This window comes from Lithobates pipiens, unplaced genomic scaffold, assembly GCF_037356315.1.
Source record: "Lithobates pipiens isolate NorthernLeopardFrog02 unplaced genomic scaffold, aLitPip1_a1.2 Scaffold_8, whole genome shotgun sequence".
In the NCBI taxonomy this organism is placed as follows: Eukaryota; Metazoa; Chordata; class Amphibia; order Anura; family Ranidae; genus Lithobates; species Lithobates pipiens.
The window spans coordinates 686,651,034-686,795,212 of record NW_027507903.1 but is presented as its reverse complement, the minus strand read 5'-3'; the positions used below and the strand labels follow the sequence as shown (position 1 = coordinate 686,795,212).

The following is a 144,179-nucleotide window of genomic DNA, read 5'->3' as shown; positions in this document are numbered from 1 at the left end:
TGCCATTGAGAGAGAGAAATAGTAGCGGGTATGATTTTGGCCCACTTCCGCATATAAAGGTGTGAGTCTAAAGTGGGGGGTATTGAGTCATGAAGAATCCTGTAAATAGCGGAGATGAGGCCCTTCTGATGTGAACCCTGGGTGCATAATATTTCAAAGGCATTAGGTTTTTCCAGGCTCATGGCAGGAGATACAGAGCAAAAGTAGTGCTTAAATTGAAGGTAAGTGAAAAAGGACCGCTGTGGAATGTCAAATTTGTCTTGTAAGTCTGGAAAAGATAAAAGTTTGCGGGACACTGGGTGAACTAAGTGGCGAAGTTGGAAAATGCCTGCTTGAGTCCACGGGGTCATAGCCATTGTGGACAGACTGTCAGGTATGTCTGGGTTGTGAGTAACATTTAAAAGGGGTGGACAGGGAGAGGAAAGAGAGAACTTCTTGTGGCATTTGTTCCAAATATCCAAAGTGAATAGCATAGGAGCAAGGCAAATACGTCTAAGTTGTGATATAGAGGAGGATAGGTCAGACCAGAGCATAGAACAGGGATGGACCGGGACAGTGATACTCATTTCTATCTCCGCCCAACGACTCGTCGCAAAATAGGAGGACCAGGAGACCGTCGTAGATAAGTGGGTCGCGTAGTAATATCGTATAATATCTGGTGCTCCCAGACCCCCGTGTGAGCGCGGTGCAAAGACAACCGTATGGGCAATTCTATGTGCTTTGTCACCCCATATGAATTTAGTAAAGGCCCTCTGGATACTGCGGAGTTGGGGCATGGGAAGGGCCACAGGTAGAGTTTCGAAAAGATACAGAAATTTAGGGAGTATTGCCATTTTAAGGACGTTTATCCTACCTAAAAGGGATAGGGGACATTCCATCCACTTACGGAGTAGACCGTGTGTTTCTGAAATCAAAGAGAGAAAGTTAGCCTGGTATAGTGTGCGATAGGATGCTGTTAAATGAATGCCTAAATATTTGAGCGAGTCAGAACGCCACTGGTAGGGAAAGGTGTTGCGTAAGGCAGCGAGAAGTGGGGGAGGGATATGAATGGGAAGCGCTTCAGTTTTAGCTGTATTAACTTTATATCCCGATATATTACCGAACGTTTCTAGGAGGGCATGGAGGCAGGGGAGTGAGGTGTGAGGTGTAGTTAAAGTAAGCAATATGTCGTCAGCAAACAAGGACAGCTTGTATTCTTTCCGTCGTAAAGAGACTCCCCTGATGTCTGAGTCCTCCCGAATGCGTGCTGCTAGAGGTTCAAGGCATAATATAAATAACAAGGGGGAAAGGGGGCAGCCCTGTCTAGTACCATTGCTATGTGTAAACGTTGGGGATTTGAAGGATGCCAATTGAACTTGTGAATAGAGGGTTTGAAGAGCCGATACAAAGGAGCCTGAAAAACCGTAACGTGCAAGTGTGGCAAACATGTAAGGCCATCCAAGCCTATCAAAAGCCTTTTGGGCGTCTAGGCTGAGAATAAGAGCAGAGCGAGCGGTTTTATCAAGCATGTCAATTAGATCAATGGTGCGTCTGGTGTTATCGCCCGCTCGTCTACCTAAAACAAAACCCACTTGGTCATTGTGAACAAGGGCAGGGATTATGGAAGAAAGTCTATTGGCTAAAATTTTTGTAAAGATTTTATAATCTGAGTTCAGTAGGGCAATGGGCCTGTAATTATCTGGTAGGGATGGGGGTTTGCCCGGTTTCGGAAGGACTGTGATATAGGCGTGTAGGAATTGCGAGTGTGGAGTGACCCCTTTTTGTAAGGAGGAGTAAAGCTTTAATAAGTGAGGGCCGAGGATGGGAAGGAAAGTTTTATAATATTGATACGGAAGACCGTCAGGCCCAGGGGACTTATGCAAGGGCAGTTCTTTTACTACTGCTGCTAACTCTTCTATCGAGATATCTGCATTAAGGGCGGCTAGCTGTGACGGTGATATTTTAGGCAACTTTAAAGGGGAGCAAAAAGAATCAAAAGCCTCTTGAGTGAAGGAATATTTAGGGTCAGAAGCTAAACAGTTGTACAATTTGTCGTAGAACGAGCCAAAAACTTTGGACATCGTCAAAGGACAATGGGTCGGGGAGCCGTCAGCCTGAAGGAGGAGGTCAGGATAAGATTGAAAGGGACGCGGTTTAAGCTTGTTTACTAGCATCCTGTGGGGTTTGTTAGCGAACTCATAAAATTTCTGCTTTGCCCAAATTAGGGCCTTAGAACATTTTTGCATATCTAGCGATTTCAAACGCTCACGGAGGGTTGTGACCGTGCGCAAACGAGTCACCGTAGGGGAAGCCAGGAGCAGATCTTCAGCCTTACGGAGCTGTGAGAGGGTGTCTTGCCTCAGGGCTGCCGAGTCCCGCTTTAAGCAGGCGCCGGCAGAGATACATGCACCTCTAAAAAATGCCTTGTGGGCTTCCCATAGGGTAGACACCCCTGCCACTGAGCCGTCATTCAGTTGAAAAAATTCCGATAAATTTTGGGATAGTTGAGCCTCGACAATGGGATTGCGGAGGAGAAAGTCATTGAGTCTCCAATGGCAGGTTCTCGGCATGGAGTAGGCAAGAACCAGGTCAAGCTGAACCGAGGCATGATCTGACCATGTTATGGGGTTCAGTTCTGATGCCACCGCCGATGTCAGTAGGGGCGCTGATATAAAAAGGTGGTCAAGTCTGGAGTACATCTTATGTGGGGGGAGAAAAATGAAAATTGTCTGCTAGTGGGGTGCTTGATTCTCCATATGTCCAACAGGTTATGGGTTCTGATTAGTTTACGAAATGTGGTGGACTGACGTTCCACTCTAGATGAGGGAATGGAAGGAAAAAGCGTCTGTCTGTCTCTCCTAGGAGACATGACCATGTTGAAGTCCCCCCCCATGATCATGAAGGGTTGAGCGTATTTACCTAAGCTGTCCAGTAAGTCAGAAAGAAATTGGATTTGGCCCGAGTTAGGAGCATATACATTAATCACAGTGAGAGAGCGTGAGAGATACTCGCAGTCCAGGAGGATATTTCTACCATGGGGGTCTATAAATGCAGATTTCACCCTGATCGGGCAAGATTTCCTAATCAGGATTGCAACCCCTGCTTTGCCAGAGGGATCAGAAGCCAGAAAGGAATTTGGAAAGTGTTTAGCAGCAAATTTAAGAGAACCCCCGGGGCGGAAATGGGTCTCCTGGACCAGGACTATGTCTGCAGCCGAAGATTTGAACTCTTTCAGAGCCAACCAGCGTTTATGAATAGAGTTCAAGCCTTTAACATTATAAGTAAGAACCCTTAAAGCCATCTTCATGAATTAGCATTAATGCAATGTAAGCAGAACAAACATGTATTAACCAAAAATACCCGTAAAAGTTAACTAGGCAGTATAAACCATGGTGTATCCTGTGGGATAAAAGCAGACGTGTGCATAAAACATTGACTATAAGGAAAAAAGCTACATAATACCTTGAGCAGTGTAGGTCAAAAACATCCAATAGGCCAAAAAAAAAGCCCATAACAAAAAAAAAGAAAGGAAAAAACGGAGAAAAAGAGCCTGGGGGGCAAAAACCACCCAGGAGTCCACGGCCAAGGCCGCGGAACAAACGGAGGCACACAAGGGGTTCCATCTCATCGGGAGTGGCTCCCCTCGCCACCTTCCGACAGCGCCCAAAAATAGCCAAAAAATAAAAAAATAAATAAACAGAACAATTTAACTTAGCTTGACTCTAGTCCAAAGGAGCAATGAAAGACCCATAATTACGGGCATGGCCAACCCCATAACAGGGGAAACATGGTGACTTAGGGGCCGAAGACAATCCCAACCAGGGTTGGGAAATGGGTCCATCTCAAGGAGGATGTCTGGCAAATGGTGAGCGTTGAGGGGTAGAGAAGTTCTTCTGCGACCTCTGCCGAGCGGGGGTCCAGAGTCGTCCTGGAATGGACGTGGGTTTGGGTGTCACGGGAAGAGGAGTGGGGTCTTCATCTGGGATCGGTGGTAGACCAAGGCTGCGGAGAAATGCTTCACTTTCCTGTAAGTCTCTCATGGAGTATTGAATTCCGTCTTTTGAGGCAGACAGGCGAAAGGGAAAACCCCATCGGTATGGGATTTGAAGATTCTGTAGGTGCGTAGTCACCGGTCGGAAGCCTCTGCGTTTGGCAAGTGTGATCGGAGATAAGTCGCTGAAAATCTGTATCTTCGCCCCCTTAAACTCCAGGCGGGATTTGTTGCGGGTAGCCACTGTTAAAGCCTCCTTACTGTCATAGTAATGAAAACGTACTATGATGTCTCTGGGGTTAGCGCCCGCTGGGGGTTTGGGGGCCAGGGATCTGTGCGCCCTATCCAGTCTCCAGTCAATATCCGGAATCCGAGGGGCCACCACATTGAACAAGCTGAGAAGATATGGTCTAATCTCTCCCTCGCCAACGGTCTCCGGCACGCCCCTGATACGTAAATTTTGGCGGCGTTCCCTATTCTCTAAGTCCTCTTGCTGGGATTGAAGCTGAGCGATTGATTGTTTCAGACCGGCGTTGTCTTCTTCCAATACGTGGACATATTGGATCATATCATCAAACTTCGTTTCCAAGACATCGGTGCGTTCACCATTTTGAGCTATCTCTCCCCGTAGTTCGTGTGCAAGCTTCCCCATTTCTTTAGAGACGTTGCTGGTCAGGTCTTGCAGCAGGGCCTTGAGTTTGTCATCAAGGACTTCGACCGTGACAGGGGCAGCCATTGATTCTGGTGAGGCGGCTGAGGTAAGCGTTCCGTGTCACCCCTTGAGAAGGCGTTTGCGTGGACAGGGTGGCCGTCGAGGTCGGGGGAGGGGATGTAGGTTTGCTCAGAAAACGATCAAGTGTATGCGAGGGTCGCAGGTCTGGAGATTGAGACTGAGTGGGATGTTTTGGCCCGTATTTCACCATGAGGCGTTTGGACTAGAAGTCAGACAGTCGTGCTGTCCCCCTTTGTAAAGTTGCTAGTTATGCGTCGTAGGGGGAGTAGGAAGGCGGCTTAGGGCGTCATTTAATAGTTACATGGTGCTCATCTCATGGGACCATATGTGTGGCCCCCACAGCAGAGAATGAAGCACATGAGGTATAGGGACCACACAGGTAGAAAGGGCAACGTGGGGCTCCTGGATGAGAAAGAGGATTCCAGGGGGGTAAATTGTGCTGGTGAGGTGGAGGGATCCGGGGAAAGAGCTGAGGAGCAGTGCCCACTGAAAATGTCAATGTCCCGGGAGTCCCAATATGGCCGCCAGAGAAGGCCAGAGCCTCTGTGTTTAGCTGAGAGTAGTGGTAGGGGGGGAGGCAGAAGACTATTGCCCTGTCAGCGGGCACAGTGTGCAGAGTCAAGCCAGCAAGGGTAACCACACTAATGAACTCCCAGGGCTTCTCCTCACCTTAGGCCCTGGGTGTAGCAAGATGGCCGCCGGAGCTCCTCAGGAGGCTGTAGAGCTGCTGCTCCTCCTCGATACCTCCGGGAATGCTGCTGTGGATACTCTCGCCGTCCGGGTTCACCCTCCGGTGTGTGCGACGGTCTAGCGGTGGGCAGATGTGTCTGCCTGTGTGGTGGAGCCCGTAGCCCGCAAGGCCCGACGGAGGAGGTAGGCCGCAAGATGGCGGCGGCGGGACTCTCACCGTGGCGCCGGCCGCGCACTAGGCCGCGAACGGCGAGAGCGCCGAAAGGTGGAAATTCCGCCCGCAAAACGATCCGGGCGGCTTCCCCACTCAGGATGAGCCGTTTTGGAGCCTCGGCAGTCGATCCTGGGTGCGGATGGAGATGGATGAGAACGGGAATGCACGGAGCTCTCTTCCAGTGCGTCCGTCCACCTCGGCTCCCCCCTTCCCATATTAGAGCTGGGCGATTTTCTAAAAAAAAAAATTTGTCATTTAAAAAAAAAAAAAACTCGATTCACAATTCGAATCGAGTTCTTTTCTATGGATACCGCGCCAGTCCTGAGGAGCTGTGGGCAGGAGTTTTTAGGTGAGGCCGTGGCTTCGTCCTAGTCTGTGGGTCCGGCCTCGCGGACTAGGCCGAAGCCGCGGCCTCACCTAAAAACTCCTGCCCGCAGCTCCTCAGGACTGGCGCGGTGTCAGCACCGATCCTGGTGAAAAAATAAATATCTAAAAAAAACTATTTGCTGAAAATTTGAATCGATTGGACCTCTCAACTCAATTCAAGATTCAAATAGATTTTTTTCCTCCAGCCCTACCCCATATGTGTACAATCAGAACTGTTTTTTTTTTTCTTGCTTGCTCAAAGTACCAGCAAAAAAATGCTATTCCTCTGAAAAGCGATCTGTGCTCAGATCGCTTTCCAGGGGCATTTGACAGCTGGTAAAGGGGCAATATGTTGCCTCCTGACCACCTGTTTTAATCCCTTAATGTGATTGTAAAGGTTTGCTTTTTTTAAAAATAACAAACATGTTATACTTACCCTCACTGTGCAGCTCGTTTTGCACAGAGTGGCCCTGAACCTTGTATTCTGGGGTCCCTTGGTGGCTCTCGTGACTCCTCCTCATATCAGACAACCCCCTAGGAGTAGCATTCTCCCGTAGGATGGATTAAGGTGAAAAAACACGAGGTTTTACAACCCCTTAAATGCATCATCACTATGCTGGAACTGCATGCAATGCACACAGTTGCAGGGGGGTTGCAGTGCAGCCTCATTCACATAGGGGGATGTACTTAAAGGGGCCCTGACTGGAAAAAGATTGAGAAACACCGACATAGAGGAACCCGTCTCTCCATTTTCCTCCTGCAGCCGCTGAATGCCTGTGGGAGGGAGAGGTGGAGAAGCGGGGGGGAAATGGAGAAATTGGTTCCTTTACATGCAGCCACCCACTTGCAACCGGGCCCTGTTGTTCCACCACCAAACTCGGAGTAAAGGGCCCTGTCAGGGGGGCCCTTCAGGGTTTCTTGCATCGGGGCCCTGAAGGTTCTAGTTACGCCACTGGTCAGAAGTTCACAAAATCAACACCCAGCAGTCATGTCATGTGACTCACTGTGACAGAGCCAGCCATCACCAAGATAGAGCACCCCCTGCCTGTCACTTATCATAATGCTGACAGAGCCATGATAGAGCGCCCCCTGCCTGTGAGTTATCATTATGCTGATGATCTTACCCAATTTCTGATCGCCTGATAGCAGATTTACTGCTAAAGGGGGGTCACGCTGCACAGGATCACTAATGCCCCGTACACACGAGAGGGATTAAGTCTGACAGACCTCCAAAGGAGTTCCGCCGGAGTTCCGACGGAGTTCTGGCGGACTTTTCGACCGAACGGACTTGACCACACACCATCACACCAAACTCCGACGGAGTCGAACGTGATGACGTACGACTGGATTCGACGTAGGAAGTTCCTAGACAGTAGCCAATAGCTGCCCTAGCGTCGGTTTTAGTCCGTCGGAGTAGCACACACACGAGCGGATTTTTCAAAGGGGACCGGGTCCGGCGGAGTTCCGTCGGGAAAATTTAAAGCATGCTTCATTTCTAAAGTCCGTCAGACTTTAGCTTCGCTAAAGTCCGTTGCAGCCCACACACGATCGGATAGTCCGCCGGACTCAGTCCGTCGGAGTTTGGATGTTGAAAAGTCCGCTCGTGTGTACGGGGCATTATATACGTGATCCTGCATTTCTGGGGGTCAGAGCCAATCAGCGGATCCGGCGGACTCGCCTAGTGGTCTGCCTATGTAAACAAGGCAGTTCACCATTCTGTCAGTGTGGAAGACATTGATCCTGTGTTCCTGCAAAGCAAGTACAGGGATCTATGTCTTCCTTTAGTAAGCACCTCCCCCACAGTGAGAAAACACTTGTTAGGCACACATTTAACCCATTGATTGCCCTAAATGTTATCCCCTTCCCAGACAGCGTCTTTAGTACAGTGACAGTACATATTTTTAGCACTGATCTCTGTATTAGAGTCACTGGTTCCCACAAAGTCTCAAAAGTGTCACTAATACCGCGTATACACGAGCGGAATGTCCGACAGAAAAAGTCAGACGTAATCTTTTCATTGGATATTCCGATCGTGTGTGGGCCTCATCTGACTTTTTTTTTTTTTCGAAAATCCTGACGGACCCGAAAATGGAGCTTGTTTTAAATATTTCCAACGGAACCAATTCCTATCGGGAAAACCGCTCGTCTGTATGTTGTTGTGATGGACCATAAACGACGCATGCTCTGAAGCTATTGGCTACTGAACTTCCTTTTTCTAATCCCGTCGTACGTGTTGTACATCACCGCATTCTAGACGGTCGGACTTTGGTGTGATCGTGTGTAGGCAAGACAGTTTCAGCGGAACTCCTTCGGAAAAACCTTCAGAGTTGATTCCGACGAGAAAACCGGTCATATATACGCGGCATTCGTGTCTGATGTGTCCACCGCAATATCGCAGTCCTGCTAAGAGTCGCTGATTGCTGCCATTACTAGTAAAAAAATATGTCCCCGGATTTCATTTTAAAAATCTGGTCACCTTACCCTACAGCTTAACCCATTCACTGCCAGTCACATTTATACATCAATCAATGCACTGATCACTATATAAATGTGACTGGTCCCAAAATAGCACCAAAAGTGTCCGATGTGTCCGCCATAATGTCGCAGTCAAGATAGATAAGAGATCTCTTAACATCTAGGAAACACCCGGAAGGGGTTCTAGTGCCATGGTGTGTCATTGCACTTTGAGGAACACCATCAATAGGATTTAAGCCTATCCTGAGGCATAGTTTGTATCCGTCTCTCTTGCAGGGGGTCCAACTGGGTCGGTGATCTGTCATAGATGAAGACTCGGTGGACCCTTTTTGATGTGTCTCTCTCCAAGAGGGACAAATATTGAATTTGATCTAGGGTTGCTTCATTAGCAATTTTTGATCAGGCTGGATGTTATTGTTGCAGCACGGCTTTCTTTTTCTATTCATTTTTATATACAGTGAATTGTCATTGTGTATAAGTTTATATATGTTATCGTTATGTATATACGTGTGTTGCACGCGCACTGCAAGCAGTGTGATCGCACATATATAAATATATGTATTTTTATATAGGTTTGTAATTTTAGTTTAAATAGGACCAGTGACTTAATTAGTGATATATACATGTGGATTAATGCAGGTGTATTTCCCTGCATGCTGGCATGATCCATGTAAATGGGTCAGATGTTATTAAGTTCTAAGGCATTTCTGAATGCATTAATTATATTCGTCTCATTTGTGGCATTCAGTTCTCCTTAATGGAGATATAGATATCAATAAAACCCATTTCTAATTTGTTTGCAGGTCACCCCCCGTCTCCAATGCATGTAGCATCTGATATAGTATAACAATAGAAATTGGGGGAGATAGGATGCTATATATGCCGATGCAGATTGATATGTTAATTGCGACTCCCTTTGTGGAAACTCTCCGCTACTATTCACTACAAATATCTGTATAGAGTATTAATCTGCTTTTACTTTTGTGCAATTGAGTTTTAGATTGTTGGAATGATATTTACATATAATTTTTTTAAAAGCTTGTTAGATTGCATCATGGATTGACTCTGTATTAATGAGCAGTGTGAACTGAAGCATTGATGGAATTGGGGACACAGGTGATGCGCATGTGTGGTGATTATACACCGCCCATTGAGAGCAGTTTGGGGAAAATATAAGTCAGTTTGTCTTGCCTAGTGACCAGCCCCATGATTAAGTCAATTTTATGACGAAACATGTCGGATTTTGGCTACTAGGCGAATGAGAGAGATACATATAGGATGCTGAACATCTTACATTGATCCTTGTAAAGCGGCGGTACAGTTAAGGAGCGGTGAGAGACTATCCATTATTCCCGCATATCCTGGGTCCGCCGTGACCACCTATGCTTCAGTATGGGTTATTCAAGAGTGCTATGAATTTTTATATTTGGCGTGTTTATTCATCCTTTGATGTGAGTGCAATGTGAGAGTTTTTTATGTGTGATTAAAAAGTTTTATACTGTATCACGCTATGGAAGCAAATCTTTTCTTTGTTGCATGAGAGTATCTATGGGAACAGCCGTGACACCTATGGAAACATCCGTGGCGTCTATGAGAACAGCCATGGCACTAGCCCTGCATTCTGGAGTGGAAACTTGAATATCCCATTTAAACCCTGTAAAGAGGAAAAGCACATCCAGCCAAACAGGAAAGTGTGAGACATATACAGCGGGTGAGTGTAATCACATAAGGGGAGAGGAGTCACATCTAGAGCGGTGTGGTGGAGGAGTGGAGATGTAATCTGCTGGTTATTCAAGAGACACTGGTTAAGCGTTTTTTTCACTATTCCATTATTTGGATTATGATCTGAAGATTCAACGTATGGACTATGATTTGACTGGGATACATTATATTATGTTCTCTGGAGCTTTCACAGTGGTGTTGGTAACAATGTTTTTAGGAAGTGGACATTGTTTGATAGAACTTGAAACCATTCATTTGATTCTCGTTATTTGTTTATTTATTTTTAGTGTTGAATAATATTTAGCCACAGGGTATTTTTTTCAACAGATCGTATATATTTATCACTATTCATCTGGTGACATGCACTATATAATAATTTGTGTTAATTAATTTCAATACAAACTATTAATTAATTTTCTCTATTTCTGTATGCTCGGGGCAGGGTTTGCACAGTGTAGTAACATTTAGTAATTCATGTTCACTGGACTGGGTCTATATTTTTTAATACTTTTGAATTCACTGGTGTGGATTTATATTTAGCGCTGCTTATTCTATTGTTTAGATAAGGAATACTGTACACATTTAGTTTTTTTAAAGTGACGGCTTAGTTTAAAGTTTTTTGTTTAGCGCAGTGGTGATACACAATAGATGGGGGGAAAGAGTAATGCCGCATACACACGACCAGACTTATGTCCGACAGACTTCCAAAGGAGTTCTGCCGGAGTTCCGACAGAGTTCTGACGGACTTTTCGAATGAGCGGACTTGGCCACACACAATCACACCAAACTCCGACGGATTCGAACGTGATGACGTACGACTGGACTCGAATAAAGAAGTTCATAGCCAGTAGCCAATAGCTGCCCTAGCGTCGGTTTTAGTCCGTCGGAATAGCACACACACGAGCAAATTTTTCGGTAGGAACTGGGTCCGGCAGAGTTCTGGCGGAAAAATTTGAAGCATGTTCCATTTCTAAAATCTGTCAGACTTTTGCGAATCAAAATTCCGTTGCAGCCCACACACGATCGAATAGTCTGACGGAATCATTCCGTCAGACTTTGGAAAAGTCCGCTCGTGTGTACTGGGCTTTAGTGTATCCTTGTTTTATATATATATTAAGGATAATAATAAAACAAGATAAAAAATTGAAAAAAATAAATAAATATTTTTTATTATTATTATTTCCTCTGTCACAGCAGCTGGCGGGTCAGGGGGTCTTTGGGGGGGTCAAGGATTAAACAGATTGGAGAAGAATTGGGGGCCCATCTAGGGCATGGCGCTCCCACATGGTTGGTTGTTGGTTGTTGGTGGTTCTCTCAGGAGCTAGGTCTCCTGGAGGAAAGTCAATATGTGGAAATCGCAACGTCTTCGAGTCAGATGGGGCACAGCTGAGGACATGGTCAGTTATAACAAGCAGAAAATGGGATTTAAGGACACCCAAAGACCCCCCTCCTGGTTAAAATTGTTTTTGGTTTATTAATTGTTTAATAAAGGGCTGTTGTGGCCGTTTCAATCCATGTCACGCAGTGTTGTGTTTTTATTATTAGTTCATAGCACCGAAAGTTGACGAATCCTATAGTCAGGTATTTTCTCTTTTAGGAATGCATTGAGTAAAGTCAATTCATCAAACAAAGCATCTCCATCTAGGGTTACATTTGGGCATTGTGTGTTCAGAAGTTGAACGGTCTTCTGAATATCAGACCTCGCAGGAACTCTTTTCAGAAGCAAGCATTGAAGGTCTTCAAGGTCATCTATATGCTTTCCCCATGCATGGAAATATTGGACCGAGGCATCAAAAAAAGAGCGAGCAACTTGAAAGTAGGAAGCTTGTGTTATAACCTCAGCTCTTTCTAGCTCCTTGATTAGTTTTTTTAGAATCACTGGCACAAAGTCTTCCTCATGTCTAGCAGACAGCTTAGTTTTAAGGGTGTTGAGAATCTCGGCTGATTCCACGGCACAGCGATCTTGTCCCTCCAGGGATTTTATTGTGTCATGGAAAAGTGACATATTACTGTGGATGTAAGTAAGCCACAGTTCAGTTGTAGGGTCTTCAAATACTTTCCTAAGGACAACTGGACACTTTTCTTCAGACAAAATAAATAACTTGAGTGGCTCATAGAGCATAAGAATTCTTTCTAAAGCAGGGAACATTGAGAGCCACCTGACATTGCTGTGCCCAAAGATGTTTTCATATTCTTGCCCCACAAACTCACAAAAACTCTTCAGTCTTTCAACACAAACAGTAAATATATGAAAATATACAAAAAATCTTGTTAAGAATATATTCAACATCCACTGGGATTGTATGTAGGGCAGTTGGGGCACAATTGTGCACAATATGAGCTGGACATCCAAGACCTCTAACTTCTCGCTGGAGGGCTCTTCTGACTTTAGTGTGCACGTCTTCTCTCCCTTGCCTTCCTAGTCCACCAAAGTTTGTATTTGGATTGTCGGCAGAGAAGGCCACAACTTTATTTTCCAGGTGGAATTTTTGTATCATTTTTATCACCTCATCTGAAATAAGTTCAGCTGTTTCACCTTTCAGTTCAACAAAATCAAGAAGTTTTGTCTCCACAGAGGAGCGTTCCTCTTGTACCTTGAAGTAGTGAACCGTAATAGGCAGCAACTTGACACGTCCATGGATTGAAGCATCTACCGAAAGTGCTACAAAATGAACATGCTCAAGGTCATGTTTGAGCTCATCTGTTGACCAAGGAGCAAATACATTTGTCACAATGACATCACACTTTGTCCGTGCACAACAACATTTAGGATTGAAGAACTTTCTATTTAATCCTGAAGTGCAGTCCATTGATCGGAAACTATGATTATGGGCAATGGTGTGATATGAAAAAACTCCCTCTTGTAAAGCAAAGTCATATTCACTCCGTGAGGGTTCAACCTTTCTGGAAAATGATGTCAAAGAGGTGGAACCTGCACCGGCAGTTAGAGCAGCTTTGTGTTTGCTTGTGGCTTTGTGCTCTTTAATTGATGTCCTTCCTCCACTTCAAATAGTAAACACAGAAATGCATATTGTGCATAAAACAGAAGATCCCTTTCCAGCACTTTTGAGGAAAGGATACTCTTTTTGGAGTGCATCATTGAAATAGCACTTTCTTTTGCTGTGCATTGCCATGACACTACTGCAATCACTACACTGCCAAACTGTACAAATTCTGTAGAGAGACAAGCATGTCTTACTTAAAGGAAAACTACCACTAATGCCGCGTACACAGACTTTCGACTGAGTTCTGACGGAGTTCTGATGGACTTTCCAAATGAATGGACTTGGCCACACACAATCACACCAAAGTCCGATGGATTCGAACGTGATGACTTACGACTGGACTAGAATAAGGAAGTTCATAGCCAGTAGCCAATAGCTGCCCTCGCGTCGGTTTTTGTCCGTCGGACTAGCACACACACGAGCGGATTTCTCAGTAGGAACTGGGTCCGGCGGCGTTCTGTCGGAAAAATTTGAAACATGTTCCATTTCTAAAGTCTGTCAGACTTTTGCAAATCAAAAGTCCGCTGCAGCCCACACACGATGGAATGGTCTGCCGGAATCATTCCGTCGGACTTTTGATGTTGAAAAGTCCGGTCGTGTGTATGCGGCATTACAGATAAGCTGTAACTAGATTACTTATGCATTACATAAAAAAAAACTTATAAAACACACACAACCATTTTTTTTGTTTTTTTTTTCTCATGCATTACATAGATACATAGTAGGTGAGGTTGAAAAAAAGATACAAGTCCATCAAGTCCAACCCATGTGTGTGATTATATGTCAGTATTACATTGTATATCATGTATGTTGTGGTCGTTCAGGTGCTTATCTAATAGAAACTATCGATGCCCCCCACTGAGACCACCGCCTGTGGAAGGGAATTCCACATCCTTGCCGCTCTTACACTAAAGAACCCTCTATGTAGTTTAAGGTTAAACCTCTTTTCTTCTAATTTTAATGAGTGGCCACGAGTCTTGTTAAACTTCATTTTGCAGAAAAGTTTTATCCCTATTGTGGGGTCACCAGTACAGTATTTATATATTGTGGGGTCACCAGTACGGTATTTGTATAAAAAAAAAAAAAAAAATATATATATATATATATATATATATATAATAATTACGGGGTCCTGTTAGTGACGAAATGCGTAGGCAGGAGGAGCTACACCGCTACACATGGCTGTCCCGGAAGTATCGGGCGTTCTTTTGAGACCGGCCGGCTCGATTGACTTAATGCTGTTTACTTATTGGTGCTATGTAAGTGCGCAATTTGTTTTTATTTTGTTATATTAAATGTTATAGTTTTACACTATTGCGAGCTCTATTCTTTGTATGTTCACTGATGTTTGGGATTGTGGCTGAGTTTGAACTGTGAGAGGCTGCTTTTACCATCCCATCCGTCCAAAGATCCTAGGCTGGGGAAAATTAGCCATCTGCGCTTTGCGGTTCTCTATAATAAAGAACAATTTGTTTCTGGTAAGCAGGAGCGTGAATTGTGGTGGAGGTGTTCAGTCTACACAACCTTGGATTTCTTTCACCGTTTCATCACGGTGGGAGTTAATATTATTATTATTATTATTATTATTATTCCTTATTTTGGGACTTTCTCTATGGACTTTCTAATATGATTATGGATCATTTAACATTAAAGCGATCGTGTTTTTTTACTATGTACTATTTATCAGTTATGTTGTTTTCACTGGCATTTGATCTTTTAACACTAGTTATCTGATTGGATATTTAGTCTTATTAGATGTCCAAATTGTTTCTCTATATATTTTTCTTATCACACTGGAGAGAGTATTATTTGTCTATATACCGTATTTTTCCGTCTATAAGACGCCCCCATGTATAAGACGCCCCCCACTTTTGCAACCCAGAATTAAGAAATCCATATTTTAAACAGGTAAAACAGAACACAGTTTTATTTAGTAATTAACTTTTACATACCAGTATATTATGCATCATATCACTTTATTCAACCTCTGTTGCATCAATGTTCTCTTCTTCATCACTAGTTCCAGACAGAATTCTTCTTTTGCATCATTGCTGTCTTCTGAGTCAGTCAACTGTCTCTCTGCAGCTCTATTCCCATGCTCTTTTGCATAGCTAACTACACTGAGTTTAAATTTTGCAGAATAAGACAGTCTCTTACTTTTATTATTCTGTGACATCTTGGGCTCAAAACGCTCTGCTCTCTGCATCTGCACAGTCTCCACGTCGAACGGGATCGTATCTGCGCACTCTCCACCTCCTCCTCTACCTCCAGCTGACGTCACTAACATATGGCTCGTGATTGGAGGAAGCCGTTCACAAGCTATGACCATCTAGGCACCCGCACGGCTCTCTCCCAGGCTGACTGACCGTGTATAAGACGCTGCTCGAATTTCAGGCTAACAATTTAAGGATAAAGTAGCGTCTTATACACGGAAAAATACGGTACACATGTATTTTGCATTTTTTGAACATACTTTCTTATAGGATCGGTGGTATTATCCATTCATCTAATTATTCAATTTTTCACAGATTAATTATTTACATATTTTTTTAGCGCAACCCACTTTTCTTTCTTTTTTTTCTTGTGAATGTAGTATAACATTTGGGTTTTGCAGCTTGTCTTTGTTTAGTGATTAGGCAATCGTGGTTTTTTTCCTTTTTTTATATTTGTATAATGAAATCATATCCCCTCTCAGGTGTCTCCAGAGAGAATAAGTTCAGAGCTCACAACCTTTTCGTTATAACTAATATCCTCCAGACCCTTTATTAGCTTTGTTACCCTTCTTTGTAGTCGCTCCATTTCCAGTACATCCTTCCTGAGGACTGGTGCCCAGAACTGGACAGTATACTCCAGGTGCGGCTGGACCAGAGTCTTGTAGAGGGGAGAATTATTGTTTTATCTCTGGAGTTGATCCCCTTTTTAATGCCAATATTCTGTTTGCTTTGTTAGCAGCAGCTTTGCATTGCTGAGCGCATCATCTACTAGGACCCCCAGGTCCTTCTCCATCCTAGATCCCCCCAGAGGTTCCCCTCCCCCAGTCTATAGATTGCATTCAGATTTTTGCCACCCAAATGCATTATTTTACATTTTTCTACATTGAACCTCATTTGCCATGTAGTTGCCCCTCCCCCTATTAATTTGTTCAGATCTTTTTGCAAGGGTTCCATATGCTGCAGAGAAGTTATTGCCCTGCTTAGCTTATGAACAAATTAAATAGGATTGGTCCCAGCACAGAACCCTGGGGGACCCCACTACCCACCCCTGACCATTCCGAGTACTCCCCATTTATCACCACCCTCTGAACTCGCTCTTGTAGCCAGTTTTCAATCCATGTACTCACCCTATGGTCCATGCCAATGCACCTTATTTTGTACAGTAAACGTTTATGGGGAACTGTCAAATGCTTTTGCAAAATCCAGATACACCACGTCTACGGGCCTTCCTTTATCTAGATACACCACGTCTACGGGCCTTCCTTTATCCAGATACACCACATCTACGGGCCTTCCTTTATCCAGATACACCACATCTACGGGCCTTCCTTTATCTATATACACCACGTCTACGGGCCTTCCTTTATCTAGATACACCACGTCTACGGGCCTTCCTTTATCTATATACACCACGTCTACGGGCCTTCCCTTATCTATATACACCACGTCTACGGGCCTTCCCTTATCTATATACACCACGTCTATGGGCCTTCCTTTATCTATATACACCACGTCTACGGGCTTTCCTTTATCTATATACACAACGTCTACAGACCTTCCTTTATCTAGCTGGCAACTCACCTCCTCATAGAAGGTTAGTAGATTGGTTTGGCAAGAACGATTCTTCATGAATCCATGCTGATTACTGCTAATGATGCCGTTCTCATTACTAAAATCTTGTATATAGTGCCTTATCATCCCCTCCAAGATTTTACATACTATTGATGTTAGGCGAACTGGTCTGTAATTCCCAGGGATGTATTTTGGGCCCTTTTTAAATATTGGTGCTACATTGGCTTTTCTCCAATCAGCTAGTACCATTCCAGTCAGTAGGCTGTCAGTAAAAATTAGGAACTATGGTCTAGCAATTACTTGACCGAGTTCCCCAAGTACCCTCGGGTGCAAGCTATCTGGTCCCGGTGATTTATTAGCTCATTCATTTTGATAGTGTAACTTTCATCACTTCCCAGACACATGTAAGTCTATGAGTTGTATTTCTGACTCATAGACTGCATTCTATGCCCAAAGCCCCACAGTGGGGACACTGTGGGGGACAGTTTACAAGACAAAATGTCACAAAATGGATGCACACAGGGACACATGCAGAGTAAAATATTTTATTAACTGCTTGCTGCCTGCCCACTGTCAAATGATGGCGGGGCAGTGCAGCTCTTGTTCTGGGCCGCTGTTATACGACACAGGGCTATTTAAAGAGCCAAGTCAGTGGCTCTTAACCATGTGATCGGCTGTGTCCAATCTCAGCCGGTCACATGCAAACACGGAGATGCCGGTAATCGATGCTCCTCTCCTCACAGTGACAGAGTATGAGGAGAGGAGAGCCGATCAGCAGCATCTCCTCACAGGGGACAGCTAAGGAAGTAATCAGGGCACTGATCATCAATGCCCTGATTACAATATATAAATATAGTATAAAAAATTGAGTGCCCACCAATGCCAGCATACAGTGCCCACCAATGCCAGTGATCAGAGCCCACACGTGCTGGCAATTAGTGCCCCCTATCAGTGCTGTCCATCAATGCTGTCCACTAATGCCCATCAGTGTCGCCCATCAGTACCACCCATCAATGCCCATCTGTACTGCTTCTCCATGCTATCCGTGCCCACCACTGCTGCCTAACAGTGCCCATCAGTGCTGCCTATCGGTGCTCATCAATTCCACATATCAGTGCCACCTATCAGTGTCCATAAGTATGGGATATTAGTGCCTCCTCATCAGTGCCCATAAGTGCCGCCTCATCAGTGCCCATAAGGATAAGTGCCACCTCATCAGTGTCCACCAGTTCAGCTTATCAGTGCCCATCAGTGCCGCCTCATCAGTGCACATCAGCGAAGGTGAAAAATTACAAAAAAGCCTTAGCGCTGATATTAATAAATATGTAGGATTACCATACATGTATAGGAAACACCCAAATGACTAGGCTGCAACCATGCCAGTGTTCTATCACCAAGAAAATATATACATTTGCGTATAATGGTGCGCTCTGGTCAACTTCCTTTTACACAATCTACAATGGAAAAAACAGGGATACTGGTCCATAGACTACTATAGAGGATATACGCTGAACACCATCCATGCAAAATTGCAATAATAGTATGTGAACAATAAAAAATTTATATAAGTTATATAAAGTGCTAACAAATATATGTGCACTAACCAAAAGATACGAAAAATACTCAGCACTAATCACAAAAGCATGTGCAAGTAAACCATAATGGAAGTCACTGGCAACAAACCTCCTTCACATCCAATACAAAGTGCTATTTGTGCTAATTGCTATTCCATCTAGTTCATGAACAGCAAAGCTCCCAATCCCGAAACGACTTCAGGGGAAGAGTATTGTGCAGAATTCTAATAGTGTCATATAAAATTTAGTAGTTCAAAGTGCATAAAGGATTTAGTGTAATCAATTTAACAAAGTGCAAACCCACAACTGTGCACTTTTTCGCAAAGATATGCAAATAAGCAATAAATAGAAAAAAATAAAAGTGCTATTGTGCTTCTTGGCATTCAGCTTGTTTCCCGAACACCCCAAAGATTCAAACAGGTGTCAGGGACATGTAGCAAGCATGTAGCAACAATATATAAAACACTCCGATGAGAGTTAGTATGTAGTAATCACAGAAAATATCCTAGAGAAAAAAAATTATAAGTATATATCAGCTATTGTTGTTTTAAATAACTCCTACTCCGCATACTGCAAACACAGGATAGTAATAAATATCACTACATATGCTGAATACTGATATCACTTATAGAGTGCAGTCTCTAATACATAAAGGAAACACAGTCCCTTCACTATCATGAGATAGTATAGTTGACAAACGTTTCCCGCTGTAGAGCGAAGAGGAAAAAACTTTCCAGGACGTCAACACACACTATCGTATGCCTTCAGATTCGATCCGATCTTGGCAGATCGTATGCCTTCAGATTCGATCCGATCTTGGCAGATCGTATGGGTTCAGATTCGATCCGATCTTGGCAAATCGTATGCCTTCAGATTCGATCCGATCTTGGCAGATCGTATGCCTTCAGATTCGATCCGATCTTGGCAGATCGTATGCCTTCAGATTCGATCCGATCTTGGCACTAAGTAAAACACAAACTTTCATTGCGCAGTGATTATAAGCTATGCAGACTTTATCCACACCAATTGCACTCACATAACCCAAGCCGATAGATAGCGCTTGAAAACAATCAGCTAGATACGATTGGAGGCGTTTCCCAGACAAGTCACCTTTCTGACTTCTCAGAGGGCTCCGAACATAACGTCACTGGCTCCACCCAACGCGTTGCATCATATGTCACATGACTTTAATAGCGCACCATTCTACACAAATTTTATATATTTTCTTGGTGATATAACGCTGGCATGGTTGCAGCCTAGTCATTTGGGTGTTTCCTATACATGTATGGTAATCCTACATATTTATTAATATCGGCGCTAAGGCTTTTTTGTTATTTATTCCCTGTGGCTTTCCCCATGATGTCAGAGGGGGAGCTGGAGCAAGATGCAGGACGAGAAGAGTGGAGGAAGAAGAAGATGAAGAAGATGGATTAGAAGAAGTTGGAGGAACAAGAAGAACATGGAAGGAAGACCAGATGTAAGAAGAAGAATTTAATGAAGGACTTGTCAAAAACCATCTACTGTCTTGTTTAACCTTTTTGTCACTTTTTTTGACCATAAGAAAGTGGATGTGTTTAGGCGCATGAGAAAGGTGAGAAATGCACAATTACCTGGATTGAGTAGAACATGTGTGGGAAGAAGGAGAGCCCCAGCTGCGTGTGATCCAGTGTGTGGAGAGCCTTGAATGCCAGACACTGCCCAGGGAAGCACCCATATGTGCGTCGCCAAGAAATGCCCACCAACGCCATGGCCCATGGCAAAAAGGGGGGAGGGGTGCTATCAGCCGGACAACTGTGTCTCCAGCCAAACGGCACCATGAAGGCTCCCATATTGCCCACTTTCTTATGATCATCAGTGGGTAACCATTTATTTACCCCTCTTTTTATGCACAGCTTTTAGTCACTTCTATCTTCCACCCCAGTCTGGTTAGCCTTCACTGCCCCACTTGCCCTCCCCTCACCAGCATGGACCCCTTTCCCACCTCTCCTTTCTATCCACACCCCCCATGAACTTCCTTGGCTCACTCCATTTTTTCACTCCCTTCACAGGAGTGCCTCGCTATTTACATGCCAGCCCTAATTTAAGCCTGTATGGGTTGTCTATCCCGAGCTGTCCACCTCAGCTCCCAGTTGGGGGTGTCCCTGGATTGCTTGTGGCACCCGGCCACCCTACCACCAATTTATGTATCTGATTAAGTAAACATGTACTTTGTGAAGACTTTATCTACCCTTCCCCTGTTCATGTTATCCATTATTTTAATTTGCTTATCAGTATATTATTATTTCATTATAAAATCATTGCATGCTTTTCTCCTGATGAGTGGTTCAAAAACCACAAAACGCGTAGAGCTACCAATTGCCGTGCTTCTACCAATATTTAAGTGAATTTCAAGCTACTACTACATTACCCTTTTCACAGGCCTAGGGAGGCAACAGGTCCTGCAGATCTTACCACGTTAATAATCTAACCCAAGTCTGGTCGTGGTTAGAGATGAGCTCTGTTCGACTCGAACACTGGCTGTTCACCCGTTTGGCAAATCCAGAATCCAGAACTTTGAGGGCCGTTCGCACCATGTTCGTGTGTGTCGCTCAAGGCCCACAATGCACTGCACCATTGCAGTGCATTGCTGGCTGTTGATTGGCCAAGCATGCACTGTGATCCTGCATGTTTGGCCAGTCACAGCGCCGGCAGCGAGGAGAGCCATAATTGGCCACAGGCAGGATGTCTGTGGCCAATTATAGCACGGGGAGTTTAGTACATGCCCCACACTATATAAGGCTGCCAGTGCGGTGGCCTTTTGTAGTGTGTTGTGGTGTTCAGTGAGAGAGCAGGATAGGCAGGGACGGTGCCTTTTTTTTCTTGTGAACCTAGCGCAGTCAGAGTTGGTGTATTGTGCCTCCTGCACAGTATACACCTGAAGCTATCCCCAATTGCTTGTGGTGGTCTGTTCATTTACCACAGGCAGCTTCAGCAGTTACAGTGGGTGTATTGTGCCACCTGCACAGTGTATACCTGAAGCTACCCCCAATTGCTTGTGTTGTTCTGTTCATTTACCACAGGCAGCTGCAGCAGTTACAGTGGGTGTATTGGGCCTCCTGCACTGCATACACCTGAATACCCCCAATTGCTAGTGGTGTTCTGTTCCTATATCACAGGCAGCTGCAGCAGTTAGTCAGTGTATTGTGCCACCTGCACAGTATACACTTGAAGCTACCCCAATTGCTCGTGTTCTTCAGATCCTATACCACAGGCAGGCAGCTAAAGTAATTACAGTCGGTGTACTGTGTTATCTGCTCAGTGTGCACCTAAAGCAATCGCTGGTTGTCTCATCTCCCTGCAGGCTATTAGTATGTCTGGAAGGCCAACAAGGAGAGGCAGACAGTCACAAGCCAATAAAAGAGGGCAGGCAGGCTCTGTGTCTAGAGGCCACAGTGCTGGTTGTGGATGCGGTGCATTGTCATCAGCACGTGACCATGGGACATGCTTGTCCTTATTTTCAGCAGCTGGAAGTGTTGAGCCACATCATGCCGAAGACTTGGTAGAGTGGATTACCAAGCCCTCTTCATCCTCCTCAGCCTCTCTCACTCAGGGTACTGGCAAAGCCGCTGCTAACTCATCCTCTTCCCTCGTCTCAATGTCATCAGTCACTCTTTTGTTTGAGCACAGTGTTGGGTACATGCTCCAGGAGGATGCCCAGCCTTTTGAAGGCTCTGATGATGATACCCAGCTAGAGGAAGGCAGTAGTGTGAGTGCAGAGAGAGGGGATGCCCAAGAAGGACAGCAATCTGGCAGTCATGTTCCACCAGCTGCAGCATACTGCCAGGTTTGCTCCGGTGATGAAGAGGGAGGGGATGATGAGGTCACTGACTCTATGTAGCTGCCTGATAGAAGAGAGGAGGAGGCACATCTCCAATGAGGCAGGATGCTGTCCGGGGCCAGCTTAAGGGCATCACACTGACTAAATTACACCACAGAGCTCCCTGCCTCTGCGTGTTATTCCAAAAGTTCTTTGGTGTGGGCCTTTTTTGAGGCGAGTGCATCAGATCGCACTGCTGCTATTTGTAACATATGTCTCAAGTGTATCTCACGTGGACAATTGGGCACCACATGCTTGACCAGACATATGTTTACCTGTCATGCAGCTCGTTGGCAAGCTTACCTCAAAGACCCACACCAAAGAACAAAGCAGACCTCTCCTTGCTCCTCATAAGCTGGGATCTCCAACCCCACTAGACCTTCAGTCCTCTCTGAAACCTGCACTTAGAGGAATAGATGTGTAAAATTAGGTTTGTCACAGTCAAGTACTTGTGGGCATTCTGCTAGCAGTACACTGACGTCCGATTGTACCAGGCAAATTTCCCTGCCCCAGCTGCTGGACCATCAAAAGAAGTTCACTCCCAGCCATCCACATGCCCAGCAGTTGAATGCTAGCTTGACTAAATTGCTAGCACTTCAGCTGCTGCCTTTTCAGTTGGTAGACTTGGCCCCCTTCCGTGAGTTTGTACAATGTGCGGTTCCTCAGTGACAGGTCCCCAAACGCCCCTTTTTCTCATGGAAGGCGATTCTGGCTCTCTACCGGCATGTGAAAGGTAATGTCCATACCTCGCTGGACAGGGCGGTCAGCGGTAAGGTGCATATTACCGCTGACTCATGGTCCAGCAGGCATGCACATGGATGTTGCTTATCTTTCACGGTGCATTTGATCACTCTTCTGGCAGTTGGGAAGGATGCAGGACAAGGTGCAGTAGTGTTGGAGGTTTTTCCGCCACCATGCCTCCAAAATGCTACTACTGGTTGTGACACACCTCTCTCCTCTACCCCTCCTCTTCTTCTTCCTCCATGGCCTCTTCCTGTGCTTTGTCCTCGGAACCAGCGGTGCTCCGTAGGCGTTCAAGGGGCTACGCAAGTACGCAGGCAAAACGATGCCATGCCGTGCTTGAGCTGGTGTGTTTGGGGGACAGGAGCCACACTGGGGCAGATATTTTGTCAGCTCTGCAGGGGCAGGCTGAGAGGTAGTTGATGCCATGACAGCTTAAGCCAGGAATGGTGGTTTGCGACATTGACACCAACCTCCTCTCTACCCTCCGACAGGGACAACTGACCAATGTGCCCTGTGTGGCTCATGTCCTTAATCTGGTGGTGTATCGGGCAGGTACCTGGGCTTACAGAATGTCCTGAGGCAGGCCAGGAAATTCTGTGTGCATTTCCACTGATCATATAAGCGCCTAGAGGCGATTCAGTTCGCATTGTGCGCTATACAAGTATTTCATTCATTCATTCATATAATGCCAGTGCTCGGCTGGCTGAGCTCCAAAAGGAGTTGAACCTGCCCAAGAACCGCCTTATATGTGACATGCCCACCAGGTGGAACTCAACGTTGGCCATGCTGCAGGGGCTGCACATGCAGCAGAGGGCTATCAATGAGTACCTGTGCGACTACGGCACCAGGACAGGGTCAGGGGAGATCGTTTTTTTTTTCACAACACCAGTGGTTCGTGATTAGGGATGCATGCACTGTCCTGTCACCATTTGAGGAGGCCACGAGGATGGTGAGCAGTGACAGTGCATGCATCAGTGACACTGTACCCCTTGTCCACCTGTTGGAGCATACGCTGCGTGGAGTAATGGACAGGGCACTTGAGGCAGAACAGAGGCAGGAAGAGGAGGACTTCCTTGCCTCTCAAGGCCCCCTTTATCCAGACAATGTTCCTGCTGTCCCACCCATCACACAGGAAGAGGAGGAGGAATAGGAGGAGGATTGTGTCAGCATGGAGTTGGAGCCTGGCACTCAGCATCAGCAGTCTTTTAGGGATGATTTACAGTCCCAAGAAACCCCTGGACTTCTACGTGGAGGAGGTAGCTGCGGATCATGTTGTCCTTAGTGACCCAGAGGACTCCGGACCGAATGCTTCAGCTAACCTATGCTGCATGGCCTCCCTGATCCTGCAAAGCCTGCAGAAGGATCTTTGTATTCTTCGGATCAAGGAGAGGGATCATTACTGGCTGCCAGCTCTCCTTGATCCACGGTACAAGGGTAAGGTTGCGGACCTTATCTTGCCATCGCAGAGGATGAGACATCTCCGGGAGGCCTTGCAGAAAGGTCTGTGCAACGTGTTCCCGGACACTGGGAAGTTAAAAACTCCTGGTCCTGAAAAACATGTTGCTGAGGCTTCAGTCAGTCACAGAAAGAGTGGTGGAGAAGGTGGCCGTCTGACCGATGCATTCAGACAATTTTTTAGTCCGCAGCCCCAAGGTATGATCAGTTCCAGCAACCATCGCCAGCATCTGATTTACATGGTGCAGGAATACCTAGGGGCAAGGTCAGACTTGGACACCTTTCCCACCGAAAATCCTCTGGCTTACTGGCTCTTGAGAATGGATCACTGGCCAGAGCTTGGACAGTATGCAATTGATCTATTGGCCGGTCCTGCATCCAGCATTCTTTCAGAACACACATTCAGTGCTGCTGGAGGCTTTGTAACCAATCACAAGGTGCACCTGTCCAATGACTCGGTTTATCGACTGACCTTCATAAAGATGAATCGGTCTTGGATCACTACCAGCTACCAAGCACCTGAAGCTGATGTAACCAAATAATTATTTTGAAATGTCACATCCCTTCAAGACTGCCTATGCTGATGCTGAGTGACTATCCTGTTATGTTGACTGACTATCCTCTTTGTCCTCAATTATCCTGCTGATAGCTTGGAAGAACATTTTTGGTTCTGGGGTCGCCACCAGTGGCTAAGGCCCAATTTTTGCAGCCCCTGTTTAACAAGGGCATGTAATTACAATTTTTGATGCAATGCTTTGCAGCAGGGCTCATTCCTGCTCTTCAACTAGAGTTTCTGTGAGGTGTTGCAGTTTTGTGGCACCAGTGCCTAAGGCCCAATTTTTCAGCCCCTGTTTAACAGGTGCATGTAATTACAATTTATGATATATTTCACAGCAGGGCCCGTTCCTGCGCCCACCAAGAGTAACTGTGAGGATTTGCAGTATTATGGCACGAGCACCACAACCACCATAGGCCCAATTTTTCTACCACTGTTCCACAATGGCATGTAATTACAATTCTTGATATAATAGTTCACAGCAGGTTGCTCCAGCGCCCACTAATATTCACTTTGAGGGCTTACAGTGTTAACTTGTGGCAACACCAACACCTTAGGGCCACATTTCTGCAAGCATATAGGGCAGGCCCCTACTTACAAACATCTCCTACTTGCAAACAGAAGGAGACAACAGGAAGTGAGATTAAAAAAGACGGACCGCCCAAAAAATTATAAAGGGGCGATAACCCTTCCCTATGTTTTCCAAAAAGCTTAAAATAGATTTTTTGACTGGAGCTACACTTTAAAAATATACCAGTTGAAAATTACAAACAGATTCTACTTAACACAACAAACCTACACAGTCCCTGTCTTGTTTGCACCACCTGTATACTGCTGTTCTGAGTTTCTAGGGCCTCGGGGCCCCGCGCCTTTCCTTTTTTTTATTTGGGTACGTGGTTCCCCTTAATAATAATAAATAATAAATAAAGTAATAATAATAAAGACCCAAAGGGGCTGGTAATGGGTGGGGGGCTACCCATGCCATTTTTCTCAATGATTTTCATCCGTAGTGCCGGAACCAGATATTACATTAAAAACACAAGCAGTTTTAAATTACTTTTTTCCGTTAAATTTCATTTTGTGCAGGGACTGTTCTAAACACGGGAAACATGTGCCACTTCACAGGCATACAATAGACACCCGCCCAGGCACAATATTTAAAGGAATATTTTTTTTTTTTTCACTTTAAGCGTCATTAAAATCAGTGCTCCTGAAAAAACGTCAGTTTAAAAAAAATTGCATTCATGTCCCCTGGGGCAGGACCCGGGTCCCCAAACCCTTTTAGGACAATAACTTGCATATTATCCTTTAAAATTAGCACTTTTGATTTTGAATGTTTGCGTCCCATAGACTTTAATGGGGTTCTAAAGTTTGTACGAGTTTTCGGTCCGTTCGAAGCATCTGGTGTGAACCGAACTGGAGGTGTTCAGCTCATCCCTAGTTCTGACATTGTGTACAGGTGGAAATCTCAGGAGGACCGGCAATGAGGAATAGAAAAGGGTCTTCAGCAACCACAAGATTGGAGGAGCACAACTGTCTACAGTGTCTTTGCATTATGGCAGATTAGCACTGGGAACACCTGAGCTCATCTGGGGGGGCAGCACATACTTTTGCCTCCAACTGAGGAGATCACACCCCACCCCACCCATTCCCTCCATGTGTAAGCCCTTGTACACTCGGTCGGAGAATCCGTCGGAATGTGTCCTATCGGACCGTGTTGTCAGATAATCTGACTGTGTGTGGTCTGCATCGGAATGATTCCGTCGGAATATCCATCGGACCCAATTTTCCAACTTGTTGGAAATATTTTCTGACCAACTGGTTCGATCGGACATACTCCAATCATGTGTAGAGAATTTTGATCGGACCGAGTGCCACGCATGCTCAGATTAAATTCCTACATCAAAGCTATTGGCTACTAGCCTCAACGTAGTCCAATCGTAACGAAATTACATCATCACGTTCTGAATGATCGGATTTTTCGACAATTTAGTCCGCCCGTGTGTATGCAACAGTTTCGGACAAAATTCGACGGATTTGGTTGTCGAAATCTCCGACCGTGTGTACAGGGGCTTAAAGATTCCACCTCACCTAATATCGCTCCCTCAACCTGAGGAGATTACCACCTCATCTAAAGCTGTTCCCTCAACCTGATTAGACCCCCTCATCTAATGCCATCCCCCCTGCCTGAGGAGACCTCACATCACTTGAGGAGACCTCACCTCACCCAATACTGTCCCCTCCATCCAAGAAGACCCCACCTCAACCAATGCCATTCCGTTCACCTGAGGAGACCCCACCTCATCTGAAATACCACCCCCTCCACTTGAGGAGACTTCACCTCACCCGATACTGTCCTTCCTGCATGAGGAGACCTCACCTCACGCAATATCATCCCCTCCACCTGAGGAGACCCCACCTCACCAAATACTATCCCCACCACCTGAGGAGACTCCACCTCACCTAATATCATACACAAGGTGGAGGGGACCACAAGAAAAACAGAAATGGAAGGCACGCACACATAGCTCTGAGGAAGGGAGTGCACCCTCGAAACATGTTAGCTGTACCCCGTGTTCTGTGCATGTCCATGACCATTGAATTTTGTGAGTACCCACTTTTATATAAAACTTTTTTTTATTAAATTATCTTTGGTAATGCACTAGGTGTGCGCACCTTCCATTTCTGTTTTTCTTGTAGTTGCTTTCGGATTACGCATCTGAGGAAGGTGTATACACCCAGTTCTGGATACCATATATACCTTTCACACCACCTCATATTTCCATAGAAGGGGAAGGTGCTTCACCAGAGACCTCAGGAGATTCCTGCTTCTCCTGCCTGTACCTACCTTCTTACTACCCATAGCAAGGTGTGATTGGACTGTAATTTCTTCACCCACCACTAGTTGTCCTCAATGCTCCATCTGCAACCCCTGCATTCTGTGCATCTAACTTAAGGGTAATATATAGGAAACACTAATGTATTTCATGGTACAAATTTCATGTCATATTTACAAACAGTATATGGAAGGAACATATTATGTGGTAAATATAGAGAGAGGGCAGGGAGAGTGCAAGGAAAGGACATAATGCAGAGAGGGGGAGGGAGAGGTGAGGGAGGAAGGGAGAGGAAAGAGAGGGGGAAGGGATAGATGAGAGGGGGAAAGGGAGAGGTGAGGGGGATGGGAGAGGGGGAAAGGGAGAGGTGAGGGGGATGGGAGAGGGGAGAAGGGAGAGGTGAGAGGAAGGGGAAGGGAGAGGAGGGGGGGAGGGAGAGTTGAGAGGGTATCAGCTGTGGAGAACAAGATAAGAATTTTGAAAAAAAAAAAATCACAGAATCACAGAATATGATTAATAATATATACAAAACTTTATTGATGAGTAAAACCCTCAATGGGGTAAATCTATAGAGAATAACACCTTCCAATAACCAGGTAATAATATTGGCGGCCCAATAATCAATCGGGATAATCGCGTCCCTTTGGGTAATGATCCATGACATGAAATCCTCCGGGAATAATACATGATCCTCATATACAATATATCAGACATGAAATGTAATCAGAACAATCGGTGGATAAATCCATTTAGATGATATAATAAAAATTGCAGCAAGTTCTCAGTGAAAGGCGAAACGGCTGAATGGACTCTGTTCTTATACAAGATAATGTCAGCAACATGGAGAAAGCAATTGCAGAGAGACACTGGGAGCCAGGAATGCCGTATATGTTAGATAGAGTTGCATCACTTTATTACACCCAAGGAGAGGAGAGAGAGGAGTGTGGAGCAGAGTGTAGAGAGGAGGATGGAGAGGAGTATGGAGGATGGAGAGGAGGATGCAGAGTAGTATGGAGGATGAAGAGGAGTATAGAGAATGGAGAGGAGGATGGAGAGGAGTATGGAGGATGGAGAGGAGTAGGACAGCAGTAAGAGGAAGATGCGGTCTCTTTCTCTGTATTAGTGATTTCTCCAGTCAGCTTTTATTAATGAGAAACTTTAGAAAATGTCTTTTTCCCGCCATGAATGAGTCTTAATAACGAGTCGGATCCTCATCACCATCATAGTAAGTATTGATAATATTGGAAAGTGCGGAATCCTACAGAGGGGAGAAGAGGGAATTCACAATGGGAGGCGACCATTATATCCATGAAGAGTAGAAGACTTTCCTTTAGAGGGTTGCAGAGAAGTCCGAGGTGTCGGTGAGGAGATCCTCTATACATGGAAGAGTTCCAGCAGACCCAACACCAGGACACAATCACCAGAAAAATCTGTGGCCATCTACAAGAGATAATTGTACAATTACACCGAGATATTATATTGTATACATTCCATGAAATGTGTCATCAATACATATATATGTGAATGTGATGTGAATATCATTCCATGTTACACAGGGACTCGTCATATCAGTAATTTGGCTACTTTCCATCCACAGAAGAATTGGGATCATGTGACCTGAGGAAGATCTGCAGATCCCAATATCAGCAGCAGAGCCGATTGAGGAGACGATTGTATTCAGAATATTGAAGGTCGGCCCCATTCCCATCCCTGGAACAGCCAGGACAGGTTTTATTATTTTCTGTTAGGAAGTGATCCAGATTTATAGAGAGGAGAAGCCGGAATCCAGGAACTGGACTGATCAGCACTAGAGATGGGCCAACAGTTCTATCCGAGCAAAAGTTCCCCCCGAACATCACCTGCTCACCCATTCACCAAACACCCAAATTTGCGGTTAGCTTGGCGGGATATTCACCCGCTAAGCACCCCCACAATGCACTGTGAGCTTCGCAGTGCATTCTAGAGGACCTAATTGGATGAAGCCAGCAGTCAGGTGCAAGGTTTCACCAATTACCTGGACAAGACTGCTAAACAGTAAGTGATGCCAGTCTGCCCGTCTGATTATGATTTACACCTGCATTTACACACAGCATGATGAGAGCGCTCAGGTAGTTCAGCATCACTCTTCAGTCTGTAAGAGACCACTGACCAGACCAAAGCACGCTCTCACCATGCCATGTGTAAGACATTGTGTGAGAGAGGGGCAGTTCTTGGGCCCAAAAGGTGTCTTGAATTTAAAGCAGTGGTGGTGCGTCCATAAAGGAATTTGCCTTGCTAACACTGACCCACCTCTCAGCCAATCAGGTGCACTGGGTCTGGGTGATTGGCTAAAACAACAGGTGCTGTGATTGGATGCCTAACAGGTGTCTAATTACAGGAGAGGAGGAGTGGAAGGGAGAACAGAAGAGATTGAGGAAGAAATGGAGGACACTGCTCACCGCCTGCCGCCATCACCTGCTGCCCACCCAAGACAAGGTAAGGGCCGGGCAGACGGTTGGCGGGGGCACAGTGGCAGCATTTCATGCGCACAGTGGCAGCATTTGGGGTACTGTGGCAGTGTTTGATGGGCACATTGAGGCTGCAATTGATGGGGGTCTTTCCAGAATGTTTTAGTTTGTTTGCGCCCCCAAAAATGTTGAGCCACCACTGATTTAACCCCTTCCCGCCGAGTGTACGCAGATATGCGGCCTTGGCTTTTGGGGGTTATACCAGGATGATGCACGCAGCCTCAGGCATCATTCCAGTACAGTTTTTTTTAGAGTGGGCGATCAGTTTTCCAGGGATAACAACTGATGCAGCTAAATGACGCTCAATTGTTATCCCCCCTCCCGCCGCCTCCCGACACTCTGACTGGTCCTCCCGTCCCCCCGGGAGACCCGATCCTCGATCCGCCACTTACGGCGGCTAGAGAGAGATGGGCACAAAGCCGTAAATGGCTTACTTCCAGTCTGCTGAATGTAAACATGGAAGTGACGTCACTTCCTGTTTACTTGGCTGCCAATGGAGCCAGATTTGAAAAAATATACAGTATTCAGAATCACAGTTTTTGGTGATCTGAATACTTTGAAGTGCCAAGGAGGTATTGGAGGTCTTTTAGACCCCCGATCCCTCCGTAAAGAGTACCTGTCACCACCTATTATTGTCACAAGGGATGTTTACATAAACACAATTGAATAATATAAAAATAAACAAAATACCCCTCTCCTTACTCAACTAGACCCCCCCTTTTTTAGATTCTCTTTATCTTTTACTACTGTTTATATACAGGTTTGGTTCACATTCTCAAGAATCATTTGAATTTTCAAACCACATAGGCCATTGGAAGCATTTTACCCATTCTCCAATATCGGAACAGGCTGTATACAGAACACTCCTATCCCATTCAATGTATTTACATTGATATCCTTCCACCGCCCCTACCTTGCCCCATTTTAGAATTACTACTCAAATACCACTTTAGTGTCGAATGTGCAATTGGAAGGCAGCTTTGACTGCATTTACTTCACACAATGTTCTGGAATATGTTTTTAGTTATTTTTAATTTGTATTTCTCTGCAGTATCATTCCCCAACAAATTGTTCTATTCCTTAAGTATTCGTGAAAATTAACTCTAGTCCCTTTTCCACATTATGACATCAAACTTTTCTGAAGTGACACTAAATCCCTCCACTGAGATCTCGAGATCTAATACTCTTTCCCCTTTTTTTTTTTAGTAGACTATTTAGTTGAATAGACCAAGCCTACAGATATTTACCTTAAAGAATGACATCATAGTATTGGTTAGAATTTCTTGCTATATGCCATTCGAGATTGTCGACTCTTATATGTACCGAATAATATTGTCACTTTTTTCACTCATACATATGTTATTGTTTTCGTTTATGATATTGTACACGTACAAATTCTTAATAAAAACTTCTTTAAAAAAAAAAACTTCAAAAAAAATAAATAAACAAAATAAATAAGACTTTTTTTTAGAGCGCCCGCATATGTAAACGGTGTTCAAATCACACATGTGAGATATCGCCGTGATTGTCCGAACGAGAGCAATAATTCTAGCACTAGACCTCCTCTGTAACTCTAACCTGGTAACCGTAAAAAAAATAATGAAAGCTTCGCCTATGGAGATTTTTAGGTACTGTAGTTTTTCGCCATTCCACGAGTGTGTGCAATTATAAATTGCGACATGTTTGGTATCTATTTACTCGGCGTAACATTATCTTTCACATTATACAAAAAAATTGGGCTAACTTTACTGTTTAATTTTTTTTAAATTCATGAAAATGTCCCTTTTCCCAAAAAGTTGCAATTAAAACACCGCTGCACAAATACCGTGTGACATAAAATATTGCAAAAATTACAATTTTATTCTCTAGATTCTCTGCTAATAAATATATATATATATATATATATATATATATATATATATATATATATTTTTTTTTTTTTTTTTTTTTTTTTGGGGGGTTCTAAGTAATTTTCTAGCAAAAAATATGGATTTTAACTTGTAAACACCAAATGTCAGAAATAGGCTTAGTCATGAAAGGGTTAAAGTGTATATATGATTTTCTTTTGTGTTTGTAATTGTGGTATATTTAGTACTGGCTGGCGAGAAGTGCAGTGTTAACAAAAAAAAACAAAAAAATTATATATATGTATATTAAATGCAGGACACCTTTTGGATTATATGATATATAATTGGGGGGAATATATTTTTAATGTGCCCTAAAATGAACTGTTATCTCTTTCCTGGGTTCACACTAGATGTGGTGCAAATTCACAGCAAATTTGCTGCGGTTTCAGCACTGCATCCAAATCGCAACCCGTCCATGTGATGCAATCAATTTGCAAAATGCAGCACAGTTTGCCAAATCGGATCGCATGGGTATGATCACCTATGTAATCTGATTCTGGTGTGGACAATAAAGGGTCCTGCACCAGTTTGGTGTGAATACAGTGTGATTTTAGCCATACAAATCCATGGCTCAAATCGCACCCCAGAGACACCACATGTAATTCACACAGGAATGTGCTGCGATTGCTGTGCGTATTACATGTGGTGTCTCATGCTGAGGCATTAAAGCCAGCTGCAGCATTCCCCTTGGAAGAGGTGAGCTCAGGTGTGTTTGGATCCTAGTCTGAACTATCCTGAGCTTTCCCACAGCCGCACATTATATATATATATATATATATATATATATATATATATATATATATATATATATACTCCTCTTGTATATGTGCAACTGCAGACCATGAAATGACTCGGCTGCATCTGATTGGCAGTGCACTGTGACAGGAGGGGGCCCGAGGGGGCTTAAATAACAAATATGTCATGCTTCCCTGATCTGTATAAAAAGAAAATGGGCTGCTCAGCCTAAAATGCCGAGGTCTATTTTTTGTCCCAGTCCGGGCCTGAGTGCGAGTATAGTGTAGTGTCAGTGTAGAATGTGAGTATAGTGTAGTGTCAGTGTACAGTGTGAGTATAGTGTAATGTCAGTGTACAGTGTGAGTATAGTGTAGTGTCTGTGTATAGTGTGAGTATAGTGTAGTGTCTGTGATTAGTGTGAGTATAGTGTAGTGTCAGTGTACAGTGTGAGTATAGTGTAGTGTCAGTGTACAGTGTGAGTATAGTGTAGTGTCAGTGTAGAATGTGAGTATAGTGTAGTGTCAGTGTACAGTGCGAGTATAGTGTAGTGTCAGTGTAGAATGTGAGTATAGTGTAGTGTCAGTGTAGAATGTGAGTATAGTGTAGTGTCAGTGTAGAATGTGAGTATAGTGTAGTGTCAGTGTAGAATGTGAGTATAGTGTAGTGTCAGTGTACAGTGTGAGTATAGTGTAGTGCCAGTGTATAGTGTAGTGTCAGTGTACAGTGTAAGTATAGTGTAGTGTCAGTGTACAGTGTGAGGTGAGTATAGTGTAGTGTCTGTGTAGAGTGTGAGTATAGTGTAGTGTCAGTGTAGAATGTGAGTATAGTATAGTGTCAGTGTACAGTGTGAGTATAGTGTAGTGTCAGTGTACAGTGTGAGTATAGTGTCAGTGTACAGTGTGAGTATAGTGTAGTGTCAGTGTAGAGTGTGAGTGTATTGCTAGTATAGTGTGTGAGTGTAGAGTGTTAGTATACTGTTAGTATAGTATGTGAGTATAGTGTAGTGGGTGTGTGTAGAATATTAGTATACTGTTAGTAGAGTGTAGTGTGTATGTGTGTGTGTAGAATATTAGTATACTGTTAGTAGAGTGTAGTGTGTATGTGTGTGTGTAGAATATTAGTATACTGTTAGTATAGTGTGTGAGTATAGTGTAGTGTGTGTGTAGAATATTAGTATACTGTTAGTAGAGTGTAGTGTGTGTGTGTAGAGTGTTAGTATAGTGTTGTGTTTGTAGAATATCAGTATACTGTTAGTATAGTGTGTGAGTGTAGTGTATGTGTGTAGAGTGTTAGTATAGTGTAGTGTCAGTGTAGAGTGTTAGTGTATTATTAGTATAGTGTGTGAGTATTTTGTGTCAGTATAGTGTAGTGTGAGTGTAGAGTGTAAGTTTACTGTTAGTATAGTGTAGTGTGTGTGTGTGTGTGTGTGTGTGTGTGTGTGTGTGTGTAGAATATTAGTATACTGTTAGTAGAGTGTAGTGTGTGTGTGTGTAGAGTGTTAGTAGAGTGTGTGAGTGTAGTGTGTGTGTAGAATATTAGTATACTGTTAGTATAGTGTGTGAGTATAGTGTAGTGTGTGTGTAGAATATTCGTATACAGTTAGTAGAGTGTAGTGTGTGTGTGTAGAGTGTTAGTATAGTGTAGTGTCAGTGTAGAGTGTTAGTGTATTATTAGTATAGTGTGTGAGTATTTTGTGTCAGTATAGTGTAGTGTGAGTGTAGAGTGTTAGTATAGTGTGTGAGTACAATGTAGTGTGTGTGTGTAGAGTGCTAGTATACTGTTAGTATAGTGTGTGGGTATAGTGTAGTGCCAGTGTAGAGTGTGAGTATAGTGTAGTGTGTGTGTAGAATATTAGTATAGTGTGTGAGTATAGTGTAGTGTAGTGTGTGTGTGTGTGTGTGTGTGGAATATTAGTATACTGTTACTGTAGTGTGTGTGTGTAGAATATTAGTATACTGTTAGTATAGTGTGTGAGTATAGCGTAGTGCCAGTGTAGTGTGTAAGTATAGTGTAGTGTGTGTGTGGAATATTAGTATACTGTTAGTATAGTATAGTGTAGTGTGTGTGTGTAGAATATGAGTATACTGTTAGTGTAGTGTGTGTGTGTGTGTGTGTGTGTGTGTGTGTGTAGAATATTAGTATACTGTTAGTATAGTGTGTGAGAATAGTGTAGTGTGTGTGTAGAATATTAGTATACTGTGTGAGTATAGTGTAGTGTGTGTGTGTGTGTGTGTGTGTGTAGAGTGTTAGTATACTGTGTGAGTATAGTGTAGTGTGTGTGTAGTGTTAGTATACTGTCAGTGTAGTGTGTGTGTAGAGTGTTAGTATACTATTAGTATAGTGTGTGAGTATAGTGTAGAGTGTTAGTATACTATTACAGTGGTGTGAAAAAGTGTTTGCCCCCTTCCTCATTTCCTGTTCCTTTGCATGTTTGTCACACTTAAGTGTTTCGGAACATCAAACCAATTTAAACAATAGTCAAGGACAACACAAGTAAACACAAAATGCAATTTGTAAATGAAGGTGTTTATTATTAAAGGTGAAAAAAAATCCAAACCATCATGGCCCTGTGTGAAAAAGTGATTGCCCCCTAAACCTAATAACTGGTTGGGCCACCCTTAGCAGCAACAACTGCAACCAAGCGTTTGCGATAACGTGCAATGAGGCTTTTACAGCGTCCTGGAGGAATTTTGGCCCACTCATCTTTGCAGAATTGTCCTAATTCAGTTACATTAGAGGGTTTTCGAGCATGAACGGCCTTTTTAAGGTCATACCACAACATCTCAATAGGATTCAGGTCAGGACTTTGGCTAGGCCACTCCAAAGTCTTCATTTTGTTTTTCTTCAGCCATTCGGTGGTGGACTTGCTGGTGTGTTTAGGATCATTGTCCTGCTGCAGAACCCAAGTTCGTTTCAGCTTGAGTACACAAACAGATGGTCGGACATTCTCCTTCAGGATCTCTTGGTAGACAGCAGAATTCATAGTTCCTTTTATCACGGCAAGTCTTCCAGGTCCTGAAGCAGCAAAACAGCCCCAGACCATCACACTACCACCACCATATTTTACTGTTGGTATAATGTTCTTTTTATGAAATGCAGTGTTCCTTCTACGCCAGATATACTTGGACACACACCTTCCAAAGAGTTCCACTTTTGTCTCATCAGTCCACAGAATGTTGTCCCAAAAGTCTTGGGGATCATCAAGATGTGTTGTGGAGAAATTGAGACGAGCTTTGATGTTCTTTTTGCTCAGCAGTGGTTTTCTCTTTGGAACTCTGCCATGCAGGCCATTTTTGCCCAGTCTTTTCCTGATGGTGGAGGCATGAACGCTGACCTTAACTGAGGCAAGTGAGGCCTGCAGTTCCTTGGACGTTGTTGTGGGGTCTTTTGTGACCTCTTGGATGAGACGTCGCTGCGCTCTTGGGGTAATTTTGGGCGGCCGGCCACTCCTGGGAAGGTTCACCACTGTTCCATGTCTTCGCCATTTGTGGATAATGGCTCTCACTGTGGTTCGCTGGATTCCCAAAGCTTTGGAAATGGCTTTATAACCCTTTCCAGACTGATAGATCTCAATTACTTTCTTTCTCAATTGTTCCTGAATTTCTTTGGGTCTCGGCATGATGTGTAGCTTTTAAGGATCTTCTGGTGGACCTTACTTTGTCAAGCAGCTCCTATTTAAGTGATGCCTTGATTGTGAACAGGTGTGGCAATAATCAGGCCTGGGTGTGGCTAGAGAAATTGAACTCAGGTGTGGACAACCACAGTTATAGTATGTTTTAACAAGGGGGGCAATCACTTTTTCACACAGGGCCATGATGGTTTGGATTTTTTTTCACCTTTAATAATAAACACCTTAATTTACAAATTGCATTTTGTGTTTACTTGTGTTGTCCTTGACTATTGTTTAAATTGGTTTGATGTTCCGAAACACTTAAGTGTGACAAACATGCAAAGGAACAGGAAATGAGGAAGGGGGCAAACACTTTTTCACACCACTGTAGTATAGTGTGTGAGTATAGTGTAGTGTGTGTGTGTAGAGTGTTAGTATACTATTAGTATAGTGTGTGAGCATAGTGTAGTGTGTGTGTGTGTGTAGAATATTAGTATACTGTTAGTATACTGTGTGAGTATAGTGTAGTGTGTGTGTAGAGTGTTAGTATACTGTCAGTATAGTGTAGTGTGTGTGTAGAGTGTTAGTATACTATTAGTATAGTGTGTGAGTATAGTGTAGTGTGTGTGTAGAGTGTTAGTATAGTGTAGTGTGTGTGTAGAGTGTTAGTATAGTGTGTGAGTATAGTGTAGTGTGTGTGTAGAATATTAGTATACTGTTAGTATAGTGTGTGAGTATAGTGTAGTGTGTGTGTGTGTGTAGAATATTAGTATACTGTTAGTATACTGTGTGAGTATAGTGTAGTGTGTGTGTAGAATATTAGTATACCGTTAGTATAGTGTGTGAGTATAGTGTAGTGTGTGTGTAGAATATTAGTATACTGTGTGAGTATAGTGTAGTGTGTGTGTGTGTGTGTGTAGAATATTAGTATACTGTGTGAGTATAGTGTAGTGTGTGTGTAGAGTGTTAGTATACTGTGTGAGTATAGTGTAGTGTGTGTGTAGCGTGTTAGTATACTATTAGTATAGTGTGTGGGTATAGTGTAGTTTGTGTGTAGTGTGTTAGTATAGTGTGTGAGCATAGTGTAGTGTGTGTGTAGAATATTAGTATACTGTTAGTATAGTGTGTGAGTATAGTGTAGTGTGTGTGTAGAATATTAGTATACTGTTAGTATACTGTGTGAGTATAGTGTAGTGTGTGTGTAGAATATTAGTATACTGTTAGTATACTGTGTGAGTATAGTGTAGTGCGTGTGTAGAGTGTTAGTATACTGTCAGTATAGTGTAGTGTGTGTGTAGAGTGTTAGTATACTATAAGTATAGTGTGTGAGTATAGTGTAGTGTGTGTAGAGTGTTAGTATACTATTAGTATAGTGTGTGAGTATAGTGTATTGTGTGTGTAGAGTGTTAGTATAGTGTTTGAGCATAGTGTAGTGTGTGTGCGTGTGTGAGTAGAATATTAGTATACTGTTAGTATACTGTGTGAGTATAGTGTAGTGTGTGTGTAGAATATTAGTATACTGTGTGAGTATAGTGTAGTGTGTGTGTGTGTGTAGAGTGTTAGTATACTGTGTGAGTATAGTGTAGAGTGTTAGTATACTGTCAGTATAGTGTAGTGTGTGTAGAGTGTTAGTATACTATTAGTATAGTGTTTGAGTATAGTGTAGTGTGTGTGTGTAGAGTGTTAGTATACTATTAGTATAGTGTAGTGTGTGTAGAGTGTTGGTATACTATTAGTATAGTGTGTGAGTATAGTGTAGTGTGTGTGTGTAGAGTGTTAGTATAGTGTGTGAATATAGTGTAGTGTGTGTGTAGAATATTAGTATACTGTTAGTATAGTGTGTGAGTATAGTGTAGTGTGTGTGTAGAATATTAGTATACTGTTAGTATACTGTGTGAGTATAGTGTAGTGTGTGTGTAGAATATTAGTATACTGTTAGTATACTGTGTGAGTATAGTGTAGTGTGTGTGTAGAATATTAGTATACTGTTAGTATACTGTGTGAGTATAGTGTAGTGTGTGTGTAGAATATTAGTATACTGTGTGAGTATAGTGTAGTGTGTGTGTAGAGTGTTAGTATACTATTAGTATAGTGTAGTGTGTGTAGAGTGTTAGTATACTATTAGTATAGTGTGTGAGTATAGTGTAGTGTGTGTAGAGTGTTAGTATACTATTAGTATAGTTTAGTGTGTGTGTAGCGTGTTAGTATAGTGTGTGAGCATAGTGTAGTGTGTGTGTAGAATATTAGTATACTGTGTGAGTATAGTGTAGTGTGTGTGTAGAATATTATTATACTGTGTGAGTGTAGTGTGTGTGTGTGTGTGTGGAGTGTTAGTATACTGTGTGAGTATAGTGTAGAGTGTTAGTATACTGTCAGTATAGTGTAGTGTGTGTAGAGTGTTAGTATACTATTAGTATAGTGTGTGAGCATAGTGTAGTGTGTGTGTAGAATATTAGTATACTGTTAGTATAGTGTGTGTGTGTGTGTGTGTGTAGAGTGTTAGTATACTATTAGTATAGTGTGTGAGTATAGTGTAGTGTGTGTGTAGAATATTAGTATACTGTTAGTATACTGTGTGAGTATAGTGTAGTGTGTGTGTGTGTGTGTGTAGAGTGTTAGTATACTGTCAGTGTAGTGTGTGTGTGTAGAGTGTTAGTATACTATTAGTATAGTGTGTGAGTATAGTGTAGTGTGTGTAGAGTGTTAGTATACTATTAGTATAGTGTGTGAGTATAGTGTAGTGTGTGTGTGTAGAGTGTTAGTATACTATTAGTATAGTGTAGTGTGTAGGTGTAGTGACGTGCTGTATATCCTTTTTCTTGGTTGCTGTGTGTTTTTTTTTTTTTTTTATCCCCTTTTTTTAAATTGTCAGTTGCAGTTTTTTCTGAATGTGACATCGGTTTTCCCCTTTTTTATTTAGAATTTTTTTTTTCTTACATTTCTGTGAGCGTCAATCCTCAATTTAGCCGCTTGTCACCTGCCCTCCATCAGATGGTGGCGGGGCGGTGCAGCTCTTGTTCTGGGATGATGTCATATGGCGGCGTCCCACAACGGCCGCTCTCTGGCGCGCAGCAATTACCACGGCAACGTGTCACTGACAGAGAGTGAGGAGAGGAGAGCCGATCAGCGGGACATCGAGGAATGTAATCAGGGCACTGATTATAATAAAGAAAAAAAGTGTCACATATAAGTGCCAACCATTGCCCACCAATGTCAGCTATCAGTGCCCACCAGGCGGCAGCAATCAGTGCCCATAACTGCCCACAAGTGCCACCAATCAGTGCCCATTAGCCATGCTAGTCAGTGCTGGCAATCAGTGCCACCTATCAGTGCTGCCCATGAATGCCCATCACTGCTGTCGATCAATGCCCATCAATGTCCCCCATCAGTGCTGCCCATCCATGCCACCCGTCTGTGCCCACCAGTGCTGCCTATTAGTGCCCATCAGTGCCACATATCAGTGCCCATCAGTGCTGCTTATCAGTGCTCATCTCAGCTGTGAAAGTGTGGGGGTCACTGTCACTCATAGAGAGAAGGCGGGGCAGAGGCACCAATCAGATGACAATGGAGGCGGAGCTGTAGCAGTGATGTGATGGGCGGTGCAGCCAGTGTGTCACCGCAGGCTTGTAGTACAATAGATGGGAGCGCGCATGCGCGGGTGCCCCTATCAGATCAGTGGTGTGAAGGGGGCACCGGTCACACAACAACACAGGAAGTGGGCAATACTGAGCAGAAATGATGCCATTTAGAAGAGGAAAAGAAGAGAAAGATTACTATTAGGCCGCGTACACACGGGCGGACTGTTCGCCCAACCTTGTCTGCTGAACAGTGTTTGGGCGGACAGTCCGCTCGTGTGTGGGCTTTCAGCGGACAGTTTCAGCGGACAGTTGGACGGACAAAGTCTTTCGGAAATTCCGAAAAACTGTCCGCTGAAACTGTGTTTGAGCGAACAGTCCGCCCGTGTGTGGGCCTGTCCGCTGTACTTTCGAAATGAGCGGACTGTTCCCGCTCGGAAAGTCCGCCCATTTCGAGCGCGTGTACAGGTAGGCGGGGCCCGCGAAGGAGACGTCGCGGGCTCCGCCGCCTGGAATGGGCTTAAAGGGGAACCCCAACGCCGAAAAAAATCGGCGTGGGGGTTCCCCCCAAGTCCACACCAGACCCTTGTCCGAGCACGCTACCCGGCCGGCCAGGAAAGGGGGGCGAGCGCGCCCCCCCTCCCGAGCCGTACCAGGCCGCGTGCCCTCAACATGGGGGGTGCCTTGGGGAAGGGGGGGCCGCGCGGCCCCCCCACCCCAAAGCACCTTGTCCCCATGTTGATGAGGACAAGGGCCTCTTCCCGACAACCCTGGCCGCTGGTTGTCGGGGTCTGCGGGCGGGGGGCTTATCGGAATCCGGGAGCCCCCTTTAAGAAGGGGGCCCCGGATACCGGCCCCCCACCCTATGTAAATGAGTATGGGGTACAATGTACCCCTACCCATTCACCTGTGAAATAAAGTACAAAAAAAAACACAACACATGGAAAAAGTATTTTATTGCACAGCTCCGGGGTCTTCCGTCTTCGGGGGTCTTCTCGCCGGACTCCTCCGCTATGTGTGTGTAGCTCTTTTGCTAGCGGAGGAGTCCGGCTTTCTTCCTCCCCGCCGCCGGCCTCTTCTCCCGACTTCGGGGGTCTTGTCCCCCTCTTCGGTTCTTCTGCCGGGCCACCGCGCCTGGTCCGGTGGCCCGGTCTTCTGTCGCCGTCTTCCGTTCTTCTGTCGCCGCCTTCGGTTCTTCTGCCGGGCCACCGCGCCTTCTTGTAGCTCTTTTACAGGCGGTGGCCCGGTCTTCTGTCGCCGTCTTCCGTTCTTCTGTCGCCGCCTTCGGTTCTTCTGCCGGGCCACCGCGCCTTCTTGTAGCTCTTTTACAGGCGGTGGCCCGGTCTTCTGTCGCCGCTGTCGTCGTCGCCGCCGCCGCCGCCTTCCGTTCTTGTTCTTCTTCTTGTTCTTTTTCTTCTCCTGGAGATGTTGACTCGACGAGCTCTCCGGCCGGAATGCCAGGGACACGCTCCGCTGCCACTTATATAGTGACAATGGGGCGGTGTCACATGGTATATGTCACATGGGTTGGTCACATGGGTTGATGTCACATGGGGACTATGACATCGTAAGGGGGCGGGGTCACCATGTGACCAACCCATGTGACATATACCATGTGACACCGCCCCATTGTCACTATATAAGTGACCGCACAGCGCGGCTCTGGCATTCCGGCCGGAGAGATCGTCGAGTCAACATCTCCAGGAGAAGAACAAGAAGAAGAACAAGAAGAAGAACAAGAACGGAAGGCGGTGGCGGCGACGACGACAGCGGCGACAGAAGACCGGGCCACCGCCTGTAAAAGAGCTACAAGAAGGTGCGGTGGCCCGGCAGAAGAACCGAAGGCGGCGACAGAAGAACGGAAGACGGCGACAGAAGACCGGACCAGGCGCGGTGGCCCGGCAGAAGAACCGAAGAGGGGGACAAGACCCCCGAAGTCGGGAGAAGAGGCCGGCGGCGGGGAGGAAGAAAGCCGGACTCCTCCGCTAGCAAAAGAGCTACACACACATAGCGGAGGAGTCCGGCGAGAAGACCCCCGAAGACGGAAGACCCCGGAGCTGTGCAATAAAATACTTTTTCCATGTGTTGTGTTTTTTTTTGTACTTTATTTCACAGGTGAATGGGTAGGGGTACATTGTACCCCATACTCATTCACATAGGGTGGGGGGCCGGTATCCGGGGGCCCCCTTATTAAAGGGGGCTCCCGGATTCCGATAAGCCCCCCGCCCGCAGACCCCGACAACCAACGGCCAGGGTTGTCGGGAAGAGGCCCTTGTCCTCATCAACATGGGGACAAGGTGCTTTGGGGTGGGGGGGCCGCGCGGCCCCCCCTTCCCCAAGGCACCCCCCATGTTGAGGGCACGCGGCCTGGTACGGCTCAGGAGGGGGGGCGCGCTCGCTCGCCCCCCTTTCCTGGCCGGCCGGGTAGCGTGCTCGGACAAGGGTCTGGTGTGGACTTGGGGGGAACCCCCACGCCGATTTTTTTCGGCGTTGGGGTTCCCCTTTAAGCCCATTCCAGGCGGCGGAGCCCGCGACGTTTCCTTCGCGGGCCCCGCCTACCTGTACACGCGCTCGAAATGGGCGGACTTGCCTCCGCCTTACGTGGGCGAGTCCGTTCATTTCAAAAGTTGAGCGGACTGTTTGGCAAACAGTTCGTTGAAACAGTCCGCTCGTGTGTGGGCAAGTCCGCTCATGCAAATTTTGAGCGGACTGTTTGCCCAAACTGTTTGACGAACAAGGTTGGGCAAACAGTCCGCGCGTGTGTACGCGGCCTTACTGGAATTCTATATTTAAGGATCAGAAAGAGAAAATAAAAGCTGAGAGTTGATGTGACTTTACTCTGATATCATCCATTCCGGACATTCTCTTCATATCCGGATCCGTGTATTACCTGAGAGGGGGAGGGGCTCCCACACACCATCTTCTTATCTTCTTCTCTTTATAGATACACTCCAGCCTCTTCCTCCTACACCCCTTCATAGAAGAATAAAATGAGAGTGTTAGAGGAGGAAATGTTGCTGTGATGATGGAAGGGGGAGGGGCTCATACTGAGCTCTGTAAGAAATGATGGAAAAGAGAGGGGCCCTCACCATGGCAGGGGCCACACACTCATCTCCATCCAACCATTGGGATAGCAGACTGTATGCCGGGTGTGCTGGGCTGTCATGTGTACAGGCTGAGAACACACATCTGATTGGCTCAGTTATACTGACACATTGGATGGACCTCGGGGGATGGGGGGTATTTTTCTGTAAAGGTAAAACCTTGTGGAAGATTGTAGGACCTGACTAAGATTATTATTGGTGGATCTGATTCTCCCATCCCCCATCTGTAATGATAAAACTTGGGATGAGGAATAAATTCTCCATCATCTGGGAAATCTGTGACTGGCACAGGAAATCTCAATCATCTCTCTCATTATCTGTATAACTACAGAGACCTCCAATGGGCTCTACAGAAATTGTATAGAATGTTTGTCACCCGTCCTTCCATCTTCATTACAGAGCAGCCCGGGTGTCAGAAGACCTTCCAACAACGTCCCACCTCCATCATTCATCTCCATCATCTCACCTCCATCATCTCACCCCATCATCTCATCTCCATCATCTCACCTCCATCATCTCACCTCCATCATCTCACCCCCATCATCTCACCTCCATCATCTCACCTCCATCATCTCACCCCCATCATCTCACCTCCATCATCTCACCCCCATCATCTCACCTCCATCATCTCACCTCCATCATCTCATCTCCATCATCTCATCTCCATCATCTCACCCCCATCATCTCATCTCCATCATCTCATATCCATCATTTCACCCCCATCATCTCACCTCCATCATCTCACCTCCATCATCTCACCTCCATCATCTCACCTCCATCCTCTCACCTCCATCATCTCATCTCCATCCTCTCACCTCCATCATCTCATCTCCATCATCTCACCCCCATCATCTCACCTCCATCATCTCACCCCCATCATCTCATCTCCAACATCTCACCCCCATCATCTCACCTCCATCATCTCACCCCCATCATCTCACCCCCATCATCTCACCCCCATCATCTCATCCCCATCATCTCACCCCCATCATCTCACCCCCATCATCTCATCCCCATCATCTCATCCCCATCATCTCACCCCCATCATCTCATCCCCATCATCTCACCTTCATCATCTCACCCCCATCATCTCACCCCCATCATCTCATCTCCATCCAATGTTGTCTACATTTTACTATTCACATTCTAAGACTTAGTATGTGTGTTACCTCCAATATAACAGATCTTACCCTCTATACACAGAGAAGCCGGCATTCCGGAGGACCTCACAACGTCGTCTCACTTCTGACTCCGACATCTTCTCATCATCCTCCAATGTTATATACAGATCGGTCAGAGTTCGGTTTGTGGAGATAACGGAGCAAAGATCATCACAGCTCCATAATGTCCCTTTACATTTATAGACACTGGAGGGAGAAGCAGGAAAGAGGTGAAATGTTCTTCCAGGGAGGGGCAGAAGTAGACACATCCAATGAATAATCAGTGGGCGGGGTCTTAGAGAATGAAATGTTGGGACATTTGGATGGAATATTGGTGGGACCTCCCTGTGAAATGGAGGTAAGTTGTCACCCACCTGAAAAGTCTTAGTGTGGGGTTACACTGTTGCGGGTACATTGTAGTGACGTGGTAACGCACACATTGGAGCTGTGAATGGCTCCATATAGATTCCCTTTCACACTAAACTGCGGCACATCGATGGGAACCGACCACATAGGAAATAATGGGATTTCTACTTCACATGCGTCTCTGTGCAGCAAAATCCATGAGGATCGCTAAACACACTGACAAGTGATGATAATATGTCAGCAGATCAATCAATCATTGGACAGTCGGCCCTCGGATGGAGCCAGGTGATGTAATTTCCTGCCTGGACCTGAAACAGGAAGTGGCGCTGGTGAGTGATATTATTTACTGCCCAATTGGTTGCTGGATATGCTGACATATTATTGGTTGTCAGTGCATTTATTGTAAATAAAGAGACAATTGTTTTGAAGGACGTGCTTCACTAATGGTGGCATTTTTATTTTATTTGGAGTTCTATATCCAGCCAATCAGGAGGGACCAGATCCCTATAAGGGACCCCACACTTGTGACAGCTGATCTTGTGGGAAGTCCCCCGGGCCCATTGAGCCCCCCAGAGGGGGGACAAGCACATGACACCTATATTGTATATGGGGCCAATACCTGAGGGGGCATTTCATCAGCACGGAGGTGGAGGACTCTGAACACACTTCATGTTGTAGTGACACACTGGAGGGGGCGCCATCATTGAGGAAGATTGATCACAGATATATAGACTTTCCTCTTATATATCCAACTAGATACATTCATTTTACAGCACTGGAGTTGTGGCATCAATTACTTGTAACTAGTTATTGTTTTATTACATTCATCATTTCCATTAGCAATGTATTAGTTTGTAATATGTATTCACAGCACTGGGGTTGTGGTATCACCAGCCAATCACAGCACTGGTACTTTGGTATCTCTTAGGCCCCTTTTACAGGGGACGGATCAGTAATGATCCGCTTGCTCAGTAGGGATCGCTCCATTGTCCCCGCTGAGCCGGCGGTGGACAGGGCGGTCACTCTGTGCAGGGACTGCCCTGTCAGCTCTCCGCTCTCCTCTATGGGGATTGGATGAGGACGGACCGTCTGTCTGTGTTCATCAGATCCGCTCTGCAGACGGATAGAAAAATAGGATTTTCCTCCGTCTGCAGAATCGGACAATTGCGGAGGCGGACAATAGCGGGTGTCTGCGGATGAACATCCCCCATAGGGATGCATGTATGTCCGTATTTCATCCACAAACGGATGGATGAAATACGGACATACGGCCCACATGTGTGAAGGGCCCTTAGGGTGAAGGACATTACAAGGTGTCATGCTCTGATTCTGGTGATATTTGGACACAGATCTCTATACATTCCATGTTGTTGGTAACATACAAATGTTTTCGCCCCTCAGATCTTCTCTATAGGTGAATGATGTGTACGGTGCCGATCTGCTTTGCTGGGAGGGTATCAATAGATGTCCTCCCTTTACAAGCTGGCCACACCCCCTGCAGGGAGCGCGCGGCATGCGCTGTGATCACCCAAATCAATGAGACTTGGGTGATCACAGATTGGAGTAAGGGGTCGATCCCGGCCCTTTACCACGTGATCACCTGTCAGCCAATCACAGCTGATCATGTGATGTAAATAGAGTACCGGTAATATGTGTAAAATGGACCCTCGCGCCACTATGTGCTAAACATAAAATAGATCAATGTGTGACAAAATAGAATATATAACGAAATATAATGAAACAACCTGTGGAATAAAAAAGTGCAAGTGCTGCTAAATCAAACAAAAATGCAGCGGGACAAAATAGTAAACACAAACTATCACTAAAATAAATAAAAAAGAGCCCTGCGCAAATAATACCACAAAAAAATGAATAATATATATAAATGTGAAAAAACAAGAGTCAATGAAAATATTTCAAAATAGACACACCAATAGTGTAAGTGTGTAGTGAAAACACTGGAGAAAGAACAGGACCAAATGTTCCAAAAAATCAGGCTCCCAGAACTCTCACCTCAGAGATGGAATAATAAGGCAAAAGAAAATGATTCCAATGAACTTCTCCTTCACTTCTCTGTGCACAATCACCAAATGGTATAAACTTCTACCACTAGAGGGCCGATTCAACCTCTTATGAGTAATACTGCAGCATATGTATCCTTGTGGTATGAAACTTAAAGAAAACACAGAGGGGAGGGGGGAAGGGAGAGAGAAAGGGGACTCCAATAGTGTAGTGGTTTCCAAAACTGAATAATTTTTTTTTAAGAGAAAGCACATTTAAAAAGAAAGTATCAAACAGAAAGAGATCTGGCGTGTACAGCGAGTCTTACGCTTGGCCGTAGGAAGACCGGAACAAGCGTAAGACTGGCTGTACACGCCAGATCTCTTTCTGTTTGATACTTTCTTTTTAAATGTGAGAGTCCATTGCTTTCTCTTAAATAAATTTATTCAGTTTTGGAAACCACTACACTATTGGAGTCCCCTTTCTCTCTCCCTTCCCCCCTCCCCTCTGTGTTTTCTTTAAGTTTCATACCACAAGGATACATATGCTGCAGTATTACTCATAAGAGATTGAATCGGCCCTCTAGTGGTAGAAGTTTATACCATTTGGTGATTGTGCACAGAGAAGTGAAGGAGAAGTCCATTGGAATTATTTCTTTTGCCTTATTATTCCATCTCTGAGGTGAGAGTTCTGGGAGCCTGATTTTTTTGGAACATTTGGTCCTGTTCTTTCTCCAGTGTTTTCACTACACACTTACACTATTGGTGTGTCTATTTTGAAATATTTTCATTGACTCTTGTTTTTTCACATTTATATATATTATTCATTTTTTGTGGTATTATTTGCGCAGGACTCTTTTTTATTTATTTTAGAGGACCGGTAATCATTTCTTTTTTCTTCTCACGCAGCATGAGGGGAAAAAAGCCGATCACCGACTTCTGTTGAAGGGATATCATTCTGAGCAGAGAGAGGGAAAGGCACCTCATATGTGCCCACAGTGCCCACCAATCAGCGCCCACCAGTGATGCCTAGCAGTGCTGATCAGTGGCCATCACTGCCACCCATCAGTGCCCACCAGTGCCGCAATATCAGTGCTAATCAGTGTAGCCTCATCAGGCAATTTGATGGGGCAGATTTGATGGTAGCACTTTTTATGGGGAAAATAGGAAGGGGCAATTTTGATGGTGGCAGTATTATGGGGCAGTTTTTATGAGGTCATTTTGATGGGGCAATTTGATGGAGCAGTTTATATGGAGCAATTTTGATGGTGGCAGTATAATGGGGCAATTTTGGTGGGGGCAATAGGATGGTGCAATTTTGATTGTGGCAATATAATGGGACATTTTGTTGGGGCAGTATAATGGGGCAATTTTGATGGGACAATAGAATGGGGCAATTTTGATGGTGGCAGTATGATTGGGAAGTTTTTGTGGGGCAATTTTGATTGGGGCAATTTCATGAGGAAATGTGATGGGGCAATTTTGATGGGGGAAATTTGATGGGGCAATTTTGATTGTGGCAGTATGATGGGGCAACAGGATGAGGCAGATTTGATTGCGGCAATTTTGATGGTGGTAGTATAATGGGGCAATTTTGATGGTGGCAGTATGATGGGGCAATTTTGATGGGGTAACAGGATGGGGAAATTTTGATGGGGCAATAGTGTGGGCAATTTTTATGGAGGCAATTTGATGGGGCAGTTTTGATGGGGGCAGTATACTGGGGCAATTGTGATGGGGCAGTATAATGGGGAAATTTTGGTGGTGGCAGTATGATGGGGCAGTTTTAATGGGAGCAATAGGATGGGGCAATTTTGATGATAGCAGTACGATGGGGCAGTTTTTATGGGGGCAATATGGTGGGGCAATTTTGATGGTGGCAATAGGATGTGGCAGTTTTGATGGGGCAATATGATGGGACAATTTTGATAGGGGCAATTTTGATGGGGGCAATTTGATGGTGGCAGTACAATGGAGCAATTTTGATAGGGCAATTTCATGGGAAAATTTGATGTGGCACATTTGATGGGGCAATTTTGATTGTGGCAGTACGATGGGGCAATTTTAAGGGGGCAATTTGATGGGGCAATAGGATGAGGCAGTTTTGATTGTGGCAACTTTGATAGTGGCAGTATAACGGGCCAATTTTGATGGTGGCAGTATGATGGGGCAATATGATGGGGGAATTTTGATGGTGGCAGTATGATGGGGCAGTTTTTATGGGGGCAATAGAATGGGGGCAATACGATGGGACAATTTTGATAGAGGGCAATTTGATGGTGGCAGTATAATGGGGCAATTTTATGGGGAAATGTGATGGGGCAATTTTGATTGTGGCAGTATGATGGGGCAATTTTGATGGCGGCAGTATGATGGGGCAGTTTTGATGGTGGCAATAGGATGGGGCAGTTTTGATGGTGGCAATAGGATGGGGCAGTTTTGATGGGACAATATGAAGGGACAATTTTCATAGGGGCAATTTGATGGAGCAATAGGATGAGGCAGTGTTGACGGGGCAATTTTGGTGGTGGCAGTATAATGGGGCAACTTTTATGGGGCAATATGATGTGGCAATTTTGATGAGGGAAATATGATGGGAAAATTTTGATGGGGAGATAGGGTGGGGCAATTTTTATTGGGCAGTTTTGAAGGGGGCAATTTGATGGTGGCAGTACAATGGAGCAATTTTGATAGGGCAATTTCATGGGCAAATTTGATGTGGCACATTTGATGGGGCAATTTTGATTGTGGCAGTACGATGGGGCAATTTTAAGGGGGCAATTTGATGGGGCAATAGGATGAGGCAGTTTTGATTGTGGCAACTTTGATAGTGGCAGTATAACGGGCCAATTTTGATGGTGGCAGTATGATGGGGCAATATGATGGGGGAATTTTGATGGTGGCAGTATGATGGGGCAGTTTTTATGGGGGCAATAGAATGGGGGCAATACGATGGGACAATTTTGATAGAGGGCAATTTGATGGTGGCAGTATAATGGGGCAATTTTATGGGGAAATGTGATGGGGCAATTTTGATTGTGGCAGTATGATGGGGCAATTTTGATGGCGGCAGTATGATGGGGCAGTTTTGATGGTGGCAATAGGATGGGGCAGTTTTGATGGTGGCAATAGGATGGGGAAGTTTTGATGGGACAATATGAAGGGACAATTTTCATAGGGGCAATTTGATGGAGCAATAGGATGAGGCAGTGTTGACGGGGCAATTTTGGTGGTGGCAGTATAATGGGGCAACTTTTATGGGGCAATATGATGTGGCAATTTTGATAAGGGAAATATGATGGGAAAATTTTGATGGGGAGATGGGGCAATAGGATGAGGCAGTTTTGATTGCGGCAATTTTGATGGAGGCAGTATGTTGGGGCAATTTTGATGGGGTAATATGATGGGGAATTTTGATGGTTCAGAATGATGGGACAATTTTGATGGGGGCAATTTGATGGAGCAATAGGATGAGGCAGTTTTGATGGGGCAATTTTGGTGGTGGCAGTATAATGGGGCAATTTTGATGGGGGCAATGTGTGGGGCAATTTTGATGGATGTAACAGGAAGGGGAAATTTTGGTGGGGCAATTTTTAAAGGGCAATTTGATGGTGCAGTATACTGGAGCAATTGTGATGGGGCAATTTTGGTGGTGGCAATATGATGGGGCAATTTTGATGGTGGAAATGGGATGGGGCAGTTTTGATGGGGCAATATGATGGAACAATTTTGATAGGGGCAATTTTTGATGGGGCAATTTGATGGTGGCAGTATAATGGTGCCATTTCATGGGACAATTTTGATTGTGGCAGTATGATGGGGCAATAGGATGAGGCAGTTTTGATGGTGGCACTATAATGGGGCAATTTTGATGGCAGTATGTTGGGGCAATATGATGGGGGAATTTTTATGGTGGCAGTATGGTGGGGCAGTTTTGATGGTGGCAATAGAATGGGGCAATTTTGATGGGGCAATATGATGGGACAATTTTCTTAGGGGCAATTTGATGGTGGGAGTATAATGGGGCATTTTTGATGGGGCAATTTCATGGGGAAATTTGATAGGGCAGTTTTGATGGGGATAATATGATGGGGCAATTTTGATGGGGCAGTATTATGGGGCAATTTTGATTGGGTATTTGGATTGGGGAGTTTTGATGGATGGCGGCAGTATGATGGGGAATTTTTGATGGGGCAATTTTGGTGGTGGCAGTATAATGGGGCAGTTTTGATGGGGGCAATTTGATTGGGGCAATAGGATGAGGAAGTTTCAATGGGGCAATTTTGATGGTGGCAGTATGATGGGGCAATATGATGGGGCAGTTTTGATTCCGGTCATATTATGGGGCAATATTATGTGGCAATTTTGATGGTGGAAGTTTTGATGGGGTAATTTTAATGGAACAATTGGATTGTTCAATTTTATTGGGGCAATAGGATGAGGAAGTTTTGATGGGGCAATTTTGATAGGGGCAATTCTATGGTGGCAGTATGAAGGGGCAATATGTTGGGGCAATTTTGATGGTGGCAGTATGATGGGGCAGATTTGATGGGTCAATTTTGATGGTGGCAGTACAATGGGGGAATTTTGATGGTGGCAGCATTATGGGGCAATTTTGATGGTGGTAGTATTATGAGGCAATTTTGATGGGGACAATAGAATCAGACAATTTTGATGGTGACAGTATAATGGGGCATTTTTGATGGTGGCAGTATTATGGGGCAATTTTAAAGGGGCAATAGAATGGGGCAGTTTTCATGGGGCAATATGATGGGACAATTATGTTGGGGGAAATATGATGGGGCAATTTTGATAAGGGCAATAGGATGGGGAAATTTTGTTGGTGGCAGTGTAATGGGGCAATTTTGATAGGGCAATAGGACAGGCAGTTTAGATGAGGAAATTTTGATGGTGGCAGTATAAAGGTGCATTTTTGATGTGGGCAATATGATGGGGCAATTTTGATGGGGGCATTAGGATGGGGCATTTTTGGTGGGAGCAATATGATGGGCATTTTTTTATGGGGGTAATATGATGGGGAAGTTTTTATGGGGCAATTTTGGTGGTGGCAGTATGATGGGGCAGCACCTGGAAAAAGTAATTACTTTTTAAACAATGCTAAATGTAAATGATATCCCTCTTTCTGTGTAGATGATATATACACACACACATCTGCACATAAACAAGGGATATCATTTACAATTATCATCTTTTATAAAGTAATTTCCTTTTGCAGGAGATTTTTGTATTTCTAGATTTATAATCTTTGTAAATGTAGATAAACTTCCTGCTTCCTGGAGGGGGAGGGGAGGTTTCCATAGCTAAGGGGCAGGAACTTCCTCTGACACGGCTGTTGCTATGGAGAACCGACCTACAACCTATTACACGGCTCGTGCTGCTCGGAGCATGTGCGAGATCTGGAGGTGCATGCTGGGTAACCATGGAATACAGGAAGAGATACAGTCTGGCTTCAGATGCCCACACATGAGATGGCGGCGGCCTGCTGGGACTACCAGAAGTAAGAAATCAATGCTGCAAAAATAGAAAGCGGCCCTTGGATTACAGCGTAACCTTTACTAGAATACATGAATCATGAGGATTATAGGGGGAGATTTATCTACAAAGTCACATTTCTCCGGAGCACCACTTTATATATACAAGTGCCATAAAAGCCCCCCTTAGGGGTATTTATTTTGCTTCTAACAAGTTTTTGGATGTGGCACTACTGAGAGGAAATCCTCACCGACTCCATTTCTACAATTACCGGGATAAAGTTGTTAGTTTTCTGTATAAAGTGTATTAATAGCAATTCATTATTCTGCAGCACATTGTTCCAGCACTGAGGTTGTGGTAGTAGCAGACATATATTCTATGTAGTATTTGCTTTGTATTATCATTTTTGTTGTGTAATTATTATTTGGAAGTATCAGGATCAGGTGGTTAGGTGGTTTGTTACATAGTTACACAGCCGTATAGTAACACTGGGGTTGTGGTAACACTTACCTCTGTCTGCAGGTAGGTTGTGTGTCTGTGTAATATAGAGCAGAGCTTCACTAGTTTGTTATTTAGTGTATAAAATATGTAGAAAGATAAAGAATGAGAGAAAATACAACAAAGACAAAAGGACAGACACAGTCTGGCTGTAAGAATAAAAAAGAAATAAACTTTTTCTGAGGATTATCCTGTGACAGGAACATGTCAGGAACATCCGCTATTCACCGGTTAGACCGGCACCATGGGAATCCCCCCGTCCATATCTCAGGATCCTCAATTTATGGATGTGTGTGGAGTTTAGCCATCAGCCAATCAACCCTGGGGGGTGTTCCCTGCCCAGCCCACAAGCCGGTCCTGTGTTCTGAAGGAACCAGAGCTAAATGGACCATAAATGGTTCTGATGGATGAGGATTGGATTTCCAACACCGGCATGTCAGTCTGATCCCAACAAGACCAATCAGAGCTTGTCTGGTGTGATCAGACCCCACAGAACCATTCTGGGGGTTCTCCTGGATTCTATCCTCACTACACATACAATGTTATATGTACATGTACCCCAACATGTCTAACAATCAAGGGCAATTATTTCCATCTCTCTGCAACTAATATTTTATTTTGTATGAGAGATAAAATAGATTCCTCTGATATAAATCAATGTCTGGCAGACAGTTCGGGGTCTTCTCCGTGTATCGGCCTCGTCCCCTGCTGGGCTTGTAGATGAAATGACTAGGACTTCTCTTTGAGGCTCAGTGAGGTGACAATTTTATATCTACAAGGATTGGGGGATTTTATTGGCATCTAGGGGTCACTTCTGGTCTAGAGACTCGCTCTGTCCTTCCAGATTCTAATTGAGTCCTCTGCGTCTTCTGGTCTGTTTCAGGTCCGAATTCAGCCCAAAATTCTGACAGAAATCGGACCTGAAATGGTGAATGGAGACGCACCGGACCCCCTGCTGTGACCTGCTGTGACCTCCAGTGTGACCCCCAGCCAAAGTCTGATCTCTGATAGTCAGTGGAGGGGGGAGGGGATGAAAGCCAATAACAGCGAGGTGACCTGAAGGACTATGATGGGAAGTCCCAGTGTAACCGGCCAATCAGAAGTCTGTCTTTGTATAACTTTCATCTAGGTGACATGTCTGGATCCCTCACATAGAAGATTTATACCAGAATCCTGCAGAATATTATATCATTTATAGGATAATTCTCACCTCAGCCTCTGCAGAGTACAGCCAGGATCTCTGAGCCCCTCACATAGAAGTTTTATTTCAGAGTCTTCCAGATTATTATATGATAAATACAGTCTGGTGAGGGATCGATTATTGATAAGAATGGATCGGAGATCATCACAGCCGGAGGAAGTCACACCACATCCAACCAACCTGCAGAAACAAATCCAGACACATGATATTATATTATAAGATGAATATGAGGAATTATTCCCATTTAGTGAAAAGTAACATAACATTACTAGAGCGGAATATCAGGATATACAGAATGTTATACAGAGGAAAGATCTTGTTATTAGAGAAGCTGATAAAGGTGAAGCTGTTGTAGTACTTATGTCTACACAGTATAAAGAGGGGGCGCTGTGACAGCTCAGTCACCCCCTTATGTACCCGGTTATTAAGCAGGACCTCACACAGTGTCTCAAAGGGGCTTCTGAAATTGATAGATAAAGGAAAGGATCTGGGGGGTTTATGAAATAAAACAGCAGAATTTCTGATGGTGGATCCCCTAGTAACCCCAATATTCCATCACCTTCCTAATGTCCACCAATCAGAAGTTCCCATTGAAAGTCACCGGATTGTGTCAGGAATAGGATCCCTTATAGAGAATGTAGGGGGGAGGGGTGGATATACATTTCCAGCCTTTAGTGCTGAGACTTCTGGGATATATTAGAGATACAAGTACTATATTGGTGGATATTCCACATTTACAATGGGATTCTACATTCACATGGGGGACACTTCACATTAAAGCACTTTATTCTCCCATCCCCCATTCTTTAGTGTCTCCACCAATCAGATATCATCTCCATAGATATAGATCATATACTAGGATGTTACAGGAATTATTACAGAGGATGTAGAGGATGAAAGCTTTTTACCTTAACTACTTCACCCCCGGAAGGTTTTACCCCCTTAATGACCAGAGCACTTTTTACAATTTGGCACTGCGCTGCTTTATCTGGTAATTGCGCGGTCATGCAATGCTGTACACAAATATTTGTGTCCTTTTTTTCCTACAAATAGAGCTTTATTTTGGTGGTGTTTTATCAGCTCTGGGAATTAAATTTTTTGCAATATAAATGAAAAAAGACAAAATATTGAAAAAATATACATTCCAACTTTTTGTTATAAGAGAAATTCAATAAACTAAATTTTAGTCAATGTTGGAAAGTAAAGTAGATCGCCTCCAGTCATATATCTGCCAAAATATGCCGATAGTATCACACTGACACTGAATGAGATAACAACTGATGCAGTGTCAGTGTGATACTATCGGCATATATAGAGACATAGTTGGTCAGGTTGAAAAAAGACACATGTCCATCCAGTTCAACTACAAAATAATAATAATAATAATATCATACAATCCCATATACCCAATTCTATACCCACAGTTGATCCAGATAAAGGCAAAAAACCCCAGCAGGGCATGATCCAATTTGCTAAAGCAGGGGAAAAAATTCCTTCCCGATCCCCCGGGAGGCAATCGGATTTTCCCCGGATCAACTTTATCTATAAATGTTAGTACCCCGTTATATTATGTACACTTAAGAAATAATCCAGGCCCTTCTTAAAGCAATCCACTGAGCTTGCCAAAACCACCTCTGCAGGGAGTCTATTCCACATTTTCACAGCTCTTACTGTGAAGAACCCTTTCCGTATTTGGAGATGAAATCTCTTTTCCTCTAGACGTAAAGAGTCCTCCTTGTCCTCTTTGTTGACTGTAAAGTGAATAACTCGACACCAAGTTCACTATATGGACCCCTTATATATTTGAACATGTTGATCATATCCCCCTTAATCTCCTCTTCTCAAGAGTGAATAAATTCAGTTCCTCTAATCTTTCCTCATAGCTGAGTTGCTCCATGCCTCTTATCAGTTTGGTTGTCCTTTTCTGCACTTTCTCCAGTTCCCTGATATCCTTTTTGAGAACTGGTGCCCAAAACTGATCAGCATATTCCAGATGAGGTCTTACTAATGAATTCAACAGGGGCAAAATTATATCTCTCTCTCTGGAGTCCATACCTCTCTTAATACAGGAAAGGACTTTGCTTGCTTTGGAAACCGCAGCTTGGCATTGCATGCTATTATTGAGCTTATGATTTACCAAAACCCCCAGATCCTTCTCCGCTATGGATTCCCCCAGTTGTACTCCCTCTAGCATGTATGATGCATATTCTTAGCCCCCAAGTGCATAACTTTACATTTCTCAACATTAAACCTCATCTGCCACATAGTCACCCAATTAGACAGAGCATTGAGGTCGGCTTGTAAATTGGAGACATCCTGTAAGGACGTTATTCCACTGCACCCACCGGTGTCATCTGCAAAGACGGAAATGTTAAGCCGTGTGCACACGGGCGGATTGTATGGCCTACTTAGTCCGCCATACAATCCGACAGACAGTCCGTCCTACTTTCGAATGAACGGACTTGACCACACACGGATGCACAAACAGTCCGTCGAAAGCTTGCGTGATGATGTGTACAGCACGTACGACGGGACTAGAAATAGGAAGTCCAATACACAGCAATGCAACCTTTCGCCGTGTAAATCCTTTCTGAGCATGCGCCATTCTTAGTCCGTCGAACTAGCCTACTCACGAGCGGATTGTCCGCTGAAACCAAAGTATGACGGACAGTATTTAGAAAAATCCGAAATACTTAGTACGCCAGACTGCACGCTGAAAAAGTCCACTGAAGCCCACACACGAGCGGACTGTCCGCTGAAATGTGTTTTGACGGACTAAGTAGGCCATACAGTCCGCCCGTGTGTACGCGGCTTTACTTTTGATCCCAGACCCAATATCATTTATGAAGATATTAAAAAGTAAGGGTCCCAGCACTGAACCTTGGGGTACACCACTGATAACCTTAGACCATTCAGAGTAAGAATCAATAGCCACTACTCTCTGAATTCTGTCTTTTAGCCAGTTTTCTATCCATTTACAAGCTGATATTTCCAAACCTGTAGACTTTACCTTACACATGAGCCGTGTGTGTGGAACTGTATCAAACGCTTTTGCAAAATCCAAGTATACCATGTCCACCGCCCCCCTTCTGTCCGAGTATACCATGTCCACCGCCACCCCTCTGTCCAACTATACCCCATCCGCCGCCACCCCTCTGTCCAAGGTTTTACTTACCTCTTTGTAAAAAAGATCAGGTTTGTCTGACAACGTCTGTCTTTCATGAATCCATGCTGTCTGTTGCTTAAAATATTTTTTTCCTGCAAGAACTCGTCTGTGATCTTTTATTAATCTCTCCAGTATCTTCACAACTATAGAAGTTAAGCTAACAGGTCTATAGTTACTTGGTAAAGACTTTGTTCCCTTTTTAAATATAGGCACCACAATGGCCCTGCACCAATCCAGTGGTACTATTCCTGTCATTAATGAGTCCCTAAAAATTAGATACAATGGCTTTGAAGTTACAGAGCTCAATTCTTTTAGGATCCGTAGGTGGATGGCATCAGGTGCAGGTGCTTTATCCACCTTTATTCTGTCCAAATATTTCTGTACCATATCACTTTTGAGCCATTGTGGATTTGGGGTTGTGTCACTACCACCCCACTATAGACATAAGCTCCTCCATGCTCCTTTGTATACACAGAGCTGAAGAAAGTATTTAATAAGTTAGCCTTCTCTTTGTCCCCAGTCACCCACTCCAGATTATTTTGTAAAGGGGCTACATGCTCAGACCTGACCTTTTTTACTATTAATATATCTGAAGAATTTTTGGGGGTTTGTTCTACTATCTTTGGCAGATATATGACTGGAGGCGATCTACTTTACTTTCCAACATACGGGATACCAGCTGAAAGGCAGCCAGGTGATTTACAGACGGATACTGCAGTGGATGCCGACACCGTGATTCTCGGGTGACTGTGGTGCTGATATACATATTAACACTCGCTGACCAGCATCTGACTTGAGTTTCCTTTTGAAATAGCAGCTGATAATCTTATCTGTTTATTCACATCAGAGACTAGTAATGTCATTCTCTCTTGCTACTTTGTCTGCCTAAATAAACAAAGGAGATAACTTGTTGCCAGTTGTTGAAACATTATAAGTCGGCCTGCCACTTTGGAATGTGCATTGGAATTGTGGTGAAGTGATTAAATAGAAGGGTGTTACAATTAAATGCCATGGATTGGATGGGATTTCCTACTGCACATTGGCTTTTTCTATCGTTACACTATTGCACATTGTTTAACCTTTCCAGCACCAAGGGATGGAGACATGTGACTATCATAGCAATATTATTAGCACTAACTACAGATAGGATTTGTCTGAATTGAACACGTCATTTTTCAGCTATCTACCTCATTCCCTCTCTCCCTTCCCCCACTCAATATTGATTCAGTTCATTGATTAACCGTTTAGTTATTGAAAGAAATAGGGAATTGTTACCCTGTAATATTCAGTAGGTAATCTAATACGTGGGTTGCAATGGACTAAAGCGATTTGTCCAGACCTGAGTAGTGTTTTGTGTTTTATGTCCTGTTTGTCTTATTGTCTGTGGGTACAGAATTAATTATATTAGATTGAGAACCATTACTTTTATGAACTGCACACTTTTTTTTTCTATTTTCGATACTTTAATAAAATTGGTTGTTATTCAAACTGGAATCAATTCATTTAGATCTATTTATTGTTGCCATTAGAAACCCCTTGTTAGCCTGCTCTTAGCGGGCTAAAGTTCTCTTTTTTCTATATCTCCTGTACCATGCCCACCGCTTCTGACATGTCCTGTACCATGCCCGCAGCCTCTACATCTCCTGTACCATGCCCACAGCCTATGACATCTTATTTACCATGCCCACAGTCTCTGCCATATTGACATCTTCTGTACCATGCCCACAGTCTCTGCCATATTGACATCTTCTGTACCATGCCCACAGCCTCTGCCATATTGACATCTTCTGTACCATGCCCAAAGCCCCTACATCTCCTGTACCATGCCTGCAGCCTATGACATCTTCTGTACCATGCCCACAGCCTCTGACATTTCCTGTACCATGCCCGCAGCCTCTGCCATCTTGACATCTCCTGTACCATCCCCACAGCCTTGACATCTTCTGTACCATGCCCACAGCCTCTGACATTTCCTGTACCATGCCTGCAGCCTCTGCCATCTTGACATCTCCTGTACCATCCCCACAGCCTTGACATCTCCTGTACCATGCCCACAGCCTTTGACATCTCCTGTACTATGACCACAGCCTCTGACATCTCCAGTACCATGCCTGCAGGGTCTGCCATCTTGACATCTTTTGCACCATGCCAACAGCCCCTACATCTCCTGTACCATGCCCACAGCCTATGACATCTCCTGTACCATGCCCACAGCCTCTGACATATGCTGTACCATGCCCACAGCCTCTAAAATCTCCTGTACCATGCCCACAGCCTCTGACATCTCCAGTACTATGCCCAAAGCCTCTGCTATCTTGACATCTTCTGTACCATGCCGCTGCCTCTGACATCTCCTGTATCATGCCCACAGCCTCTGCCATACTGACATCTTCTGCACCATGCCCACAGCCTCCGACATCTCCTGTACCATGCCCGCAGCCTCTTACATCTTCTGTACCATGCCCACAGCCTCTGACATTTCTCGTACCATGCCCGCAGCCTCTGACATCTTCTGTACCATGCCCATAGCCTCTGCCATCTTGACATCTTCTATACCATGCCCACAGCCTTGACATCTCCTGTACAATGCCCAAAGTCTCTGACATCTCCTGTACCATGACCACAGCCTCTGCCATCTTGACATCTTCTGTACCATGCCCACAGCCTTGACATGTCAGCCGGCAGCTTTGGAATATGCATTGGAAGTGTGGTGAAGTGATTAAATAGAAGGCTGTTACAATTAAATGCCACGGATTGGATGGGATTTCCTACTGTGCATTGGCTTTTTCTATCGTTACACTTTTGTACATTGTTTAACCTTTCCAGCACCAAGGGATGGAGACATGTGACATCATAGCAATATTATTAGCACTAACTACAGATAGGATTTGTCTTAATTGAACACATCATTTTTCAGCTATCTACCTCATCCCCTCTCTCCCTTCCCCCACTCAATATTGATTTAGTTCATTGATTAACCGTTTAGTTATTGGAAGAAATAGGGAATTTTGACCCTGTAATATTCAGCAGGTAATCTAATACGTGGGTTGCAATGGACTAAAGCAATTTGTCCGGACCCGAGTAGTGTTTTGTGTTGTTTTATGTATGCCCTGTTTGTCTTATTGTCTGTGCGTACACAATTAATTATATTAGATTGAGAACCATTATTTTTATGAACTGCACAGGTTTTTTCAATTTTTGATACTTTAATAAAATTGGTTGTTATTTAAATCAAATTGGAATCAATTAATTTAGATCTATTTATTGTTGCTATTAGTAACCCCTTGTTATCCTGGTCTTAGCGGCTAATGTTCTCTTTTTTCTATATCTCCTGTACCATGCCCACAGCCTCTGACATCTCCTGTACCATGCCCACAGCCCCTGACATCTCCTGTACCATGCCCGCAGCCTCTTACATCTCCTGCACCATTCCCGCAGCCTCTGACATCTCCAGTAATATGCCCGCAGCCTCTGCCAACTTGACATCTTCTGCACCATGCCCACAGCCTCCAACATTTCCTGTACCATGCCCACAGCCTCTGACATCTTCTGTACCATGCCCACAGCCTCTGCCTTCTTGACATCTCCTGTACCATGACCACAGCCTCTGCCATCTTGACATAGTCTGTACCATGCCCACAGCCTCTGACATCTGCTTTACCATACCCACAGCCTCTTACATCTCCTGTACCATGCCCACAGCCTCTGACATTTTCTGTACCATGCCCGCAGCCTCTGACATCTTCTGTACCATGCCCACAGCCTCTGACATCTGTTCCATGTACTTAACCATGCCCACAGCCTCTCACATCTCCTGTACCATGACCACAGCCTCTAACTTCTTGACATCTTTTATTACATGCCCGCTGTTCCATTCCCGCATCCTCTGACATCTCTTGTACAATATGCCTGCAGCCTCTGACATCTCCTGTACCATGCCCACAGCCTCTGACATGTTCTGTACCATGCCTGCAGCCTCTGACATCTCCTGTACCATGCACACAGCTTCTGCCATCTTGACATGTTCTGTACCATGCCTGCATCCTCTGACATCTCCTGTACCATTCCCACAGCCTCTGAAGTCTCCTGTACCATGCCCATAGCCACTGACATCTCCTGTACCATGCCCAAAGCCTCGACATCTCCTGTACCATTCCCACAGCTTCTGCCATCTTGGCATCCTCTGTACAATGCGCACAGCCTCTGACATTTCCTGTAAAATGCCCATAGCCTCTGACATCTCCTTTACCATGCCCACTGCCTCTGCCATCTTGACACCTTCTGTACCATGCCCACAGCCTCTGACTTCTCTTGTACCATGCCCGCAGCCTCTTCCATCTCCTCTATAATTGTTAATTATGTTCCTTTGTGCCGTGAGTATACTCCTCCTATGGTGTACTATAATGGAAAAATCCCAGTGACAATATTTAATTTAACAGGGCACTGTGTCCTCTGAATTAATTTGTGCCGTGAGTGCACCCTGGCACATTAATTTGTGCCGTGAGTGCACCCCACTTACTGGGTATTACAGTAAGTGAATCAGTGACTATATTTAAGAGTGTTGCATTCCCTGAATCAAAATGTGCGTCCCTCCCATCCTTAGAAAGGGTACTTGCAAATAGTAGAAAACATTTTTTTTTTTTTAAAGTATGTGAAAAATGTAGTAGATAGTGATACATATCTAAGATCAATATCTAATGACCTATTTGCAACCATAAACAACCATTATACATACATGCATACCTCTAATATACTGTATAATCAATAGATGATAAACAGTTGACTGTACAAGGATGCATACATATGGTAATGTGCCTAAATAAAGCAAGTGAGGTGAAAAAAAATTCTATATAAATAGACCCAAAAAGTTTTTTTCAAAAAGTGACTTGTGCAGACTTTCTGTAGTTGTTCCAAAGGTGGAAAGAACTCCTGGTGCTTTTCTGTGAAAATAAATGATATTGCGCTCACCAGATACCTTGCCCCTGCAGGGGTAGATTTGCCCCTGTGCCGCTCTCTGGTGTGTCCCTGGGAGTTTAATTTCTCATCCACTGGTATAAATGCCTCATTCATATGTTCAACAAAAGAGAAGAATATCCATGGTGTAGTATGTCTTCATGAACAATTTATTTAGAAAATAAAACTACTCACATGTAGCAAAGATTAAAAACCGCAATATAAGAAAACCACGCCATCCGCTGTAGTTTGTTATGGAGAGGTTACGTCCTATGGCCACTCTCTACACGTTTCGTCATCAGGACGTCATCTGGAGGGGCCATATTGGTGCACCTCTCTGCTTATATAGGGTGCAGTGATCCACTCATGCGTTGGATCGATCTACGCCATCTTTGTAGGGGGAGCCTATCAGTTCTATGTACTCATCCAATCTCCTGTACCATGCCCACAGCCTGTGACATCCTGTTGTATATCATGTCTGGAGTCTGGATAGGAATCAACAGTGGAACACCGCCGGGATGGGGGTCATGGGAGAAGTCAGACTTGTGTGTGGACTTTGGAGAGGATAGTATAGGAAACCAGAACTTAGTGTATTCTTTCTGCGGAAGGTCATCTTTGGTCATCAGAGTCCCCCCAGAGTCCCAGGTGTCCCCCTTAATGATTGCTCCACTTTTAGCACTTATAACTGGAATTATATATATATATATATATATATATATATATATATATATATATATATACAGAAAATTTAGTACCTGTATGAGTATGGCACCAGGACAGGGTCAGGGCAGCTTGGCTTCTTTTCACCATCCAGTGGCTACTGATCAAGGATGCATGCACAGTCATGTCAACATTTGAGGAGGCCACAAGGATGATGAGCAGAAACCATGCATGCATCAGTGACATTGTCCCTCTAGTCTAGAACATGCTTTGTGGAATCATGGACAGGGCACTTGAGGCAGAACAGCGGGAGGAAGAGGAAGACTTCCTTTCCTCTCAAGGCCCCCTTTTTCCAGATAGCATTCCTGTGAGCCCACCAAACACACAGGAAAAAGAGGAGGAGGATTGTGTCAGTATGGATGTTGAGGATAACATGCAGCAGTCTTCAACAGATGGTTTTTAGTCCCCAGAAACCCAAGGAGTTGTACATGGCTGGGAGGAGGTAGTTACTGATAATGTGATAATTAGTGACCCAGAGGACTCAGAATCAAATGCCTCTGCAAACGTATGTTGCATGGCCTCCCTGATTCTGCAAAGCTTGCAAAAGGACCCAAGCATTTGTGGTATTAAGGAGAGGGATCATTACTGGCTGGCAACCCTTCTTGATCCATGTTACAAGGGTAAGGTTGCAGAACTCATCCTGCCTTCGCAGAGGAAGCAGAGGATGAAACATCTTCAAGAGGCCTTAAATAAAAGTTTGTATAACACATTTCCAGACCCTGGGAGGTTTCCATCCTGGTGATGGACAATCTGTTTCTGAGGCTTTGTTCGGTCAGAGGAAGAGCGGTGGAGAAGGTGGCCAGCTAAGCGATGCCTTTAAACAATTTTTCAGTCCTCATTGCCAAGTTCTGATAGGTTCCAGCAACTATCATCAGCATCTGCATTATATGGGGCAGGAATATCTAGGGGCAAGAGCAGACTTGGAGACCTTTCCGAGCATCCACTAGGTTAATGGGTCTTGAGGTTGGACCACTGGCCAGAACTTGCTCAATATGCAATCAAGCTACACAGACTCCATTGATAGGCTCACATTTATAAAAAAAATACTCAGTCCTGGATCAGCAGCTATCAAGCACCTGATGCTGATGTAACTGATTGAATTTGCTATTGTCAGGGCTCTGCTCGCGCTTTGCGGGCGAATCTGCGTGCACCATTATGCAACCCAAGAATCAGCGCGTGTGTGTGCGCCAGTATGCACCTCAAGTGCACTCGCATGCACAACGGGTGCGTGTGGACGCTAGTGCGGTTTGCGCCAGTGGCCCTATTTAAAGTTACAGCTGCATTTGTTCAGTGCTGTTTGTCTGCAGCTTGTACCTGAGACTCCGGTTACCTGTTCATCTGATTGCTATCACTGACCCGGCTTATGTCGGACTCTGCTGATCTCTTCTGCCCCGATCCCCGCCTGCCTGACCCTGTTTATGCACTGCCTATTTGATGCTGAACCTTTGCTAGCCTATGACCTTGCCTTTGCCTGCCGTTACTGCCCGATTGCCTATCTGCTCTGACCCGGCTTGTCTGACCAACCCTCTGCTTGTTCCAAGTGTGCTGAGTCTATCCAGGATCTGCTGCCACTGTTCCTGTGCCTTCTTCTACCTGGCTTGCTGTTCATCCTCCTGCTCTGCCAACTTCTGCCAGCTCTGCCAGCCTCTGCCAGTTTCTGCAGTTCCAGCCATCCAGAGGACCATCTCCACTGCCTGCATCAGCTGCTGCATCCAGCTCAGACACTCCTACCTCGCTGCACTCACGGGACCACTGTCTTCACTCCAGTGGGCCCTGAACCAGAGTCGTAAGAGAAGTCTTCTTCCACCAAGTCAGGCTCACCACCCAGGTACCTAACAGTACAAACAGCCATGACTGAGCCTGCCGAAGAAGCTTCTGCTATGAAGGAGATCTGTTCACTAGAGGTGGGCGAACTTCCGACGGGACGTTTCGCGAATGTGAACTGTGAACGCGGATGAAAGTTTGCGAACAGCAAAGACACCAGCACTGTGATATAGAGCACTGACACCAGCACCATGATATAGAGCACTGACACCAGAACCGATATATAGAGCACTGACACCAGCACTGTGATATAGAGCACTGACAAAAGCACTGTGATATAGAGCACTGACACCAGCACCGTGATATAGAGCACTGACACCAGCACCGTGATAGAGAGCACTGACACCAGCACCGTGATAGAGAGCACTGACACCAGCACGAGATAGAGAGCACTGACACCAGCACGAGATAGAGAACACTGACAGCAGCACTGATACAAGCAACTCACTGCTGGGCCCCAAAAATATGACACCGCTCAACCTCTTCAAATAGGAGGGTACGCGCATATAGTATGGTGTGCTTTTTTTGTACAAGGAAGTGAGCCAAATGTAGAAAAAAGGTCTGTGTGCTCAATTAAATAAATCATTTTTAGAGACATACATGGTCTACTGCTCACGTGTGTTGAATTCCTCCGAGATCCATGCCTAGAGTGCACTGACACTAGCACCGTGATACAGAGCACTGACACCAGCACCGTGATAGAGAGCACTGACACCACACCAGCACCATGATAGAGAGCACTGACACCAGCACCGAGATAGAGAGCATTGACACCAGCACCAGCACCGTGATAGAGAGCACTGACACCAGCACCGAGATAGAGAGCATTGACACCAGCACCAGCACCAAGATAGAGAACACCGACACCACACCAGCACCGAGATAGAGAGCACTGACACCACACCAGCACTGTGATAGAGAGCACTGACAGCAGCACTGTGATAGGGAGCACTGACACCAGCACCGTGATATAGAGCACTGACACCAGCAATGTGATATAGAGCACTGACACCAGCACCATGATATAGAGCACTGACACCAGCACGAGATAGAGAGCACTGACAGCAGCACTGATACAAGCAACTCACTGCTGGGCCCCAAAAATATGACACCGCTCAACCTCTTCAAACAGGAGGGTAGGGGCATATAGTATGGTGTGCTTTTTTGTACAAGGAAGTGAGCCAAATGTAGAAAAAAGGTCTGTGTGCTCAATTAAATAAATCGTTTATAGAGATATACATGGTCTACTGGTCACGTGTGTTGAATTCCTCCGAGATCCATACCTCATTCATTTTTAGAAATGTGAGGTAGTCAACACTGTCGTGAGCTAGACGAGTGCGCTTATCAGTCATGATCCTGCCTGCTGCTCTGAACGTCCTTTCGGACTGGACACTGGACGAGGGGCAAGCCAACAGTTCCATTGCAAATTAGGCTTGCTCTGGCCAGAGGTCAAGCCCGCCCACCCAGTAGTCCAGGGGTTCATCACTCCTCAGAGCGTCCACATCGGCCGTTAACCCGATGTAGTCAGAAACCTGTCGGTCTAGGCATTCCCTGATGCTGGATCCGGATGACACCTGTCGATGGGTCGGCTGAAAGAATGACCTCATATCAGAAGTCACCAGCACATCTTTAAACCACCCTCTTCTTGCAGGCTCTGTTGGATTGGTACCCGCAACTCTTTCTCTGGGAGTGGGAATTGCTCCACTGCCAGCACACACAAAAGCAAAATGCAGCATTTCTCGAAGGAAGGTCTGGAAGTGCTCCATTCTGACAGCCCTCTTTTGTGTTTGTACCGGGGTCTAAGTACGTTGCCACCCAGTACTGGTCCTTGACCCTTATGATTTTTATACGGGGGGTCCCTGTTAAAACACTGGAGCATGAAGGCCCCCATTTGCACTAAACTGGATGCGGTGTGGTGGCCAGGCTCCTGCTCATTATCCAGAATAATGTCATTCTCCTCTCCCCATCCACGCACAACAACAGGGATCCCAGAAAGGTTTAAAGCATGCCCTTCTTGCTCCTCCTCCTCAGAGGAGGCTCTGACTCCTCTTCAGACTCCTGTTGTTGACTTGTCTCAGATAGAGTAGCCCCCATTCATTCAATTCATCCAGCATTGCGACTTCCTCATCTTCCCGCTCCTGCTCCTCCATGGCTTGATCAATGGCACGATGCAACGCAAACTCCATAAAGAAGGCATAAGGTACCATGTCACTGATGGGGCCATGGCTGCGACTGACCAGTTTTGGTGATCTCATCAAATGGCTGCAGCATGAGCAGCCACTGGCGCGGTGAAAAAAAACCCAGCTCCCCAGAACCTGTTCTGCCGCAGAGTTCATACAGGTAGACGTTAACTGCACGTTTCTGCTGGAGCAGCCTATCAAGCATATAGAAGGTTGAGTTCCATCGCGTCGGGCAATCGCAAATAAGACGTCTGACTGGCAGATTGTGTCGCCGCTGAATGACAGCAAGGCGAGCCATGGCCATGTAAGATCTTCTGAAATGGGCTGAGATTTTCCTTGCCTGCCGCAAGATGTCCTGGACCCAAGGGTATTTGACAATGAATCGCTGCATAACCAAGTTTAAGACGTGTGCCATGCATGGCACGTGCAGAAATTTTCCCTGTTTTAATGCGCTAAGACGGCTGGCACCTTTGTCACACACCACTTTACCAACTGTCAAATTGAGCAGTGTTAGTCACTGATCTGCCTGTGAATGCAAAGCTGAAAAGAGTGTCGGGCCAGTGTGGCTCTTGGCTTCCAGGCACAACAGACGCAGCATGGCATGGCAACGTCTCACCTGGCATGTCAAATAGGTTCTGGGGAGCTTGGGCGGCGCAGCGGAAGAGACACTAGCAGCAGAAAAGGAGGAGTCAGCCATAGATGAGAGGGAGGAGGATGGAGAAGGAGGAGGAGGAGAAGAAGAGCCAGGCCTGCATGCAATCCGTGGCGGTAAAACCAAATCTACACAGGTGTCACGGGTTACATGCTTGACGGCCATCAGAAGGTTCACCCAGTGGGCAGTAATAGTGATATACCTTCCCTGCCCGTTTTTGCTAGGCCACGTGTCTGTGGTCAGATGTATCTTGGCACAGACACTGTGTGCCAGAGATACATTCACTTGCCGCTGAACATGGCTATAGTGTTGGGCTTACCGCGACTTATGTGTTGACTGCAATGATTGCAGATGGCAACACTATTGTCAGCAGCGGACACGTTAAAAAAGTCCACATTGCGGAGCCATGTGCCGGCATCCTGGGAGCGCCAGATGTGACCGTACATGGTTGATGACTCGCTCCTGATACATTAGCAGTCTGCTTTGTCCCTCCTGTGCAATCTAAGTTCTTCCTGTTTCGCCTCCCTATCTGCTGGTCCATATCTTCTTCTGAACTCCCCTCTTCTTCCTCTCTTGTGGGCACCCACATCACATGGCATCACTAGACAAGTCATCATCAACGTCACCTTCCCCACCACTATAATTAGAGATCTCGGAGTAGGCAGCAACAGCTCCACCTTGGGATGATCTGGGTACTGTCGTCAGACTGCTGAGTGGTAGTTGTTGCTACCTCCTCTTCCTGATACAATGCCAAGAGTGGCTGCACATCAGAAATGTCTTGATATGGATCAGAAAATAATTCCTGTGACTCAAGCAGAAGGTATATGGTGGTGGTGGTGTTGGTGGTAGTGTCTTTGGGGGTGCACATAGCAGAGAGTGAAGAGGGTGCAGATCGAGAGGATGAGGAGGGTACATAAGAGTAAGGCTGAGTGAGCCACTCAACCAAGTCTGGTGCATCCTTTGACATAATCGCACGCACCTTCTGCAATTTGCCACTTTGGCTCAAGTCTGTTGCTCCTGCCCTACCCCTACCACCCCTGCGGAAGGGCCTGCCTCTTCCTCTGCCTGTCATTTTTTAAATGACCCTGTGACAAAAGTCTCTAGAGAAGTGCAGTATGTATGTGGAAGAAGGTATATAACACCCGCTTCAATCTTTCCTTTTTGGGGGCCACTGGTCTATCACACCAGTTATAATACTTTTTTTAATTGCGTTTGTCACTCTTTGTAGTATCGCTGCAGAACCCATCAGCAGTCACAATGCTGCACAGTGGAAATGCACTATACTATGCTTTCTATATGTGCAAGTATTTTATACGTGTATTACACACCTATATACTGCATATCAAAGAGAACACCTATACCAGTCCTTAAAAAGACCTTAGTGGACCTAGTAGCTAGTGATTTGCAGACTGTACCTCAGTCCCTACACTGACAAAGGACTGCTGCAGAATAGGGCAGTAATCTGCAGCACAGCCCTGCACCAGCACCCTATATATTGTATACCTATGCCAGTCCTTACAAGGACCTTTGTGGACCTATTAGCTAGTGATTTGCAGACTGTACCTCAGTCCCTACACTGATAAAGGACTGCTGCAGAATAGGGCAGTAGTCTGCAGCAGTGCACCACAACCCTATATATTGTACACTTATACCAGTCCTTACAAGGACCTTTGTGGACCTAGTAGCTAGTGGTTTGCAGACTGTACCTCAGTCCCTACACTGATAAAGGACTGCTGAAGAATAGGGCAGCAGTCAAGTATAATATTCTTTCTATATTTGGAAGAAAGTATATTATACGTGTACAACCCTATATACTGTACACCTATACCAGTCCTTAAAAGGACCTTTGTGGACCTAATAGTAATAGTTAGTGATTAAACTGACTGTCCCTGCTGCACAAAGCGTCCTTTGCCTCCCTGCACTGACAAAAGACAGGCTGCTGCAATCACCAGCACAGCAGTGCACTGAACCCTATATACTGTACACCTATACCAGTCCTTAAAAGGACCTTTGTGGACCTAATAGTAATAGCTAGTGCACTCAACCCTATATAGTGTACTACACCTATACCATACCAGTCCTTAAAACGACTTTTGTGGACCTAATAGCTAGCGATTTGTGTCACTACAGTCTCTCCCTGCTCCACACAGCAACCTCTCCCTATAATGACATAAGACAGAATGTAAAATGGCTGCCAGATTAGGTCTATTTATAAGGTAGGGGGAATGTCCAATTGTCCATGTGCTGAAATGTCTCAATTGGCTGTCCTGTACCCCATGATGGATGTGTCATCATGGGTCAAAGTTCTTTCACACTGTAAACACATATGTCCGCTGGGCGAACAGATACACCAGATTGGAAGAGCGGGCTCAGCATCTTTCTGGTTCCAGTCCCATGGTCGCTGCACCTCCTTCGCTTCCTGCTCAAACCACTTCCCAGCCTGCAGTGATGATGCTCCCACCTGAACCAAGGGTGCCTATCCCAAAAGGATTCTCGGGGGCTGTTCTAAGTTCCGGGCTTTTCGAAATGCCTGCCAGCTGTATTTTGCTCTCCAACCCAGGACTTTTTCTTAGGAATGTACCAAGGTGGAATTTATGATTTCTCTGCTGCAAGGGGAGGCTCAGACCTGGGCCCATCATCTCCTGGAAGCAGACAGTCCCTTCCTTCCTTTTTGAGGCCATGGCACAGCTGTATGAAGACCCCCAGAAAACTGCTACAGCTGAATGTGCCCTATGTGCACTCCAGCAGGGCCGCAGAGAAGCCGAGGACTACATTACATTCACCCAGTGGAATGAGTCAGCTCTGAGACACCAGTTCCGCATGGGCCTCTCAGAAGGACTTAAAGATGAACTTGCTCATGTTGGTACCCCAGATTCCCTGGAAAGTCTGATCACACTCGCCATCCAAATTGACCACTGGCTCCGGGAACGCTGATCTGAACATTCCTCACAACTCCATCACCCGGCTTGGATGACTGCAAGGGTCCCTACTCCTGCCACCCGCTACCCACCTGCTCCGCAGGGGGGTTCTTCCTGCTCCTGTCACCGATGAGCCAATGCAGCTTGGACTTATGCGACCCACCTCGTCTCCGGAAGAACGTGCTCGTTGCCGGCAGTTGAACTTGTGCCTCTACTGTGGTGGGTCCGGACATTATGTGAATAACTGCCCTGCTAAGATACGTAAGTGCCTCTCCTCTGTGTCTGCCAGCCCTGTATCCTTGCCAGTCAACACCACCCACATCGCTCTCCAGTGGAGGCCCATCCATAGGGGGCACCCCCCCTTCTGTGTAGTTACAAAAAAAAGCGCCGGACACAGTGCACTATGGGAAGCGCCATGTGAATGCAATCATGAGATTGCAGACGTGGCGCTTCATTTGCAGGAGTTTAGCCCACCTTGGGGCACTTTCTGAAGCGCTGAGTAGTTTCCGCCTGACGCTGTAGTATGTATTACTACGGCCAGGCTGTTTGATTGATATCTGACTCAGATGTCACTTCCTGTCTGCTCTCTCCCATTGTACCGGAGAGAACACAGGAAGTATGAGGAGTGGAACACACCGCAGGAGAGGAGAGGAAAACGCAGTCATCAAGGTAAGTGCCGAGGCTGTGCTCCCATGGAGAAGGGGGGGAGTATCTGTAACATTTTTTAAAGCTGCTGGATTTTTTGTGGTTTTATTTCTCTGTGAGCGATTGAGCTTGCCCCTGCCTGTCTGGAAAGAACACATAGAGAGAGAGCTCTGCTGTTCTGATCTGCAGCTTTCCTGGGCAGCTGTAACTTTGCTCTCCCTCCTGCACTAACTTTGGACATAACAGAAAATAGAAGAGCCCTGCCAGGGAGTACACTTGGTATCACATGGCTCCAGCCTGTCCCTGACAAAACTCTAGCCCTGCAGCTGCAAAGCAGATGCCTCTGATCCTTCCCATGCACCCCCCCCCTTCCCCCTGGTGCTTGGTAATGGAGGTGAAGTCCTCTCCAGCCAGCTACTGTCTCTGATGTTCTTCCATCCACTGCATGGTGCCTCTCTGATCCTTCCCATGCGCCCCCCCCCTCCTCTCCCTGTGCTTGATGATAATGGAGGTGAAGTTCTCTCCATCCAGCTACTGTCTCTGATGTTCTTCCAACCACTGCATGGTGCCTCTCTGATCCTCCCTCTTGCTCTCCCCTTCCTCTACTTGGGCTTGATAAGAGAGGTAACTATAATGGCTCCTTTTCAGCCTCACAGACTGCACACCTCCTTTCTCTGCATGCCTGGTTGCTGTGAATCTGCCTGAGATCCCTCAAACACCACAGTAGAAGAGGGGCACATTTAGGGTCATTTCACACTGCTGCAATGTCAGACATCACATGTGATTCACACCGTACTGCTGTGCAAATCTCATGTGAAGTCTGTGTGATGCAAATGGCTGAAATTGCATTCGGACCAAACTCACACAGGACCCATTTTTTTGGTCCACACCAGAATCGGATCACATGAGTGTTTACACCCATGTGATCTGATTCCTGTCCAAATTCACAGTTCGCACTGTGATATGCAAACTTTACTGGAGGTGTCATAGTGTGAACCAAGCCTAAGAGTACCTGTCTTGCTCAGCAGCAGCCTGGTCTGTCATCACAAATTCTGGCCCTGCTACCAGCAATTTCTGTGGGGAAGCATGCAGCGAGTACTTCTGGCTCCCTTGGCAGCCTGGCCAACCACAACTCACAAATGGTTGTCAGTAAAACACTTTGGGGAAAAAAATGTCTGAAACCCCGACAGGCCCGCTGGGCCCTGTTCTTTTCTCGATTCTGCTTTCACATCGTGTATCGCCTTGACTCAAAGAATGTGAAACCAGATGCGCTCTTGCGCATTTATGACTGCTCCAAAGACTATGCTGCCCCAGATACTATTTTACCTGTGAGCACCTTTCTACTCGTTAGCCTGACCTGCTGTCCCAGATCAGAGAGGCATCTTTAAATTCACCCTCTCCTCCAATAATTACTTTGACAACCAGGCAGGGCCTTTTTCGAAGGACAGTCAAATCTTTGTTCCTGAAAGTATCCGAGTAAGAGTCCTTGCCCTTCTTCATGACCACCCATTAGCAGGGCATTTTGGGGCTCGCAAGACTCTAGAGTTTGTGCAGCACACTTTCTGGTGGCCTGGTTTAAAAGAATTCTGCAAGAAGTATGTCAATTCTTGTCCTGTATGCATCCGGAGGCAACTAGGAACTGAGCCTGGGGACTTCTGAAACCTCTTCCTGCACCTGATTGGCCTTGGCGAATGATCACCATGGACTTCATAGTTGAGCTTTCCCCCTCCGAGGGTTGCACAGCCATTTTTGTAGTCATGGATCGACTTTCCAAGATGGCTCATTTCCTACCATTAAAAGGGACTCCATCGGCATCAGAGACAGCCTGTATCTTCATCAAGGAAATCATTAAACTACACGGGGTACCTTCTAAAATAGTGTCAGACAGGGGGTCCAATTTACATCCCGCTTCTGGAGGGCTCTGTGTGAGAGTTTGAAGATCGAGCTGGCCTTGTCATCTGCTTATTACCCCCAGACCAAGGGGCAGACTGAACGAACAAACCAGACTCTTGAACAGTATCTCAGATGTTTCATGTCCTTTGTACAGGACGATTGGGTATCCCTACTGCCCCTAGCAGAATTTGCTTACAACAATGCCAGTCATTCAACCACAGGACAGTCTCCATTTTTTGCCAATTATGGGTTTCATTTATCATTTCTCCCTGATTTCCTTCCAGAATCTTCAGTGCCAGCAGTCCAGGACACAGTGACCTTCCTCAGCCATAACATCCAGGTTCTACAAGAAGCAATAATCAAGGCCCAGGCAGACAGGAAGAAAGCCTTCGATCGGAAGAGAAGGGGAGAATTGGATCTTCAAATTGGGGATCAAGTATGGCTTTCTACTTCTAATCTCAAGTTAGCCTGTCCTTCGAAAAAACTTGCACCCATGTTTTTGGGCCCTTTCCCAGGGAAGAGAAGGATTAACGAAGTATCTTATGAATTGTCCTTACCTGAGTCAATGAAGGTGCACCCAGTTTTTCATGTGTCCCTGCTAAAACCTTCGATACCTGACCCCTTTCCGAATAGAGGAACTAGACCAACTGAGCCCGTCTTAGTTGATGGTAGTGAGGAATATGAGGTGGAGGCCATTCTTGACTGTAGAAGACGGCAAGGGCAAAGACAGTTCCTGATAAATTGGAAGGGCTACTGCCCGGAGAACAACTCTTGGGAGCCTGATAGTAATTTACATGCTGGAAGATTAATTTGTGCCTTTTTCTCTTCTCATCCCGAAAAGAAAGACATGTTGGGCACCCGAAGGTTGCCCCTTGTGGGATGGCAATGTCAGGGCTCTGCTCACACTTTGTGGGCGAATCTGCATGCGCGCTTGCGCACGTGCGCCATCAGGCAATCCAAGCATCGGCGCCAGTATGCACCTCAGGCACGTGTGCTCAATATGCGCATGTGTGTACGCTAGCGCGGTTCGGCGCCAGTGGCCCTATTTAAAGTTACAGCTGCATTTGTTCAGTGCTGTTTGTCTGCAGCTTGTACCCGAGACTCCTTTTACCTGTTCATCTGATTGCTATCACTGACCCGGCTTATGTCTGACTCTGCTGATCTCTCCTGCCCCGATCGCAGCCTGCCTGACTCTGTTTATGGACTGCCTATTTGATGCCTTTGCTATCCTATGACCTTGCCTTTGCCTGTCATTACTGCCTGATTGCCTATCTGCTCTGACCCGGCTTGTCTGACCAACCCTCTTCTTGTTCCAAGTGTGCTTAGTCTATCCAGGATCCGCTGCCACTGTTCCTTTGCCTTCTTCTACCCGGCTTGCTGTTCGTCCTCCTGCTCTGCCAACTTCTGCCAGCCTCTGCCAGTTTCTGCAGTTTCAGCCATCCGGAGGACCATCTCCATTGCCTGCATCAGCTGCTGCATCCAGCTCAGACACTCCTACCTCGCTGTGCTCACAGGACAACTGTCTTCACTCCAGTGGGCTCTGAACCAGAGTCATAAGAGAAGTCTTCTTCCACCAAGTCAGGCTCACCACCCAGGTACCTAACAGCTACGGATTTGGGATCCCTTGAAGAATGCCTATGCTGACTATCCTATTCATACTCAATCATGATGATGCCAGCTTCTAACAATATTTTTGGCTTAGGGCACCACCAATGCCCAAGGCCCAATTTCTTTGCCCTTGTTTAACAGGGGCATGTAATTACAATTTTTTTTTTAATTATATTTAACAGCAGGGACCATTCCTGTGCCCAACAAGAGTAACTGTGAGGGGTTACTGTGTTCTGGCACCACCAACACCTAAGGCCCAATTTTTCAGCAGAGTATATAGTGCAGTCTCTATAATATATATACTGCAGTTCAGAGTATATAGTGCAGTCTGTATAGTATATATACTGCAGTTCAGAGTATATAGTGCAGTCAGTGTGGTATATATAATAGAGTGCAGGGTATAAAGTGCAGTGTACAATATATTATATAGTGTATTGAAGTGGTTAAGGGTAGCCCTGTGACAGAATTAACAAACAAAAAATGGAATGGGTGGACTATCACGCTATTTAAAAACAAAAAAAAATTCTGTGGAGTTACGCTTACTATCAATACCAGACCTGGAAGGGCCTGGTATGGACTGTGGGGGGTACCCACGCTGTTATATACATTACAGCCGTGAGCAATTTTAGATGAATTTTTTCCTTTAGAAATGTTATTTTGCTGTGGTACTGTTATAAACATGGGAAAATGCGCTACTTTACAGGCAGACTAAGGGGACACCCCGGGCACAATATTTAAAGGAATATTTCATTTTTATTGTTTCACTTTAAACATTATAAAACCACTTCAGCCCCGGAAGAATTTACCCCCATCCTGACCAGAGCACTTTTTGCAATACAGCACTGCGTCAATTTAACTGACAATTGCACGGTCCTGAGATGTTGCACCCAAACAAAATTGACGTCCTTTTTCCCCCACAAATAGAGCTTTCTTTTGGTGGTATTTGATCACCTCTGCAGTTTTTATTTTTTTATAAACAAAAAAAGAGCGACAATTTTGAAAAAAAGCTATATTTTTTATTTTTTTCTATAATAAATATCTCCAAAAAATTTATATATAAATGTTTTTCCTAAGTTTAGGCCGATACGTATTCTTCTACATATTTTTGGTAAAAATAATTGCAATAAGCGTATATTGATTGGTTTTCGCAAAAGTTATACAAAAGTTATAGCGTCTACAAAATAGGGGATAGATGGGGCGTGGCTAGCCAGTGGAATGGATGGCTGCTTTCTAAAACAGCTCCTTTCCACTGAGGGTCAACGGAGGTCGATACAGCGACGTGCAGCCTTGTTTCAGCGCACAGACTGCACTACAAGGTCCAACGAACCTAAGAAATGACATCCCGCAAAAGAAAGGGGTAAAACAACTGGGAAAGATGACCTAATTCTTTGCCATGCAGCGCCGTTACACGAACCGAGATGGCGGCGACAGGCACTGGGGAGACACACGTGGCTCCTATACACAGCGCAGTGCGCCCACAGGATCCCAACTCGGCCGCAATCACAACAAGCAGGGACCGGAGAACTTTCCCTCACCCCCATTGGCATCATCCAGTCCAGCTAAAAGTAAACAGAAGCTGAATGAAATGCCAGATCCGAACGGCTTGGAGGTAAGCTTAGACTCCTCTTTAGATGACACAAGATAACTGTAGGAATCTATATCTGACTTCCCCACAGCAAACAAACCAGTAATGGACACCACACTAAAAGACATGTTAATGTCCTTAACATCCACTCTGCATGCTGACATAATGGCACTAACCAGCCAATTTAAATCAGAAATATCAGCAGCCAACAAGCGGGTCTCTCACGCGGAAACAAAAATGGGTGAATTTGCCTCCACTTTCAATGACTTGGTGGATTCCCACAATGATAGGGACGACGAGATATTGCAGATGCAACCGAAATTGGCAAATTTAGAGGATAGGTCCAGCAGGCATAACATTAAAATAAGGTGAATACCTGCAACAATAAAACCTCCTGACATAAAAGAATACTTTACTATGGTGATGAAATCAGTTCTTCCTGATGCACCTATAGAAGACCTAATTGTGGACCGCATCCACCGGCTTCCCAGGCCTAAACACATTGCATCACACCTGCCCAGGGACACCATAGTCAGGATTCATTTTTTTTCATACGAAAGACAGATTCATGGCCGCTGTTAGGCACCGCAACAATATACCCCCTGACTTGCAAGACCTCTCCTTATTCACAGACCTGTCGGCATACACTATGCAACAGCATAGACAACTGGCAACCATCACAAAACCTCTGAACAACAACAAGATAGTGTACAGATGTATATACCCAGCGAAGCTGCTAATAACTAAGGATGGACACAACTAGGGATGAGCTTCGTGATCGAGTCGAACATACATTCGACTCAAACATCGGCTGTTCACCCGTTCGGCGAATTCCGAACGTTATGGGCCGTTCGCGCCAAATTCGTGTGGCGCTCATGGCCCACAATGCACTGCGCCATCGCAGTGCATTTCTGGCTCATGATTGGCCAAGCATGCACTGTGACCCCGCATGCTTGGCCAATCACAGCGCCGACAGCGAGGAGAGCCATGATTGGCCACAGGCAGGATGTCTGTGGCCAATCATAGCTCAGGCTGTGTAGTACACGCCCCACACTATATAAGGCCGCCAGCGCGGCGGCCTTGTGTAGTGTGTTGGCGTATGTAGGAGTTAGTGGGTGTTCTGTGTACCTTCAACACAGTATACACCGATCGTTATTGTCCGATTTTTTTGTTCTTGCTCTTCTGTAGTGGTTGTTGTCTACATGCCCTGACCGCAGTATACACCGCTATATTCACCTATATAGCTAGCTATATTTCTCTTTTTTAATAGAGCTTGCAGTCAGTGGTAGGAGATTGTGCATGCTGTCTGCGTGCTCTGAACCCAGTATACACCGCTCTATCCACCTATATAGCTAACTATCTTGCTCATTTTAAATAGAGCTTGCAGTCAGTGGTAGGAGATTGTGCGTGCTGTCTGTGTGCTCTGAACCCAGTATACACCGCTATATCCATCTATATAGCTAGCTATCTTGCTCGTTTTAAATAGAGCTTGCAGTCAGTGGTAGGAGATTGTGCGTGCTGTCTGCGTGCTCTGAACCCAGTATACACCGCTATGTCACCTATAAAGCTAACTATCTTGCTCATTATAAATGGAGCTTGCAGTCAGTGGTAGGAGATTGTGCGTGCTGTCTGCGTGCTCTGAACCCTGTATAAACCGCTATATCCACCTATATAGCTAACTATCTTGCTCGTTTTAAATAGAGCTTGCAGTCAGTGGTAGGAGATTGTGCGTGCTGTCTGCGTGCTCTGAACCCAGTATACATTGCTATATCCACCTACATAGTCTTCTCTATTTGAGCCATCTGCCATCTGCAGGAGTGGAAGTTGTGTGTGCCTCCAGCACAATATACACTACCCAATTGCTGGTTTTCCCAACTCCCTTCAGGCCATTACCATGTCTGGAAGGCCAGCAAGGAGAGGCAGACAGGCGCGAGCCAATAAAAGAGGGCAAGCAGGCTCTGTGTCTAGAGACAACAGTGCTGGTCGTGGACGCAGTGCATCGTCATCATCAGCATGTGGCCATGGGACACGCTTGTCCTTCTTTTCGGCAGCTGGACATGTTGAGCCGCAACATGCCAACGACTTGGTAGAGTGGATGACCAAGCCCTCTTCATCCTCCTCATCGTCTCTCACCCAGGCTCAGGGTACTAGCAAAGCAGCTGCCAAGGCATCGTCTTCCCTCCTCTCAATGTCATCATCAGTGACTCCTTCCCTAGACCCACCACGTCTTCCTGAGGAGTCTCCTGAACTCTTTGAGCACAGTGTTGGGTACATGCTCCAGGAGGATGCCCAGTGTTTTGTAGGCTCTGATGATGCTACTCAGCTAGAGGAAGGCAATAGCATAAATGCAGAGAGAGGGGATGCTCAAGAAGGACAGCAATCTGGCAGTCATGTTCCACAAGCTGCAGCATACTGCCAGGTTTGCTACAGCGATGAAGAGGGAGAGGATGATGAGGGCACTGACTCCACGTGGGTGCCTGGTAGGAGAGAGAAGGAGGCACATGGCCAACGAGGAAGGATGCCCTCCGGGGGCCAGCTTAGGGGCAGGACACCGACTCAATTACACCGCAGAGCTCCGCCTGTGCAGGGCGCTTCCTCTGCGCGTTATTCTAGAAGTTCTTTGGTGTGGGCCTTTTTTGAGACGAGTGCATCAGATCGCACCACTGCTATTTGCAACATATGTCTCAAGCGTATCTCACGTGGCCAAAACATCAGCCGCTTGGGCACCACATGCTTGACTAGACATATGTTGACCTGCCATGCAGCTCGTTGGCAAGCGTACCTCAAAGACCCACACCAAAGAACCAAGCAGACCTCTCCTTGCTCCTCATCAGCTGGGATCTCCAACCCCACTAGACCTTCAGTCCTCTCTGAAACCTGCTCTGAGAGGAATGAAGGTGTACAATTAGGTGTGTCACAGCCAAGTGCTTCCGGGCACTCTGCTAGCAGTACACTCACGTCCGATTATAGCAGGCAAATGTCCCTGCCCCAGCTGCTGGACCGGCGAAAGAAGTTCACTCCCAGCCGTCCACATGCCCAGCGGTTGAATGCTAGCTTGGCTAAATTGCTAGCACTTCAACTGCTGCCTTTTCAGTTGGTAGACTCGGCCCCCTTCCATAAGTTTGTACAATGTGCGGTTCCTTAGTGGCAGGTCCCCAAACACCACTTTTTCTCATGGAAGGTGATTCCGGCTCTCTACCGGCATGTGGAAGGCAATGTCCTTGCCTCGCTGGACAGGGTAGTCAGTGGTAAGGTGCATATTACCGCTGACTCATGGTCCAGCAGGCATGGACAGGGACGTTACCTGTCTTTCACGGCCCATTGTGTCACTCTTTTGGCAGCTGGGAAGGATGCAGGACAAGGTGCAGTAGTGTTGGAGGTTGTTCCGCCACCACGCCTCCAAAATGCTACTATTGGTTGTGACACACCTCTCTCCTCCACCCCCTCCTCTTCTTCTTCCTCCGTGGCCTCTTCCAGTGCTCTGTCCTCAGAACCAGCGGTGCTCCGTAGGCATTCCAGGGACTATGCAAGTACGCAGGCAAAACGATGACATGCCATGCTTGTGCTGGTTTGTTTGGGGGACAGGAGCCACACTGGGGCGGATGTTTTGTCAGCTCTGCAGGGGCAGGCTGAGAGGTGGTTGGCGCCATGCCAGCTTAAGCCAGGAATGGTGGTTTGCGACAATGGCACCAACCTCCTCTCCGCCCTCCGACAAGGACAACTGACTCATGTGCCCTGTGTGGCTCACGTCCTTAACCTGGTGGTGCAGCGGTTCTTGGGCAGGTACCCAGGCTTACAGGATGTCCTGAAGCAGGCCAGGAAAGTCTCTGTGCATTTCCGCCGATCATTTAATGCCTGTGCTCGGCTGACTGAGCTCCAAAAGGAGTTGAACCTGCCCAAGAACTGCCTTATATGTGACATGCCCACCAGGTGGAACTCAACGTTGGCCATGCTGCAGCGACTGCACACGCATCAGAGGGCCATCAATGAGTACCTGTGCGACTACGGCACCAGGAGAGGGTCAGGGGAGCTTGGTTTTTTCTCACCACGCCAGTGGGGCATGATCAGGGATGCATGCACTGTCCTGTCACCGTTTGAGGAGGCCACAAGGATGGTGAGCAGTGACAGTACATGCATCAGTGACACTGTACCTCTTGTCCACCTCTTGGAGCATACACTGCGTGGAATAATGGACAGGGCACTTGAGGCAGAACAGAGACAGGAAGAGGAGGACTTCCTTGCCTCTCAAGGCCCCCTTTATCCAGACAGTGTTCCCGCTGTGCCACCCATCACACAGGAAGAGGATGAGGAGGAGGAGGATGATTGTGTCAGCATGGAGGTGGAGGCTGGCACTCAGCATCAGCAGCAGCAGCAGTCTTGTAGGGATGACTTACAGTCCCAAGAAACCCGTGGACTTGTACGTGGCTGGGAGGAGGTAGCTGCGGATAATGTTGTCCTTAGTGACCCAGAGGACTCCAGACCGAATGCCTCAGCTAACCTACGCTGCATGGCCTCCCTGATCCTGCAAAGCCTGTGGAAGGATCCTCGTATTCTTCGGATCAAGGAGAGGGACTATTACTGGCTGGACACTCTCCTTGATCCATGGTACAAGGGTAAGGTTGCTGACCTTATCTTGCCATTGCAGAGGGAGCAGAGGATGAGGCATCTCCGGGAGGCCTTGCAGAAAGGTCTGTGCAACGCGTTCCCAGAGACTGGGAGGTTACAAACTCCTGGTCCTGGACAACGTGTTGCTGAGGCATCGGTCAGAAGGAGCAGTGGATAAGGTGGCCGTCTGACCGATGCTTTCAGACAATTTTTTAGTCCGCAGCCCCAAGGTATGATCGGTTCCAGCAACCATCGCCAGCGTCTGATTTACATGGTGCAGGAATACCTAGGGGCAAGGTCAGACTTAGACACCTTTCCCACCAAAAATCCTCTGGCTTACTGGGTCTTGAGGATGGATCACTGGCCAGAGCTTGCACGGTATGCAATTGAGCTACTGGCCTGTCCTGCATCCAGCGTTCTTTCAGAACGTACCTTCAGTGCTGCTGGTGGCTTTGTTACCGATCACAGGGTGCGCCTGTCCACCGAATCAGTTGATTGACTGACCTTCATCAATATGAATCAGTCTTGGATCACCCACAGCTACCAAGCACCTGAAGCTGACGTAACCGAATATTTTTTTTTGAAATATCACATCCCTTCAAGACTGCCTATGCTGATGCTGAGTGACTGTCCTGTTATGTGATTGTCTATCCTCTTCCTCCTCCGCTGATATGTTGGAAGAACATTTTTGGTTCTGGGTGATGCCATCAGCCCAATTTTTCTGCCCCTGTTTAACAGGGGCGTTTAATTACAATTTTTTATGCAATGCTTTGCAGCAGGGCTAATGCCTGCACTAAAACTAGAGTATATGGGAGAGGTTGCAGTATCGTGGCACCAGCACCAGTTCCAGCAGCCCAATTTTTCAGCCCCTGTTTAACAGGGACATGTAATTACAATTCTTGATATAATATTTCACAGGAGGGCCCGTTCCTGTGCCCACCCAGAGTAACTGTGAGGACTTATAGTGTTGTGGCACCAGCACCACAACCACCAAAGGTCAATTTTTCTACCACTGTTCAACAATGGCATGTAATTACAATTCTTGATATAATCGTTCACAGCAGGGCGCTCCAGAGTCACTTTGAGGGCTTACAATGTTGTGGCAAAACCAACACCTTGTTCCGCCATTTCTGCATAGCATATAGGGCAAGCCCCTACTTTCAAACATCCAACTTACAAACATCTCCTACTTGCAAACGGAAGGAGACAACAGCAAGTGAGATGAAAAAAGACGGACGGCAAAACAAATTATACAGTAGTGATAACCCTTCCCTATGTTTTCCAAAAAGCTTAAAAATATTTTTTTTTGACTGGAGCTACACTTTAAAAATGTACCAGTTGAAAATTACAAACAGATTCAACTTAACACAACAAATCTACACAGTCCCTGTCTTGTTTGCACCGCCTGTATACTGCTGTTCTGAGTATATAGGGCCTGGGGGCCACACGCATTTCATTTTTTTAATATGGGTACGGGGTTCCCCTTAATATCCGTACAAGACCCAAAGGGGCTGATAATGGGCAGGGAGGGCTACCCATGCCATTTTTCTCAATGATTTTCAACCATATTGCAGGATCCGGATATAACATTAAAACCGCAAGCAGTTTGAAATGACGTTATTTCCGTTAAATGTCATTTTGTGCAGGGACTGTTCTAAACACGGGAAACACGTGGCACTTCACAGGCATACTATAGACACCCCCCAGGCATGATATTTAAAGGAATATTTCACTTTTTTTTTTCACTTTAATCGTCATTAAAATCAGTGCTCCCGCCAAAACGGCAGTTTTTAAAACTTTTTTTTGCATTGACCCATGTCCCCTGGGGCAGGAGCCAGGTCCCCAAACCCTTTTTAGGACAGTATCTTGCATATTAGCCATTAAAATTAGCACTTTTAATTTTGAACGTTCGAGTCCCATAGACTTCAATGGGGTTCTAACGTTTGTACGAATTTGGGGTCCGTTCGAAAGTTCTGGTGCGAACCGCACCGGGGGTGTTTTCGGCTCATCCCTAGACACAATCATATATTTAAATAGAAAAATGGGGATACGAGATATCAAAAAACACTTTGTGGCTAAGTAGTGGATATCTCAAGTATATTGATATAAAAAGATGCCATCATCCTTAATGAATAAAATTACAGAAGAAATATGAGTAGGGACTTTGGGATTTTAAAGGCACCAGTATAGGTTCAAAAAATTAGAAAAGTAATAAGTTAGTATTCTTTATATATAAATTTATTCAAGAATAGAAAGACTTAACTTATTACTTTTCTAATTTTTTGAACCTATACTGGTGCCCTTAAAATCCCAAAGTCCCTACTCATTTTTCTTCTGTAATTTTACAACCACATAATTTCTAGCGTCAAGGAAGGCATGCGCCTCATGAGAGGCTGGCATATCATTCCCACTGGCACCGCGGAAGGGGACGGGATGAAACTCTCATATCTAACAAAGAGGATTCAGACACTGAAACTGGCTGACAATTGGGCTCATAAGCCACTACCTTCATTAACTCTGTTGGCCCAGGGGATGGCGATGTTGATTTATCCCCTTACCTAAACCCCTAAGTTGAGTGGTTGTTTTACCGCACAGATTATAACCAGAATCGCAACCTGTTACTCTGGTGTGTTACAACCGATTAATCCACCTATGTTTTACCTCACTTAATTTTTACTTTTTTGTTTGTTTTTTTCCTTTCTTTTCCTTTTCTTTCTTACTAACCATCATCTAAGAAGTAATCCAGGAGACTTCCTAGAACTACCTTCCGGACTCAGCAGTCATCATTCCAACACTTACCAAAACCTCGCTTTCTGGGGAAACCCAGCCACACGCCTGTGACAGGTAACGTGTAATACGCTAATATAAACATAACTGCAGTAAATCAGCCCCACTAATCACCATAGGATGCCTTTCAATATCTCTTCACTCAATGTTAAAGGACTGAAAACCCCTTTAAAAAAGACAGATGACATGGAGAGACGCTATTAAGCTTCACAGTGATATCTTTTGCATACAAGAGACCCATTTCTGTTCTCTCAAACCCCCAGTTTTTCAGCACCGTAAATACCCACATGTTACACGGCCAACGGCCCCAAAAAAAGGGGGAGTAGTCTCAGACTCAGTCCAATTTAAAGAACTGGATGTTCATATGGATAGCTTGGACAGATATATAATACTGGTATGTGAGATTGACAATACTGTATACACTTTGGTTAACATATATCTACCTAACACAAAGCAATTAAAGATTTTGAATAAAATATGGAAGAAAGTATCTTCAATGAGACAAGGATCTACTATCCTATGTGGAGATTTCAATACTGTGAAAGAGAGAGAGAGATGGACGTTTCTGACTGATCTAAATCCCGACATAGAAGAGTTTCTTTGGACCGTTTCATTTTTTTGTCGGGTCTTTATGATGTATGGAGATGCCAGCACGCATCAGAGAAAGACTTTTCCTTTTTTTTCAAATGCTCATAATTCATATTCTCACATAGATCTGTTCTTGGTAGACAAATTTATGTTACAAAAAATTGACCAATCAGAAATACATTGTATTACGTGGTCTGATCATGCACCGATTTCCAGAGCAAACAGATGGCATAATAATATTTACGTATTATCGCAACCTGCAAATTTAGAAGCTATACGCTCAGCACTTACGAAGTTTTTTGCCATTAACGCTCCCTCGGTTGGCGATCCCTTCACACTGTGGAATGCACATAAAGTGAATATTAAAGGTTTGCTCATTCAGATGAGCGCTAAATTTAAAAAAACAGCAATCACAAAAACTGGGCGAGCTACTGACTAAGATAAAACACTTAGAAACTATTAATAAGCAAAACCCCTCCCTAGAAATTAGAGATGCACTATTCATCACTAGGCAAGAGTTGAGATGTCACACGATAGCCCAACATAACCACCAGCTTCGCTCTTTAAAAGCTCGTACTTACAGATGTGGCAATAAAGCTGGGAAAACATTAGCAAACCAACTAAAGGAAAAAATACCCACACAGAAAATATCTTATATTTGGAACCCTAAAACTAAAAGAATAGAAAAGTCACAAACCCTAAAGAAATTTTGGATGCCTTTAGTGATTATTACAAAACATTGTATAATCTTAAAAATCACCAAGACACTCCCCAACTCAATGACGATATTATTGCGGACTTCCTGACATCAGTGAATCTACCTACTGTATCCCAAGCAGACTTAGACAAATTGAACCAATAACGACCCAAGAAATAGAACAAATGATAAAGACCCTTCCACATAATAAGTCACCAGGCCCAGACGGTTACTCTTCAAAATATTATCAGTTATTTAGTAACATCTTATCACCATACCTACAAATGGTATTTGACACTGCCACGGCTGTAGCTGGTTTTCCCTCAGAAATGCTCAAGGCCACAATTATTACACTGCCCAAACCAGGTAAGGAACCTAACATGCCACAAAACTTCAGGCTCATCTCATTGTTAAATGCAGATGTGAAGTTATACGCCAAGCTATTAGCACACAGATTGACAAATATACTGCCCCAATTAATAAATTATGATCGGGTGGGTTTTGTGTTGGGCCGACAAACGACAGACGCTACTAGGAGAATGCTTAATCTTCTACATATAGCAGAAAAAGAAAGAAGGTCTTCTCTGCTCCTCACATTGGATGCAGAGAAGGCCTTCGATAGAGTACACTGGGGGTACCTTAGAGGGGTATTGGGGAAGTTTGGCTTCTCCGGCCTGATACAAAATGCAATACTGCCTCTATATTCCTCCCCGTCAGCATATGTGTATACGGAGGGAATGTTTTCCAAATAATTTCAAATCATGAACGGAACGAGCCGGGGTTGCCCCATGTCGCCATTAATTTTTGCACTAATAATGGAACCCTTGGCAGAGAAAATCAGATCTGACCACTCCGTACAAGGCATAGCATCACAATCGTACCAGCATAAAATGACATTATTTGCTGATGATGTAATATTATCACTCTCTAACCCAATCAAATCTCTACCTGCAGCCCACAGTATTCTCCAACAATTTGGCAGAATATCCTATTACAAAGTAAACACAATAAGATCAAACATACTAGGCATAAGAATAAACAAAAGAGTAGAAAATCATTTACAAGAGATTCTCCCATATCCATGAACCACACTGTCCATTACCTATTTGGGTATCAAACTCACATGTCCACTCTCTAAATTATACCAAGAAAACTATGTACCACTCATTGACAAATGCCAGAAAGAACTCTCAAGAATTCAAAAGTTTTACCTATCCTGGTCTGGATGGTTAGCAGCATATAAAATGCTAAAACTGCCAAAAATACTTTATGTCTTTAGAGCACTGCCAATTCAAATACCCGCTAATTTCTTTATAACAATACAAAAACAACTGTTGGGTTTTGTGGGGGGAAGCAGGGCGAGGTGCTCTCCTTTCATACAAAATAAACATAAAAATGCAGGGGGTATGGGCCTGCCAATACTGAAGGATTATTTCACAGCACTAGTTATTGACCAAATTAAAAATTGGTTTGTTAAACCAGTCATCAAACCATGGTGCCAACTAGAACTTACTAGATTTCAATCACTTTCACCCCTTTCATTTCTCATGGCCTCTGTCATACCTACAGCTAACCAAACCACAGACCACCCCACAATTCAAGCAGCGTGTAGGGCATGACCTGAGATCAGCTTAGAAGGTTCAGCACATTACCCAATAGTCAAAGTCCCCATTCCTCTGGAATCCATCAAATGGTTAATCCCTAACATAGCATTGAATAAATGGCTTGAGAACAAAATAAGTAATATAGCAGATCTCACCACAGGGGATAAAATAAGGCCTTTCACATACATTCAGCAAAAATTCTGAATCCCAAACACAGAAATCTTTACCTACACACAGAGAGCTTCTTTGGTTCAAAGCATAAAAGTGACACATATCCCCATCATAGAAAGAATATGGAAATTCCTTCAGTCCTGCAACTCCAAAGCTAAAGGTATAACATTAATATATAATTCTCTTCATTCTAAAGATGTCTTTCAGTAATATAATCCAATAATAAAGTGGGAAACAGAGTTGGGAAAGACTTTCTCGGAAGCTCAATGGGAAAAAGCCATTAAATGCAACTATAAGTACTCTAGATGCTCAAACTATGAAGAATTAAATCAGAAACTTATGCTGAGATGGTACTTTTCTCGAGGGACAATTCCAATCTGTGCTGGGGGGGGGGGGGGGGGCAGGTAGGTGCTCTTCTACATGTGGTCTGGGCCTGCCCTCTGCTCCGTATATTTTGGTCAGATGTATTTAATCTGATTTCAAAAGTGACAAAAGTAAGTGTAAATCTAATGTGGAACAAGCCATTCTGAGTTTAAACACAGCGGATCATCCCTGCTCCATTAGATCCATATTTACACATATCCTATTATCCTATTATCCTATCCTAAGCAAATGGAAGTCCAGTGAAATTCCTAAACTGATTGAGGTTTCAATTAAAGTGAAGATGATTGCTGAATATGAAAATATAATAGTTTGCAGAGAGGGGACATACCAAGCATATCAGTCCAATTGGTCTTCTTGGAAGAATTTCTCCAAAGCCCAGGAGAGACCTGTTCAGAAATAGTCTTCACTGAGCGGACGCTACTTTTCATCTTCATTTTTATTTTTTGTTGTTATCTTGTCTATTCTTTTCCTTATTCATACTTCACCTTGTTGTGTCGGTACTTTCAAGATCCAGTGATCCTGGCTCCATTTTCACTATGTACTTAGTAGATGAGACTATATAAGTAAAATAGAGGGAGGAGTGTGCCCCCTGAAGACACAGTGTGTCTGGGGGGTGTCCTTATCCCTGTGACCATGGGATAGATCCTGGTAATTCCTAAAGCAGCAGAATATATGTTGGAGCAAAAAAAATCTTGAAAGTAGATTACCCGCGACAATTAAGACCACCTCATACTGTTCATTGTTATAATTGTTTTACTATTTATTCTGTTAAGATTGTAAATGGAATTCTTCTGTAATCAGTAATTCTTCAATAAAAACCACTGAAATAAAATAGGGGATAGATTTATCACATTTTTATTATTAGTATTTTTTTATTAGTAATGGCGGTGATCTGCGAATTTTTATCATGACTGTAACATTATGGCGCACACATCGGACACTTTTGACACTATTTTGGCATCATTGTCATTTATACAGCAATCAGTGCTATAAAAATGCACTGATTACTGTATAAATGACACTAGCAGTGAAGAGGTTAAACACTAGGGGGTGATCAAGGGGTTAAGTGTGTCCTAGGGAGTGATTCTAACTATGGGGAGATGGTCTACCTAGGACAAGACAGCGATCACTGCTCCCAATGACAGGGAGCAGTAGATCTCTGTCATGTCACTAGGCAAAATGGGGAAATGCCTTGTTTACATAGACATCTACCCATTCTTCTGGTCCGTGACACGATCGCTGGACAAAGTCGAACATTGAGTCCAGGGGTCCCGCGGGCACAGAGCATGTGGCAGATGCGCACGCACCCACAATGCTGCATCTTAAAGGGGACGTACTTATATGTCCATTTGCAAAGCCATGCAATTGTGCCTACGTATATCGTCGTGCACTGGTCGACAAGCGGTTAAAATCACTGCTACTGAAAAAATGGCCATTTTAAAAATGTTTTTGCATTGATACATGTCCCCTGGGGCAGGACCTGGGTCTCCAAACACTTTTTATGGCCATAACTTACATATAAGCCTTTAAAATGAGCAGTTTTTATTTTTCACATTCATGTCCCAATGGTGTTTGCATGTTCACACAAATTTTTAGTTCTGGTGAGAACCGAACTGGGGGGGAGTTCGGCTCATCCCTAGTCAAGGGTACTAAAATTTGAATTCTGGGTTGGACAATGAATGGGGGAAGTACGGGAGCTGCAGAAATGATGGGCTGCTAATCAGGATTAGCAAACACATCAGGAAGGGCACTCTGGGCTCTACGGGCCTTTCTTTGAATTCTTGGTGGCTGCGGGGCACTTCTTGTGCTAGCCACCGCATCAGTCAGGTACTCCTGACCTTAGCAGGGACCAGTACCCCATCATCAGAGCTATCTGTCAGGGTGATCTCTACCAGTTTGTATACTGAGCCTGAATCTGACAGTGTGGTCTCTTCAATGCTGTACATGTATAGGTACAGCTAGTGTGACTCACAGGTAAAAGAGCACCTGGTTGTCAGTGACTGCTTCAATCGCTACAAAAAATGAACTGTTAGTGCTAGCAGGGATCAGGCGTGACTCTGCTAACGCTGCAGTTTTGTGTGCTGTGTTTTGTAGGTGACAGTGATCTAGTGATACTGCACTTGGGTGGGCTGGGCTGGGTGGAGGAGCAAAATGCAGGTGCTGCCAGGTATCTGGGCTGATTCTAATAACGCCACATTTTTGGGAACAATATACTATTGGGAACGCTAATATAGATCTGATCAGATCAAAGATATTGATCCGTTCAGATACTATACTAGTAATGGAGCTATATATAGTGTGAGTGCGTGTGTTAGTGTACCAGGCACTAATCTGATGATGTCTGGGATTGACGCTGATCCTAACTGACACTAAAACCTAACTGATGTCACCCATGACACTAATACAGTGGTCAGAAAAGAGATCTGTACACTATACTAGTGACACTGTGACAGGGAGTGAAAGGGTTAACTCGGGGGAGGTGATCAGAGGGTTAAACCTTTAATAGGGGGTTAATGGGGAGTACCCTAAACCTACCTGGGCATACCACTAACTGCCCTAACACTGATTAGGGACACCAATACAGTGACCAGTGAAAAATCTGAAAACTGCACTTGGTGACACTGTGACAGGGAGTGAAAGGGTTAACTGGAGGGTGATCAAGGTGTTAAATGTGTACCTACATGTCCTGGTGTCAGTGTAGTGTTGGTGTACTCACAGTATATGTCTTCTCCTCACTTGCTGGAAACTAAAAGGGCCCCACGAGGGGAGATGACATCACTTCCTCTGCCTGTGTTTATATTACACATGTAGAGGACAGTCTGCCATTCACCAGAACTCATCAGCAGGTCCTGCCCAGAAATCATTGACCTGGGCCTGTAGACTGATCAGTTCAGAAATCAATCCAATCATTGTGGGGACCCCCCCATACCCACACACGTGACCGACATACGATGATGGCGATTCACGCAGGAGAGCCAAAATGCCGCAGTACAACTGTGGCGGCTGGTCAGGAACCGGTTAATGTATTTCCCCCAATACTTACCTGAGCCTGATCCCCATCCAGCAATGTACACAAGAGCAGAGGCTCTCTTGGCTCTCTCCCTCCTCATTGGCTCAGACACAGCAGGGGGAGCCATTGGCAGAGGAAGATTTGGGACTTTTTATGGCAGACAAGGACTCATAAAGGGGATGGGAGTTGGGGATGTTCATCATTTCTTCTAGTGATGGGGGAGGGGTAACTTTCCAGGATTTATAACTCCTATCCTGCAGAAGGGAGACAATGACAGATGATATTTCTAGAGTATGAGTTGTATTGGTTATGGGACGGCCTTTTGTACAGAAGTGAGAACTGTCTGAGGTCTTTGTCTTCAGAGGAATGGATCCTGTTTTCTGTCTTTATTATGGTCAGGACAAAACATTCCATTCATAGATTTGTAAATATGAAATATTGGATATAAATAATTAGCATTTTCATTTTCAGCCAGCAGGTGGAGCTGAAATCTCTTTTCCACATGTTTACCTGCCTGTCCTTCCCGGATCACTGTACAATCCATGTTATTTACAGAGCTCAGTAGCTCAAGCTGCAATTTCCCTTCATAACTGAATGACTCAGAGGAGGGGGAGGGGAAGTAGATTTCTGAAACCCACCGGAGGGACCTCACTGGACATTGTGTGAAAATTGAGGATGAATTGATCCGTGGTGTCTGTAGCTACAGAGGTCAGTGAGGTCTCGGTCACACGTGTGTCAGTACCATGTGATTATGTGACATTTTTTCATCATTTGTAAAGCCCGATAACCGCCTTCCATGCCTGCCATGAATATTACAATGGTGGCACACAGTGCTGGTCACACAGGAGCGGTAGCGTTGTGTCGTGTTATAAATGAAGCCGCATGTCGCTGTCATGAGACATCCACGCTTGTCAGTCCCTCCATTCATTTCATGTGATGTCCAATAATCGCTGGGCATTGGAGGACAGACAGCGGAGGCTCCGGTATCCCAGAATGCACTGGGAAATAATAGAGAAGTAGGACAGAGCAGCTCCGGTCACTTCTGGTTGTACAGAACAGCCGTGTGGTAACTCCAATAGCTTCTGTGTGCCGGAAAAATCACCAACCAGCCGGCAATACTGACAGTGCCAGGCAGGAAATGTGTCACTGCACAGCCAAAAACCTCTTCCAATTATATATACTAATCAGCTGAACACAGAAGGATTCATCCACAAAATCCAACACCAAATACATAGAAAGACAACTGTGCAGCACTACAAGTGAGACTCCCTAAACCTACAAATAGGATTTTTATGTCAAATGTTTAAACAATCCACACGTGTTTCAGCACAATTATACAGGGATATTACAATGTTAGAAAAAACAATATAAGTAAGATATTGTCAAAGTGCTCAATATTGCAGCATGATGAGTGAGACCACCCAAACTTTAGCATATTATGTACATCAAAAAACCTACTTTGTGGTTGGCCACTTATGATTGGTGATGTGCAGTGACACCTCCCTTACAGGATAGATATAAAGATAGCTGTGCAGCACTAGAAGTGAGACTCCCTAAACCTAAAAGTGTTAATATTTACACATTTTAAACAAACAACACAAATATACATGATGAAGCCCTGCCTAGGGCGTAACGTGTAAGGTGGAGACGTCATCACGCCTGTCAGATACACTAGGAGAGCCGCTGCTATACTGTTATGAAGGAGAGGAGGGTCGCCGGGTGCTCTGTGCATTCTTATATGGATATATTGTGATTCTATGTGAGGATATATTACATGTTATTATTAATAAACTATTAATGATCCGAGTATCCCAGCTATTGTGACACATACAAATAAAACAGATGTGGTAAAAAGTCACCAAGCGGGTATTATCCTCAGACCGGGAAATCTGTCCTCCAGGGGGCAGGAGATAGTGAGTATGATGACATGGCGGCTGGTTTTCATTCTATAGAATTATTGTAATATATCCGAAATCCACATACCAGAGGAGATCATTTCCTCTACATCACTTCCCCTTTAGGCTCCTCCCACTAGAAGAACAACCCCTCCCCCGCACATTTCTCCAGCATTCTTATAGTGTTTTCAGAGCTTCATAAACACAATGAAGACACATGATAAATGCAGGGCCAGATTAAGAACATCATGGGCCTGGTGCTGAGGATTTTGGGGGGGCCTTTTATAAACAATAAATAAATAAAAATACAACTATTTTTTGTTATAACAAATTCAATTAAAGAGAGAGAGGGGGAGGATGAGAGAGAGAGAAAGAGAGACAGAGACAGAGAAAGAGGATGAAAGAGGTGTGAGGGGTAAGGGAGGGAGGATGAGAGAGAAAGGGGGGGATGGTAGAGGACGCACATGGGCATGTGTGGGAATGACATCAGGGCAGCCTGGCCAAGGTAAGTGTCGGAAGGCACAGAACCCAGAAGGATGCCCGGGTGAAGATGGAGGTGCCCGACCCCCGCCGGAATGATCACAGCACAGCACTGGAGAGCTCAGTCTGACAATTTAAGTGTACCCTAATGTGCTAATATGCTGGACATACTTGTACATTATGGCATAACCTACCCCAGGGCTTCTAAAAAGTTGTAATTTTAGAAAAGTTTACTACCGCTTTAATATCACAGGAGCCTCTCATGGGGCCCCCTACTTACTCTGTCGCCCTTGGGCAGTGCCTAAGTGCATAGTTGTCAACATTTTAAAAATAGTTTCAGGGACACTTTTTTCTACAAGTGCTATATTTAGAGTAGCTGACATCCCCCGTGTTCCTCTATACATCACAATAGTCATTACAACATGAAATAAGTACTAATAATGGGGAAGAACAAATATGAGGACTGTGAGATTTCCTTTAGTTGAACTGACAAAAGTGCCCATTCTAGAGCTGGTAACATTGAGGATATTCAGCATAATAATTTTAAAGAACAAAAGAACAGTTTTTTGTGAGTAAGAGGCATAGGAGAGGAGTATGGATGGTATAAAAGTGGGAAGTATGTGCAGGAGAGGGAGAGGCATGTGGAGGGTGTAACAGTGGGCACTATGTACAAGAGAGGAGTGTGGAGGGCATGGCAGAAGGCACTATGTACAGGAGAGGAGTGTGAGGGGTATGACATTGGGCACTATGTATAGGAGAGGAGTGTGGAGGGTATGACAGTGAGTAGTATGTACAGGAGAGCAGTGTTGGAGGTATGACAGTGGGCACTATGTATAGGAGAGGAGTTTGGAGAGTATGACAGTGAGTAGTATGTACAGGAGAGGAGTGTGGAGGGTATGACAGTGGGCACTATGTAAAGGAGAGGAGTGTGGAGGGTATGACAGTGGGCACTATGTATAGGAGAGGAGTGTGGAGGGTATGACAGTGGGCACTATGTATAGGAGAGAAGTGTTGGAGGTATGACAGTGGGCACTATGTATAGGAGAGGAGTGTGGAGGGTATGACAGTGAGTAGTATGTACAGGAGAGAAGTGTGGAGGGTATGATGGTGGGCACTATGTATAGGAGAGGAGTGTGGAGGGTACGACAGTGGGCACTATGTACAGGAGAGAAGTGTATGAAAGCAGGCACTATGTACAGGAGAGGAGTGTGTAGGATATGACAGTGGGCGTTATGTATAGGAGAGAAGTGTTGGAGGTATGACAGTGGGCACTATGTATAGGAGAGGAGTGTGGAGGGTATGACAGTGGGCACTATGTATAGGAGAGAAGTGTGGAGAGTATGACAGTGGGCACTATGTATAGGAGAGGAGGATGAAGTAATCTGGGAAGGAAAAATGTAAAGGTTTGTGGAAGGATGTTTAGGGACTGCGTAGTGGTTAAGCGGGCCAGACATGGATTGAAATGACACCAATTAAGCAGAGACCAGCCATAGTCGATCTATGTATGGGCTAGCTGGTTTTACACAAGTCAACCTATTAACCGACTTGAGTACAAGCAGCCTGTCAGGTTTTCCACAAAACAATCAGTGCTGCCACCTATAGTTAGCAGCACTAATCATTGTATTCACTGGCAGAACACAATAACCCTGCGGGAGTGATTGCCCCATTCACAGGTCAGCAGGTGAGAGGGTGTGTGGGGACAGGCTGGGGAGAGATACTATTCAGTCCCTGGGTAGGCACTGGTTAGTATCAGAGCCAGATACACTCAGGTTACATACACTATGATCGTTAGAGCGAGAGCAATAATTCTAGCACTAGATCTCCTCTGTAACTCTAAACATGTAACCTGTAAAAAAATGTAAAGCATTGCTTAGTACACAACAAAAAATCGTGCTAACTTTAGTGTTTTTTTATGAATAAAACAGTTTCTTTCCAAAAAAAAGTTTGAAAAATTGCTGCGCAAATATCATGTAACATAAAAAGTTGCAAAGACCACCATTTTATTCCATAGGGTGTCTGCTAAAACCATATATAATGCTTGAGGGTTCTGAGTCATTTTCTAGCATAAAAAAATGATGATTTTTACATGTAGGAGAGAAATCTCAGAATGGGCCTGGGTGGCAAGGGGTTAATTATCATAAGTAATTTACAAATAATTATTATAAGCACTGTGAGGTCATCCTCTCCGTCTGCTGCAGAGTGTTCCGGCTGTATTTATACTGCCGCTCTGTATGCAGCTTCTGACAGGCTGTACAAGGAGCCCCGTATCTCCGGAACCATAGATGATAGCCGCCCCATATTTTAACCAGTGTTGGGGTGGGTATTTAGCTACCTACCCCCCAACATTGGGGTCTCTGTGACTCCTGGTCGCCGAGCTACAATCCTTGAAGTCGATCTTTTTTTTTTTTTTTTTTATGTTTTTGGGCAAATGGGCCTATCTTGAGAAAGGGGCCTGGAGCTGCAGCTCCAATAGCCCCTATGTTAATCCGGCCCTGGATAAATGTCATAGAAGTGTTACTGAGCATTGCTTCCTTCTACATAATCATCAGACGTGTGAGCGAGTCCTAAGGGGGTCTATTCCATCCTATTTCCTGCTTGTTAGGAATATGGATGGTCATTCCATATGTACAGAGCCTGGTCACTGTTCTACTATAAGGGGAACCCCAAATCCCATGGATGAGATTACAAAGAGAAAGATTCCCTCAGAGAGAGGAGAAGACATGAGAAGAGGACAGGTGATGGAAGATTCTACATGGGTGAGGATGGAGGACACCCAGAGATAGAAGGAGACACTGAGAGACGGGAACAATCACAAGACGTCACATTTCCCCATCACGGCACATCACACATTTCTCTTACCGCAATTCCTGAATTTTACTCTCCGGGTTCATCAGAAAGGAAAGAGAATCACACTCCATTTCATCTTCTGAAGAGGAGGAATCTTCTTCTTCTGCTTTGTCCTCTCCCAGACAATCTTTACTGGAAATATTACACCACCAAAATCTAAAATCCAATAATGAGATAATAATTATCACCAAGAATGTATGACCTCTGACCCCAAGAATAACAATGTAACCCCCAACATTTCCCTTCCACATGGCTTCCTTCCCTCCGGCTCTACAGCCTCATACTGGACCTGATGAGGACTTCTCATTGGTGGCTATGAGTGGTCTTTGAAGTCACACTCCAGACAAAACTTAAAGGAGGCCCCTGATATGTATACGGGGTCTCCGGCCTTCCTACACAGGGGTCTCCATTCATCTTCTGGGAAATCCTGGAACACCACTTTGGTTCCAGATATAAAATGCAGTCCAGACATTCCCATCTCCGCCCACTTCTGCAGACAATTGGCCCCTCCAATGTTGGGATGATGATGTCACACCCCTGACATTATTTCCCTCCCCCACATCTCTGAACACGAAGCTTTCCCTCCAAATGTTCTGTGTGATAAATGGTATAATTGGGGGCAGGGAAAGGGTTAATGCGATGTAAATGATGTGATTTTTACCAGAAGTTGTGTAGAAGGTGATATGTGGGAACCACCATTTAGCTCTGGTTCACACAGCACAACATGAAAGTCGCAGCCACTTCCAGCTTGACTTTGCTCTACAACTTCCCGGCGACCAGGTGCGACTTCAAAGTGACTTTACTGAGAAGCATTCCTATGTGACTTTGATGGATCCGTGTTTATAGCGTGTTTTATCACATGACAAAACATGCGTCTGATAACTGTGATTGGGGCGTCATTAACAATCAGGCTGCATTTACATCTGCATGATTCTGAATGCACATCAACCGCCAGAAATTGTGTGCTTTGCCGCACGTTTCAGAAATGCACTGCGACCGCGCGTCACGCTTGTACTGTAAACATGGCAAGGCGAGCGTGATGCATGTTTCCAAAACGTGTGGCAAAGCATGCGTTTTCCTGCAGGTTGCCGGGCATTCAGAAACGCTCAGACGCCAACGAATGGTATCACAAGTGCAGCATGTGTTGTCACACATTATCAAAATTCACAGCAAAGCATGCGTTTTCTTATGGGTTGGCGTGCGTTCAGAAACATGAAGATGCAGATGAATGGTAACACAAGTGTGATGTGCATTGCCACACAAAACACGCAGAAAAGCATGCGTTTTCTTGTGGGTTGCCGTCAGTTGTAAATACGTTTCCATTCATTCACATCTGTACATTTCCAACTGCACAGCAACCTGCAAGAAAATCCATGCTTTGCTGTGCGTTTCATAAATGTGCGACAATGTGCGTCACACTTGTGTTATTATTCATTTGCTTCTGTACATATTTGAATGCATGGCAGACCACAAGAATACATGCGCTTTGCTGTATGTTTCAAAAACGCACAGCAAGGAGCATTGCTTTTGTGTTATCATTCATTTACATCTGCGCATGCGTGGCGTGCGTTGTTGCGCATTTTTCAGACATATGAAAAAGCGCACATTTTCTGTGTGGGTCGCCTCGTATTCGGAAACACGCAGATATGAATGTCGGCTGATTGTTAATGACACCCCAATCACAGTTAGCAGACGCATGTTTTGCTGCCAAGATGCATGACGCTCCATGACTGAGAAGATTCTTGAGCTACTTTGGGGTGTTTGTTGCATGTCGGGCAGAACATTCCAGTGAATGGGCTCCCTATACACAATGTGTGATTACACATGAAAAATACACAAATAATGGAAGTGGGAATGTGCGTTTCTGTTACGCTCAGGTGTGACTGGGATGTGATTGGAGGAAGATTTTAGGCAGCAAGGATGACCAGGGAGGAGAGGTGGGGGGTAAAGAAGCCTCAGAAGTTGCAGCAAAGTCTTAAAGATTCAGACAAATGTGCGACTTTCTGGTGATTTTACATTGAAGTCTATGGGAGTTGTGCAGCACAAGAATCGAACAAAAGTAGTGCAGGAAGTATTTACTTTTGTTGCAGTGACTCAAATCGCAGCAATTAAGACAACACCCAATAAAATCTTTGTGTTTTCACCTGACCTGCGACTTTACATGTCATCAGAATGTTGCTGGAAAATTGCTGTAGTGTGAAGCAGGGCTTAGGGCTGAGGAAAGTGTGAGTTCCCAGGACTTCTAACAAGTGTGGTAGATGGAGAACATGTCCGATAATCACCGTTATACTGTATGCAGGTTCCTGCCCATTCTCTGAATTCAGTTAGGATATCCTCACACTCACTTACTTGACCTCCTGACTCCTGTGTAGGAATGGAGATAGAAGTTTCTGGCACTCTGGATCCACAGTGAGATCTAGAAAACTTAAAGACTGAAAACTTTCTCTCTTCAAAGTCTTCAAGCAATAGATCAGCTGCTTGGAATAATTCCTCTTCATCCACAAGTGATCAGTACGTGAGCCGCACAGCTTCAAATCTGTACAACCCGACATGACTCTCCTAATGAAGTCCTCATCCTGAGTCTCATACAGACAGAAGATGGTCTGAGTATAGAAAGTCCGATAGATGTCCTTCATGGCCCATTCTATGATTGCAGGTTTGGCTCGGAGTGAGATGGGGATTCCTGTGACCTCTGAGAATGTCTTCACCTGATTTTCATTTAAGAGACCAAACAGGAATTGTACAGATAATGATAAATGTGAGTAATCTGAACTGAGGCCACGGAGTGATTTCTCTTTACAGATCTCCGGGAGGAAAGTACCTTCCATAGACCCAGACCCATCATCCATCCCATAATAGAGAGCAGCAAGGAACTCCTGTACACTCAGGTGGATGAAGCTGTAGCAGGTCTGGTGACGGACGTCCCAATGAAAGATGTTCTCATTCAGAAATACAGACTCCACCTCATCCAGAGAAAGTCCATGTCTTTCTAGATCTTTCTTCTCAAATAAGATTTGTTGGTTCAGAAGTCCCCGATTGGCCAGAGCACACAGCTTCTTCAGACAGGTTTGTTTCCGGTGTACAGACTGCTCCTTCTTGCTGTGATGGGTTAGTAAAACCTCCAGGTAGAGAAGATAAATTGAAGTCGTTGTCTTACACTGAATTACATCCAAATCTTTTCTTATTTCTTGTGTCATTACAGTGCAGACAATCCAGCATGTGATGGGGACGGCACACATGGTGTACACAACGTCATTGTCTTTTATTATACTGAGAACCTTGTCTGCATCTTCTTTATTTCCATAGAATTTATGGACATATTCCTCTCGATCGTCCCTTGTAAATCCCTGGATTTCCACATTGTGAGAATCCTTGATGAATGTGTTAAGTTTCTCCATGGCCAGTGACCTTGTGGTGATGATCAGAGAAGATTCTGGGAGAACATGTCTCCTGAGCAAGCTTTGGAGAATTATTTCTTTGTGGGTTTCCATAGAAATGTCAGGACAACCCTCAGATTTCTCCTCCAGAGTCCACCTCAGTTCATCAAACCCATCAACTATGGTGAGAAGTTTTCTCTGACTTCCAGGATCCTTCAGAATAGACACCAGGTCATCTGAACTCAGTCTGCAGGTTCTGGATAAAAGTCCCACAAGACTTACGTTTCCAGGGATGGTGTTGATTTCTCTACAGCTCAGATAAAACACAAAATCAAACTTGTCTCGGTAGAGATCCTTAGAGGCCCAGTCCAGCATGATCTTCTTGGAGGTCATTGTTTTTCCAATCCCAGCAGGTCCTTGTAACACCACAATCTTAGGGATGAACCCACATTTATCAGGGTCAAAGAGGGCCTGGATTGTGGTTGGGGGTCTTTTCTCCGTGATCTGTAGATGTCTTCTGCCTGAACTCCTTATTTCTTCTTTTTTCCCCTCTTTATTCTGCGGTCCGTTTATCATCAATAAATTGGTGAATCTTTCCTGTAGATGAACAGTCTCCCCCATACGGGAATTATATTCTTTAATCCTCTGGAATTTCTCAGATTCTCTGTGTTCTTTACTGATGTCTTTATGAGAGAAAAGAGAACATTTTATTCCTCATACACACATGAAATATTACAATGCAGAAAAACCCACAATGGGGTATGGGAGTGAATTGGGACTATACAATACCCAGGAAATAATGAAGATAGATGGAAATGATTAGTGATGGGCCGAACACCCCCCTGTTTGGTTCCTACCAGAACATCTCAAATAGGCAAAAGGTTCTAGCGAACATGTGAACCCTATTAAAGTCTATGGGACACGAACGTGATAATTTAAAGGCTTATATTCAAGTTATTGCCATAAAAAAGTATATGGGGACCCGGGTCCTGCCCTGGGGGACATGTATCAATGCAAAAAAAGTTTTTTAAAACAATAGCTTTTTTTTTCAGGAGCAGTGATTTTAACCACTTCCCATCCCACCCATAGTCATATGACGTCTGCAAGAGGGATCTCCCATCTTGGATGGGCATCATATGACGTCATCAGCTTCCTTGCAGTATAGTGACCATGCATGGGCACTCGCAATCAAGTGTTACAGAGTAGGACCGTGGATCTGTGTGTATGAACGCACAGATCCAAGTCCTGTCAAAGGAGAGGGGACTGATCCTGTGTTCCGAGTATAGAGGAAAACCGATCGGTCTCCTCCTCTTGTGAGACCCCTCCCCCTACAGATAGAATCACTCCCTAGGTAACACATTTAACCCCTTGATTGCCCTTAGTGTTAGCCCCTTCTCTGCCAGTGACATTTATACAGTAATCATTTTCATAGCACTGATTGCTGTATAAATGCCAATGATCCCAAAATAGTGTCAAAAGTGTCCGATATCGATATATCTGCCGCAATTTCACAGTCACAATAAAACAATTTAGTGGGTTCTCCTCTGTCCATAAGGGCCTGGTAAGGATTTTAAGGGGAACTTCATGCCAAAATGTAAAAAAAAAATTACGGGGGAGGCCCAAAATCCATATCAGACCCTTTTCCACATGACCTCTGTAACAGAACCCACTGTCAGTGTGTGTTTTGGAGGGGCCGTGGGCTCGTCTCCTACCCACAGACTATGGCCCAGCAGAGAATGTGAGATTTGGAGGGCTATTTGCCATCTCCCACCACCTGGAGTAGTTTCCAGCTACCTAAACCTATTGGCTCGGCTAAATATAATATAATGTAATTAATGTAATGCTACATCCCTTCTTCCCCTACCCCCCTCTTGTTGCTGTGTTTAATTGTGTTGGGTCATGGCATGTAGACAAAGGTCTGGACTGGAGACATATCTCAGCAGGGGATGTGTAAGGAGGGGCTGCCTGCTCATCATAATCCCTTCATGTGCTCCAACTGTAGTTGTTTGAATATACAATTGTTGAGTTCCCATTGGTTCTTCCTTGTCCCCTACCCCCTCTATGACCAGGCTAAGGGGAGTGTCCCTATCTATGTTTAAAGTGGTTGTATACCCACTGAGGTTTTTTTTTCAGACCTGCAAAGGAAAAGGCATAATGAGCTAGTATGCACCGCATACTAGCTCATTATGAAATACTTACCTTAGCCCGAAACCATGCAGAGGGAGCTGACATGCTCCCTCGGTGTGTCTTCCGGGTATCGCGGCTCCAGCACTGTGAGTGGCCGGGGCCGCACATGCATGCAGGAGATTTCTTCCCGGAAGGGTCTGGTGCCTGCCGGGCTTTCAGCCGAGAATCCCCGGTGTGCATGCGCTGCTGCAATCAGCGGCTCATTGTGAGGGGGAATGTCACCTTAACCATACAAGTTTAGGAGATATTTTTTTTTACCTGTAGGTAAGAATTATTATAGGCTTACCTGTAGGTAAAAGTTAAAAAAAGTCTATATAACTGCTTTAAAGGTGGATGTTTTGTATTTTTAATAAACAGGTTATCTGCAGGAATCTGCAGGCTGCGGGTGCGTTTGGAGGACAGAAGACAAAGGTCTGGGGGAGGTTCTCATACAGGGGAACCGAGATCCATCACACCCTCAACATGAGGGATGGATGCTTTGGGGCAGGGGGGGCTCTGTACCCCCCACCCTAGAACACTTTGTCCCCATGTTAGGGACAGGGGCTTCTTCCTGACAACCCTGGGCTGTAGTTGTCAAGGTCTGCAGGGGGCTTATTGTAATCTGGAAGCCCTCTTTGACAAGGGGGCCCCCGGATCCCTCATATGTGAATAGGTATCAGGTATATTGTACCCCTACCCTGTACCCTGTACTTCACCAAAAAAAGTGTCAAAAAGTAAAAACCACAGCATACAGTTTTTGAAAATCCCTTAATCTAAAAAGAAAAGTGTCCCGCGATGTCCATCCATCATCAATCACGCCGCCTTAAGGACCCGAAAAAAACAAAAACAAAATTTTTCCTCCATGGGAGGCCTCCCAGCGAGTTTTTGCTTTGACAGCTCTTATATAGACAAGGGCGGGGCCACCTGCTGAATTAACCTGATGACCCCACCCCCTCTGACATCAAAGGACTTCAGAAGGGGCAGGGACACTCGGTTACGTCACAGGGTAGCCCCGCCCTTGCCTATATAACAGCTGTTAAAGACAGCAGTCGCCAGGAGGCCTCCCATGGAGGCCGAGCTTTTAATTTTTTTTCTATTCTATTTTTTTCAAAGAGGACTGGAAATTAGACAGGGTCAAACAAGCCAAGGTCATACACGTGGGGTCAGATCAAGTACAGATTTGGAGGCCAAAGAGGAGTCAAGGTACGAGCCAGGGTGGGTGCAGGTGAAGAGCAGGGGTAGTCAGAACAAGCCGGGTCAAACACTGGAACAGGAGAAGAGCAACAGGGAACAGGATATTCAAGGGAATGTTGTAGACAAGACAACACTGATCCTGGGTACTGATCCAGTTTAAATAGCCCATTTGGGGCCATCATCTGTCACAAGCTGCGCAGCGTATGCACATCCATTTGTATTCTGGCATCTTCGCGCACATACATTCACAATCGCCCGTGCACCTATTCTTCGTGGAACAGGAAGCTGTCTGAGGGAGACATCTTGTCTACTGGAAAGCCCATCTTGACACTATGTGACTTTCTATTTTAATAGTGTTGTTAAAACGCCTTTCCTATTTTGAGGTTTTGTATATTGCTTCAATAAATGTTGTCATTTTTACTTCTATATCATTTCCATGTATCTTCATTATTACCTGAGTATCATATAGTCCCAATTCCCTCCCATACCCCTTTGTGTGTTTTTCTGCATTCTATTACAGAGATAGATCCCCCTTATTTTCGGGCCTAGGAACCTACCTGCATTCACATGAAATAACATTTATAAGACAGAGTTGGAAATATTGTATTTCAACCATAAACACGAAGCATGGAACCCTAAAAGAAGATATCCCATGAAATACAGGAAGATGGTGGAAGCATCTGAACTATGGACACACCATCCAGACCAGAGGAGTAACTAGAACCTTCAGGGCCCGGTACAGGAAACCATGAAGTGTTTAAATAAAAGTGCAGCACTAGGGCAAAAAGTGCAATTCATGGGAATCACACAACACATGTGATGTCCCGACATCTAAATATTGTATAATAAAGTGCAACTCATGGGAATCACACAACACACGTGAAGAAAAGCCCGGCGCCGCAGGCAGTGGCGGCTGGTGAAGTTTTAAGATGGGGGGGCGCTAGACCACGCCCACCCTTTTGACCCATCCCACTTCTCATAAGCCCCACCCATTATAGAATCCACCAACTCCGTCCCCTGTAGTACATCATATACAAGGCTCTACATTATACACAGGGCTCTATACTTCATATACCAGGCTCTACATTATAGACAGGGCTCTGTACATCATATACCAGGCTCTACATTATACACAGGGCTCTGTACATCATATACCAGGCTCTACATTATACACAGGGCTCTGTACATCATATACCAGGCTCTACATTATACACAGGGCTCTGTACATCATATACCAGGCTCTACATTATACACCAGGTTCTAATGACACATCAATATGTCTGACAGCCCAGCCACACTCCTCGTTCACCAGAGAAAAAAAAACAGGAAACACAAAAAAGGTGCTCGGGAAACAGCAATAGGCAGAGGTCACCGCAGACAATGAAGTACAAGAAAGCCTTATAAAATAAAACAAATACAGTCATCACATTTAGTGACTGCAATAATGCAATATCTTACATGTTTGCCTTTGGTGGTGGGATCAGAGGGATGGTGATGATCAGAGACAGAAGGATGGAGGTGGGGTGGGGAGTTGGATCAGTGGTGGGTGGGATGGGATCAGGGACAGAGGGATGGATCAGGGACAGAGAGATGGTGGGTGGGATAGATCAGGGACAGAGATATGGTTGGTGGGATGGATCAGGGACAGAAGGATGGTGGGTGGGATGGACCAGGGACAGACAGATGGTAGGTGGGATGGATCAGGGACAGAAGGACGGTGGGATGGATCAGGGACAGAAGGATGGTGGGTGGGATGGACCAGGGACAGAAGGACGGTGGGATGGATCAGGGACAGAGAGATGGTGGGTGGGATGGATCAGGGAGAGAAGGACGGTGGGATGGATCAGGGACAGAGAGATGGTGGGTGGGATGGATCAGGGAGAGAAGGACGGTGGGATGGATCAGGGACAGAGAGATGGTGGGTGGGATGGATCAGGGACAGAGAGATGGTGGGTGGGATGGACCAGGGACAGAGAGATGGTGGGTGGGATGGACCAGGGACAGAGAGATGGTGGGTGGGATGGACCAGGGACAGAGAGATGGTGGGTGGGATGGACCAGGGACAGAGAGATGGTGGGTGGGATGGACCAGGGACAGAGAGATGGTGGGTGGGATGGACCAGGGACAGAGAGATGGTAGGTGGGATGGATCAGGGACAGAAGGATGGTGGGTGGGATGGATCAGGGATCAGGGACAGAGAGCTGGTGGGTGGGATGGATCAGGGATCAGGGACAGAGAGATGGTGGTTGGGATGAATCAGGGACAGAGGGATGGGTGGGTGGGGGGAGGCTTCATATGGGCTGTGTGTTTCACAAGAGCCTCCACTGCCTGAAACCATGGATCAAGTAAAAACCTGAGCTACATCACAACTGATTTGATGTAAATTTTATAATAACTTTAAATGTGTACTCGCTGAAAACACATTTTAGTTTCCTAAAAGCAATTATAAGTAAAATGTGACAAAATAATTCGTTTTTTAAAACGTACGTTTTTACATATAAATTTAGAGTTTTGGCATTGCTCATTTAAACAAGAACATTGTTCAATGCTAATGCCAGTAAATATTAGAAATGACAAGATTCTAAAATAAGAGTTTTACATGCAGCTTTGTATCTGCCAGAACAAACAGGAAACATTAGCTTGGATGACAAATAAAAAGTTAAGTTATTCCATTGCAGAGTAAATGTCCATTTAACCCTTCTAGAGTATAACTAGAATGAGATTTTTTCTAAAACTGCCCTCCTTATGCATATAGAGCAGGAAGGGGAGTACTACCAGACGTCACCGGATCCTGTGTATGTTATCAAGTCTGGCTGAACACTCCTGACTAGAGAGTAATTGGTAAAGTTTTAGAATGCCCACAGGAAAATCATCAATTCATAGTCTGACAGTAGGCTGCCAAACCGAGACACAGCAACATCAGTGGAGATAAACAGAAGCACTGACGATCAGCACTTGACAAAACACACAGCCCGTGTGAAGCCTCCCCCTCCATCCATCCTGTAGCTCTGCCCCCCTCCTGTGGATTTCCAGCAATGCATCTACGCTACGGTCTACCTTGTTTCATAGTGTACTCACTGCACTGGCACTGCAGTTCTCTCCTCTGCTCCTCCGCTCGGCGCACTGATCTGACGAAGACCGGAAGTGACTAACTAGTCTGTCACTCAAGCCCATAGCAGGCGCTGGGCGGATGCAGATCGGCATTTGTACTTGCGCCACAAGGCGGGTTAAAACCCCGCAAATGAAGCGCCGCGTCTGCAATCTTGTGATTGCGTTGACGTGGCGCTTCGCATATTGCACTGTGTCCAGCGCTGCACTGTGTCCGGCGCTCGTACACAGTGCACTTAAGGACTTTTTTTCATTTTTTTTTTTTTTTTTAAAGGGCCATTTCAAAAAAAATTTTTTTTTTTCAATATTTTTTTTTTTTTTTGTGACTGCCTGGAGGGGGGGCGGCGCCCGGGCGCCCCCTATGGACGGGCCGCCACTGGCCGCAGGGGTTAACAAAACCCTGTAGGCAGAGGGCTGGCATGACTGTGTGAACAGTGCATGTCAGCCCTGCATGATAGGGAGCAGGGGATTGGCCGAGGGGAGTAGGAGGTGGGTTACTCAGTGCAGAGAAGCTGATCCTGCCCCCTCCACGAGGCAGCATTCAAGAAAAAAAGTTTTAAGAAGACAGCAGCATGGCAGCCATAGAGGAGCTGATTGCAAAGGTTAGAGAGGAGGCAGCCACTTGGGGGAGGCATGGGTGCAGGAGACCCTGGGGGTTTTGCTGGGGCAGCCAGGGGAGATGTCCACGGACGGCGGGGGGGTGGGGGGCACCCACGAAGGTCACGGCTCCCATCCAGGTTTTCACCTGAACCCCCCAGGAGAGGGAGGGCTGATGCCAGCTGTCCGGGGAGGGCTCCATCGGGCCCCCGGCGAAGAGAGCCACCAGGACTGGAGGGGGGAGACTGAGGAGCCCATCCCCAAGGAGGCTGGGACAGAGGAGCAGGCCAGAAGGGGGATCTACAGGAGCTGCTGGGCCCCATAGGAGGGCAGTAGGAGCAGATGCAGCCCCCCACCCAGCGTGGAGCATGCAGGGTTAGGACCTCAGCGGGGGAGATCTCGGGCCGCGGGGGTGCCCCCCAGGGCTAGCATCACCAGGTCGGGTGAGGAGGGACGGAGACTGGCGTCTGCAATTGGTGGTCGATCGGACGGGGCTGAGGTGGTCCACACCGGCCCTACAAAGGCAACGCAAAAATCCAATGGCGGGTACGCAGCACGGCGGCAGGCCAGATCGGCTGTTTTACCCTCGGCAGCCAGGGCCGTGTCCCCTGGTGGGCTGTCTGGAGAGGATGCGCTGATGTCCGGTCAAAGGTCATAGGGTGAGGTGTCCGTATCGGAGGAGGAGGTTCCGAGAAGTCCAACCCCTGCTAGGGTGTCCGAGAGATCGGCTGGTGGGATCACTCCTGTGCAGCCTGGTGAGTACCCTTTAAGTTTACCTATTGGTGGGGGGTTGTTTCGGTGGATGCCAGTGGTGCTGTGAGTGTGGGTACACAGGAGGTGGTGGAGCAGGGGGGTTTGGGGACAGGTGGGGCTGTCAGGGTGGAGAGAGTGGGCTGTTGGGTTTTCTGGCTGTTATCAAGGAGCTAGTGGGCAGGTTTGAGCACCAGGAGAGGGCTGCCGCTGGCCCGGCAGCGGCGTGGGTCCCTTCTGGCGGGGTGTCAGGGGGAGGCGCAAAAGGCACGGGAGCAGTGGTCGGTGCCCAAGGGGTGGTTGTCCTGGCAGTGGCTGGGCCCGCGGGGCAGGAGCTGCCAGTGCCCATTAAGGCATTGAGCGGGAGCGGGTCCTCTACTAGACAAGACATTGTGCGTTTGGCGGAATCTTCGAAATGCAAGGTGTATGTCTGCTTTGAAGGGCCGTTGGGGGCTCATTTGAAGCCAGAGGTACGGGAGAAAATATGGAAGGGTGAGTATGTGGAGATATTTTCACTACTACCACTAGAGAAGTTCAACCTGGACAGGGTCAAGCCGGACGATACTAAAAAAGACAACGAGGAGAAGCGGCGGTACAGACTGATACCGAGGACCTTTGCGAATTGGCTGCAGGCATTCGCCATCATGGCAAGTGTGATTGGAGAAAAGAACACTGAGCATTTCTCTGCTCTTTCCTGTTACATGGACTTGGATGGGGAAGCTTACCGTGTGTACGGGGGAACCGCGTGCCTGAGATACGATGAACAGTTTTGCCAGCGGAAATCGGTGCGGCCGTCGCTGAGATGGGACCACAAGGACATTAGTCTGTGGATGCGCCTGATGACATCGGTGAGGACACCGGGCCAGTTTTTTCAGGGGGGGGGCAGTGGATCTTCCGCTCCCGGACAATCGACCAGTAGAAAGAAGGGAACATGTTGGCAGTTCAACGAGGGATCCTGTAAGTTCTGCGGATCCTGTCGGTACAAGCACGAGTGTTCCGGCTGCCGGGGAACACACCCTTTGTCACGCTGCTTTAAACAGGGCAAGAACAGATCTGGAGATGCTGTGCAAAAGAGGGAGGACGCCAGTGATGGTGGAAAGGATGCGACCGTTTCTCAGTAGGTATCCGGATAGGAAGGCAGCACGCCTATTGGAGGAGGGTTTCACAGAGGGGTTTCGGATACCGGGGGGGTTAGAGGTGGTCCCGCGGGACCTAAGTCGGCCTTGCTGCATCCTGACGTGGTTTCTATGAAGCTGCGTAAGGAGGTAGAGTTGGGATGGATGGGAGGCCCTTTTCCGGTGGCACCTTTCCCTGATCTTGTGGTTTCTCCTTTGGGGGTGGTTTCAAAGAAGGAACCGCAGAAATTTCGGCTAATTCACCACTTGTCTTTTCCGAAAGGGGGGTCGGTCAATGATGCCATTGATCCTGAGGAGTGTACAGTTAGCTACATGTCCTTTGATGTGGCGGTGAGTTGGGTCCGCCGATATGAGCGGGGGGCGCTGATGGCGAAAACAGACATTGAGTCGGCTTTTTGGTTGCTCCCGAAAGTTTTTGGTTGTTGGGGTGTCATTGGGACAACATGTTTTATGTTGACCGTTGCCTCTCCATGGGGTGCTCCATTTTGTGCACGGTGTTTGAAACATTTAGCTCATTTGTGGAATGGGTGGTGCGGGATGTCACAGGGCTGAACTCTGTTATCCATCATTTGGATGACTTTCTCTGCGTGGGTCCGCCGGATTCCAAAGTGTGCGGGGTGTTGCTGGCGACGCTGGAACACGTAGCGGAACGGTTCGGCATCCCGTTGGTGCCCGACAAGACGGAAGGGCCCAGGAAGGTCATCACCTTTCTGGGTATTGTGTTGGATTCTGAAGCGATGGAATGCAGGTTGCCGGAGGACAAGCTTGTGGATCTGAAGACTGTCATTCAGGGACTACTGGACAAGCGCAAGATGCAGCTTAAGGTTCTACAATCACTGTTGGGGAAACTCAACTTTGCTTGTAGAATTCTTCCAATGGGTAGGGTGTTTTGTCGGCGGCTGTCGGCGAGCACGGCAGGTGTGCGGTCACCCGTGCACTATGTGCGGCTGCTTAAAGTGCATAGGGATGATCTGCGGATTTGGCACCGTTTCCTGGAGGCCTTTAACGGAAGGGCTTTGTGGATGTCTGGACTGGTGAGTAATTTTGATATGGAATTATTCACTGATGCGGCGGGGGCATCGGGCTTCAGAGCTTTTTTCCAGGGCTGCTTGAGTGCGGGCCCCTGGCCGAAGTCGTGGGTGGATGCTGGGTTCACCAAAAATCTGGTGCTGCTGGAATTGTTTCCGGTGGTGCTGGCGGTGGAGCTCTGGGGGGCATCGCTCTGAGACAGAAAGGTTTGGTTCCATGGTGATAACCTGGGGGTGGTGCAGGTGATCAACAGAGTATCTGCATCGTCCCCTCCGGTCATCAAGCTACTGTAACACCTGGTTTTACGGTGTTTGCAGCTGAATATCTTAATTTATGTGGTGCACTTGCCAGGTGTGGAGAACGTGATTGCTGATGCGTTGTCTCGCTTTCAGTGGGACAGGTTCCGGGAGTTGGCGCTGGCCGTGGAGCAACACGGAGTGCCCTGTCCCGACTGGTTGTGGACGATTGCATTGGGTGACTCACGGGATGGATCAGGAAGTCGGTGAGCGAACCCACATGGAGAGCATATGGTAAGGTATGGGAGGAATGGGGGGTTTTCGTTCAGGGTTTGGGTGAGGATCCCACGGGCCCGGTAGTTCACTGGATGGTGCTGTATTACCTATCTAGACAGATGGAGGAGGGAGCCTCAGGGGCTGCAGTGAGCAGGAAAATGGCAGGTTTGGCATTTCTGTTCAAATGGCAGGGGCTTCCGGATTTTATCAAGGATTTTTGGGTGCGCCAGGCGATAAAAGGCTACAAGAAGTCGGTTGGGCGGAAGGATGCTAGGAGACCTGTGTGTTTTGCGATCCTGGGGGGCATTCTGGAGCAGTTGGTGGGGGTTTGCTTCTCGACCTACAAGCTGGGTTTAATCAGGGTGGCTTTTCTGTTGGCGTTTTTTGTGGTGTTTAGAATTGGGGAATTGGTTAGCCCGTCTAAGAAAGTCCAAAGGGGCATTGGGTTCAAGGATGTCCAGTGCGCTGCAGATGGGGTTTCTGTTCAGCTGCGGAGATAAAAAATGGATCAAGCGGGCAGGGGTAAGATGGTGTACGTCTACCCCTTGCCGGGATTGGATGTCCAGTGGTGGCGGTTACGGGGTTTTTGGATCACAGACCGGGGTTTACAGGTTTGTTATTACTGCATGAGGATGGGTCCCCGCTGTCCAAATTTCAGTTTGTCGCTGTTTTCCGGAAGTGTTTACGGGGTATGGGTTTGGAGGACAAAGGTTTCTCTTCTCATTCGTTCAGGATAGGGGCAGCGACTGAAGCAGCTAGGTCCGGTTTGGACGAGGAAGCAGTAAAACGCATTGGGCTGTGGGAATCCAGGAGGTTTAGACTGTATGTCCGCCCTCACCTGTTGTGATGGCAGTTCTTTTTTGGGGGGTCTCAGCTCAGGATCTGTTGAGTTGGGGTTCAAGTTGTTTTGGATGGTCATGGTGGCACGTTTGTCTCTCTTTTATTGCAGATGAGGTGCAGTGCCTGATCTGGATTTTGGGCCACTCATATGTTTGCTGGGGGGCCAGAAGGGCAAATGTCCGGCCTAACGGGCGGCAGCTGGGGTTTTCCAACCGAGAAGCCTGTGTTCATTGGTTGAGGTTTCCGGGTATGTTATGGAGCAGAATGGTATCGGAAGTTCACTGTTTTGCACGGCGGGACATGCCTCCAGATGTTTTGATTTTACATGTGGGGGCAACGACTTAGGAGTCAGGTCCATGTTGGATATCACACGGGACATGAAGTTCGACATACTGCGGCTGCGTATGTCTTATCCGGACACTATCATCGTGTGGTCCGACATGGTGGCTCGTCAGTCTTGTAGGATGGTCAGATCAGTGGAGGGTGTGAACAGGGCCAGACGCAAAATAAACAGGGGTATCAGCAGGTTTGTGATACAGCATGGAGGTTTGGGGATCAGACATCTGGAGTTAGAATTTGAAACTTGGTGGTACTGGAAGAAGGATGGAGTGCACTTTAATGATGTGGGGACTGATCTGTGGGCACTGGGGATCCAGGATGGAGCGCAGTGAGCATTGCGTGTGTGGCGGGGCTCCCAAGGGTAAGCTAACCCTTGTTAGCTGTGGCTGGTGTTTAGTCTTTGTGGGTGAGGAAGAGAGTTCTGAAAGAAGTCAGGATCTGTCAGTCGTACGGGTCTTGTGGGTTGTACTCCAGTTAACGGCGGTTACCTGGTAATTGGTTATAGGGGCATTGTAGTAGTTGGGCGTCTCTGAGTCAGCCTGTCGGCTTGAGGCCCAATAACCCACGTCAGAGGGACCATAGTGTCATAATTTTTGGATATAACCTGAGGGTTATTGGTGTACCTGCAAAGACCAACACTAGGGGGAGCTGGTGTTTTCGTCATAACTGATGTTGTTATTGTTTTGTTACTGTATTTATTATGGTTTATGTTATTTAAAGAGTTATATATTTTTGGATATTTTATACAGTTTGTTTAATAAATTAATGGCTGCTACGGCCTATTTTACTCCAAAAGTGGTATGGTCTTATTTATTATATAATGGGGAGGTAAGTGGAGTATAGGTTGGTAGCAAAATGCATATATGTTATACACTAGTCATGTGCCGACATCTAAATATGAAATAATAAAGTGCAATTGTGTAATTGGTAAAGTTTGAAATAAAATTAATCAGAAGATATGTGTAATATAATATATAGTGCAAATACCGTGCAAATAAAAAGAAAAGTTGATCGAATGCTCAGCAGCGTGATATCGATCACCACAAATAAAATGAAGTCTTACCAGAAAGCCCTGCCCCCCTTATTCAGAGAGGTCACAAAGCACTTTGTTGGGTCTGTGATCCCCAGAAAAGATCTTCGGACGTCTCTCCCCAGTATCCTCAGAAGATATACACCAGGAATGTCAGTCGATCGGGGCATGGTGTTATAGAAAAGCCCAGAGCCGGAGTATATAGAGACACAAAAAACTCCACATAATATAAGATTGTCTCTTCTTTGCAGTTTATTAGCAGCAGTGCAAATACACAGGAGAGCAAAAAGTCCAAACTGAGAACATGTCTCAATCCAAACACTTCCTTCAAATCCAGACAGCGATGGAATATGCACAGTAGCGTGTGTACAGGTCCATCCCAATGATCATGATGTCATAAATGACATCATCAGGGGTATGTACACACCCCTCTACCTGCGCTAAAAAAAAACTATAATTGGCAGACAAGGGAGCACAACCATTGGTCAAAAGATTAACTTAAGGACAGTCATTAGTAGACAGTCATAGGTGAAGTGAAAAAGATTGACCTATGCAGTCATTGGTGGAATGACATGTCCATCATCCTGGATGAACAGATCCTTTGTAGACAGCAATACAAAAGGCACTAAAATATACTGTGCCATCTTGTGGAGCAAAATATAACCTATCAATTAGGCTCCATGCACAATACACACTAAAACGTGTGCTAATGGAATGATAAAATTATAAAATTATGGGGGCGTGGCCTGCTGCCAACCGGAATGGCCGCCTAGATCCGAAGCTCTGCTCCACAGCTGGAGAACAGGCAACCTGAGGAAACTGATCTCCGTCCCAAGCTCACTGCCTGGGCCCTGCGCCCCCCCACCCCAAAGCAACTTGTCCCATGTTGATGAATGAATGAATGAATGAAGTATTTGTATAGCGCACAACACAAACTGAATTGCCTCAAGGCGCTGGGAAGAGCTTGGTTGTCCAACATCTAGAAGAGGAAGGTCTTGAGTTTTTTCCTAAAGGCCAGGTGGTTTCCTTCCAGGCGGTGAGGACAAGGGCCTCTTAACGACAAGCCTGGCCAGTAGTGGTCGGGGTCTGCAGGCGGGGTATTATGGAAATCTGGAAGCACCTTTTAAGAATTAAATTTATTGTACCCCTACCCATTCACCTAAAAAAGTGTCACAAATAAACACAGTATACAGGTTTTTAAAGTATTTTATTAAAGCAGCTCTGGCCTCTCTTCTGATTTCTTCTCTCCTCTCCGGCTCTTCTCCCTTCTCCGGCAATGTCTTCTCCCTCTGCCGGTTCTCCTCCCTCTCTGGTTCTTCTCCCTCTTCTGCTGGATCTTCTCTCTCCACTGTCTTCTCGCTTTTTTACTGTGTCTTCGCTGCTGTCTTCTTCCCCTGTTTTCTTTTCCGATGTTGACTCGACACTAACTCTTGGCATAATGTTGGGTCTGACATGTGCAATGACTTGTGGGGGTGCAATAATTTTGGTGGGGGCTCTCCTTCAACATCCTCAGAAAACAAGTTGCATCGCAAGTCAGATCAGCATGACCCAGCTTCTGGTGCGACTTCTATTCAAATCAATGGGCTCCCATAGGGAACAATTGATTTTGAATAGAGGCATGTCCCGTGCACACGGTTGGAAATTACGATGGAAAAAGTCAGATTGGATTAGGTTGTTGGAAAATCCAATCGTGTGTGGGCTCTAGCATACTTTTTCCCTCAGAATTTCGCACAGAAAAAGTTTGAGAGCAGGACCCAAAATTTTCTGACAACAAAATCTGATCTGACTTTTTCCGATCGTGTGTAGAGAATTCCAATGCACAAAGTGCCACGCATGCTCAGAATAAATTTGGGGATGAAAGCTATTGGCTACTGGCCTCTTCGTAGTCCCGTCATACGTTTTGAACTTCACCTCGTTCATAAAGATCGGATTTTCCGACAACTTTGCACAACCGTGTGTATGCAAGACAAGTTTTTGCCAAAATCCGTCAGAAAAAAATCTGACGGATTTTGTGGTCGGAATGTCCGACCATGTGTATGATGCTGCAGAGAAAAGCCTGTATACAGCGTTAAACCGCGCTTAACAGCTTTTACCGGCAACTGGTGTTTTTAGGACTGCTCTTGAATGCGATTTTAGGGAGTTCAGACAACATCCCATAAACTCTCCTGCTGATAAACTTCAAAAAACTTCCATGTGTGCAAAGACACGTGGGATAACATAGAGGGGAGTTTAAGGGCTGTTTAAAAAATGCCCAAACTCCCAAAAAAAAGATATTGGACCCAAAATGGCTAGAATAAAATAGTGATGAATTTGAGAAAAAAAATGTAGAATAAATAAAATAAAATGAAAGAAAAATAAATAAAATTAATTTATTCAAAGGGAACAAGTTGTAACGTGTGGTGGAGAGGACATGAACTATTATTAATAAAACAGTTGATGTCCTACTCCACATTCAAACCATGAGGCACATGAGAGCCCAATTTATATATCCAGTTGGTCTCAGCTCTGGAAATATTCCACTTGCCATTGCTCCCACGCCAGTGAGGAACATACTTCTCAAGGGCAAAAAAAATGGGGCCCTTGTTGCCAACTTAACAGCAGCACAGGCGCGTACGCCTATGTGCACGGGCACGTACACCTATTATATATCGGCCTATTTTAACTGGAAGTGCACCCTGGGTTGGTGCTGTCTGATCTGCAGTTCCCTGTCACCACTGCTCCTGTCTACCTGTCTTGTGCGTTTGATCTCCTGACGACCCGGCTTGACATTTCGCCTTTCCTTCTGCCTGACCTTGGCCTGCTTTTGATTCTGAACCCATCTGCTCCTCTGGTACCTCATTGCCCGCCTGTTGTTGACCTTGCCTGTGACCTGACCTGTTTGCTCTGCTCCTGCTCCAGCATCATCTGCCTGTGCACCTGCCTGCCTGTCTGCTGTTCAGTTGTTGACCATTTCTACTGCATCCAGGATCCCAGAGCCACCCTTCCTGCAACTGACCCGCCAGGCTTTCATACCATCGGCCGCAAATTAGACACGTAAGGGAGACATTCCTCTGCTCCATTGGTCTCATCAGTCAGGTATGTGAAAGTCTGACAGTCTAGTAGGGGGATTAGGGACACTAGGTGCTTAGGGGCGCTACCATATTTTTTTTTTCATAATTCAAACTGTATTAAACATTTTCTCCCTTATTACATTTGTCATTTACGTGATATATCTATATCTGCAATATAAAGAGGATAAGACAAAATTCTCCATTTTTTATCTTCTACCCTCTGTCCATTTTTGGAGATTGGCTCCCCCAGCTTTGCCCGTCCATTTCCCCTCCTTCCTTCTCCTCCTAGTGCCTTGTTTATAATCTGTTTTATTTGTGCCGTCTATACAGGTTACTTACATCTTTCTTCCTTCTTTCTAGGCTTAAGTCATTTGTATGTGTCTTTTAAGGATGAGCTAAACCCCCCCCCCCCCCCGGTTTGGTTCACACCAGAACCTGTGAACAGACCTAAACTTCATGTGAATTTTAGAAACCTATTAAAGTCTATGGGACTCGAACGTTCAAAATCTAAAGTGCTAATTTTACAGGCTAATAAGTAATAAGCTAATAAGCAAGTTATTGTCCTAAAGTGTTTGGGGATCCGGGTCCTGCCCCAGCGGACATGGATCAATGCAAAAAAAAGTTTTAAAAACTGACGTTTTTTCAGGAGCAGTGATTTTAATAATGCGTAAAGTGAAACAATAAAAGTGTAATATTCCTTTAAATTTCGTACCTGGGGGGTGTCTATAGTATGCCTGTGAAGGGGCGCATGTTTCCTATGCTTAGAACTATCAGAGTCATGACACCAATGCAGAATTCTCACCAATGTCATTGCTCTATAGTATTGTGCTATATCCGGCAGCCCGACTCCTCCCTTTTCTTTACTTCGACATAGGATTTTGTATGCTATTCTTGCACTCCCATTTTTCCAAATAAAGGACAGGAATATTTTTTGTTTCCTTTTAAAGAATATCTGTGGGAGTGGGATGGGTACTGTATACAGCACATACAGCAGTCTGGGTATTATGTTCATCTTTAGGGTATTAACTCTCCCAAACAATGATAGTGCCTGACCTTTCCATCACTGCAGATCTTCTGCTATTTTATCTAATATGGGATTATAATTTTGTTCGTACAATAGTTTTACATCTGCAGAGGTATGCACTCCCAGGTAATACAGGGACCTCCTGTGCCACACAAACGGGTATTTATTTTGTATGCATGCTGTCAATGATGGTGATACGTGAATGGGTAATAATATTGATTTCTCCATATTAATTTTAAAATTTGACAATTCCTCGTATTTCCTCACCCCTCCTGCATCACTTCTCTTATAGATTCTTGGGGATTTGATAAAAAAAATAGTAGATCGTTGGCATATGCCAATACTTTATATTCTCTTTCCCCAATTCCTACTCCCTTTATCCCTTTATTTTCCCTTATTTTGCTTAAGAGGTTCTAGCACAAGTGCTAACAGTATTGGGGACAATGGGCACCCCTGCCTTGTGCCATTCGCTATATCAAACCCCCCTGATAGGGTCCCATTCACTTTCACCCTTGCTTTTGGTCCAGCATATAATGCTGTCACCCATCCCCTCATTCTTTTCCCCAGGCCTATTCCCTTTAATACTTCCATCATAAATGTCCAATTCACTCTATTTATGGCCTTTTCAGCGTGCATCAATAGAACTACACTTGGGATCTTACTGGGTCTGTGCTGTATCCAATGTAACATATGGAGGGCTCTGATGGTGTTGTCCTTGGTTTCTCTACCCGGCATGAACCCTGTCTGGCCATGATGTACCACCTGTAATATTTCACCTTGCAATCTGGTGGCCGCTACCGTATTCCTTAGGTTAGATGCCCCTCTGAAAATGACCCTTGGACTATATGATGCTATAGAACCAAGGACACGGTCATTCTTGATGACTGGCCAGTGTCACTTGATAATTCTCTTAATTGTCCAATGATGACTCGAATATGTGGTAAAAAAGGCTAGACCAAAATCATTTACATTCTCACCTCGATTGTGGCAATTAATGATTGACCTTGAGTTGATCTTTTGACCAATGGCTGTGCTCCCTTGTCTACCAATTGGAACATTTATAGTGCAGGTAGAGGCGTGTGTACATACCCCTGATGATGTCATTTATGACAAAATGATCATTGGGATGGACACGTACACACGTTACTGCACATATTCAATCGATGTCTAAATTTGAAGGAAGTGTTTGGATTGAGACATGTTCTCAGCTCGAACTTTTTGCTCTCCTGTGTATTTGCACTGCTTCTAATAAACTGCAAAGAAAACACAATCTTATACTATGTGGGGTCTTTTGTGTCTCTATATACTCTGGCTCTGAGGCTTTTCTATAACACCACGCCCCGATCGACTGACATTCCTGGTATATATCTTCTGAGGATACTGGAGAGAGATGTCAGGAGATCTTTTCTGGGGATCACAGACCCAACAAAGCGCTTTGTGACCTCCCTGAATAAGGGGGGGCTGGCTTTCTGGTAAGACTTCATTTTATATGTGGTGATCGGTATCACGCTGCCGGGCATTCTTTTACAAAAGTTTTATTGAAGATTCACATCAGTGAGACAGTACAAGTATAACAAAAATCTGTCAAATACACATAAGTAACAAGTGAAGAGTTACATATGATCATAAAGTTGGGCTAGTGCCCGACCTATAATAATCCTCAAGGAGTATCCGAGGCGGGCTGTAACACGTAGCCGCACTCCATAGAGCATAACTAAGGGGGGCTTAGGGACGGCCAGAGTTCATGTGTCCAATGGGACTCCTATGTCGCATAACCACATAGCACATGGAAGTTCAGACAAAACTCTTGCACAACGATAAGATGAATCAAGGCTGCTTTCGAAAGGGGACTTGAGTACCCACTACTGGCTAGAGATTACCACTGGGTAGCCTGTGTGCGCTGAGAGACAGATTTAGGGGTGAGAAGAGCAATTAAGAGAGATAATTAGTAATGGCAGTGTAGAGAAGAGAGAAAGAGAAAAGAAAAGAAAAGGGGGGATGGGGAGGGAAATGTGGAAGGAGGAGGGGTGGGGGGTCCATGGAGTGGGGGGGGAACAGTCAGTATTTAAAGGGAGAGGAGAACCTGATCAAATCTAGATGGGCAGGTATAAGCCACCCAGGGCTGCCAAACCCGAAGGAATTTAGCATGGGTGTCTGATGCTATCGCAGTAATTTTTCATTTACCATGATGTCATTTAACGCTGCCGGGCATTCAATCGTCATTCCCAATACACCCCTCTTCATGGGGCTTCTTCTGATGAAAATCAGCTGCATATGAACTTTTCTTTTTGTTTGCACTTGTGATATTATATTGTACACATCTTATGATTTATTTCATTTCAAACTGTATAAATTATTACACAATTGCACTTTATTATACCATATTTGGATGTCGGCATATCACGTGTGTTGTGTGATTCCCATGAATTGCACTTTTTTTCCCTATCGCTGCACTTTCATTTAATGTGTTTGTTAACCCCAAAAAATTGATCCTGCTCCTTTAAAGCATGTTATACAGCACAGTGCTTGTCCCGTGTCATTTGGCTTCTTGTAACACCTGAAATACCTGGCTGATCCTGCCAGTTTCTGCCCTCCCTTCTGTAAACTGACCACGGTGTGTCATGGCCGCTGAGACCTGACACTGTGGTCAGTTTACGTGCCTCCATCATTTGCAGCCTTCTATCTGCTCTCCTCTCTCTGCCCCTATGTCCTCCTCCCCCTCCACTCTCTGCTTGTGACAGTTCTGCTTTTTTCTTGGTGCCCGATATTTGGGTGATAGTCCTCGGCTGCTGGCTTTTTTATGTATTAAGCGCAGATATCTCTTTACACTTGTTCAAGAAACCATTAAGGCCCCCTACCACAGGGGCCCTTTCTGTCAGTCCCAGGCCCTTTATTCTGGTCCCAGGGCCCTTCCCTCCAAGACTGGGGCTCTTCTCTCTGAGGCAGGAACCTTTTCTCTAGTCCTTTATAAGCCCAGGTTCCCACTGCTGTGACTTATCATTTGACTTGCAACACAAGTCACATGCGTGATATCCTAATCAATGCAACTTAAGTCAAAGTAACAAAGAAAAAGGTTCCTGCAATACTCTTCTGTGACTTTGGTAAGATTTGAGTGCCATAGACTACAATGTTAAATCACAAAATCACAAGCAAGTCACAAGAAGGTTGCAAGCAAGTTGAACAACTTTGGGATCAGCAGTGTGGAATGTTCTGCAGTGGGTCCCCTTGCTGCCATCTTGGGCCCCCTACAGTGGCAGAATGCCAGGACCCAGTCTCAAGTGCAACCTTTCTGACCCTGGTAGTTCCACCAATGATCCAGACTACAATAAAAACAAAATGTTCATCCAGAAGAGATTTCATATGAAACATGGATGTCCTACTAACCTGATAATGTTTTGCTATGTGTCGTCTTTTTCAGTTTGGCTGGAAATAAGATTAGGGAAGTGATTAGTCCTGACAAACCTCTGAAATGTATAAAATAATAACTAAGAGAGTTATTAGTGTAGCAGATCCTCCCAGACACCATCATCCCACCAACCCTCTGTAGATTGGAGTCTCTCCTCCTCCAGGTGATGGGAGAGTCTTTGCCTGGTAACATCTCAGCACATTGCAGTGACATGTGACCATGGTGGGGGACCAGAAAAGCCCCCAGTTCTCTATGCAGGGTTTACAGACACACACCTAGAATCTGGAGCCTTGACTCCTCTTTCTGATGGAGGTTCAGGTGGATGCATGGGGCACAAGGCTCAGAACCCCAAGTAACAATCATGAGGGTCTCCTAGGAATACAGCTCTAAATATGGAGTTCTGTATAATAGACAAGTGGCTGTGACTGTATTGCTCTGCTCGGCATGCTGAGTGATCTCATAGTGTTATGGTGACTGACTGCCGGCATCCTGGAGAAGTGTTACTCTGCTTCCCTTTTACATTGTTCCTGAACTCTGTAGCCTTTTCCTTCATGCACAATTTTATAACCAAATACATTTTATTCTGTAAACTCTCTCAGTAAAGATTATTTAACCCCTTGGTGACTGAGGGGAAAACAAATGTTAATGCCTGAACACAATTTTGCAACTTTGACCTGTGTTAGTAAATCTGTATGTAGCGCCCCCCACCTTTAGGTGGGTGCTAGTAGGTAAGTGTTAGGTAAATTGCCAGTGCCTTACCCTTTTTGTTTAGGCCTGGTTGTTAATTTGGTTTGGGGAGGAGTAGTAGAATAGAGGGGGTGTGACCACCTGTACTCTGAGATGAAAGATCTCCTTTGCTTTCTCCAAGAAATGTTCTGGAAAGGAGGCGGGTCAGGGACTGGAGTGCAGGCAGTTTACATGGCCCAGGCCCAATCATTAATTTGTATGGGCAGGGGCGGGACTGATATACATACTGAGGTCACATGCTTCCTGGGGGAGATGGGAAGAAACTGAGTCCAGAGAAACAGACAAAATGTGACGCCAAGGAGCAGGCTTGAAGGCTTGGGGGTTCAGAGACCCCAATGCTGGAGAGCAGGAACCAAACCTGAAGGCCTGAGGGTTCAGAGACCTCAGTGCTGGATGGTTCAACTACACCAAGTCATCAAAGAAACCCTGGGAGAAGGGAACCAGGCATCCCGGCTGGGATAGTTCTAACTACAAGAAACGGGAAGTAGCTGCAAGGAGGATGGAGTAGACCGGGATGTTAACCCGGACTTTCCTGAACTGACCTGGGAGGATCGCAGGAGACAAGAAAGGCAGGTGAGGCCTGGGACTTCCAGCATCCAAATACCAAGGGGCTTTTCAGAGGGGCGTTGTCAGTTCATTAAAGGAAAGGGACTTAAATACTGTAAGGAACCATAAGGAAGAGGAAGCTCATACATTCCTTTAACACACTTGTAATGACTGAAACCAAGAAGAATAAAGTTATCTGTTCAACCTTTATTGACTGCTTTTGTGGTGAATCGTGCCGGGGTGGAAGAACGGAGGTATGTGTGACAGAACCCAATGTCACTGTGTGTTTTGGAGGGGGCTGTGGGCTCGCCTCCTACCCATAGACTATGGCCCAGCAGAGAACATTGGGGTTTAGAGGGCTATTTGCCATCTCCCACCTGGAGAAGATACCACCTCCAGACATTTGTGTCCAGAGTCACCAGTTCATCGGAACCGGGTGAATGCGGTATCTGTGGCTGGGCTTGTGGAGTCATTCCTGGCTACCTAAACCTATTGGCCTGGCTGGGTTAAATATATACTTTTATTCCACAAACAATGTACTTTTAGCTGATAAAGACATATACAAGATGGCACTGAGATAATGTAATGTAATGTAATGCTGCATCCCTTCTCTCCCCCCCTTGTTGTTGTGTTAATTGTGTTGGGTCATGGCATGTAGACAATAGGTCTGGACTAGAGACATCTCAGCAGGGGATGTGTAAGGAGGGGCCGCCTGCTTGTCATAATCCCTTCATGTGCTCCAACTGTAGTTGTTTGAATATACAATTGTTGAGTTTCCATTGGTTCTTCCTTGTCCCCTACCCCCTCTATGACCAGGCTAAGGGGGGTGTCCCTAGCTATGTTAAAAGTGTATATTTGGCACTTAATAAACAGTTTATACTCTGGATGTTTAACCCTCAACACCTGTGTGGCTTGTCTGGTGATTGAGGGGTTAAAGGCTGGTTATGGGGAATCTGCAGGCTGCGGTGCATTTGGAGGACAGGAGACACAGGTCTGGTGGAGATGCTCAGCAGGAGTATCCGAGATCCGTCACAGTTAGCAGTAAAGTATGAACACACAGCAGCTCCCAATGGAGTAGTGCGCTACATGTACATATCATCACGAGGGATGGGCCCGATGTTCAAGTCAAACGTAAGTTTGACCCAAACATTGGGTGTTCAACCATTCACCGAATAACAAACATTATGGGGAGTTCACGGCAAATTTGATCACCGCGGAATGCCCCATAATGCACTGCGAGATCGCAGTGCATTGACATCTGATGATTGGCCAAAATATGTACCTGACCTGAATTCTTTGGCCAATCATAGCATGCTCTGCTGTGAGAGCCATAATTGGCTTGTTTTCAATCCTGTATTATATAATATATCCTGTATGTATACAATGTATTATATAATATATCCTAAATGTATACAATGTATTATATAATGGATCCTGTATGTATACAATGTATTATATAATAGATCCTGTATGTATATAATGTATTATATAATATATCCTGTATGTATACAATGTATTATACAATATATCCTAAATGTATACAATGTATTATATAATGGATCCTGTATGTATATAATGTATTATATAATATATCCTGTATGCATACAATGTATTATATAATATATCCTGTATGTATACAATGTATTATATAATATATCCTGTATGCATACAATGTATTATATAATATATCCTGTATGTATACAATGTATTATATAATATATCCTGTATGTATACAATGTATTATATAATGGATCCTGTATGTATACAATGTATTATATAATGGATCCTGTATGTATACAATGTATTATATAATATATCCTGTATGTATATAACATTATACTATATAAAGGATGCTGTGTGTATACAACTTATTATATAAGGGATTCTGTATGTATACAATGTATTATATAATGGCTTCTGTATGTATACTTCCGTGAGGCCTCATATTTGCGTACTGTCATTGGGAAGTGGTTCATCCAGTTGGAAGCTCCTGATTGGTCACTGGCTTTCCCTGGATGACATTCCTGGCTCTTCCTCACACAGATATTGATCGGGAACTGATCGAAAATGAACATTATAGATGGGGACTCACCATTTTGTGCTCTCCTTTCCTTGAGCTCATTTGCTGGTCCCTTCAGATTGATGACTTCAAAGACATGAATGGTGACATCCAGAGCCTCTTCTCCATATTTGTCTATAAGGAGGTCCTTGGTGGTGATCCAGTCTGCATTTTCTAGTTTTCCTCGGGGGATGGGACATGTATCTCCATAGGAGAAATCAGACAATTTGTTCCTAAATCTCTTGAAGTCACTTGTATTCAGATCCTCCAGAGAATATATGATAAGATCCCCGGGGGTTTGTGGGACCTTTCCCAGGACACCAGGAGCCGACCCTGCAGAGAGAACAAGCAACAACTATAAAAATTAATTCTGATTGGATGATTTCTGACACACGACAGCAGATACAGTGCCTTGAAAAAGTATTCAAACCCCTTGAAATTTTCCACATTTTGTCATGTTACATCCAAAAACGTAAATGTATTTTATTGGGATTTTATGTGATAGACCAACACAAAGTGGACATAATTGTGAAGTAGAAGGAGAATGATAAATGGTTTTCAAATAAATATGTGAAAAGTGTGGGGGAGGGGGATTTGTATTATGCTGAGTCAATACTTTGTATAACCACTTTTCACTGCAATGACAGTTGCAAGTCTTGCCACAAATTTTCAATTCAATTTAGGTCTGGACAGTGACTGGACCATTCTAACACATGAATATGCTTTGATGTAAACCATTCCATTGTAGCCCTGGCTGGATGTTTCGGGTCGTTGTCCTGCTGGAAGGTGAACCTCCGCCCCCGTCTCAAGTCTTTTGCACACTCTAACAGGTTTTCTTCTAAGATTTCCCTGTATTTGTCTCCATCCATCTTCCCATCAACTCTGACCAGCTTCCCCGTCCCTGCTGTAGAAAAGCATCCCCGCCACATGACGCTGCCACCACCATGTTTCACGGTGTGGATTGTGAGCTCAGAGTAATGTGAAGTGTTCATTTTCCGCCACACATAGCAATTGGTTTTTAGGCCAAAAAATAAAATTTTGGTCTCATCTGACCAGAGCACCTTATTCCACATGTGGATCTCTGCAGCTCCTCCAGTGTTACCATGGGCCTCTTGGCTCTTCTCTGATGAATGCTCTCCTTGCCCAGCCTGTCTGTTTAGGTGGACGGCCATGTATTGGTAGGTTTACAGTTGTGCCATACTTATTCCATTTCCCGATGATGGATTGAACAGAGCTTTGTGAGATGTTCAAAGCTTGGGAGATTTTTTTATAACCTAACCCTGCTTTATAATTCTCCACAACTTTATCCCTGACCTGTCTGGTGTGTTCCTTGGCCTTCATGATGCTGTTTGTTCACTAAGGTTTTCTAACAAACCTCTGAGGGCTTCACAGAACAGCTTTATTTATACTGAGATTAAATTACACACAGGTGGACTCTATTTACTAATTAAGTGACTTCTGAAGGCAAATGGTTGCACTAGAATTTTAGTTAGGGGTATCAGAGTAAAGGGGGCTGAATACAAATATATACCACACTTTTTGCAGATTTATTTGTAAAACATTTTGAAAGCCATTTATCATTTTTCTTTAAATTCACAATTAATGTCCAATTTGTAAATGTGTAATAGTGCTGTGCTGTATGGGGAAAGGGGGAAAGACAAGGGAAGAAAGGGGGGAGTGGGTGATCTGGGGGTGAATAAAGGATAAAAAGTGATATTACACCATAAAAATAGCTAATTATAAAACACGCTATATGTTCCCTATAGTAAATGATTAATATTGATATCAAACAACAATTGTTAAATAAATAATGTGGATCAAAGTGTCATAGTGATACACATATGATACAATAGCGAGTGCTAGAAGTTAAAGTGCAAAAACTCGCATAAAGTGACTAGTGCACACATATATGAAATGATCAACTAAAATAATCGCACTCAGAAATAAATCCCTAAAACAATCCGTATAAATAAAGTGCTAAGTGCCAATGAGTCCAAGCAATTAATCGCATAGATGGATAAACTGGGAGTGAAAACAGTGCAACTATTGCTGCCGTGGTATTCAGGCAAAATCCAAATCCATGTTTTGTGCTGTGCAAATCATGCAGGCAATTCAGTGGCACACTCCTTCTTTCCCCTTCGTGGGATAAATGGATGGATGTCCCCTTACCTTACCGCTGTAAGGTTACAGCGCATAACATATATTGGTCACTATGGGGCTTCCTCTCTCTTGTATCGGATGATTTTATGGCAGATGAACCTCATAAAATGCAAGAAACATTGCCAAATAGTGTAGTATTTTGATAAATCGATTTTTTATTAAATAAAGTTGTCTGGCTACTCACATTTTAGAAGGTAAAAACAGGTATTGAATGTAAACAGAACGGTGGACAACGGGTCTGGACGTCACTTCCGGCGTCTCTCTCTCTCTCTCTTTCCGCACGTGTTCGTCACTGTCACATGACTTCATCAGGGAATAGACAGAGAGAAAGAAGTGTCCCTTATATGCCCTTATTTTACTTATCACGGCGGCCATTTTGTTGAAGTCCACTTTTAATCCGCCTGTAAAGGATGGCAAACATATAGATGAATTCAAAAGAATAGTGACTGACGAGCTGAAGACATTAAAAATCTAAAAGAAGGAAGAACCCAAATATATAAAGAATGGAATTAAAAAATGTATCAAAAGAAAGGATTTGGTAATTCGTCCCACGGATAAAGGGGGAGACATAGTAGTTCTTTCCAAAGAACAATATTATCTCAGTATGGACTCCCTGTTACAAGATGACAACACCTATAGCCACCTACTAGGAAATCCAATGCATAAGTGTAGAAAGGCACTTGAACAGGTAGTACACTTAGGTCTGAAGAAACAAATTCTTAATAAAAAAGAGGCAAAATACCTCATACCCAAATCATGCCGGACTCCCATCATTTATTCCTTACCTAAAATTCATAAGGACCAAAATAATCCTCCACCAAGACCCATAGTAAATGGGATTGACTCGCTGACATCACGTATAGGCCAATACATTGACTTTTTTCTTCAACCAGCAGTTCAAAAATCTCAAGCCTACCTTAAGGATACCAAACACATGTTACAACTATTAATCTACCCACAAGTGAGGAACCATGGCTAATAGCAACAGCAGACGTGTCCTCGCTGTACACGATAATCCCACATCACCGTGCATGTGAAGCAGCCAAATGGGGCTTAAAGAAATACACAACTCTCCCCTGCAGCCAGAGGAAGTTCATTATCAAAAGCCCAGATTTCATGTTAAAAAACAGCTATTTCTGGTATAACCGATCCTATTATTTTCAGAAAACTGGGGTGGCAATGGGAGCCAAATTTACCCCCAGTGTAGTGAGCCTTTTTATGGCCAAGTGGGAGGAAGAAGAGGTATTCATGAATATACCAGAAAATCTGTGTATATACAGAAGATATATAGACGATATCATGATAATATGGAGAGGTGCAAAAGAAGAATTAAATAGCTTCCTGGAAAAATTAAATAATAATGATAGAAATATCCACCTCACCTGGGAAATAAGCAATGAGCAAATCAACTTCCTAGACTTGACAATCACACAGAATAATAATACCCTCTCCTCTAAGACCTTTTTCAAAGAGGTTGATAGAAACAGCTACCTTCCACTTCAAAGTTACCACCATAGGAATTGGCTATTTGATATACCGAAAGGACAACTCATGAGGATACGCAGAAACTGCGTGGATAAGACATCCTATGAAATACAAGCAGCTACATTGAGGTCTAATTTTTTGGAGAAAGGTTATGACAGCGAGTTCATTGATGGAATAAGTAAAAGAAGTAGTAGACAGGGGCATAACTATAGGGGGTGCAGCAGCCGCAACCGGGCCCTGTGATGCAGGGGGCCCATGCAGCCCCCTCTACATATGGCCTGCAGCAGCATAGGCAGCTAGGGGTACCAGTGCACCATGCACACGGGTGGCTGGAGGTGGAGGGTGACTAGCAGAGCTCCATGCTCGACTATCGCACTGGCTGCTCTTTAGGCCTCATGCACACGGACGTTTTTACAGCAACTTTTTTGAGCTTTTTTTGCAGCTTAAAAACGGTTGTCCATGTTAGTCTATGGCTTCATGCCCACCTAGGCGTTTTTGAGCTGCAAATGGCATAGACGTTTTTAAGCTGTAAAAAAAACGCAGGACCAGTGCGTTCCGTGGCGTGGAGCTAGAGCTGTAAAAACGCGAATCGCGGGAAAACGCGCACAAACGCGCAAAAACGCGCATAAACGCGCAACATATTTTCTTTGTTTTCTGAGTGCTATAGCCAAGAGATGTGTTTCTTAAAAAACGCTACTAAACGCTAACGCTAAAAAACGCGCAAAAACGCGCAAAAACACCAATGCAAAACGTGGTAAAAATCTTGTTTTTAACAACGATTTTTCCTGGCATCGGAGCTAGCTTTGCAGCCAGTTTTTTAAAACGTCCGTGTGCATGAGCACCTAGTTGTGCATTCCCTGCATGACCTGTGTCCTCGGCCGGGACAGTCCCCCAATGGGGCACCTAAAAATAAAAAATAAAAATAATAAAAAAAAACTACTGATACCAGTGGTGGAACTATAGGGCTCACAAAGGTCATACCTGTGACCAAGCCCTGGAGTTCCACCACCGGACTCGGAGGGAAGGGCCCTGGCTGGGTTTCAGGGGGGCCCTTCATGGTTTCTTGCATCGGGGCCCTGAAGGTTCTAGTTATGCCACTGGTAGCAGACATTGATCGGAAAACATTAATGGTAAATAAATCAAAGTATGAGGCCTCGACAGACACAGTACCCATTGTCTTGGATTATAACATTCAATATAAGGAGGTAGAAAGAATAATCAGACGCAATTGGAATATCTTGCTAGCTGATAGACAATTACAAACCATTCTCCCTCCAAAGCCCAAATTTGTCTACAGACGGGCCCCAACCATCCGTGATAGGATGGTGAAAAATATTCCAGATCCTCACAAAAATAATTTTACATTCTTTTCAGGCAAAGGGTTCTACCTGTGCAAACGATGTTTCGCATGTGTGAGCACCAAATGTCAGAATACGAAAAGGAAAAATTTTACCTCTACATCTACAGGCAACATGTATGAGATTAAAAACTTCATCTGCTGTAGTACTGAAGGGGCAGTCTACGCGCTTGAATGCAGTTGTGGCCTCAGTATGTGGGCCGCAATAAGAGACCGTTAAAAACCAGTTTGAAGGAACGCATACAAAATATCAAAAAGGGGTTCGATAAACACAGTGTGTCAAAACACTTTGCGATGGTTCATAATAGGGACCCCTCCCAGCTCAAATTTTGGGGTATAGAACCGTACATCAAACATTGGCGGGGAAGTCACAAAGTGAGAACGCTAAGCCAGTTAGAATCCAAATGGATTTTTATCATGGATACTTTTGCGCCACAAGGCTTACATATAGACTTCGACTTGAACTGTTTTATTAGTGATTTTTAAACATAATATTCTTTGGGTCCTTTTTACACATTGCTCCCCCTTCTAGAGTAATTTAACATATTAGGAATTTTTTATAAAAAAATCTCTTTTTTTACACACTATTTTTTTGTATAACAGCTTAACAATTTTAGGAGATTAACTTTTGGGCCAGGTTATATATACGATGTTTAATACATCTATGGTCAATTTTGCTATTAACATCACTTTTATAACAATAGGGTCTATATTTTTATATTTTTTATATGTTTATTTTTATTTACATTTCTATTTTTATTTTTATTTTCATCTTTATTTATATTCATTTTTATTGTTATTTATTTTTTTTATTCATTATTTATTATTCATTACTTTTTATTTTTCTATATTGTGGTTTTATGTAATGATTTTATTAAAAGTGTTTCAATTTATGTAAACAGCGATGCCTACATTTCTGGTGTCACCCTATCTCTGACCGTTCCGGTATACACATAGACTGTATTAACCGGCGAATATAAGTTCACCAACACACCTGGTGTCTGACACAGTGGTAATTAGTATTTATATCCATTCATTTGAGGTATGGACTACAACAAAATGGAGATCATCACTTATTTGCCTCCACTGTATTATCACCAGCGCATGGTAGATAAGAAAATGGCCGCGCTTATACTTCGGTCATATTACCTGCGCAAGATAGACAAGAAAATGGCCGCGATTGTATTTCCGGCCACCGGACTTCAACAAAATGGCCGTCGTAATAAGTAAAATAAAGGTATATAAGGGACACTTCTTTCTCTCTGTCTATTCCCTGATGAAGTCACGTGACAGTGACGAACACGTGCGGAAAGAGAGAGAGAGAGAGACACCGGAAGTGACGTCCAGACCCGTTGTCCACCGTTCTGTTTACATTCAATACCTGTTTTTACCTTCTAAAATGTGAGTAGCCAGACAACTTTATTTAATAAAAAATTGATTTATCAAAATACTACACTATTTGGCAACGTTTCTTGCATTTTATGAGGTTCATCTGCCATATAATCATCCGATACAAGAGAGAGGAAGCCCCATAGTGACCAATACATGTTGTTATGCGCTGTAACCTTACAGCGGTAAGGTAAGGGGACATCCATCCATTTATCCCACGAAGGGGAAAGAAGGAGTGTGCCACTGAATTGCCTGCATGATTTGCACAGCACAAAACGTGGATTTGGTTTGAATACCTGAATAACACGGCAGCAATAGTTACACTGTTTTCACTCCCACTTTATCCATCTATGCGATTGATTGTTTCGACTCATTGGCACTTAGCACTTTATTTATACGGATTGTTTTACGGATTTATTTCTGAGTGCGATTATTTTAGTTGATCATTTCATATATGTGTGCACTAGTTACTTTATTTGAGTTTTTGCACTTTAACTTCTAGCACTCGCTATTGTATCATATGTGTATCACTATGACACTTTGATCCACATTATTTATTTAACAATTGTTGTTTGATATCAATATTAATCATTTACTATAGGGAACATATAGCGTGTTTTATAATTAGCTATTTTTATGGTGTAATATCACTTTTTATGCTTTATTCACCCCAGATCACCCACTCCCCCCTTTCTTCCCTTGTCTTCCCCCCTTTCCCCATACAGCGCAGCACTATTACACATTTACCTATTCTTATTAGGGTTAGAGTTTTTCCCTTTACCAGTGCATGCAGCAGTAGCCCATCTTCCCTTTACATCACACCCATAGGGTTTAGTGCAGAGGTACTATATACAATACAATGTCCAATTTTTGTTGGTCTATCATATAAAATCCCAATAAAATACATTTATGTTTTTGGCTGTAACATGACAAAATGTGGACATTTTCAAGGGGTATGAATACTTTTTCAAGGCACTGCAAGTCTGTACTGGCAGCTGGCAATGCTATAAAGAACATATAGCAGGGAAGGGAAATTAAATGTTCCTTCAATATGTGTATATGTACATTATTCTATGGAGAGATTGATTTCACAATCTCACACAATCGCCTCCATATTGGTAAGTTACCTCTCAGATGGATGAATATTGGGTGCAAACACTCAGGGGTCTATTTATTAAAAATAATCACCTTCATGAATAATTCACATAATGTGTGTAATATGTTTATATCCTATAATCTTCAGCTCCATCTAGTGGCCATAATGTCATATATGACTGGTTGAGTTATTTTAAGAAAATACTGTATTATGGCCACTAGATGGAGCTGATGATTATAGGAAGTAAACCTGTTAGACAAACTATGGGGATTATCAGTGATGGTTGTAGAAATGACACAAGCTCATAATATTTTTATAAATATATAGACCTCCTAATGTATATGTAGGGATTTTAAATTATTATTATGTTTATTGTTTCATAGTTAACTAAAATAAACTATAAATCCTTTAAGAAACCTCCCCCCTGAATAATGATGAGTCTGATCAGTGTGAACTAAGAATTCAGATTACCCCCAAATATCCCAGCAGTATGTGTCATGTGACACGGGGCTGTTTTCTCCTTAGGATAATAGACAAAGGATTCCCCCGACCACTACACAAATAACCATAACATTTGGGGTCCTCCAGTCATTATGGATCACTGGACCATCTCAGAAGATCATTTCCATCACTGATAAATAAAATCTGAAGACACGGGAATGTGATGGTGGAATTGATGAAAAGCTCCTGAACTCTTCTAATGGGTGGACTGACCAGATGTCTACAGGAAATATCCAGACTATGGAGACATAAGATGTCCTATCATCTAATTCCAATCTCTGGAGATGTGAGATGGAGGAAAACATTGGAAAGGATGGTCAGGATCAGCAGTCATACCTTGTGAGCAACAGAATTTGGAGTATAAGGTCCCCATGACATCAGAAGATGACCTGAGATTACATCACCTGGAAAGAGACCAAACAATAACAATCTCATTTGTAGTGCAATGAACAGGAATTTGCTTCCTTATGTGAATAACGATTGGCTGTCTAGGTGTCCAATCTGGGAAGATCTGAAATGGACTTCTGTCATTTACAGCCCATAACTATGATGGTCAATAAATAACTTCATTCCAGCATTTATCTGATTAGTATCTCGGGGGTCACAAAGGAATTTCACCCTGTTTAGGGCCCCAATTTTTACAGGCTCATATATTTAGGTGTCACCTCCACAAATCTGTGCCATTCATAGCCAAGACTGGTACTAACCAGCACCAAAGTATCAGCCAATAAGATGTCTAGAGAGAGATCAGCAGAGACCTCCATTCAATAATAAGATGCTTCCAAATGGATTCTTCAGGAAGGTCGGTAATTATTGTTCATAAAAAGGTTAAACACCATTAATGAATTTTGTGTCTCTTTAGTGGCCACTTTGTCAGGAAAGGTGTACAGGACACTTTAATGGGTGGGATCTGTGTGTGTCCTTCAGACCAGACTATACTGTACAGTATACTGATATGTCAGGTTTTTTTATACAATTATTTATGACCTATTAATATTTCTGACCAGGACCAAAACTAGGGGGGCGGGGGGGAGGCTGCCTCGGGTGCGGCATTGAGAGGGGTGCTGCAGCTGGTACTGATCCTCCTACAACAGCTGAAAGGCCGTTTCTCCTCCTTTACCTCCCGCTAGCTTTCAACTGCTGCAGGAGGAAAATTCAGGGATCGGTACATACCCGTCAAAGCTGACCCAGCTGCCACTCTGGTTCCTGCCCCTTCTTCAGATCATGCCCCCCTCCATTCCTCTGTCCCCCTCCTCTGGTACCCCTGCATTGCTCACATCTTCTTCCTGGCTAGTCATGTAGTGCAGGCTGAATAAAAACATGATACTGAGCACAGAGAAGTCCATCATACGATCAGGAAGACAGCCACACAAAGTTATAACATACAAAAAAAGTGGGAGAGGGTGGAGCAAAGAAATGCCCCTGGAAAGCAATAATGAGGGTCAACAATGATATACCTTTTTAAAAAAATAGAAAATAACTTTATTGTAATCTCATAGTAGTGGGTGATGCTAATTAGAAAATGTATCTCACACAGAGTGGTGCTGTGGATACATAGAAGTATAGCAAGTGCCACGTCCCAATTAATATTTTACAAAAAAAGACAAAAGATGGGGCTTCTGGACTTTTTAGGCACCATATATAAAATAACAATCATAGAATAAAGATAAAAATCAACATTTTATTAAGAACATATTATTTTTTCCATTGTACTGAACAACAGAGATTGCTAAAAGAACATCTAATCACAGCAGGACTCCTATCCTCCATAATATACAGACTATACCGCCATTTCACATTTTCACTTTTGGAAATAGATAGTAAACATTTAATACATAATCTTCAGAAATATGATTATTCTACTCACGTTATTAGGTGTACTGCTTGAGAAGGAGAAAGCTCTACATGTTTCGCGTGTTTTAACACGCTTCTTCTGGAGCGAGAGATTTGTGTGACTAGTAAACTAACAAAGAAACAAAGAATTATTATTATTAATCATACAAAAATATTATACAACATCTCAACCCTAACAAAATAGGTACTAAACAACATAAGTCAACATATGATATATTACAGATTAATAACAGGAATGGGGATCACATTGTCAAAACCAGGGAGGCCAATAGCGTATATATAGGTCACCATGGGGACATGTAAAACATGATAGCTAAATTTAAATAGAAAAAAAAGAAACAAAAACTCACTCAAAAGAGTAGGTTCAAAAAGAGGGACCCCACAAGGCTGATTCCCAATCCTATAGGGGACTGCTGCAGTTTCAATGTTCAAATGGTTGATAGCGACTAAAAGCAAGCATCAATGCCTCCAGTTCAGGGGAAAGGTTTTTTATTTTATCTTGTTTTGCTTTTTGGCCATGATACCCTAAGAGTAAGAGAGCCACCAATTATTTAGTAAATCACAAGGACAATCATAATAGAATAAAATAAAATATATTAATTAGGAGCACTCACCACACCATAAAGTATGGCCTCTCCTGCAAACATCTACTGTTTGTAAGCCTGAAATCCGGAGACTGTATAAATCAGTAGTTGTCTCAAACCGGGTGGAACATCCGATTCAGACAAGAAAGTTTCCCTATGTAATTGCACCAGAGCCAGTAATCTGTAACAGTGGTGTAATAAGGTTCAAAACTTGGAGGCTCTCTCCAGGTATTAAAGGAAAAAATAGAGATGTGGCCAGACGCTTACCTCTGCAGTCCTCTAAGGCTCGGTTCACACAGGGACGACTTGTCCAGGCGACTTCACCGCCTGACAAGTCGCGCTCCGTTCTGTACTATGGAACCGTTCTAATAGGAGCGACACAAGTCGCTCCGACTTAGAAAAAAGGTTCCTGTACTACTTTTTGCAAGTCGTTTTGCAAGTCGCCGCTGATCGTGTGCAGGTCGCGATGCTGCAAGTCATGCCGCCCCTGTGTGAACCGAGCCTCAAGGTTTCAGCCTAGTGTTTGTTTCCCAGATCAGCTGTGCAAAGTAAGTGCAGAGCATGCTGGTTAATAAACTGTTTTAATTATCTCATCATTCGACAGCTGTGCCGGGCTTGCACAGAGCGTGCTGGTAAGAATACATGCCCCACCTTGTGGTCACCAATCGAATCTCATTCGACGTGACGTCATTCAAGTCGGCCGAATGGACACTGTGCAGATTCGCCGCCCGCATCGCGCACAAGCGCACAACGCGCTAGGTCGAAAAATCCACCGAGCGTCCTATGATTGGCCGACAGAGAGACACAGGAGACCGCTCCCCCTCCCCGCAGGCCAGCGAAAGCCTAGGCAATGCACCTTCCCCAGCGGGTAATACACGTCGGGGAGCCAGGCAACCATAGCTAAACAGGGCAAACGAGGGACCGGAGTCCGACGCATCCCCCAGACAATCAAAGCGCCGTGGCTGACATGGGAAAAAATTTTACCCAGTCAGTCACGGCGCATGGTGCCAAAATGCTGTGTCCCCACCCCAAGTCGGACAGCGACCCCCAACCCCGTCCCTCTACAATCACCATAAACCAAAAAGGGAGAAAAAAATATATAATGACATAACCGCATCATAAATATAAGATCTAAATCAATCATCAAATCAATACTCCTGAATGGAATATTAATACTGACCCTAAGCTTACTAGGGTATTCAAATCAAATTCAATTGTTGTTTTTTATTTGTTTTTATTTTCACTTTTACTGAATTAACATTAAAATAGGTGGTAATGTTAATGTGTGGACAGTTGGAAAATGGGTAATGTCAGAAGATTTTAAATCTTTATGGTTATTATTCCAATGGCAAAAATAGGTTAGCTAATTCCAAAACTACACCTAGCTGTCTACTTTTGTATTTACCTGAAAAAACAGACAAGGAGGCCACTATATAAAGGGTTTATAAGACTGGGTCTCGTTAATACCTGGGGGCTGTTTTGCATTTAGATGTTCTATCCATATCGTCTCCTTACGCAAAATTTGTCTATCCCAGTCCCCTCCCCGGGGGTTTCGAGGGATTACAGCCAAAGCTATAAACGATACCACTGAAGTGTCAAATTTGTGATATAGGTCTAAATGCCTACTCACTGAGGTAACCATCTTGCCTTCTGAAGAGTAGTAAACATGATCCTTTATCCGCACACGGAAGCATCTGATGGTCTTGCCAATGTAGAATACACCACATTGGCAGAGCATCAGATACACTATACCTTGTGTATTGCAGTCAGCATGAAATTTGGGGATAAACAATTGCCCATTAGGAAGATAGAATTTGGTGCCCACATTAATCCAAGGACAAAATGCACAGTTGCCACATATCGTTATCCCCCACGGTTTGTGATCCATTCCCAGATTGACAGAATAGTGACTGGAAGTTAATTTATCTTGTAACGAGTACGAACGTCTAAACGTAATATCCGGTCGTGGATTCAAATATTTGGCCAGTATGGGGTCTCTAGAAAGTAATGACCAATGGTCAGTAAGAATGTTTCCTATTTCCTGATGTTGTTTTGAATACCTTATAATGTATCTAACAGTTACCCTATCATTAGCAGTTTTGGTTTTATACAATACAGCATTACGAGGTTGGCGAAGCGCTTTATTGAAAGCACTCCGCAGCACAGTCTTACTATAGCCTCTGGCTTTTAGTCGATCACGGAGAAGGTTAGCCTGTAACTTAAAATCGGCAGTAAATGTACAGTTTCGTCTAAGTCTTAAATATTGTGCATACGGAATACTTCGTATTAGAGAAGTTGGATGGGCTCTAGCAGCATGTAGGAGCGTATTGCCTGCTGTATCTTTTCTAAACAATGTAGACGAGATATGGCCAGTGTCATCCTTGTTGATCACAAGGTCCAAAAAGGTGACACTGGATAAGTCACTATAAACTGTAAATTTCAAGTTAAATGCATTATTATTATTATTATTATCAATAAATGTATTTAGGGAGATTAAAGTCCCCGACCATATGATGAAAATATCATCAATAAAGCATAACCAGCATAGCACCTGGTCCATAAATGTAGTTAATGCATCATCAGAAAAAAATTGCTCGTTCCAACCCCCGCAGGTACAGGTTTGCGTAGGCCGGCGCACAACAAGTGCCCATGGCCACCCCCTGTACCTGGAGAAAGTGGGATTCCTTGAAAACAAAACAGTTTTGAGTCAATACAAATTTAAGGAGGTCAAGAATAAACTCACAGTATTCCCATTTGTGGTGATCCTGTTCACGAAGGAAGGTCCGTACAGGCCCGATGCCCTGCTCGTGAGGGATGCTAGAATACAAAGCTTCCACATCCAAAGTCATGAGCAGAGCATCGAGAGGCACGACCATACCTTCGATGTATTTTAGAAGGTCTGCTGTATCTTTTATAAAAGATGGTAAAGCCATGACATGTGGCATCAAAATGGAGTCGATTAAACGACTCACCTTCTCAGTGAGAGAGCCTATACCTGACACTATGGGTCTACCCGGAGGTTTAGTCGGATGTTTGTGTATCTTAGGTAATGCATAGAACGTTGCCAGACGTGGATTTTTTACATTCAGGAATGTACAATATTTAAGACTTAGACGAAACTGTACATTTACTACCAATTTTAAATTACAGGCTAACCTTCTCCGTGATCGACTAAAAGCCAGAGGCTATAGTAAGACTGTGCTGCGGAGTGCTTTCAATAAAGCGCTTCGCCAACCTCGTAATGCTGTATTGTATAAAACCAAAACTGCTAATGATAGGGTAACTGTTAGATACATTACAAGGTATTCAAAACAACATCAGGAAATAGGAAACATTCTTACTGACCATTGGTCATTACTTTCTAGAGACCCCATACTGGCCAAATATTTGAATCCATGACCGGATATTACGTTTAGACGTTCGTACTCGTTATGAGATAAATTAACTTCCAATCACTATTCTGTCAATCTGGGAATGGATCACAAACCGTGGGGGATAACGATATGTGGCAACTGTGCATTTTGTCCTTGGATTAATGTGGGCACCCAATTCTATCTTCCTAATGGGGAATTGTTTATCCCCAAATTTCATGCTGACTGCAATACACAAGGGGTAGTGTATCTGATGCTCTGCCAAAGTGGTGTATTCTACATTGGCAAGACCATCAGATGCTTCCGTGTGCGGATAAAGGATCATGTTTACTACTCTTCAGAAGGCAAGATGGTTACCTCAGTGAGTAGGCATTTAGACCTATATCACAAATTTGACACTTCAGTGGTATCGTTTATAGCTTTGGCTGTAATCCCTCGAAACCCCCGAGGAGGGGACTGGGATAGACAAATTTTGCGTAAGGAGACTATATGGATAGAACATCTAAATGCAACACAGCCCCCAGGTATTAACGAGACCCAGTCTTATAAACCCTTTCTATAGTGGCCTCCTTGTCTGTTTTTTCAGGTAAATACTAAAGTAGACAGCTAGGTGTAGTTTTGGAATTAGCTAACCTATTTTTGCCATTGGAATAATAACCATAAAGATTTAAAATCTTCTGACATTACTCGTTTTCCAACTGTCCACACATTAACATTACCACCTATTTTAATCTTAATTCAGTAAAAGTGAAAATAAAAACAAATAAAAAACAACAATTGAATTTGATTTGAATACCCTAGTAAGCTTAAGGTCAGTATTAATATTCCATTCAGGAGTATTGATTTGATGATTGATTTAGATCTTATATTTATGATGCTGTTATGTCATTATATATTTTTTTCTCCTTATTTTGGTTTATGGTGATTGTAGAGGGACGGGGTTGGGGGTCGCTGTCCGACTTGGGGTGGGGACACAGCATATTGGCACCATGCGGCCGCTCGCGCGGTGACTGACTGGGTAAAATTTTTTCCCATGCCAGCCACGGCGCTTTGATTGTCTGGGGGATGCGTCAAACTCCGGTCCCTCGTTTGCCCTGTTTGGCTATGGTTGCCTGGCTCCCCGACATGTATTACATGCTGGGGAAGGTGCATTGCCTAGGCTTCCGCTGGCCTGCGGCGAGGGGGAGCGGTCTCCTGTGTCTCTCCGCCGGCCAATCATACGACGCTCGGCAGATTTTTCGACCTAGTGTGTTGTGCGCTTGCGCGCGACGCGGGCGGCAAATCTGCACAGTGTCCATTTGGCCGTCTTGAGTGACATCACGTCGAATGAGATTCAATTGGTGACCACAAGGTGGGGCATGTATTCTCACCAGCACGCTCTGTGCAAGCCCGGCACAGCTGTTGAATGATGAGATAATTAAAACAGTTTATTAACCAGCATGCTCTGCACTTACTTTGCACAGCTGATCTGGGAAACAAACACTAGGCTGGAACCTTTAGAGGACTGCAGAGGTAAGCGTCTGGCCACATCTCTATTTTTTCCTTTAATACCTGGAGAGAGCCTCCAAGTTTTGAACCTTATCACACCACTGTTACAGATTACTGGCTCTGGTGCAATTACACAGGGAAACTTTCTTGTCTGAATCGGATGTTCCACCCGGTTTGAGACAACTACTGATTTATACAGTCTCCTGATTTCAGGCTTACAAACAGTAGATGTTTGCAGGAGAGGCCATACTTTACGGTGTGGTGAGTGCTCCTAATTAATATATTTTATTTGATTCTATTATGATTGCCCTTGTGATTTACGAAATAATTGGTGGCTCTCTTACTCTTAGGGTATCGTGGCCAAAAAGCAAAACAAGTTAAAATAAAAAACCTTTCTCCTGAACTGGAGGCATTGATGCTTGCTTTTAGTTGCTATCAACCATTTGAACATTGAAACTGCAGCAGTCCTCTATAGGATTGGGAATCAGCCTTGTGGGGTCCCTCTTTTTGAACCTACTCTTTTGAGTGAGTTTTCGTTTCTTTTTTTACTATTTAAACTTAGCTATTATGTTTTACATGTCCCCATGGTGACCTATATATACGCTGTTGGCCTCCCCCTGGTTTTGACAATGTGATCCCCATTCCTGTTATTAATCTGCAATATATCATATGTTGACTTATGTTGTTTAGTACCTATTCTGTTAGGGATGTTATGTTGTATAATATTTTTGTATGATTAATAAATAATAATCATTTTTTTGTTTCTTTGTTAGGTTACTAGTCACACAAATCTCTCGCTCCAGAAGAAGCGTGTTAGGCCGCGTACACACGGGCGGACTGTTCGCCCAACCTTGTCCGCTGAACAGTGTCACATGGTATATGTCACATGGGTTGGTCACATGGGTTGATGTCACATGGGGACTATGACATCGTAAGGGGGTGGGGTCACCATGTGACATCAACCCATGTGACCAACCCATGTGACATATACCATGTGACCCCGCCCCATTGTCACTATATAAGTGACTGCGCAGGGCGGCTCTGGCATTCCGGCCGGAGGGAGCGACGTGTCAACATCTCCTGGAGAAGAACAAGAAGAACAAGAAGAACACGAACGGAAGTCGGCGGCGACAGAAGACCGGGCCACCGCCTGTAAAAGAGCTACAAGAAGGCGCGGTGGCCCGGCAGAAGAACCGAAGGCGGCGACCGAAGAACGGAAGACGGCGACAGAAGACCGGGCCACCGGACCAGGCGCGGTGGCCCGGCAGAAGAACCGAAGAGGGGGACAAGACCCCCGAAGTCGGGAGAAGAGGCCGGCGGCGGGGAGGAAGAAAGCCGGACTCCTCCGCTAGCAAAAAGAGCTACACACACATAGCGGAGGAGTCCGGCGAGAAGACCCCCGAAGACGGAAGACCCCCGGAGCTGTGCAATAAAATACTTTTTCCATGTGTTGTGTTTTTTTTGGTACTTTATTTCACAGGTGAATGGGTAGGGGTACATTGTACCCCATACTCATTCACATAGGGTGGGGGGCCGGTATCCGGGGGCCCCCTTCTTAAAGGGGGCTCCCGGATTCCGATAAGCCCCCCGCCCGCAGACCCCGACAACCAACGGCCAGGGTTGTCGGGAAGAGGCCCTTGTCCTCATCAACATGGGGACAAGGTGCTTTGGGGTGGGGTGGCCGCGCGGCCCCCCCTTCCCCAAGGCACCCCCCATGTTGAGGGCGCGCGGCCTGGTACGGCTCAGGAGGGGGGGCGCGCTCGCTCGCCCCCCTTTCCTGGCCTGCCGGGTAGCGTGCTCGGACAAGGGTCTGGTGTGGACTTGGGGGGAACCCCCACGCCGATTTTTTTCGGCGTTGGGGTTCCCCTTTAAGCCCATTCCAGGCGGCGGAGCCCGCGACGTTTCCTTCGCGGGCCCCGCCTACCTGTACACGCGCTCGAAATGGGCGGATTTGCCTCCTCCTTACGTGGGCGAGTCCGTTCATTTCAAAAGTTGAGCGAACTGTTTGCCCAACCTTGTTCGTCAAACAGTCCGCTCGTGTGTGGGCAAGTCCGCTCATGCAAATTTTGAGTGGACTGTTTGATGAAACTGTTTGCCGAACAAGGTTGGGCGAACAGTCCGTGCGTGTGTACGCGGCCTTAAAACACGCAAAAGATGTAGAGCTTTCTCCTTCTCAAGCAGTACACCTAATACCGCAAGTAGAATAATCATATTTCAGAAGATTATGTATTAAATGTTTACTATCTATTTTCAAAAGTGAAAATGTGAAATGACGGTATAGTCTGTATATTATGGAGGATATGAGTCCTGCTGTGATTAGATGTTCTTTTAGCAATCTCTGTTGTTTAGTACAATGGGAAAAAAATATGTTCATAATAAAATGTTGATTTTTATCTTTATTCTATGATTGTTATTTTATATATGGTGCCTAAAAAGTCCAGAAGCCCCATCTTTTGTCTTTTTTGTAGAATCTCAAAAAATGGTCTGGTCTTTGGCCAGCAAAATGGTCCGGGGGCTGAAGTGGTTAGGATCTTCCTCCTGTGTTCCTCACCTCTGAGGGTTCCTATTTCCTCCTCCCATTTTCCTATATACGTTGGGTATTCAGGCTCTTCTTCTTTTACTAGTATTTTATATATCTTAGATATACTTTGGTTTAAACACAAAAGGAGAGCAGAGTAGCTTCTCTATTAGTCTCATATTACCCTTTTCCCCGCAGTGGTTGTGGTAGTGATTGTGTAAAATGCTGTAATTGTGTGTATCTCCATCTAACTAATGGTATATTTCCCCATTTTTTTTTGTGTAATTTCCGTGTATATTCTATTCCCTTTCATCATAACCTGCAATAATATTTCCTCTTTTTTTGCCCATCTAGTAAAGAATACATGTTCCTCTTTCTCTGGCTTAAAATAATTTGTGTCTAATATAGAAATGAACGGTGCATTGTGTTCCCAGTGATACTGTCTGCCTTGTCTGTCCCATATCCTAAAAGTGTTCCTAGTGAGTGGGTTTGCACTATTAGCTAAATCTCGGTTTAGCCATGGTATCCATACCATCTTCCCTAAATCAACTTTACTGTGTGACGTCTTCCTTATTGTGCACCCACTCTGCTATCCGAGATAGAAATTGCCTGATAATATTTCTTACCCACTTAAGACCCGGAACAATTTGCAGCCAAAGGACCAGGCGCCTTTTTGCGATTCGGCACTGCGTCACTTGAACTGGCAATTGCGCGGTCATGTAATGTGACTCCCAAACAAAATTGGTGTCCTTTTTTTCCCACAAATAGAGCTTTCTTTTGGTGGTATTTGATCACCTCTGCGGTTTTTATTTTTTTTCGCTATAAACAAAAATAGAGCGACAATTTTGAAAAAAATGCAATATTTTTTACTTTTTGCTATAATAAATATCCCCAAAAAATATATTAACCGGTTCCCGACCAGCGCACGACGATATACGTTGACAGAATGGCATGGGCAGGCATATTGGCATACATGTACGTCCAATCTTCAATGCCACCCCGCTCCCGCGCTGGTCGGGACCCCCATGAGTCCGGTCGCGGGACCCGCAGACTCAATCGCAGCGGGCATACCCGTGATCGTCTCACGGGACGACTGAATGGAGGAAATACCATGTAAACAGCATTTCTCCATTCTGCCTAGCAACTAGTGATGCTGATCTCTGCTCCATGTGATTGGAGCAGAGATCAGTGTTCACTAAATGAAAGCCCAACCCCCCCACAGTTAGTAACACACCCCTAGGAACACTTAACCCCTACACTGCCACCCACTGGTTAACCCCTTCACTGCCAGTGTCATTTACACAGGAATCACTGCATTTATATAGCAGTGATTACTGTATAAATGACAATGGTCCCAAAAATGTGTCAAAAATGTCCGATGGGTCCCCCACAATGTCGCAGTCACAATAAAAATCGCTGATCGCCGCCATTACTAGTAAAAAAAATTATTAATAAAAATGCTATAAAACTATCCCTATTTTGTAAATGCTATAACTATTGCCCAAACCAATACTTTTTTTTACCAAAAATATGTAGAAGAATACGTATTGGCTTAAACTGAGGGAAAAAAAAATTTTTTATATATTTTTGGGGGATATTTATTATAACAAAAAGTAAAAAATAATGTGTTTTTTTTCAAAATTGTCGCTCTATTTTTGTTTATAGCGCAAAAAATAAAAACCGCAGAGGTGATCAAATACCACCAAAAGAAAGCTCTATTTGTGGGGAAAAAAAAGAAGGTCAATTTTGTTTGGGAGCCACGTCGTACGACCGCGCAATTGTCAGTTAAAGTGACGCAGTGCCGAATCGCAAAAAGTGGTCTGGTCTTTGACCAGCAAAATGGTCCGGTCTGTAAGTGGTTAAAAAAAAAACATTATTTAGTTTAGGCCGATGCGTATTCTTCTACATATTTTTGGTTAAAAAAATGCAATTAGCAATTATTGATCGGTTTCCGCAAAAGTTATAGTGTTTACAATATAGGGGATAGTTTTATAGCATTTTTATTAATATTTGTTTTTTACTAGTAATGGCGGCGATCAGCAATTTTTATTGTGACTGCGACATTATGGCGGATATATCGGACATTTTTGACACATGTTTGGGACCATTGTCATTTATGCAGCAATCAGTGCTATTTAAATGCACTGATTCCTGTGTAAATGGCACTGGCAGTGAAGGAGTTAACCACTAGGGGGCAGTGTAGGTTTTATGTGACGTTATGTGTTTTTTTTTTATTGTAGGGGGCGTGGCCTGGTATGTGACTTCACTGATCGTCTTTCCCTATAAAAGGGAAGAGACGATCGGTGACAGCCACACAGACCTCTCCTCGTTCTTCAGCTCTGTGACCTGATCGGCGATTGGGTCCACTGGTCCCGCGGCCACGGTCACGGAGCTCAGGACCGGGTCGGGAGTGCGCCACCGCTGTCGTGCTCCCGACCCACAGCTGGGCACTTACAGAGCCACGTACAGGTACGTGATTGTGCCCAGCCGTGCCATTCTGCCGACATATATCGGTGTGAGACGGTCCTTAAGTGTGTTAAAGTCGGGAGCTGCTAGCCCCCCCCCCCCCGTCTTTTTTTCCCTTCACTAACGTTGCATATGAAATTATAGGGTGTTTGTGTGCCCATATTTATTTTAATACCATAGATCTTAATTTCCTGAAATATTCCTGGGGTAGTGTTATTGGAATCATTTAAAAAATATATATGTTAATTTTGGCAAAATGTTCATTTTCAAATCATTTATTCTGCCTATCCAGGAGAGGGGTCTATGTTGCAAATAAATCAGTTGTTCCTTAATCTCGTTGAGCGTTGGCTTATAATTAGCCTTGTACAAAGTCGCTAAAGATGCAGTTAACTTTATCGCCAAGTATCGCAGTTCCTCCTGCACCATACAAAGGGGAATTTAGGTTGGATTGCCTGCTGCTCTTCCCTTGGGGTAGTTATAGTCAGAATTTCTGATTTAGACATATTGATTTTAAAGTTTGTCAGCTTCCCGTATCGACCCAACTCCATCTAACAGATCATCCACGTATGCAGCCACCCTATACTCCCTCTCCCCTACTCTCACTCCTCTGATATCCATGCTTTTGCGGATCGCGGCCAACAGGGGTCCCAATGCTATTACCAACAGAATTGGAGAGAAGGGGCATCCCTGCCTCATCCCGTTAAATAGCTTGAGGGGAGAGGATAGATTCCCATTAATTCTAATTTTAGCCATTGGGTGATGATAGAAAACAGTTATCCATCGCATCAAATGGGAGTGCACCGCTCCAAAGTGATCGCCTCTCCTAAAGAACAGCTGTCTCCAAAATCAGGCAGGGTGCTGGCTCAGTTTGCAACAGAGATAGTGGAAAATCGCTGGATAGCCGCACTCCAAAAATGAATATAATTTTATCTTTATTAAAAAAAATAATATCAAAGCATCACAGGGCAATACAGACTAACTGCACAGGTGCTGACGCTTTTCACACCAGATATGGTGCTGAGTCATAGCTAAAGAGTGCTAAATAGGGATGAGCTTTGAGTTCGAGCCAAACTCATGTTCGACTCGAACATTGCCTGTTTGCCAAACAGTGAACAAATTGGGGTGTTTGCGGCAAATTTCGAAAAGCTGCGGAACACCCTGTACAAGTCTATGCTAATTTTAAAGGCTAATATGCAAGTTTATTGTCCTAAAAAGTGTTTGGGGACCCGGGTCCTGCCCCAGGGGACATGGATCAATGCAAAAAAAAGTTTTAAAAACTGACGTTTTTTTTCGGGAGCAGTGATTTTAATAATGATTAAAGTGAAACAATAAAAGTGTAATATTCCTTTAAATTTCATACCTGGGGGGTGTCTATAGTATGCTTGTGAAGGGACGCATGTTTCCCATGCTTAGAACTGTCCCTGCACAAAGTGTCATTTCTGCAGGGAAAAAAAGTCATTTAAAATCACTTGCGGCTATAATGAATTGTCGGCTCCCCGTAATACAGAGAACACTCATTGAAAGTCATTGATAAAAAAAAAAAGCGTGGGGTTCCCCCAAATTCAATTACCAGGCCCTTCAGGTCTGGTATGGATATTAAGAGGAACCCCGCGTCAAATAGAGAAAAATGATGTGGGGGTTCCCCCCAAA

At 44.7% G+C, this 144,179-nt stretch overlaps 1 protein-coding gene across 3 annotated transcripts; it reads right to left on the bottom strand.

Annotated features, from left to right (window-relative positions):
• Positions 1 to 28,490: 28,490 nt before the first annotated feature.
• LOC143962226 (NACHT, LRR and PYD domains-containing protein 3-like) lies at positions 28,491 to 130,636 on the bottom strand. 3 transcript variants are annotated; one of them, XM_077471557.1, is made up of 9 exons: positions 130,585 to 130,636; positions 122,294 to 122,593; positions 118,887 to 118,925; positions 97,700 to 99,410; positions 95,363 to 95,506; positions 54,148 to 54,318; positions 44,611 to 44,787; positions 43,207 to 43,289; positions 28,491 to 29,422 (listed from the first exon to the last, which is right to left on the bottom strand). In XM_077471557.1, exons 1-8 carry the CDS (start codon positions 130,619 to 130,621, stop codon positions 43,241 to 43,243), a joined length of 2,628 nt encoding a protein of 875 aa, XP_077327683.1. In that variant the 5' UTR covers positions 130,622 to 130,636; the 3' UTR covers positions 28,491 to 29,422; positions 43,207 to 43,240. The 3 variants fall into 3 exon arrangements, with proteins under 3 accessions (XP_077327683.1, XP_077327684.1, XP_077327685.1); XM_077471558.1 differs by lacking the exon at positions 28,491 to 29,422 and adding an exon at positions 39,879 to 39,896; XM_077471559.1 differs by lacking the exons at positions 28,491 to 29,422; positions 43,207 to 43,289; positions 44,611 to 44,787 and adding an exon at positions 84,554 to 84,599 and having other exon boundaries at positions 54,149 to 54,318.
• Positions 130,637 to 144,179: the final 13,543 nt, after the last annotated feature.

Coding starts and splice junctions, on each gene's coding strand:
- LOC143962226 (XM_077471557.1), bottom strand. CDS start 130,621: ATGGGGACCTTATACTCCAAATTCTGTTGCTCACAAG. Junction 118,926..122,293: donor GGAAAGGAGAGCACAAAATG/GTGAGTCCCCAT, acceptor TCTTATTTCCAG/CCAAACTGAAAAAGACGACA. Junction 99,411..118,886: donor ACATAGCAAAACATTATCAG/GTTAGTAGGACA, acceptor TCTCTCATAAAG/ACATCAGTAAAGAACACAGA.